We start from the raw sequence: 144,179 nt of genomic DNA, 5'->3' as shown, positions 1-144,179 counted from the left end.
ATCATATCATTGGTTACAATAATTTTACAATATTTATTTAATAACAATAGTTACATAAATAAACAAAGAAGTTTCAATATTAAATGGCGTACTTATCTTCGACAATCTTCCTTTCGTTGCTAAGTGACTAAGAGTTATCTGTAACTTCGTCTGCTTTTTAGATAAAATCAAATCTATATTCGTCTTCGTAATATAATCTATCTTCATGTTAAATTTCATTAAGATCCATTCAACCATTTAGTAATAAAAATGTAACAGACATATACACATACTTTCGCGTTTATAATAATTGTATATATATGGAAAAAAGGAGATTGTGAACATTTCAGAAGTGGTATTAGAATTTAAATTGATTCATATAAGTACACATTATCTCTATGGTAAATAAGAAATCATTGACATTGCATAAATGACAAAAATCGCAACCACATTTAAAACAACTCTGAAACTTTTCGTCACCATACAGCAAGAATTCATATACGACAACTTGAGACACTTCACCTTTTAAACTCATCTAAATATCCCTCATTAAGACATGTCTCCAGCAGCTGTTGCTGGCATAACTTTTAAACAGCCCACCGGGACCACGTTATAAAATGTTTCGTTTAAAATGTTTTTGCGTTACAATCATTTACTTTAATAGCTTTGTCCCTCGTAATTTAATTTTGCTCGTTTAAATAGATTGCGGGTATTCTAAAGGGCCCTTAATAGTTAATGTAACACCCATCATCCGTTAAACGTTCACTTTTAGCAATTATTCTGAACGGATTCGGTATTTTATTGCGCTTTCTGCGTTGTTAGCCGCCCGGGTTTCCATATTGTCGATTGTTGGAGAATTCAATGAAATTAAGTTCAATTGGATTTACAATTTTATCTCGTTAACCGTTTGACCACAATTTTGATATTAGGTAACTCTTTTTATTGGCATTACGTAGTGTTTCTATAGATTTGTTCAATTTATTCTTTTATTGTATGTAATAATGTGTTTGTATCCATTCTCATGTTTGTAATCTAAGCACTATATCTTGTATATTATTATCACTTATGTAGTAGAACTACTGCTAATAATGTCATTACCGCATACTTAAAATATATATGTTGTTTTATTTTCTATGTAACTTATGTACATATTACACTAAGGTTGTTGGTTGTTATTATATATTGTTGGTTGCCTATAATAAAAACATATTATTATCATTTATTAATAGTTTCAATAAGCGCTAAATTCAAATTACGGTGGTAACGATTTAAGCAAGTATTTCTATTATCGTTACCACAACAAAGAATACGGAAAATTATAAAAGGTAAATAAAGTATTTCATTATTCAGATTAAGTTTAATCCTATATTCCGACGCTTGCTGCTATATGAGAGTTTTGCAATTACGTGTGCATTCGGTAAAGTTGCAAACTGTAGCCAAATTTGTCATTGTTTTATTTATTGTATGTAATTCCTGTGGCAGACATTCTAATACATTGCACCACTGGCACAAACTATTACAGAACAGATTTAACTCAACGTTGCATCGCGAATTTCACAGTAATTATGAAACTGTTATTGTTAATGGACTTAGTAAGCAAAATAGGGAAAATGTAATTAGTGCATACAAATAGTGTATCACATACGAGTTCACTACAATGTCTAGTCTTTCTAACTTTATTACTAATTTTGTTGTAGGTTTTTTTATATGTATATCGGTAAAAAGAAGATACAGAAGAAGACTTGAAATACAGATATATATATTAGGAACGATTATTAAGACGTTGAAATATAAACAAGATTGTAGAATAAAAGAACTATAAATTTAAATACAAATTTAGAATAAAAAATGCATTTCTGATTACACAGTACAGTATACAACATATTTGCGTTATTTAAGATGTTATTTTGCGGAAGTCCATTTAATCTCTTAACGGTTTTACTATATTTTGTTTTGTCCGCTACTATTGTTATATGATATAGTATCGTAATTAATAAAATAAATACAAATCCATTAAGTAACTATACTTTTGTACGCATAGTACGCATATTCATATTTATTTTACAAGTATTGTGTATCACAAAGAATATATAATTAGTTAGACTTTGTACACGTAATATTGTCATCTGCGTGGGAACTGCTATTCACCTGTATCAGCACAGTTTCCTTTATTCTTTCAGTTGAAGGGTGAGATATGGCAGTGACTATAGAGTACCGTGCTATGATACCTGAGTCCTTTGGAAGGGCATCAGAGATACCACGTGCGTCGTATGATTACGGGATATCTGTGGAATGTATATAGGCGACAATAACCGCTTACCATCAGGAGGAAAGAGATTGTTAGTAATGTGGTCTTATGGCCCCATAGTTAGCAATGTACCATGTCAGACTTCCACGATGTTCCCTCTGGTAGCCATCGTAAAAAATTATTGGTGAATTTGTCATGGACTACCTGACCTGTTCATCTTAACATCCTCTACTGGTGCGCAATAGGTGGGCTGTCAGCTGGTATTTCTATTTAATTAATTAATTTGGAGTCTAAAAATGTCGATGTAGAGGAAATCATACTTATGTGCATTATGTGTATAACCATTAAAGGAAATAAGCCTGTTAATATTACTCTGCTTGCGAGAGAGGCCCATTAAACTCGGGGAATTAAACAAAGAAATTTCTATTGTAGTTCTTGTAAAGCGGCATTCATAGATACTAATTCCAGATATGGTAGAGTTTGTTTGTTGGCAATCTTAATAAAATGTAGTATTAAGGCAGTATTTGGCATAGACGAGACTCAAATTTTTATTGACAGCTTCGGTGATCTATCAGTTTAGCATGTCGTCTTAATTCCAATGGCTGCGGGTTCAATTCCTCGCACGGTACAATATTTGTAATTATTGTTTTTATTTTTCTTGGTGTATTGTGTTTTCTATGTATATTATGTATGTGTTTACAAAAATGTACTTACATAAGTATTTATATCAGTACCCATAATACAAGCTCTGCTTAGCTTGGGATTAGATGATGCTGAATTGTCTAGAATTGTTGTTATTATTATTGTCAGATTAGTAATTACTGAAGAAAAAACTAGTGTACAAGAAAGTGAGGAAGCTTATAAATGTTGTTAGTTATTACTCATTGTTTATATACGTATAAAACTCGTATATTAGTTGCAGACCTTGTACAGAACATTTCTGTTACCGACTGCTCAATAAAACGATCATTACACGGCCCTTAACCTAATGTTCAGCGGTAATTTCGAAGACATAAAGATTTCGTCGGAAATTACTTGTTGAGATTAACTTGGCAGCTCGAGGCACGCGCGGACCGATTCATGAATATTTTGTACCGTGGGGTCGACATATGAAAAAGTAATTTTATACTGATACTTAAGTAACTTAATAGCGATTTTATATATATGTAAATTTTATACCGAAATAATAATAATCATCATCTTTATTTATGTCATATAATAAACTATTATAATTGCTCCTTATAGTAAAATTAAGGCGTATTAATCGTGACAAAACGGGCTAAAACTCATAGTGGGCAGTGAGTCCAGCCTCTCTGCTTGTCTGTTATTGCCTTTATTAATATAATTATTTAATTTATTAAATTACTATAATAAAAATAAACGACGACGTTACGTTTTTAGTTCAAAACTGTCCTCTTCTAGCAAAGTAAACATAAAAAATTGTCAATATTCAATTGGGATATGGATTGTAAAAGATATAATAAGATTATTATTCAATGAGTATAAATTATTTACAACCAGAGTCTGACTGCACAAAGTAATCTACATTGATATATAGACCTCTTTAATTTTCTACCATCAAGAATCTTTAGTGGATTCTTTGTCTAATAGTCGTGACCACCAGGAAAGCTGATCATCGACTGTAGGTTTTATTGGGCTCTAACGGCATTATCTGTCTTTATGTTTATTCTGCAGGTGAGCTACCTACCGCTACTCCTTCAAGCAGTTTATTCAGTATTTTCCGGTTTGTATTCTAGTTATCCTAAATATATATATATATATATATTATAGTCTGTATCGATACTGAGGATAATCTGTATACGCTCATTATCTATGATTGGGAGAAAATCAAACTTGTCTGTGTAGACAACATATTGAAAAATAAAATGTAATTATTGTGTTTAAATATACATATAATTAATAAACTGACCTGTCGAGAATCGGCTCCTAAGGCTTATATTTTGTTTTAGCAGGCTGAAGAGTGAAATGACAGTGAAATTATAGAGTACCGTCATGTGCACTGAAGTCCTACGAAGTGAACCATATGGCATATATAAATGTAAAATCGACTTTAAGTTTAAAAATATTTGATATTAGCAAATGAGGCAAAGTATAAAATAGATGTAAGAATTAAAGTTATGGCACTCAATCTTTTGTGTCTAGACCTTAACGGACTTGGTGTATAACTAGATATAGGTATTTGTATACAAGGAAGAACCTTCAGTGCGTGTTGGTATATAAAAATTGCTTGAATATTCACAATTTGTTGTTGATCCGTTATTTTGAAACCATTATTTTGTTTGTAGAACTGAGAACTTGGTGTTTATTTTCCGACATTATATGTGTATCTAACAATTATGTTGGTGGAAGTTAATGGAAGTAAAATAAGGAGTAAAGTACGGATATTGTTCGTTTTATCGCATGCGTGGGTTCCTCTTTCTATTTCCACCGTAAAACAACTTGTTTTATAGGATGTGTTTCTTTCTGAGAGTTGCAGCAATTTTTTTTTACTATTAATAAAGTATGTAATGTACGAAAGTGTGAGTAATAATAATTTTATTGCTAAAAATAGCTACGAAATGGACATAACTAAGTTTCTATATCTTTCCATATATAATAAAAGTAGTACTTAAAATTAATCCTCAGATATATATATATATAAGGTTATAACGAGGGTTACATGTAGATGTGATTGTATCACACTACATTAGGTGGACTGTCAGCTTGTTAGGCATTCTTGGTGCGTTAAAATAAAAAAAAATATTATCTCAATTTCAGTGTCGTTCTTTGTTATCTACCTCATTGTCTTTATCAAGGTTCTGGTACACGAATATCAAGAGGCAGGTATTGTTTTCCGTGTCTATTGTGCCTGAAAACAATATTAGCGTTTTATAATGCTTGTATGTTTGTTTCAGAAACCTATTTTATCTAACAAACACGTTTTAAGCGTGAATTGTAATAATATAAATTTGAAACAGTAAAATAAGTGTAACAAACAATTTATTATTGTTGTCTACTTCTAATAACGAAGAATCTGTATAAATATATACATCTGACAATTTATACATACGCAATGTTTTTCAGTATGAAGGTGGAATTGCTTTTATATTGTTGTAAAGTAGGTACTTACTACATTTCTTTGTGTGGTAATGGAGGAAGAATTATGTCACCGCACATTTTAATCTCCAGAATGTCGTAAGAGCCGAACAGGGAAGAAAACATAGAACGTAAATCTCGAAAGAAAATACTGTACTAAACTGCTTTGTTCGCGTAGAATTACTAAGATACCTAGTAGGGTATATCTTATTAACATTACAAATGCGAAAGTTTGTGAGTATGGATGGATGTTTATTACTCTTTCACGCTAAAACTATTGAATGGATTTTGAAAAAACTTTACAGTAATGTAGCTTATTCATCAGAATAACACATTGGCTATAAGTTTCATGTAGGTGGGACTGTGGTACAACTGGTATTATTAGAATTTTTTTTATATCTATTTCACTTATTTAGAACACAAGACTATTGTTACATATTATTACAACAATATAATATACTAATTACATATACATTGTTAGTTATTTGCAGACGAGTTAATGAATTAATGTTTAACGCTTTTAGCTAAATCACACGGGATGAATACTTAATTTTATTTAACATGAACTCGACTCGGCAACTCATCTAAGTTGAAATGAACGGATTGGCACAGACTAAAGTCGTTGCCTGGGGCAAAATTTTCATGTTATTAGCTGTTTTTCATACATTTCTATAATTTCTTAACGTAAATTTTAGTATCACAATTATTTATAACAGGTCATTAATTTAGAATTGATCTATTTATCCAGTTAAATATGTATATATTATACATTTATAAATATTATTTTCTTATGTTATAGAGTTGTAAACAATATGACAGACCTCTTGATGATCAGTGGTAACTGTTGCTGGTAACTTGTTCACCATTACCTTTATCAATAGTTCTGTTATTTTGATACCCTTTTATATATGCCACTTTTATTGAAGGAATTATTCGAAATAGGAATAATTTTACGTATGCATATTTCTATACTTGTAAAATTATTGCTGTTTTTTTTAACATTTTGTAGTGATACCACTCATGCGTTGCCATTTGAAGAACTGAGTAGTTATATGCATGACTTCTTTGTCCTCCTATTCTGTAATTTTAGTGCCTTTTCTCTACAACCGAAACACACCTTATAAAGTTGGTGAAACAGGCAGACAATATTTTACAGTTTAATACTGACAATCAAAATAAACGAAAAATGTATTCTTTAAATTTTCATATAATAAGGATATTGCTTCAAAAAATATAACTTTTATAAATGCTGACATGATCAAAATACAATGTAAATTTTGAATAAACTCAGGATGGTTGTTCCAAAAATATAACTGTATTTTCAAGAAAACAGGAGACACATTTTCCTGTTTGTATATTGTTTATTATTGAAAATAGCCCCTTCGTGTATAATATCTAAAAATAAATAACGCAATAATACATTTTAATTCTATACTTTATTTTTTTGTAGCTTCTTAAAAAAATACAATCTATATGATTTTTAAAAAAATATATGATTTAATTTCCCGTTTGCATAATATTGCGTTTTGTTTATTATAACTTTTATTTTCTTGGGAAAAACAGTACAACTAATTACTTAAAATTCAGAAAATAGAGAAGTGTAACTCGAACTGTGTGTAGTAGAACTGTGTTCTATAATTTTTTAATTGCTACATATTAAGTTCATATTTCAATATCAATATTTTAGTGGCTACACGCTATTATTGCCTCTAGGATATATTGAAATATGAATTTAATATAATACAGCTGTATATATGTTAGAATTTTGTTATGCGTAACGTCACTAGTTCATTGCGGTTACATTGTGCATTCTGTATTCATTGAATGCATTCAGAAGACTGAGCTGACAGTATTGTAATTTAGGTACTATAGGCACTATAAGTTGTTATGTGATATATATATATTAAATTAAACTATATACCTAACATGTAATTTTTTTATTTGTTAACCGATTTGTATAAATTATACGCATATATTTAGGTAATGTTTACCAATACATAATGGATTAATGAATATTGCACCCAAACAGGTTAAGCCATTTCTGTTACAGCGGACAAATGCTCAGACAATCAGTCAAAAATTGTAACACTTATTTTTTTTGGGTTCTATTACAGTTATAATGTCCTTCAATAATACTTTTTCTCCTACATCATTCATGTACAGACAATAATCAGTTATATTTTTACTACATATTGTAAACTATAATAAGTGTGTATTTTTTTCTAAATATTTATAAATAATATAAATATTTACACTCGCAGATAGTTTATTTTATAAGGAGTAGTTTAGGCTACTTCTATCTTAATAATTTTTAATGTTAATAAAAAGAATTTTAATTCCTCACGGATAAAGTCGCGGGTAACAGCTAGTTAGAAGTATAAATTTATGCATAATTATTTGTGGCATCCAGATTTGAAGTCACGACCTTCAAAATAAGTTCAAGTAGTACCATTAGGTCAAGACGCTATCATATATGTGTAATAAAATAAATAACAATGCTTTGTACAATTTCCTATATCTTTCAGCTACTGAGTGTCAGCGCTCCATTCGCACACTTGGCAGCCTTTTTATTTTCACTTAAGCACAAGTATATTCTGTTCACACATGTCGTCGCCCTGTTATGCCTTTTCTTGTAACGAGTTTTGGTCTTTTTATATACAATACTACAGGAAAATTGCGGTAAATTAACTGATTGTAGCGGTCGTTGTGTGTATGTATCATACATTGTCATTTCAAATATTATGTGAACGACACTTAAAATACTATTACTATTTTTTCTGTCTTTCTAAATAAATCTTTATTATACTTATTTAATACAACCAAATATACATTTAATACATACAACATTAGTTGTTACCTTTTCTTGTAACAAGTTTTGATGTTCCTATATACAATATTGTAGGAAAATTACGGTAAATTAACTGTATAGATTGTTGTTGAATTATACTATACACAGCCATTTCAAATGATATGTGAACGACATCTGAAATACTGTAAATATTCTTTCTATCTTTCTAAATATATCTAAGTATTATATATACATTTAAATATAGTTAAATAAATGTATTTATAAATGTTTCAGTGTAAATTTTCTCTTTTCGGTATAATAAATAAAAGTATATTCTATCTAACTACATTTAAAAAATAATAACAATAAATAAGACCTGGACAATTAACATAGCGCCATCTAGTTCACACACAGTAAACTGAGCTAGTGTTATGAGTACTAGACGACTGATGTAAATACTTTTAATTTTTTTTGTAAATACATACATAATATCCATAGAAACACCCAGACATATACAAATAATCTTACTCCTGAATACCAATGCTTGCACCATGCGAAATCAGGCGTAGAGCGGTGCTAAACCGCTAAACCACTGAGGCCGTCGAAAATAAAAAGAGAAAAGTAGAAATTAGAATGATTAAAGAGTCCGACAATTTATAAACATCTAACATCCTACCGCAACCATCGCCTATATACACATACAGCACTACGGACATCACATTATCATGTGACACCCACGATATCACTCATGTATTGACATTCCAGGGGACTAAGATGTCATGTTGCTTATTTTGTAATTTCACTGCCTAATCGCACCCCTACAACGGAAACTAAGCTTACAAAGCAAGCTGATTGCCAACTGAATTAGTTGAGACTGACGCACTAATAACCATGCTTATTATTGACCGTCAATTAGACATAAACAAATTTCAAGAGTTCAAGTCATGTTTGGGAAAGAATACATATGTTGAAAGCAATCGGCTAAAATTTTAACAATTTAAGTTATGTATGACATTGAGATTTTATGAATTTGAATTTAGATTGTAACGAAATTGCACAGTGATATTTAGTCCCTTAATATTTAGGAAACAAATACATATATTATGATTTCTATTACGTTGCTTTACTATTAGGTACAGAGTCAAAAAGATTTATTTACATTCATATAGTTATTTGCTATTTATGATGGAATAAATATTCATGAAGGTTTCATTATTATTTGATTGCTCAGAGATGATATGGCTGTTGTGAGTTCAAAAGCGTTACGAAAGTGTGTTCATAATTATTACTGTAATAATAAATATTTTGTCTTAACATGCTATTCAATGAATAGTATTATAGAAGTTCTATTACACTATCTTTATTGTGAAATCTTGAATATTGTTCTAAATTCAAATATATAATATTATTTTAATAATTCTTTTACAACGGGTTTAAAAGAAAAAATATCCTGAATTCAAATTAGAATAATAAATGTACGATTCGCTGAAATTGAACAGTTCCTTGATTATTATTATATTGTATAATAGTATACTATCACATATATATAATTAAAATTTACAATTTCACGATGATTTATGAACTATGATATAATGAAATTTCGGATCAACGAATTTAATTACCTAGTTTGCAGACAGATTTTTCAAACAAGCTGACCGCCCACCTGGTGGTAAGAAGTAATTGTCGTTTATATATAGGAACTGTACTGCGGTAATTACGTTATTTTGTAATACCCATGTGTTACTTCGCTATAAAACTAAGATATAAAACCGATTTAATTAATATCTTGAAACTTTATTCTTTTTTTAAATGGGACTAATAATTAGAAATTGGCAAAGTTCAAAGTTGTTTTACCTTAATTTTTTTGGAGTTTATACAATTAATGTTTAAGCATGCGATATGTACAATTGCAGATAGTGTTGGTTTTGTATGCTGACAGAATAATTTCACTTGCAATTCCCAAGGTTGGGAGATAAGCGGATTCAGCAATTTCTCCTATCTCTGATATTGGGCTTTTTAATATCCCAACAATAGCAATGCCACAGTCCGTGGTGGATCGTTAAATCTTATCTTGGAACAACTAAATAATTTCATCCGGTGGAGAGGCGGTAAACGCATTTTACGAGTGTAGTACTGTAGTTATTATACTATAATAATATAATATATATAAAGCGTTGCGGCCTAGTGGCTTACTACCTTATGGGCCTTCATTTCAAATCCGGCAAAAAACCGAGGCAAAATTTTGTGTTTGAATTTAATATTTCGGACAACCCAGTAATATAGTTAGAGACAGTGATATTAAATTATTATTAATCTGAGATACAATGGTAGGCTCACTCTCTCTGCGTACCGTCTCACGTTCATTCAAATGTAATCGAAATATGGGCATGTTAAATACTACACTCTTAGCATTGGCATTTGACGGCCTCTGTAGTCCAGCGGTTTAAGATACCCTTACTTGTTATAGTTCCGGGTTCGATGATCACGATAAATATTATATTTTCTATATATAATATGTTTTTTATTTACAAAAACAGTATTTAAATACTATCAGTCAGTGTCTATTATCCACATCAAATTAGCTTGGGTCTAGATGGCGCTATGTGAATTGTCTAGTGTCATTCATATTTTTATTTTTCACGACATCGACATTTGCTAATGATTCTGTCTAACCCATCTGGGAATAAAGTCTGAAGAATGAAGTAAAGGTATATTGTGTTCAAATTTTAATATCTAATATAGGTGCTAACGATCACTTTACTTGTGAAGTTGCGGGAGTGAATTAAATTTTTAAAACATCATACCAGAATCTCGATTTCATGTGAAATATATAATATGCTGACGAAGTAGATCAGCAGATCTACCCACCTATATTTTTATGATGGCATCATTTTGCCCCGTTCGGAAGGCTCGCGTTATAAAAACGGCTGCTGACTATATCTTACATTTTTGCTGAGGTAAGCATGTAATGTTTATATGGGATATCGTAAGTATTATAAAAATTACGACTCTCGTGTTCCGTCAGAGGGGATTGTGAGGTTATATGAAATAGGTTGAATGGGGTTTTATGGATAATGAACTACTATACCAGTTATTATACAGATTAGTAGAGTATTTGCTAACTATTAGAAGATGCAAAAAATTAAATGCCCAAATTGCGCCGTATGTACTCCTATAGGAATCCAATGAAACAGGGGACGAGTCTGCTGCCAGGGCTACAGTGGAATACACTTGATCCTGTAACCCTGGGGCAAGTAGCGATCAGAGGAAACCACAGGGTTTTAGCCGGTAGTATCCATTCGCCTCCCCCGGGGCGGCCGAATCTCCTAGATTTCCCCATTTTAAATGGAGGGCGTGCCTACTGTCGTCTCTTTAGGAATAATTTGTGTTGTTGAAGGTGTTTCTATAATTGGTAATTTAACTAGAAATATAAATTAACAAATATTGTTTTTATAGTTAACCAAGTTTGATTTTTATCTTATGCTTAATAAATAATGTGTATTTATTTCACGTATTTAAGAGACGCGTTAGCGACGGTCACCACTTACCTTTATGTGGCCTGTCACCTTATTTGACATAAAAAAGTGATTCCAATACACCTGTGTTGTTCTATGAGCTCGAAACAATAAAGTCCAGGTTGCTTTTATTTTTAACTCTAACGTAAGTAAATACTAAAATCATAAATACGATAGTGTGTCTATCTATTTGTTTGTAAAGGTATTCCATGATGCTACTGCTAAACTGCATATATATCATCATCATCATTATTACATAATATAAAATAAAGTCGCTGTTGCTGTCTGTCCCTATGTATGCTTAAATCTTAAAACTACGCATCGGATCTTGAAGCGAGTTCTTTAATAGTTTGAGTTTATATGTATAAGGAAGGTTTATATATGTAATACATGTACATCCGTGCGAAGCCGGGGCGAGTAGCTAGTCCTAAATAAATTTTACATAAAGATATATCGCTAGGACAGGCATAGGTTATCAGTTATCTCAAAAAGTAAACAAAGTGCGCGTAACGACTACATAGTTCGCAAAGTAATCGTAGATATACCTAAACGTAGATCGTTGAATAACAATAACAATAATTTGTTCAATAATTTGTTTTTCCGGTACAAGGATAGCAACTTTCAAGTTCTGCCCTAAGTAGCTTGTTCAATATAAACTTTGTAACCCCTTTTTATGGCCTCTTTAGAAGTTAAATTAAAAAACGTTCTTTGTATATTAGGTGTAAAGAAAAGGATTTTAATAATTGGAAATTTAGGGAATATTATTCATGAGTCTCAACAAGTTTTCACTGGTGGAACGGTGTGATTAGCGATGTCTATGGTACATGGCCGATGGTCGTTACTGCAAAAAATATGGGATTAGTAGAATTATTTTTACTATTTGTGGGGTATTTGTTTTATAAGCTACTAGCTGTTCCCTCTATTTCCGCCTTGTGAAATTTATGGTATTCACTATTTTAAACTATTTTTTTTTTTATTTATTCATTTCAAACCTACAAATATTATAAAATTTAACCTACAAATACATTTAAATTACCCTACAAATATATTAAAATTGGACCCCGCACTAGGCGAACCCGTATCATGGGAGGTCACAAAAGAATTGCCAAATAATTAATTAACTATTACAGATCATTTTCATAATATTATTTGAGAGCTTCCGATATTTCGACACGGCTACAAAAGTCCTGGTCACGGGTCGACTGGAGATGGCTGTAACGGCTCTGATGTAGCCTCGAAATATCTACATCTTTTTACGAAATATTTCATGATACATATCTCGATTATATAATGTATAGAATTTGAATAATCGTTTTGTGAGTAATACAAATTAATTAAATTCTATTCCTTTTCGAAGTCGGTTAATAAATTGAATGTGAGATGCGTCTAATTCACGCTACCTGCGAACCTTTGAGCGTTTATGTTCAGTTAATATTGCTTTCCACGAAACTCATTTAATTTCAGCAATCTACGCCGCGGTTTAGCCATATAAACGTCAATTAATTTTCAACGCAACTGAAATTCGTTTTTACGAAGAAAATAAAACATAAGAGAACAATAATGAAAATGTAAAGTGAACGTGTGTTTTGAGTTTCATTCTCTATATACTATTTTTTATTCGAATTGGAAAGACTGAGATTGCAACGTCAATTAATTTTTAAACGCAACTGGAATTCATTTATTCAACGCAAATTAAACGAAATTGAACAGTAATAAAAGTATAAAGAGTTTACTTACCGAATGTGTGTTTAATATTTCATTCATTTATGTTTTATTTCAATTATCAGTCTTCACATACATATGTTAGATTAAACATTATTTATATTTATTTATTTATTTATAAAATTACATGCTCTTAGTGAGTATTACAGTATAATACCAATGCACTCACCAAGGAATAAACGTATGCAATACATACATTAATAATAATAATAATGATAACAATAAGATCAATAAAAAAAACAAAATTAAAAATAATAAAAATAAAAACAGTAACTATACAAATACAATAATATTAATAATCTAGAAATATACTAATACTGTGACTCCACAAAATTTGTTGCCGCTCTGTGAAACTCTGCACAAATCCAGTTGCTCATAGACGTAAGACTGCCAAGGTTGGGTTCGCTCACCGTTTGACAAAAGAAGATGAAATGAGGTGGTACCAACAGAAACGCATTTCTATCATTCTTAACATTAAAAAGTATATTCATTAAAAAACAAATTGATTTACCAAAACCATACGTTATATATAACCTTTACGTTAATAAATTTGTTTTAAATATTTTATTATGAGATAATATCAAAAATCGAAGAATCCAATCTGCGGTATTAAATAGTATAAAAAATGCCCTATATCCTTAACGGAAACGAAGTAGAAGATGATAGCCAGTATAATATTACATCTAGGTCTGTATCTAAGAAATATAACAAACAACGTTACATTACAAAACAACCTAATGTGTTTTGGTTAATACTATCTGTGTAATGTAAACTCAAGCAACAGAAATTAATGTTAGTTTGAAAAGGTTAATGTAGAGTACATGTGGCGTCCTCGGTTGTTGGTAAATATAGTTAAAACTTCCCGAGTTATATGCATAAGTATAATGATCTGTTAAGCAAACGCTTGGTACCAGCTTACGTATTCCAGAAAAGATTTGATACGATTTGATTATCCCGAATGAGTTTTTTTATACTACAATGATTAACAAGGAGAGATTTTTTGGGATTATAAGAGTCGTCATAAAGTGGAATAGTGCAAAGAAGGAAAATATTTATTATATATTATATAAAATGTTGTGATTAGTAACAACCATACAATTTATATTTGGTGAGGCCATTGTAATGACTATTATAACAATCCAACCTTTACACGGGAGTTATATATATTAGAGTACATAGTGGCACAAATATTTTAGATTAATTTCTACTTAAATTACAAATGCAAAATGTGTGTGTTTGTATGTTAGGTTATTCCATTATGAGCCGACGAATGACTTTGTGTAAAGTCAAATAGACTATTTATTATATAACTCACATACAAACGCTAATTAACAAAAATAATTTAAACTATTAATTTAACATTACAAGAAAAACAAGAGTTCTAGTTATAGTAGCAGTCTTCAAGTATACAGCCTTATAACGGTAAATGGCTACCGTAACTATAGATAAGATAATATTCGTAACCCTGGTGTTTCAGATGTCGATTAGTTGGACATCTGAAACACCAGGGGTATCACATGTACGTTACCGACCCATAAGAAACATTATTATATCCTTGTTGAAAAATCCCACGACAGTCTCTAGGGAAAACTTCGGCAGGTAGTTGATTCCACAATCAGTGAGCGTAGCAAAAAACTCCGCTAAAACTAACTTTTATACAGTACTGAAAATTGTGGGATAATGGGAAATTGAATACATATTAGAATAAAAAATATATCATAAATTGTTTGTCGCTAGGCTATAACACTATTTAAGTAGTTCTCAAAAAACTATGTTACTATGGCTTATAATAATAGTACTTTTCCGTATGTCTTTAATTAACATATAAACTAATTCTGGTAGCTACTATTGAGGGCACAAATGAAAGACAAAGTTACATTAATTCCCGGAGTATTCTCCAAAGAGTAAAGTAATTATTTGCTATTATTATTATTTTATTTTTACCCCTGGATACATCTCAAAATGTCATTTAGTTTTAAGGTAAGCATAGCTTGGATTATGGGTATTAGACAACTGATTTCTTTGTAGATATATAATTTACGTAGAAGACACCCAGACTGATACAAACGATCATACTCAGGAATACAAATGTTTTCACCGAGGAATCGTACCCGCGACCATCTGAAGTAAAGCGATGTGCTAATCCGCTACACCACCCGATTATTTGGTTTCTATGACGAATTAAACATAAAAAGAGTTGACAATTATTATTATTATTATTTATTTTAATTCGGATTACATCCATATTGTGTTAGTAAAAACTTATAAAACTATGTTAGTAACTTATAATATACAATGACAGACAGATATTTGACAGAAGTATGATACGGCAGCCTATTGATAAAATAGTTGACAATAGGCTGCCATCATCGTAATCGTCAGATGATGCTTTGGAATGTTAATTTTCAGACAGGTTCAGGTTTTCTACACTGGATGGATGGTCAATGCATTCGTGGCAGAACTGTGTTCTGTGTGAACTGTGGTGATCTGTACACAGTACTTTATACCGGTACTATTATGTCACGGCGTATGTACTTCATAGAGGGTGGGAAAAATTTCATTGGCTTAGTATTGATTATAATAATAGTCTAACTATATACAGTTATTCTATTTGCAGTATGTGCTCTGATTTCCTCAGAATATCACACGGTACAATGTAATATATACGTCAACGACAATTATGACATAAATAACGTGAAAACATAAAGCAAATCCTAAGAAAAGGTATATTAGACGTTAAATGATACAAGAACAAAAATCACGTACCTAAGGTTTTATATTGTTTTCTATTAATTGTGCTTTATTACAATAGAAATAGGGTGAAAGTTACAATGACAAAAAGTAATCCTAAAGAGAAAAAGTAATGCACAAATAAAGTGTTGACGTAGCGTAATGTTGCTCGAATTGTCACCCACATATTATCATTAGAAAACTCATATCGTTTGAGAAAGAATGTTCAAGACGATTTAAAACTGTAGACATTATTTTCAGATGAAACAATATCTTCAATATAATGATTTTTTATTACTGTACTCTTTTAAAAATCTATACTTTAGTACGGGATGAAACGGTGTGTGACTATACACTATTGTCAGGTATACGGATATGTTATACCCATTATAATTAATGTGAAAGTATGTCTGCCTCTCCGTTACCTTTTCACGACTATCGGCTGAATGGGTCTTAATAGGATAAGAAATATTATGTAAAGTTAGAGTGCATCTCGACAGCCTACGTCTCGACTTGACATAGGCTGTCATTTATCTCAAAAAAGCATGGACAGTAACCAAAGGGTGTTATAGTGGATTTTGTGGTGCTGGGAATTCATTTATATGACGATTACCATTTTCTATTAGATGAGCAAATAGCCTGTTTGATATTCCATTTATATAAAAAAATATGCAAGTGCGCCGATTCTATTCACTTAACAATTTTTTGTTTGTAGATTGTTTAAAATTTGCAATTTTTGGGAGAGAAAACCATTTAAAACAGTAATATCATTTCGTACCGCCATACCGAGCTGTTATCCAATTGAAATAACCTGGAACTGTTCAATTACGATAGGTAATAAAAGCTGGTGCGCCAACTGTTAGTTGTTGAAAAGGACTTATTGATCCATTTCATATTCTAATCTTGGTATTAATGATAATATAGGAAGTTTCTAAGAACAAATCTCTTAAAGTACACTTTTGTTTGTTATATTATAGGCTGAAGGAATTTTATGGCCGTACCAGGGGTGGATATGATCAAGGTATATTTAATATTAGATGAATAAGTAGGTACTCTGGCTTTAAAAGAAAATCAATTGAGCTTCTGGCCAGTTCTTCTGAACTGGACGGTAGGGAAAAAATTATAATATAAAAAAAAAATATGTTCATAAGCGGCTAAAATTTTCTACATGAATAAATCAGCTATTAATTTAATTTAATTTAATATAATTTCAAATTTGTTACGAAGAGTTGCGTTCCGCCGTTTAAAATTTGTATTTTCCAGTATCACTTTGCTTTATTTTTTACATTTGAGTATTTTTTGAGCTAAGGATATATATACAATACATGCAATGTTTGTCACTCTGTACATGCCTTAGAGATGGATAGCTCGTATTCAATACGTACAGTATTCAATCGCCATTTATAATACCGTATTCGGACCACGAAATAATCGACTTCAATGAATTGGTCAATTATAATAGTGCATACAGGCTCCATCTAGGTTTAAAATAAAAAAAAATATTCATCAAAATCGGTTCATTTAGAAAAAAGTTCCGAGGCAACGAACATAAAAACACAGTCGAAATGAGTAACCCTTTTTTTAAGTGGGTTGAATATAAGGCAGAATTACAAGTAACTCGTATTCGGCTAAAGGCGCAAATGGTGCGTGGTCGTTGTTTTGATCTTCTATTTCGGTCTATCTAATATAAGATCTGAGAAATTCGAAATGTTGATAAAGGCTAAAGCCCGTCTTGTAATCAAAGTCTTGGCTTCAGATTGCGTAGGCTATGATTATAGGCAATAATTAATAATAAATAGATCATTCCATATTAATTCACCCTTGTAATGCTATTTATATACTCGTAATACCTTTAATGAACATATTCAGCCATATTAAGACATAATTACCTAAGAATGGGAATAATACTCATTCACTCTGAGTATGTTTATATCTACGTGGGTTGTAATAATATAGTATAAAATATTTCTGTCTGATAATTTATTTCTGGGTTTTAGAGGTAAAATATTATTATTAATAATCTCAAAAAATGAGCATGTGTACAATTTGACTATTTTTTTATGAATGATGATGGAATAGCATTCGCCAGCGCTATCGGTATACGCTGTCTGGCAGTGTAGTGTTCCAGTGGAAGATGATAGGATAAGTATGAAGTCAGTTTAGTTCGCACATTATGATGGATTTTTACAGGAATTAACTACGACGGTTTCCAGGAGGGACCCGTGGAGGTCATCTTAGTGCATTAAGACATTGCTAGTCAGTAGTCATTATTATCAAACCCTCAAATTCCTCACTCATATTTGAATTTTATTTCTGTTTTACTCCTACAATAGTCGTATATTTACTCTTTGTTTCTCTTGTTTCTTAATTCTAAGTACTTTTATAATATTCTGAATGTGAAAATGAAAGGATCTACTAGTCACCATAATATTGCATTGCCATTTTGGAATACTTGTTTTAAAAGGTCTGAAACTACTCACGTAATCCTGGTGTGTAGTGGCCACACAATGAAAACAAATTTTGGGAAAGGTGAGGTCGCTCCGTGAAGCAGAATATGAATTCATGATTTTAGTTAAATTTACAAAAACATTTATACAATTCGTATAAACGTTATGAAAACAACCAACAACTGGGTTAAATAAAAGCTCATAAAAATATGCTACGTTACAACCTATTCTCACAATTTAAACTGCCTCGGTGTTAAACTAAAGCAAATAAAGCCTTCAAACTACATGAAACTCGTGTTCTAAACACAACAGTTGAAGCTAATATAAAAGCTACAATCCAACTTTCATTGTGCACAAAAAAATATGCAGTGTTCTGTATTCATTCTGTTTGTGTAGGTCCGTTCTGCTTAAACAGTAGTGAAGAGGTGCGAAAAGTTCGTTATCTTAATTAAAAATATATATTTATAGAATAAACAAAAGTAAAACATAAGGTAAAAATCGTAAAATGTTTTTAATAATAACTATCATTATAAAATATTAGTAAACTTGATTTGATCGTTTTTTAAGTAATTAGAATACAAACTGACGATACCCTTGATGATGGTAAGTGGCAACCGGCGTCTATGTATTTATATGAAGAACACCAGAGACAATGTTCTCTGATTTGATATTTTTCTTTTTAATAAAATTATACTAACTAACAGGCGACCTATAGTAAGAGCCAGTGGGCGGCAAAGTACATATACTACATGGAGTGTCTGTTTATATATTGAGATAACCGTTTTTTACTACTTGCATATGAATATAAATACGGTGCAAATATAAAATTATTTTTTTTACAATTTTTGTCTGTGTGTCTGTCTGTTTGTGCCAGCTAATCTCTGAAATGATTCGACCGATTTTAACGGGACTTTTATTGGCAGGTAGGTGATATAATAAGGAGTAACTTAGGCTACTTTTATTATAAAAAATATAGTAATGTTGCAATGTCCAGTACAACTAAATAAACTAATTACTTCTTCGTTAAATTCCACGGACGAAGACGCGAATACAACTAGTATATATATATATATATATATATATAACACGTCAAGAGCTCCATGTAGATTATGTTAGCGTGCGACACCCGTAATATTCCTCATGTGTTGCCATTCCGGAGATAATCCTTCGCAATCTTAATAGATGCTTCCGTACCCTGTAATTTCACTTATATCACCCTCTAACAGAAACAAATTACAAAGAAACTGCTTTGAGGCTAACTGTAAATGGCAAAACATAGGTACTCACCCACTTCGTAAAAAGTCTAGGGATGATAAAAGGTAATGAAAGCTGAGTATATACAGTTATAATCATTTGTCATGTTTACATTTATAAACCTAAATTCAACAGTATTACTTGCCAATGATCTATTTTCACCTCGTTCTAGCGATTTAGTACACAGCTTTACTTCCGATGTTCGCGGGTGCGATTCCTTGCACGGTACAAATATTTGTATTCATGAGTATGATTGTTTGTGGCGGTCTAGGTATTTTTATGTATATAGAAAATATATATATACATGTATTCATATCAGTTGTCTAGTATCCATAACAGTTCTGGATAGTTTAACTTGGAACTAGATGGGGCTGTGTGAATTGTCATGAGAAATCATTATTATTATTTGTTTTGTTGTGTTATCTATATGTACATTGTAACATTTTGAAGCATAGGCAAATGTGCTGACACTTTTTACAATTTAATTAAATTACATTTATTTATTTGGACTAAGTAGATTTCATAGACATTTGTTTTCATATTTTTAATGCACAAAGCAAGACAAAATAAGCCAGTACAATTAAAAATTAAAAAAATAATCATCCAAGGTAGACAAAAGATGAAATATAATTACGGAATCCAGTTTAAGAACCGACAAAAAGGTGGATTAGATTAGATAGACAACAACAATTTTATATTTTGTATAATATGTTGCGATTATACTACTTAATTTGTAAGCAAAGTTCAGAATTTAAAAATATTCTTGAAACTTCTTGGTATTTTGTTAGAACATTTATAACACGTAGCGCAGTGGTCTATTGTCATAAATATACCACTGTATTTTTTCATATTATATACTCATAAACATTTAATATTACATATAATTTGCTATCGGATCGGTACTGCAATGTGTTTTTAATATTTGTACATGATTGGCATAACCACTTCAGTGAGTTATTGGACATAAAAGTATTTATAATTAAACTTATTCGAAGTAAATTCGGTGCCAAAGCACTTCCCTCATACCACCCACGTCAACATAATGTCTATTTGGGAATGTTTTCTAATATAACTTACAAATCTGTAATTACAGTTATTGGAAAGTTTCGACTATTGAACAGATATACAAAACTGTTGATGGAGTGGTAAAGTTGGGTACTCACCGCGTTGAAACTTTTATGGGAGCAATTATGAGTTGTGAAGGTCAATCCACTCCTGATGGGCTTTCATGTTAACTGTATGTAGAGAGGTAAAGACATTATCGGATAACGATTAGCGGGCTAGTGGAAATTAGGCGGACAACGGAAACAACATTTCGTTGAGGTAAAATAAAGTGAGGGAAATAGAATACTCTTCCGTAACGTAACATATTGTTTACTGTACGGAAACAACATTTTCTTGTTTGCACTGTCGTTTATTATTGGCTGGTTTTAAATTATGTGAGCGTCGTGGCCTAGTAGTCTAAATTACGTCCAAGAGGTCGTGAGTTCAAAATCTGGCCGACACAAAAAATATGTTAATATAAATTTTTTACTAACTCTGCGGTAAGGTAAACATCGATATTGAACTAAAAATAAACACGAAAAATGAACGGCGGTAGGCTCGCCCAAAACCACGTTGACTTCGATAGTATTGCGTTCACTTCAACATCGGCATTTGACTATGTCTCTGACTACTCTAACTGAGATATCAGTCGTGGCTGTATATATGGTTTGTTGTATTTTAAATGGCACAATTTCCTGTATGGCGCATAATAAATATTAGCTAGGTCAACACCTGATAATTTTATGTACATTAGCACCTAATTCATGTAAATTATTTTGCGGTTACCCTGCCAGCATTATGAAGTTCATGAGCAACATTGTAGAAAAACAAATGTAATATAACAGATATGTTATACACATTTCAAAGCTTTATTTAAATTTACACTCCTTTACTTAAACATGTTTATTTTTAGTAGACGCAGTTTTTTATTATAGTCCAGCCATAAGTTCCGGTTCAAATGAGAATGCATTCTTTTAATGAAGTAATGTAATATAATTATCTTTCGTCTTTATATTTTAATCTTTACTCAAACTGACACAAATACACATTTACGAATTTATAATATTAGTATGGATGTTACTCTAGAATAATATAATGTCAAAAAGTAATGAACTATGATTTTACTTTATCCATAAAATATCTACAAAATCTCATCATATAATTCTACCTCTTTATATATTCTGGCCCGGCTTCGCACGGGTACATGTATTATAAATCAATCTCTTAAATCACTTTATCGATTGCTAAAAACTAGATTTAAGAAATTCTTAAGCTTAGTATAAAAGATCTAATCGAACAGACAGCGGAAGGAACTTCATTTTATACTAAGTAAAGATTATTATAACTATAGATATAATAATCTTTAGATATAGATATAGATATTAATATCTATAAATATAGATAATACGAATATAATAACTATAATGCGTGTGGAGGTGTCCACTATCATAACATGTTGAGTAAGTTTTGACAGAATTGAATTGGGATCGAATAGAGATCGCGTCGAATATGATAAGTTAAGTTCACAATGTGAACGCTTATTTTTGAGATATGTAGATTATTTATTATTTACTTTAAATCGACCCTTTTTACGAATAACTTATACTTTTTTGGCTTACAAGCAAAAGAGAGGAGCTTGAAAGGAAATAGAAAGAGTGAAAACAGTTTCTCTAGATTTAGTAATAGAATAAAATAGGAAAAAAATCAGTACAGTTCACATAGAGTCATTCAGTCCTGAACTAAGCAATGCTTCTTCTATGGATTTGATACAATTATATTAAAAAAATGGATTCATTTTGTTAACACTCAGAAAAAATGAGTCCTATTCATGAATACAAATGTTTGTTGTGCGCGGATTAAACCTAGGACCATCAGAGGTGAGGCGGTGTACTAAACCGTTAGACCACCAAGGTCATTAAATATAAATATTGTGATGATTATATTTCGATTACAGTGTTAAATATTTATAGATGTATAAGAGTTCATGGTTGCCCATTATAATGGCAGATCGTGACTGTGACCATTTTACGCCACCAGGTAATGGATCCTTGACGGATATTTCGTGGTTCTTACAAATGTATAAATTAGGTAGCCGCTTGATAAACTAAATCTTGACCAGCGATAACGCTCCAGAGATGATATCGCTTCAACCCCGGCTTTTGTGAACTGCCTTCCTTTATGTTGGAAAAGAATAGATGTTTACGTAGCCAATTTCCCTTTTTAACCGACTTCAGAAAAAGGGTGTTCAATTTAACAGGTTTGATTCTGTAGGCTCGTTGTGTTTTAAGCATACAGCTCCATTTTGAACATTCCTTTTTATTCGAAATATTTTAATCTCTTTATTAGGATCAGTGTCAGCTGTTATTAACGTAACACTTAATTTTAAACATTTACATTTTTAATCATCTTGCATATTTATATAATGTATTTTAAGCTGGATTATTTCAATCTAAAAGTCGTAATTAAGATAATTTATAGTTTGACTTGCCAAATTAATTTGAGATAGTGTAAGGTTTATTGTTAGCAAGTTACATATAGTTTCTTTACATCTACATGGGCTTATACTTTTGAGCATATTTTAGTATTATTTTTGTTAAATTAATGTATCATAAATATATCTGCGACCTACATGAGTCATATACGTACACAATAGACTAAGTTTTGACTTGTAGCAGCTATGAAAACCTAAAATAATTTCTCAACATATGAAAATACATATTATATCGATACGATAGTATTCCTTAGTCATATTGCAAAAGGAACTTGCTTTCGATTTAAAAGCTTCATTAAAAGGCTCATAATATTCAAGACATGTCCGGGGGCTAAGATATAATTCGTAGATACTTACGTAATTCGCAATATCCGAATTCGGATCACGAAATCCAACAGCCGGGAGGTAAATCTTGAAGAATTCATTTCAGTTAATCAAGCCAAATCATAAGTTGAAAGAAACGGCCTTATTCCTACAACAAATAGTTACTGCTTTTATTATATTTGTTGTCAGAAATAGTATATATATTACTCGTGGCGGTAATAAAGAACTCCATACAATAAACAAATAAATACATACTCCAATAAAGACAGTTTCGTTTTAGAAACGAGGAAAGGTTGTCTTTGTTTCTTGAACAGCAAAGAAGCTAACAATTTGTCAGACAATCCACTCAGTAGTTATTTGCATGAAAGAGTAACAAACAGTCATCCATCCATACATACTTACAAACATTCGCGTGTATAATATTAGTAAGATATGACTGTTTGTTTTTGTTAATCTCTGGTATGGGTGGACCGATTTTGATAGACAGACTTTTACTAGTAGTTAGCTAATATTATAAGGACTAAATTGGGCTAATTTAATTTTATATATTTTAATTTTAATTTAAAGTAACAGCTAATATCAACTAAAGTATGTATACTCTGAATACTCCATAGTCAGAAAGATATTATTGGATCAGCTTCAATCCAATCTGAATACAATTGATTTAAACAAGATCGACAGATATTTTTGGATTTGAATTGAAATTATTCATTCGGCGTGATGGGATTTACATAGAAATAATTTTAGTTTCATGTTCCACAACGATTGGATTCAAAACTGAATGATATGTTTCATTCTTGTATACATATCATGGCTTTCATTCAATAATTGTGTAAAACTTTGGGAATTTCCTTTACGGATTTGTTATAGCCATGAGCTAAATAATTTATTATAAATCTTTAAAAAAAATATTATAAAATTTTTAAGTTAAATATATTTATTATAAATCTGTAAATGATTTCAAAAACAATTACCACACAAGGCAGTGTAGGTACCCTTAGGTATCTGACACTGTCAGCATTTTCTCTTTGAATCGCCATATTCATCTTCTGGGCAAAATATTTACCAGCTTTTGGGTCATTGCTAACCCTGACTAGGAGCGGAGACAAAGCGGAGTATAATTTTATTTTACAAAAATAGACATATTACTAAACTAAACAAAAAAAATTTACGACTGCGATAATAATGAAAGACATATATAGATATATTATTTAAACCTGTATACTGAATTGGACGGAAGGAAAATAATAATATAAAAAAATTTACATACACAAGTGACTAAAATGTCCTACATGAATAAATGATATTTTTGAATTTGAATTAAAATATGTTTCATTCATTTTATATCTGAATATGTAAATGTAGTTATATATATATATATATATATATTGTATGGTTCTAAATGAGTTCTGTCACAAAAAGTGACTCAAACATATAAATGGAATGGAAAAACTAAGTACAACGGTAGGTAGCTTTATGTACCGTGACGGTAAAAAAGCACATAACTCAGCACAGCTACAAAGAATTTGTAGCGCAATATCAGCGTTATAGAATATCTGTTGAAACCTGTAAAAAATAAAATTCTTATAAAAATTCAGAGAAATTCTTTCCAACAACGAATAGTATCTGTTAGGTAACAACATATCTATAAGCAGTTTAAATGAGTGGTAGTATATAGTTTAGTAAAAAAGACAAAAATATTTAAAAAACTGCAAGAAAGAAAAGAAACCATAGAATGCCCAAAGAATTATTTATCTTATTATTAAATGTTTAGTTGTTTATATTGCTCCAACTTCGTAATGACATAAATAAATAATATGTGACTAATCAATGAAAACAGAGCCAAAATCACTGAAATACTCTATATGGCTCGCTATAGCTAGGGACGATTTGTCCCGTCCTAGTCAGGTTCTAACCTGGCTAGGACGAGACAAAATGTGAATCTATTATTTTTTTTAAAGAATTGTACACATTACTAAACAAGATAATATAATATATAAGCTACACACTCATAGCGTTGAAATATCGGAAACTTAAATAATATTATCTTGATTAATATCTCGTTTATATGTATAACATGTACAACTATAAACAACCAGGAAAATTGTTGAGGTAAAAGTTAATTGTAGCGGAATTAAAAAAAATAATATAAATCCATCGAGTAGAGGTAAAAGTTGGCGATCATCCTGGAGATCTTAATTTTGTCCACCGCTGTTCTGAACAGGAATCTGGTTCAAGGATCCCGAACCACTGTCATAAATTCTTTAGCAATGATGTGCGACACCTGCCCGATCTTCGGCTACTCGGAATTATTTTCATCAAATTATTATATACAAATAGATGGAGAGAAATAGTTAAACAAGTCGAAGGAAAACCTTCATATATAAATTGTCGCGAAACAGAAAGATATTGGATGTTTACAAACACCCAACACATTTGTATTTTAACCGAACTCATATTCAATTGTGCACAACGAACACTCGACGTGTAACGCATTGTGGGTGGAATAAGTGATGTTCTCACAATTCAAAGTGCACACAAGTGTTTGTGGGAAATGGGTATGCAAATAGTAGCTACTTTATACTCATCGCTGTTTTAGACACACATGTAGACATCCTACAAAGTCATTTGCTTAGATACTTCTGTCTACCTATTTCAGTAGCTAAATAGCTTGCTTAGTAAGCTGTGTTGTGTTGTTTTAAGATAAAGCAGTGAAATTACTGGATAAGAGGTACGACATCTTAGTACTCGGGATTGACAATGCATGAGTGATTCATAGTCATCACCTAGTAACGGGATGTTCGAAGTACTACTAGTTTATATATATGGGCGACAGTTATCACTTACCATCAGATGTATCGTCAGCTTACTTGCCATTTCCATTACACATATTAAAAAAAATATTATCAATATAAAAATATCAGTGGTTATGTTGCTTTCTAAACTCTCTGTTGAAATATCTTATCTTATAATTTCATGTGATGGCCGTAATGGTGTACATGAATATAATTAATGTTTTTTTATAGTAAAGGAGGTAAACAACGACACACCTAACGATAGGATTACCGCGGCCCATGAATACCAGTAAGACCAGGGGATATTGCTAGTGAGTGGTTTTTTAAGGAAGGATGGGTACGGAAAGAATTTAGATAAGGGATAGAATCATAGGACTCACCGCGGAAAATACTATTTCTGAAGAAGAGAATATTAACAGGAAAATACCATTTCCTGGTTTGTGCGGGTCTTTTAATGTAGCAAAACTGTGCAGGCGCAGTCATTAGTTTGCTTTCCCACTTAGTTGGTATTTTTAAAGGTTTCCTTGTTTTGCAGCGTATTTTGCTATCCTACATGTCTTTCACGACATTCTGCCAACAAGAAGTGGTGAAACATTATAATTTTACTTCTTAATGGGTAATTATCATGGAATAATAAAGGTATAATAGCATATAAGCGTTATAGCACTCAGCGTAATTGCAATTTTGGTCGTAATTTCTTGCATGATTATAGTTGGTTACGACTAAAGTTTTTATACATAACTTAGAATGGAAAATAAAAAACTATAATGTAACAGAAAGTAGCAAATAATGATCACATTTAAGGTTTGGTGATGTGAATGAATAGCGTAAAGTAAAAAATTTTTATCACTAGGAACTACTTTAGCGTAAATAAGTTTTTTTATTCTTCTACTTTTTAGTTGATATTTTTGGTTGTACAATTTAACTTTTGTTACAATTTTATTATAAAATTTATCGCACAATCAACCTATATTGTATTCAAAATGTATTTGTGTGCGTTTAAATAATCTGTTTTCATTTCTGAATACCATGCTTTCTGATAATCGTGGGTTCAATTTCCACACCATACGTGATACCTGTTTGCATTCGTTTGTGTATTTTTCTACGTATGATATTTATCTATATACATATATAAAGAAGTATTTAAGTATGTCTGTCTATTGTTTAATACCCAGTATACACTCTGTTAAGTAGTTCGGGACTAGTTGGTACTAAGTTAGTTATCGAAGTTTATGTATATATTATTGTTGTAGCATATTATTAAATCTTGTTAGTTTGCTAATCCATCTGTCTACTTTATCCAGATAACAGTCTAGAAAGATACCTATCTTATTATATAGATTACTTATATACTTTATAATAACAAAATAGAATAAGTAACAAAATTTATTATTACTCTACTAAAGTGCAAATGTTACACCACAAAGTCACTGCTCAGCCTTAGATGATCATAGCATTCATAACAGCGTTCATTATTCGATAACACGCTACCGAAGTCCATGACACGTTTACAGTGAATACAAACAAGTCCATAACATTGGGTATAACAAGATTTTGCCGGCGAGAGCCCGGGATGAAAACAAAAGGCACAATTTGCCCTTTCGCGCGCTCGACTGATCCGTACAGTTATCCTATATAGCAAATCCCGTGACAAAATATATCTGTTTATATCACTTCAAATCTGCTGGGACACTGTAAGTTGAGTGTGCCCATGCGATGTAAAGGTTTAGACACATTTCTACCTGCTCGGGTCTCACACAGATTGATATATCCTGTAACTTAATAATGGCTGAACTTTTGCCAGAATTACATTAGTCATAGTTCTGTTTGCTGATTCTGGATATTCGTATATTAAAATATTAGTTTACTGTTTAGTTTGGTTTACTAGTTTTGGTATAGGTAGTTAAGAAAGACATATTGTGTACTTATACTGACTAGAGGCGGTCAATTTTATCAAAATCTCAGGACAATCTCTCACAATTCACACAGCGCACTCTAGTTCCAATCTAAGTAAAATTTCTTTTATAGGTACTAGACGATTGATATAAATACTTTAATATATTTATACATAAATATATACATAATATACGAAGAAAACAACCAGAACGACACAAATAATCATACTCATAAATACAAATGTTTGTATCGTGCGAAGAATAGAAATCAGTAATAGCATACAGTTAGCTACCACCGAGGTTGTCATCATTAGTAATCATAAAAATCAATTATTTCTATACAACATTTTTGGTACTTGTGATTGGTATTTTGGTATTTGGTACAGATTTCATTGCTATTCCAACCGTCCAATTCTGAGAACTACAACAGGTAAGAAACTCCACTGCACTTCTTACAGTATTGTGTTCACAAAGATATCAGGCCTTAGACATTATAAAGTGTGTTATGGTTAATGAAGCTGTAACATTAGTAAACTTATTATACACATTAGCAAGCTTATAGCTTGAGTGACATCGTACTGTTATTCAAAAGTCATCCGAGCAAGGCGAATTATCTCCGTCATAAACCCTATTAATGATGGAGCGACGAAATTTTCAATTAGCATTTACCCTGCTTGTTGTGCCCTGTAATTAATTGTAATTTATAATGTAACGTAACAGTCTATTTACAACCCCACTGTTGCGGCAAGCCTCCATCTTATAAATCAAATTATTGCTGTAATAACGGGTAATTGTTTAATTACTGTACCTTATCATCAGATTTATTACCAGATTATAACCTTTTTTTATGTAATTGTCATTTGATTCCCTAAAATATGTTCCAGCGACGTGATGGCTGGCTCATTCGTCATACTTCTGAACTAGAGCTACTTGTAGAGACTGATTTGCTCAAATCATTAGGGCTGATTTAATCTTACTTAGTAATTAAACCAGTTGATTGTGTATTGAATATTTTGACTCTATTAAATTCGTGCTGGTTGGTAGTTTGTATTCAAACATTTCAACTTAGAAATGTAAACTTACTACAATTATTACACATAGGTTTCTTATTTGCTCTTCTTGTGATGAGATAGCTTTTCGAATGAGTAGATAAAAAAATAACTATGACTATTCAAAAGTGCTTAAATATTACTTTATTTGAATAAAGAATTTTGTATTCTATTCTATAATGGCAAACAAGCTGCTAATAGTCTACCTCAGTCATGTCAAATGTTACACAATATCTATCACGTAATCACGTGACCCCCGTGATACTGCATTGTCGTAATATGTAAATCGCATAAGAAGACTATGAAAGCAATTATTTTTCTTAGTCCTTCCTGCATTCTAAAGTCACGGTAGACTTAATTGATAATTTTTTTAAAGCATATGCAAATGTACTTGCAGCTCACCTGAGGGTAAGTGATCACCAACGCCCATGAGCAGCTGCAACATCAAGGGATTTATAAGTGCGTTGCCGGCCTTTAAAGAATGAATAAGATCTTTTCCTGAAGGTTTCAATATTGTATGATTACATGTTGAATGAAGATTTTTTAAATTTGATTTGAATCAGTGGGATACTCATACAATGCAGTTTGCTTTGTATGCTGTTTTTCAGTTTAAACCAGTGTGATATGATTAGTTATATGATATACTATCGATGGTCGCGGGCTCGTACCTCGCATAATACAAACATTTGTAATTATGGCTAGGATTGTTTGTATTAATCTGGTATTGAATGTACGTATATATTTACAAAAAGTGTATTTAATTATTTATATCAGTTTCTAGTAGACTAGGACTAGATGGCGCTATGTGAATTGTCCTGGGTGATTATTATTGGCACTTTCCATCGACCATCTGCTTGTTTACCGTTTCAATTATGTACAAATAGCCTTCAAAAGCTTAAGAGTATTATCATCATCTGCTTCTTCCTTATCCCGTTTATTTGAGGTCGGCGTAATGTTTTTCTCTTCCATTCATCCCTATTCGCAGTTATCTCGTTATTTACTTCCTTTCTTACCATATCATCTTTCACATAGTCCATCCATCTCTTTTTCGGCCTTCCTTTGCCTTTATAACCATTATATGGAATAAAAAAGAAAAGAATTTTACATGTGTAAATCGAACGTGTAATACATTTATATTATAAAGAGATAAAATTTCACATTTTGTAAATATGTATTAGACATTTCAATACAAACCAGCACGATAGCTGTGTACACGGTAAACACTCAATATAAACATTAATATCATTATTATAAAGTGGATATTTGGAGAAACCCATTGTCTTAATTAGGCGAATGGAAAGGATTTCGGAATAGAAATTCTATATTTTCATATTACTTAGACCGTTGAATTTTATAATAAATTAATAATAAGGACCATTTTCACTGGTAGATAAATCTGTCGAGGTACACAAAGTTCTTTGAAAAATTAAAACGATCATATTCTAAATGGGAAGTATAGAGTCCACAATACCTTCAAACGTTATGTTTTATGTGCCTCTCAAAACAAATTTCACATCTAATGCTTTTTCCATTGACCAATAATAATGGTCCTCCAAGTGCGGGCCTAAGGCACGCGTTAGATTTCTCACATCCGGACTGAGTTCTTTATCTTCCAATGAAAATGCGACACGATACCCCCCCCTCCCCTCCTTTATCTAAACATCTACCATCTATTTCTGAACATAGGCACCACTAACACCATTACAATCTCTAGATATTTTCACTGATTTCTTCCACCAATTCTTGCTAGACTTCCTTCCCTTTCCTTTATTTTCTATTTAACACGTTGGCCAAACTGAGGCCAATATTTAACCATCAGAGATATCGATCAGATAGTCATATACTTAAAATAATTATATAGATGATGAGAAACGGAATGGGTATAATGATACGAAGCTCAATAATCGTATTGATTGAGCTAAATGACTTTGAATAAAGAATAAACGAGAACAATTATTGAACCTTTAATAAATCGGGGTCGATTTATTATATTATATCATCAACCACTTTTAGCTTTATAGGTACTGTGATAAGATCTCTTATTGTTATAATATTTCCGTTACGGCCTGTATCTAATACTATATTAAAGTTTAGGGTAGTCAATAGTAGTCCATGACAATATACACAAGGTCTAATGATTCAAAACACAGTAATCATGTTGATGGAACTGAATGAATTTGAATAAAGAATGAATGGGAACAATTTTTGAATCTTTAATGAAGCAATCTTTTCGTTCACTATCGAACTTCCTTAGTGTAACGTGTAAAGTGTTGCACAGTTTTTTAGATCCTGTGTTAAGATTTCGGAGTTTTATATAATAATTTCTATATTATCTGTATTTTAAATCAATGATATCTGTCGAATCTCTAGGAATTAAATTTCTTAATAGGATGCCCAAAGTTTATGATATTCACGTTATGACCGGATTTCTTTCAAATATGCACTTATCTACAGTCAGCTCGCTACTTTCACCTATCTATTTTTCCATAAATTTAACATACATAAATGCTACATAATTAATTTATAAAACTAAATTCAATTTAAGTCCAATACAAAATTAACACGTCATCATGTATTTTAGAATATAAGTAATTTTATTATATTTTCAAAGTGTTAATAAATAATTATTAAAGTATATTAATATGATATATTTAGTCTGGTTTCATAAGATTCTAATTTAAAGTTAAATAAAATGAAAATACAAACGCAGTTAAAGTACGTAGAAAAGGAAATATGGCGTAATCATTAGATTAATATGACTAGTTTTATGGCTAATAAAATTAGAGAATTTAGTTGTTTTTTTAATACAATATTTAAAAAAATTAAGTTTGACTATAGTTTTTGACGCTGGTTGGCGCTGAATTTTGGCCACATTGCCCTTTCATACGTTACTAAACACACATTATTTATTTAGCATTTCTTCTGTAAATGTTTAAGAATAATTGACAACAAGTTTTATCGACAACCAATCTATAAAGCATTTGGACTAGAGTTCCGATAAAAAAATTTCGCTATAAGTCCACAATAATTTCACATTTAACTATTACAATATAAAATCTAACTTACCATAATACTTAAAGTATATAAAGAGTATATAGCAATAAGGAAGACATTGATAGCCTGCATAAATTTCTTCATAAATATAGAATACAATAGTCAAATTATCAATTTTATGCAGTTTTATTCTGTACAATACAATCACTTTATTTTTTATTAGCATTTGTTTTAATCATAAATTCTCAGGTGAGTAAACAAAGAGTAAACAAAGTGATAAAGAGGCGCAAAAATACTTAATGAAAAGTTCATTATTTATAAATAAATATAATCATAATTTGTATCCATTCTAGAGAATACAGCGACGAGTATAGTGTGTGAATAAAGTAGAGGGTTATATATTTAGTATACATACATATATACAATCAACATCATTTAATATAAAATCGAATACGACTTTTCACAATTACCGGAATATGTAACTGGCAATGTTTTCTGCTATAAGTAGTGTTTTTGAATATAGAATTCAGAAACAAAAAAAATTTTTTTTTAATGACACATACATTTTTTGTTTCATTAATGGCCAGTTACAAACAGTGCAGTATAGTATTACTCATTAACAATGCTCATGTAATACAATTTTATTGATTATTCATTTTTTAATTACCGTTACTATTAAGAACCCATTATTTAGCAATTATATGACGCTTAAAGTCATATAATTATGATTTTACAATGTGTTTTAACCGCTAATTAAAATAATTGTTGCTTATTATGTCCGTAGCATTGAATACAGGTGATAATTTTCGGTATTATCTGTTATATTAGTTTTCTTATAAAATTTCACAGTAGTAAATATAAAATTAAATAATGAACCAGTAATTTATAAATTATGATACGTAAATTACTCTTTTGTTACTATTTATTTGCATATGTTTATTTCCTTCTTGCAACAATTATTTACGTCATTAAGTCAGAATCTCCTATATTCAAAAGGACAAGAGAGAAAGAAACTCCTATTTGTAGACACATAGGAGTTTCTTTCTAGTTTTTCTTTTATTTCACTAGTATAACTTAATCTCTGATATGGTATTTTGCAACCTTGAAATGTCAATAAAAACCATAAAGTATAATGTAAATAACATTTTAGTATCATTGTTACTCTGTCTCTACATGGAAACATAATCCAAATATAAAAACTGTATAAACCTGTCTGTATATATATTACATTCTCATACTAAACGGCTGAACGGACCTTAATAAAATTAGACATGAATATAGATCATATTATATCTTTTATCTAAAAAAACAAAACTAAGTCAGTTATTATTAAATATACATATTTTTAAATAGACGAGATGAAATCATCAACTGCAAAGGAGTAGGCAATAAAATACTCCCCAAGACTATTATACGAGTTGTAATGTAACAAGTTTGAAGATAATGGCGTACTAAACACAAACTAAAAGGGAGGATCCGACATTCTGTAGAGGTTTAAATGACGCTGCCTTGGTATTTGAGGTTTCTAGCTAGGGTTATGCGTATCGTGACCATACGTCCCAATTTGTGTAGGATAGTCCCACATATCTAGGTTTATACGTAATCCATCCATCCATACCAGCTTGAGCGAGACAGTCTGGCTTAGGGCTGTTTGTTCCGTTATTACCAGACAGAGTAAAAATATCCTTCTTTTGTAAACAGAGTACTTCTTTTAGAGAGAGAGTTTTTCTTTTGTAAAGAAAACAGAACAGTTGGGTGCTTTTAGACTAAAAAAAACTATAAATAACACCCATATCAATAACATAAATGCGAAAGTGTATGTGCATGTATGAAATTTAACATAAATATCACAAAATCTGTGTCATCAGGACGGACATGATCTATAGTTAACTATCATCGCAAAACATTACGTTTCAAAAGGACAGTATAAAATGGATTGGATTGAAATCATTATAAAGTTTAGAATACAGAGCAGGTGATTTAAAAAAAATATATACCAGCATGCATATACACTTAAATTAACTCACAATAAAAAAATAAGGTCTAAAATGTTTCCAAGTTATATTAATACATAAGAGTTTAGACCGATATGTTATACTATAATAGGACACTTAAATTAACTTACAGTAAAAAAAAACTATATTAAAAAATCTAAAATGTCGTATAAAGGAAGAAACAACATCAAATAAATTATACTGTAACATGAACAATGAAGGATATAGGATTATGCTATTATTACAGTATCTAAATTATATTTAATTATATATACAAAAAAATCCATTATTTTTCATATTCTAAAGATCACTGAAGATTCATAAAACATCTTCTGTGAATAGACCATACCTATTTAAATTAAATAATAATTAAGAGTCAAGTCAACTAAATGTTATAAGTTTCCTATGCAATTTGCCAAAATATATCTCCTCGCAAATTTCAATTATAGAGATAACATTGAATATTAATGAACAAAACGTAGCTTGATAATAAAAATTATTTATATAAGCTCATGCCCATTCCATTTGGGGTAGATAGAGAGTACATATTTGTACTTACCTTTAATCCCATCAGCGCTTGTTTATTTTTAATTTATAAATCCTCATCCACCACTCGTGATTGATTTGAATGTCGACAAATTAATATATCATTCATTATTTTGAAAGCAATAGCTTTCATTTTTGCATTTCATATCACTTTACAAGATTAATGAATTAATTTTATTTAGGCGTTCATGTTCAGCTCCATTAATCTATGTCATTATATATTCTGTAGGCGAAATGAGCGTACCTACAGTATCAGAGCAGTGTTTAAGAGGTTATTTTATCAGGTATTACGTTTAACGTATCGTCATTTTCGATAATGTGTTGAATTTATCTATAGGGGAACCTTTGCTCGAGTTTACTGCTATCTAAATGGCTTCTCTCTTCCAAGCCATTTGGAAGCTACGAGCAAGAGAGTAACTACACATTATTATGCTGTCTTTAGGCCCTTTCACATTTACAATTTCACTTATATTACAACACATAAAATATATTTTCTATTTATGCTTTAAGCATTTCTTTTCCTTATATTAATTTAAATAAGATAAATGAGTAGTTTATTTTCCCTCTTATTCATAATATTATTAAATGTAAAATAAAGATATTCAACTGTATTGTTCTTTTTCTTTAACTAAATAAATAATTTTAAAGTAAGTATCAAACTCATTCGATTAGCTTTAATCGGTTTAAAAAAGGCGTATATTTATGAATAAGGGGGTAAATATATAATCTTTTACAACTGTGATATTTAACAATCGCTCCGACAGCCTTTATTTGTGACTGGACTGTCACAGACACGCAGACATGATAAAAATATACATATTTAATTTCAAACACTTATTAAACAAATCGCCGAAAAGCCTCCCCGATGCACAACATTTATAAATTGTTTACAAATACTCACTCCTAATCATGATATGTTTTGTTACATAATTGCTCCTAAACTTTTTAAAAGAATTAAAGAAAATATAGTGTTTCGCATCTTGAATTCATTCACAAACATTTATAATGTGATCTTATTCACCTGCCACAATGAGCCCAAAATTTCCCGATCATTGCCAATATAATGCAACTTATGCACATCTGTAAATTTTTTATACAACAGAAGTGTAGTAGATACACAATGAATGTATGGAAAAAGTACCTTTATAATTTCACAAGTATTATATTTATTTTATTGATTGAGATATTTTTTTCAATAAATATAATCAGTTTTTTTATTGTTGTACGATTCGTGATCACAAAGCAAAGACCAACAATTTATAAGAATATTATACCTTCAGCAGCACGATGGTCTTCACTATAATACTCAATTTCCTTTAGGTTTAATACGAAAAAGAAAAGATAAAGAGTTCAGTTCAGAGACATTTATTATGGACATCTCGTATAGAACAGGTATTTTGAAATAGGTTTCTTACCCGTAACATTATTTGTTACTTCCATCACGTTTAAATCATCTATTTTTTTAAATATATTCTCATATTTTCCTTGCATGGTTTCTAAGAAGTTATGTATAGAACAAGTCAACATTTTTAAGAATGCTGTCGTGCCTTAGAATGAAGAATGTGTAATGAAAATTTCCAAGTTTCCAAGAGTAAATTTTTAATTCGCTCTCTATATAGCAGCAGTATTTAAGATAGTAGAAAATATATACTAGATTCTCTAGAGACATTTCCTGTAGTACTTTTAAAAAAAATTCACTGAAGTTAAAAATAGCAAAAAAAAGAAGATTTTTGGCTAAAAATACATGTAACATCGTATCGACGACAAAATTATGAATATCATTCTTAAAACGACTATTCGAGTAGTTTCTAAAAATGATAGAATATTACAATATCGCCATAAATCGAGCACAATATGTATAATACATAAAGATCCGAAACAATTTTAGGCACTTCTTGTTCCGGCACATGATTTGAATATATACTAACCCGCGGCTCTCCGAGTATGAATAATTCCTATACACCATAATGTAAACGTCAATAAAATATAGGATAAGATAAATGTCTTATGGTCTGGGTTTAACTCCTAGTGTAATAGTTGCAGAAAATTTAATTGAATGTTGAAAGCATGTGCAGTTTACAGAGGAAATTAAGCACTAGGTAGTTTTGGTTGGTATGCAATGCAGTAATATAACAAATTGTTTCAACCAGTTCAGCTATGTAGATGCGCTTTCAAAGCGGGGTTTGAAACATTTAATTACAATACTTGTTAAATTCTTGCCGGCGTAAAGTACCGACTATTTTTTTAATTTGCTGCCATTCATTTCATTACGATTTTCCTTACTTTTTTTAAGTAATATGTTAGTAATACGTTTTAGAATACAAGTTAAAGGTTCTATGTGATTCATCACTTTTTTTGTTTCGGGATATGTTTATTAGTTTTAAGTTAAGGTTATATGAAAGAGTTAAACGAATTTTCTATACATGAATTTAATACAAATATAATCACAGAAATATTATATTTTATATTTTCTTTTTTTATAGCTAAAACATGTATTAACTCATGAAATACTGCTTGTAATACAATAACCGTTCAAAATATTATTATTAGATTAGTTCTCATTTTGAATACCATTTTAATTACTTTTTTGTTGTTTAAATGTCACGAACATTGGAAATGGTGTTAATGAAATCACTTTCAATCACTGTATTCTATCATAAAAATAAATATTTAAAGTATATTTAAAAAACTCGACTAGGTCAAAAAAGAAGAAGACGTGTATGATATAAAGAACAAAGATTCAAACAAAGCGTAACCATTTTATGTTATATAAAACGCAAAATGTACCAGAGAAATTTCTTTATTACATTGTGCATTTAAGACTTTTTACTTTAGAAAGAAGCACAACTAAAGAAAATGCTTTGTAAAGATATTAGATAAAAGAGGAGTAACAAAAAAACTATTTAATCATCTATAATTTCAAAGTACATGTGGACTACGTTAATATATGTAATTCATAGGCCTATATCAATACTGTCAGGGAACTAACACTAATGTTTAAATTTTGAATTTATCTACAATAGATATAGTAACATAGTAATGTCAAGGTGTTAGTTAGATAAACGGCAGATATGCGTATTGCAAGAATTTAATTTATAATAATCTACGGATTTTAAGTTATTAATTTACAACGAAATTATTTATTATTCTTGAGACATTTTTTAAATTTACATATCAGAAATTCACGACTTTAATAAATTTGCAATAATCTTTAATTTTGCTCTAATATTCATTAGGTATATTTTATATTATGTCTTCTTCGTGTATATAATATAATAGATGTTTAAGGGTAAATTAGTTTATTAAAAAATATAAAAAGTATTATATATATATTGTGACATTAAATTAATTAATTTAATAATTAGAAAATATTTTATCTCTGTGTATAAATAAATGAATGCCTAAGGAGCAAGTAATGAGTAATTATAAGGTGATTATAATAATTAACATTAAAATAAATAATTGTTCAATTATCATTATTTCTAAATAATTATGTATAATATGTATGTTTTTATAATTAATTTATTAATTTATGATTTTTTGTGACATTCGTCCATGTCGTATCGAGCAATTTCATTCCTCATTTTATATAGGCTTTGGCCTCAATTTACACTATACTGGACAAGGGTCTCTAGCAACTGGTTATAGGGTTGTCAACATTAGGTAATTATAAAACCCTAGCATTCTAATTCAGTCTCATTATTGCGCATACACAATTAAAAGGTTAATTTACAAAGGAGATAAAAAAGCTGCGAAGCTCATAGTTATCTATAGGTGTTTCTATTTTTTAAATAATTGAACGCACTATCACAATAAATGTAAACATAATATTAATTTACATAGGTAATTCAGAATGAAATCGGAATAAAAAAAAGTTCTATATAACGTTCACATTGCTAGAATATTTGTGTTGTCAGATTTATATAACGATTTTCAAAAAACTTACAGCATTAATATTACCATTAAACTGTAATAAGCATAAAACCATGACATGCTTATTTCAAAAACAAAAATTACTTGATCCATTATAAATAAACATCTACCTACTACATTTTTTGTTTTTTTTTCTCGTCACTAGATATTTCATGTACGTGAATTTAAAAAAGAATATTTAGGCAGGAAATATAAATAGACTCATGTATATATTTTATCATAACAGATATATTTACATATTTTTTTTTATCATGATATCAATGATATTACGAATATCAGTGATATGGCAAGAAACTTAAATATCACAATATTTAAAATATTGTACCAAAAAATCATTATTTTAATATTATCTTACTAATAATAGATTCATTATGGTATGATCCACCCATATACGTATAAGTATCATAAAAAAAATACACATATATTTTGAGTACTTAAAATGATAACCTTAAAACTTATTTGGGTTATCTGTACAATAAGGGTATGTAAAATTTTTGGGTTTTTATTAAACAACACCAGTGAATTAGAAGCTAAAATGGCACACCAATAATAATGCTATTAGGACTAAGCGGTGAATTTTACATCGGCACGACGTATTTAGTTCCTCGCTAACAATTTTAACTGGCAACTGCGTAGGCGTGGGCTCGAACCGAACCACGTTCACTGAAAAAGAAAAATTAATTAAGCAATTTGTTTGTAGACACTCCCCTTAGTTATACGACGGATTCGATAATGTAAAAAGGCTTATGTTTGCAGTGGGGTGGTTAGAGGGAATTTTTAAACAGTGCAATTAAAAAAAATATTTCGATATTACAGTTGATTAGATATAATACTTTTATGAGTTCACATAAGATCGATTTTACTGTAACTTTACGTACAATATTACTCACGAGGGTGTGAGTAGTGGTATTATATTTTCACTAAAATTAGTTAATTTAATTAGTCTCTGCAATTAGCATCGAAGTAATGTTACACCCAAACTGCGTAATTAGGGGGATATAGGTTTGTATAGCTATCTCTTTCTAACACATTTAGCCACGTAAGCTATTAACCCATAATATTAGTTACTTTTCAATTACGTTCCATTTACAAGTAGTCTTTTTTTCTGTATAAGTAAGAATTGAGAAGATACTTATTTATATAAATGTGGCTAAAATTATATTGATAGGTGCTTTTCAAAATCTATCTACGCAGAAGTTTACCCAGAATAAAGACCATAAAATATTGTCCAGAAACAAAGCTCGGTCGTTCAGGTATTTCTCTGTTAAATAAAGGGCTAATTTATATTGTTAACCGGATATTAACCCGAATTATGGCAAAAGGAGGTACCTATAGTATTTAGCTGTTTATTTTAGACATTTCGGTTAGATTGCACTAGACGTAGTTATGAACTGACTGGAGTAATAGAAGTGTCAATTTCAATGTAAAATTATTCGTGTTAGACCCGGTTAACGATATAAACAATGTATATCAAACGCGAAAGTGTAAAAATAACTAAATTAAGAACGTTCATAGGCTACGGTGACCATTTACCATCAGATGGGCCGTATGCTTGTTTGCCACCTACGTGATATAAAAAAACTTACCTGTGACTGTATGGTTTTGAACATCCGCAAAACCTTCACCCACATTTGCGTAACTGGGTATAGTACTCAAGCATGTGATATCAATAGTTTGGTTAGGGTACAGCTGCAATGTAGCGAGGGGGAAGTGCAGCGATGAATTGGTGACAGAAAGCGGCATCCCGTGATGATGACGGTGGACGTTCACGGTTCCATGGGGTATTGTTAGTCGTTCATCCACCTAAACAGAACATATGGTCTTTGTAAATAGCTAAATACATCAAATTCAACCTTAAGAGAAAAGAACGAATCAATGGTCTTATGATATACGGAATAGAAATAGGGTAATAGTAGTAATTAGTAAAAATTTAGTAATAAAATACATTTCAGCTAGGTAGACTTAGTTAAAAATAGTCTAGGTGGCTGAAGTTAGTAGTCAGTGGTACCTTATCTAACAGTTTGCTTTTGAATCTGTTTTTTTTTATTAGGGAGTGGTAAAAAGAAGTGAAATAATAAGAATAACATCTTAGTGCAACGCATGATTGGTATCACGGGCGTCACATGATAACGTGATATCGTAATGTTGTTCTGTACCTACATAGGTAACGGTTACCACTTACCATCATGCCTGCCGTCAGTTTCCTCATACTAATTATATAAAAAATACAGTTGTATATTTATTGCAGCTACTACCTATTTAATAAACATTAAGAATTTGTGATGATTCGTCAATTCTAAACCGATTTTTTTTATTGATACATTCGACTCTCATCACAGATTGTGTATTTGTATACTATACAAGTAGTACACACTAATATCACTATTGATATATAAAAGTATATATCTCTGCTCTCCATTTTGTCGACTAAAATCTCTAATTGTTTTTAAAATCTTAAGAAACTTGCAGCTCCATTAACAGAACACAACAAGGTTATCAACCGATATCCACATACTTAATCACAAACCAAAGCAATTTGGTACCTATTAATAATTCAATAAATACCAATTTTATAATTTAGTATTGATTGACTGTATCCTAACAATAACCTTTTTCTATTCATATCATATATTGCGTCACCAGGGGTCAACTGTGAGGAAGTTTGCATGTAAGGACCATACACAGCTACATAGTGAGAAGTAGTCAACATGGGTATCTCAGTATCTATTGCCCAAAACTGGAACATTTCAAATTAATAACCAACTAAGAGCACTGGCAGAAAATGGTAGGATTTGTACATTCAAAAGCCGTAATATTCGGCTACTCGAACAAATACTCCAACAGATTATTGGTATTGAGTAAAAGAAAACATATTCATGATGACTAGAATCACAGGATACTGCAAATTAAAAAAAAACATATGACAAATCTAGGCCTGTGTACAACAAAAATCTGCAGATTTTGCCAAACTGAAGAGGAAACTACACATCCTATGTGGCTGTAGCTCACTCATGCTTATGAATATGCGTAATATCTCCTTTGGAAAGTTTACACTCTATCCTGAGGATATAAAAACTATCGCTCCTAAGCGAATTATGTAAAAAGCACAATGGATCTATGAAGGTCACAGTGCCACAGGCCCAAGCACACGATAATAGTCCAAGCCCCAATAAAAAAAATAATTTAATTATATATGTAACATATATAGCGAATTGCCAATATCAATAATAATATTCATGACAACAAATGTTTGTACATTTTCGAGAAATCGAAGCAGCGACCATTGTATTTAAAGCCGTGTGCTCATCCGCTAGACCGCCGTGGCCGGAAATAATGATTCAAATCGTTATGAATATTATTTTAACATTGAATCTTATTATTATGTCTCTAATCCTAATTTAAAAATCAACAATAAATTGTTATTTACCTTTCTTTCTTTGTTTGTTATATAAGAAGCAAGTGATGTAAAATACGGAAATATAATTTTACAGAGGAAAGTAATCATTTTCATTTTCCATTTCGCTAACCTTTCCTTTTGGCGTACTAAATTATAATATAAACGTAAGGAAAAACTGGCCGACTAACTAATCAACCGCTTAATCTGAAAACATGAAATTTCCACAGTGTTTCCTAATTTTTATATAAATTTATTTGTTTAATAAAGATAACAAACAAGTTTGTTATGAGAAAAAAATTAACGCCATTTTACATTAACGTTAAATTATATTGATATTACGAATTTAAATACAGTTGATATTTTATATATCAACTGTATTATAACTATAGTACTTTTGTAAATTTATTCCGATACTTCATAACAAAGTCAATAGCATTTTGTTGAGTTACATACTGATTTAGTTTTATTTTCGGACTACTCTAATGCTGTTGGCCTTTACAGTTTCACAGGACAATAGGGGGCGAGTGCAGATGAAACTCTAAAACCCGCAGAAGGACTTATGGAGCGGCTGAAGGCCAACTCCCGTCTGACAGATACGACTTTAGTCTGAGGGCACCGCTAGGGGATCGAATTTCGGCTCAGACCGTCATAATCCCCGTTTGAATTGGACTGGGGATCGATCGGAGGGGACAGATATAGGGGTCCTATAACACAAGCTCTGCTTAGTTTGGGGCTAGATGGCCCTGTGTAGTTTGTGTCCTGGGCTATTATTATTATATATTACTAGTATATATACATTAGTTAGCACTTAGTAGAGATTTCAAATACAAAGATACATGAAGTTATAAATTGGTATTATAGTTTTCTTCCATGGCTTATTCCATTTCTTATCGGTCGATATAAAAGTTTTAGCTATCATTACATCATACATAATTTATAAGTGGGCGATATTGTATCATTTAGGTGATCGAGGCTCATTCATTTATTGTTATACATAAAGAATGTGTATAAGACAAATAAGTAATTTATAATTATCGATCAGATTCCTTGTCTAGTGATTTACTACCTGTGTGTAAAGGTCGCAAGTTCGATCTGGTCAACACTAAAACTATATTCATATTGAAAATTAAATGTAGTTGATCCTACAGATAATGAAAAAGTGATAAAAATTACGAAATATAATATTTTATAATTATATAAAATAAAATAATATTTTTTTATAATTATAAAATAAAATAATATACGTTGAGTAAGCTCGTACAATTATTATACGAGCTTACTCAAGTCAACTCAACCACGGCTAATGTAACTTAGTCGAAACGTCGAGAGAGGTAAATACCTTAATTTACCATAAAATTATACATGTTAAAACACTTTTAAAGGCACTGGTAACAATATAATTAGTAAAAGCGAAAGTTTAAAAATAAATATTTACTATAATAATATATGAATCCATGTGAAGTCGGAGAAGATAATTAATTCCATGATTTAATTTATAAAAAAATACCCACCAAACAATAGAACAAGTTAGAAAAAAGAGTCATACTTAACATAATGTCAATATTATTCTAGGATTGTATCGCGACTATTGAAAGATGAGGCTATACGTAAACCACTGCAACTACAAGGTCATAAATATTTATTGAAAATGACTTATAAATATTTTGTTAATAACCAATCGAAACCGAGAATATCTTAAACATAAATAAATTACTATTAAATGATTATCTGAGTTTGGAAACTTCATTCATTCCGACCGGGCAAGGCCCTTGAAGGAACCCCCGGGGGTAACTATAATTTGCCTAATGTGACTTGCTTTCAATATAAATAGGGTAGGCATGGCAAGTACCTACCACTAGCTTATATTATAGCTACAATTTGGTTTGTCAAAGCTGTGTCAGTTCACACAGTATAATATGACTTATGGAAATACAAATCTAAAACAAATTAAATATATATTAAATATACAACAATTTTTTTGTAAACTTTCGTGTTTAATACACATTATTTATATTGTTAATCGGATCTTAACATGAATAATTTTATGATAATTAAAGATATTTATGTCTCTCGAGGTTTTTCAACCAGTCAGCTCGAGGCCATGGCTAGTGCAACCTAGACGAAACTTCGAATCTTTATTTACCACCATTCGTGTAAAGACACGGTTTACAATATAAATAAATAATAATTTTGAAACCTATATATTGAGAAATTGTTATTGAATTATTTACTATTTACGATATAATGTAGTCGACGTTTCTAAGTAACTGATAAACGAGGTGAAGGAAATTATTAAGTGTTACCTATCTATCTATAGGTATACACGCAAATCACATTTTATGGTCCTATGTTAACAATCAAGTAGTTAAGCTAAAACATATATACAAAAAACATATTGTCACGAATGTTATCCGAAATAGTGTAATCATAGGCTCATCAATTATAGATGTCATGTTAGAACATGACCTTTTATGTGTCTACTTGACATCTTTTCACAATTATAAACAAAATTGACTTATCTTTAAGTTACGAAATTGTGTCATGGACATAGGCAACCTTTATCTCAAAAATTCACGAGAATTTGTGGTTAATGGCTACTTTAATATAAAATTATTCTTGTATTTCGTTTAATTTTAATTTCGAGTCTTAAAAGCACTACCCACAAACTTTTAATGTACTACGAAACAAAGGTTTGTATCATAAAATTTTCATTTACCCTTACAACCGGTAAAGCTAAAAGTTAAAACGCGGTACTATGTCTAGTTAGTTAAAATTGCCTCATTTAAATTTGTAAATAAAAAACCTCTTTTAGTGCAAGTTCTACTTTACATAATGAGTATTTTGTACAAATATATACACACATTTTTAATATATTAAATATTAAAAATGTGTGTATATCAGACGAATTGATGGACATAATCAAACGTGATCATCGTATACCACGAAGAAAAATGTATAAAATGTAAAAATAACATTTACAATTTTTATTTGCATTTATATTAGGCTAGTATTTAAAACAGTGATATAGCTATTACATTTCTTTACTATTTAGTGTAGGTATGTGTAGGTATATTATCTAAGCATTTGCAAAAAAAAAAAATTCTAACAGATATTTAGTACTGATAGTAGAGATGTGTTTACTTTAGAATTGGGGTAAATTTAGGACTAAACTTGCCAACGGAAACAAAGAGTTCCGTTTTACCTTTTTTATTTCGCATCTCTAAAAAGTCAAGTAAATTAGCTCCGAACCAAACCACGTTTTAATAGGAAATTCCTGTTCTTCTGAAGAAGATTCATTCAATAATCCTTTATTGGAAGTAGTTTCTTTATACTTTCTGGTAAAGTTTTTTAATTGAAACAAAGCAAGAAACTTTATTAATCCAAGAGTATCCGGCAGGCATGCTCTTAGGTATATTTGAATATTCTTGATGAAATGTGATCTTATTTTTACTACAAAATGTTAGTAGGTACTGGTATTCACATCTACATTTTAGTACATCAGAATCTTTTTTTTATAACACTATCTATTTATGGTATAAATAAGACCTCATTTGAAAGAAAGAAATTAAGATGCCTTACTATGCTTCCATGGTTAACATGGAGGATATTAAGACCATGTTTTTTATGCGATTCTAATAAGAATCAAGCTGATGGCAATCAGTATTGTCGCCTATTGTTTTGAACTGCATCATCCCTCATACAAGTATGCCTTTCTATCCTGTAGTTTTACTACTTTAGCGGTATCCCGCCCTACAAGCAAAGAGAGCGAAGAAGCGAAGAAGCTGCTGCCAATTGAAGCGGGTAGTGAATTTTTGTTCTCTGCAATGAGACTACAGAGTACTTTATTGTAAAACAGAGTGGGTTTTATTGTGTTTATTATAATTAATAACTTATTTTTAGGCATATATGTAAAGCTTACTTAAAGGAGTGGTTAATGTATATTAAAATATTTCACATTTGATAATCAGGAACCGAAGTTTCATATAGTACGTGTTCCATTTATAAAATCTGCCAGTTCCCAGAATTAGCATAAAATATTCATGTAATGGGTACGTACCTTCATATTATTTATAAACCAGGTGAGGTGGGGTGCGGGGTGAGCTGGGGCACTCTGACACGTCGCTTCCAGGTGGTCGTTGGACGAAAGCTTTTTGTGTCTTATTTTTATTTTCGGACGGTGTTTCTGGCGAACTGCAAATTGAGATTACAATTTAGAATTTTATTACTTCTATCAAAACTTTTATAGCTGAAAGGGAGAGGCTACAGAGCCGCTGTGACGGAAACATCAAACTACAAGCGACCGGTGCGTACTGCAGAAGTTTTTTTATCTAATGTAAAATATTATGCATTTTATTTTCTAACAAACTAAACGAATGTTTAGATATGATGATATATATGATTCTGTGAAATAATCTATCGTCTATAAATATTTCGTTATATTTTAAGTACTTATTACATTACCATAAATAATTATGTATTAACTAAAGGCTACATCGTTATAATAAAAAAAAATCATTTTGTTATAAGATCAATTTTTGTTTCGATTCTGTACGTAGGTCAAATATTTATATTAAACTATTTACTTGATAGTGGCTAATTAATTATGATAATAAAATAAAATAAAAACTGTAACGACAAAGATAGACGTTATAAAATTATGTGACACCGCACATTAAACGTGTTAGGCAATCGCATTGCTCTCAAAGGACAAAAGTCTATTCCAGGGTTGCCAACCTAAAAATATTTTGCGTACAAATAAAAAGTATGATAAAATCTCTTATATTAGCTAAATTTGGTTCTCTGACCTCGTACATTATAGTATTTTGACTCACTTTAGTATGTGTATATGAAATGTATATGATTTGTATTTGTATATGAAATCTTATATGGTTGAAATCCTTGAACTCTACCGGACGTTTATCGGTACAGGATGGTTTGTGGTTGCTACATGGAATGTAGGTAAATATAACGTATATGAGAGTGTAGTACACATCTAAAATACTTTTATATGTTCGTAACACACTACAGATTAGAGCTTGACCAATTGTACATTCAATTAAAAATGATGTACTATTAAAATAGGTGACCAATTTTTCGAGTTACAGTAGGAGTTATGTTTTAGCGTTATCATGTTAATCGACTATTATACATTCTGTTATTTCATATTTAATTATTAATAATATTATTACCAGACTTAATTAGTATTGTACTCGCCAATTATTTTATCTAATACAAGCTATTAGTATTTATTAATAGTAGTTATTTTAACTTCAAATAGAACCAAATTATTGCTTCTGTTTTACCTTATTTGTCTATATAATATACTTAGTATTAGAATGAAAGGAATATTGAAGCTTATTTTATCGTAAGAAACAAATAAAGGTATAGTTTACAAAACTCTAAATTATAAAAACAAGATCTTGTTACTTACCAATTACGTTCAATTCGTGTATTTTAGATACTTTTGAGTACAAAGGTGTTTCTAAAGCTATTTCGCAGGCGTACGGTCCGGATGCAGAGAAATCCATCCTCTCTAACGTTATAGATGTGGGCGTTAATTGAAATAGCTGAAAAAATAAGACTCGTTAACATATTTTTGTAAAAAAAATATCAGAGGAAGACACACACTCGTGAATGTATACACACACACCTAATATTCCATATTCATCCATTAAAAAACCAACAATGATTTCCAGAGAGATCGCTTAAAGGTAGACCTAACTTAATCATCATTATGAGAAATAGAAATTAGTTATCATTAAAAAAATAAATCCCATCACCCTCACCCTTCCTACCGCCAAGGATATTACAGTATCAAATACATTCAGCAATAAAAGACTTACGTAAAATGAAAGAAAAACTTGTCCCTACAAGATAGACAGTATAGTATCTTGACGAGTTGTCACCAACACAACCGGTTGTGGTACAAAGAGATAGAAGGATATCGATAGTTTTTGTATCCTGAAATGTGAGTAGAAGTTTCGACTAAAAATGAACATGTTTATAAAGCCTTTATGGTGGTGCAAACAAAATTCCTATCTATACGCCGACAGTGACGTAGGTACGTGGCGGTACATTAGATAGAATCGCTGTCCGGCACGTCACTAAAATCGATGAAAATTCTCACTAAAATCGATGGACATTCTCGCACGTGTAACATGAGTCCTATATCTTATACATAACGTTGGAATGGAATTCGCTACCGCGTTACGTTAGCGAATTCTTAGCTAAAATTGCACAACCTTAAAATAATACGTACTAGATATTTAATAATTTTTACACTTTAATTCGTATGAAAATTAGTCATTCTGACTTTGCCATATTAGCGATTAGCTACTCGCCCCGGCTTCGCCAGGATGTACATGTATTATATATAATCCTTCCTCTTGAATCATTCTATCTATTAAAAAAACCACTTCAAAACCCTTTGCGTAGTTTTAGAGATGTAAGCATACATAGGGATGGACAGACAGCGAAAATGACTTTGTTTTATACTATGTAGCAATTAACCCAGCTGTCGCATGGGTGAAACAATTATTGATATTTCTAAGTTTTTGGAAATAAAATGTAACTCATAAATATAACAATGTAAAATTAAAATAATTTTGAAATCGGTTTATTGAGTGTGTACTCGTATATGTATTAAGCATATAAAAATTGCTCTTGAATCACTCTGACCTATTGCTGAAAATTTTATTAAATCCGTTGCGTAATTTAAAAGACATAAGCGTACAGACAGTGGCCGGGACTATTTTTTTTATTATGTAAGAATATAGCTAAAAATGTTTTCATTGTATTATTATAGTTTACTAGCTGTTTCCGCAATTTCGTCTGCGTGGAATTTAACTTTATTTTTCTAAAATAAAAGTAGATTCAGTTACTCTTTATTACATCAGCTACCTGCCAATAAAAGTCCCATCAAAATCGGTCCAGCCATTTCAGAAATTAGCCGGAACAAACAAACAGACAGACAAAAATAAAAAAAAATGATATTTTGGTGTATGTACCGTATTTATATTCATATGCATGTAGTAAAAACGTTAAAAAGTTATTTCAATGTTACAAACAGACACTATGTCTAATCAAGTTCAGACTTCAAAAGGACTTCAAAATGCATATTAAACTGTAGTTTTTAAATAATTTTTCATATAAGCTTTAATGATATTAATATAAATACTATTTTTCTTGTGATATATTTTGCATAACTAAAACTTTCTTTAGAAAACAGATATTAAAATGATTCAACAATTTTTCTCACTTTACTGAGCGTTTGAAATTTATGTGAAAATATTGTAAGTTGTAGGCGACAGCCAGACGAACATTTGCATATTTATGTGCACACTGTACGTGGTTTTAAATTTAAATAGACTCATACATGAGAAAACTGCAAATAGATGAAAAACTGAGACTACAGATTCATATGATATTTGAAACCATAATTGACGACATCAAAAACATAAGAAGAGCGTCGTGGTCTAGTGATAGAATACCTTGACTGAGTTCAAATCTGATGAACACCAGAGGTCTTTGTCAAATTAGATTTAATAGTCGACGGTACACTTACACAATGGTTTCTTTAAAGGGCCAAAAATGGAATAGTGCGATAACGTTATACATAGGTGGAGAACTAGTGGACGATGCCAGGATGAGCAGGACGTCAAATCGATTCTGATAAATTCTCCAGGCCTGAACCATGATGGTTTCCAGAGTGTCGTTCCAGAGTGAGTTGTGGAGGTAAACTTGCCAAAGCACATTGTTAGCAATGAGCCATTATAAATGAAACTTCATCAAATATACCCAGAGAAATGACAAGTATTGCATCCAGTAATGTCGACAGTTGATAACGCCTCTGTTTACTTCATCTGGCATAACAGTCGTGAAGTTACGTTATTATTGAAAACATCATAGAGTTTTATTTCTGAAATTATATTGTTGGATGAAGAGCCAGTTTTGTAACAACTTGGTGTAATCTCGTAGCTCATAATCTCCCAGTCTTAGCCGTCTAATCCATACGGTATTCAATGAAACATTTTCTTGTACCGTCAGATTATAAGTTTCCTTTTCAACAACTTAAGATTGTATTATGAAGTTATTTCAAGAAGCTTCAAATCCGTTCTATTCCGTTATTTCATACTTTTAACGTTTTGAACTTTTATTAGCTTTATACTAAAGCTGAGAAACTTCCATCTTGATTGACTTTCTGATGGTGCTGTTTTCTGCTATAACAAGCAAAATTGAAGTTTTAAATGGCTACTGAGTAGTTACAGCAGAAATTTTTAATAACTTTTAAGTGGTTTTTAAGCGCTAAGAAAATTCATTATTATATATATTTTTTTAAGGAAATCTTCAGAGAAGTCTTTGTCTATTGAACTATTATGTTCTATTCTTAACCACTTTTTTCTTGAAATAAGAAAATGGGACGAAACACTAAACTAATAAAAACTGTTGAAAAACCTTATTGTTGGAATATAATATAGATAGTTATTAATATTTTTTATATATTATAATATAAATATAAAAATTTACTTTCACTTTCATATTACAACAAAAGATTATAGAACTATAGAAGTTTATTTCGCGTTTAAGTACCATGTTCTCAAATTAATAAAATAAGAGATCTCTTCTATCGCTTCTAGAAATAACGATGCCTACCCTTCTCATCAATCATTATTGTCGTAATGAGATTACTGGCCTTTAGCCGTGAATTTTATCTGCATCGATTATGCTTTCGCCTCATTATCAGTAATCTTACCTTGACATGTACTTAGTTTTAAATTAAAACAGAAAAATAGAAATAAGAAAAAATAAACACAATGTGGTGTACATTACATATACATGTGACTTATGTACAACATGTACTTAATATTGTTCGATAAATCAGTAATAATAATATAAATCATTGATAAACCAGAATAAAATTCTTTATTCTCTCTTCTCCCAAAGGTTGTCTGGAAGAAATTGCTTGCGCGATAAGACTGCATTGTGTGTGTTACTTACTATTTGTTTATGTTCTTTATTTTATTTTATACTTCTGGTGCAATAAATTGGAAGGCTCAATAGTCTTTTTTTATTAAACGATTCTAATGCCGTTGGAACTGGTCTTTACAGCTTCACATAATGAATATAGGGGCGAATATAGAGAGAACTATAAAACCCGCTAAAGGAGTTATGGAGCGACTGAACCAAACCATTGTGTCACGAATACGACTATCGTCTAAGGGCTAGGGGTTCGAAGTTCGGCTCAGGTCGTCGTAATTTCGATCCCCATTCGGGTATCATTAAGAGGAATAGTCATTGGAATGATGAGGAATGGTAAGTATACTTGCATAATAGAGAAAAGATTCCTGACTCATCTTCAAGCTTGTAACTTTATCGTATCGTAACCTATCCAGCGTATACTGTCAGTGCATCATCCAACCATCCGTTTATTCCTATGATTCTATGGGATAGATGGAAGATGCTGTAACTATCTCGAGATGAACTCTTTGTCTAGATAGATATTTCTGTTTTACTATTTCAGTCGCCATGCAGCTCGTTTTGGTTTAATGGATAAGATATAAGGCGATGAAATTAATAGATAAGGTTACATGACATCTTAGTCCTTAGAAATGAAAATGCACGAGCGTTATCACGACAGATGCATGATGATGTGATATTCAGTGCTTTTTTATAAATATAGGCGGGGATTATCACTTACCAATAGGTAGACCATCAGCATATTTGCTAATTAAAATACATAGAAAACAACTGCAGAGCTAACGTTAGTCTGTAGAAAATTAGTTGATAAAAAGCGGCGTGTATATTATTTTATAAGGTAGGCTTTCACGAGTTTACAACTAATTTGTTACACTCATAAAAGTGAATTGAGTTATAAACGGCCACGTGGGTGCTTGGTGGAGCGTCTATATAATAAACGGGATCATACCCTGGTGGAAAGCTTGAAAAATATTACTACATTTTAAAGGGAAAGTAGGGTGAAACCGTGAAATAGGCATAACTATTATGCTATACAAATCTATAAAAGAATACAAGAGTTAATTATTAATCACCATACCATCACAACTATTGTCTTATATGGAATAGTAAGAGATGTTGTCACCTGTAAATATGATGAACGCCCATAGGCATATCGAGCATTTCAAACAGTAAAATAGTTTCTCAAATCGGTGCAGTAATTTTGAAGTTTACTTTTCCCGTATTAAAATTTACTAGTATGTAGTAGTTATGACAAAATTTATAATATATCACTAGGTAATTAAATGTAAATAAATTTAAAAGAAACTAAATCACATATAAAATGAAAACAATTAAATTGGCCCCATGACGAAACTAAGTACACATTTTTTTCACACAGTGCGAATTAGACCCAAGCTAAGCAATGCTAGTGTTACTAGACAACTGATACAAATACTTAGATACATTTTTATTGTAAATACAAACAACCATACTTATGAATACAATTGTTAGTACCCTGCGAGGAATCAAAACCGCGACCATTAGAAGTAAACAGGTATGCTAAACCGCTAGACCTCTTGATGTACAAAACACTGCGCTACGAATGGCGTTAATGTACCGCATTAGATTGTCGGTCAGTTGATTAATACAAGTAGCTCTATACCGTTCGTAATGAAATTCTATAAAGATAACCTAAGTGTTAATCTAGCCTCACATTAATAGGTTTAGTCGGAGAAACATTCCAGGCGACTACCATTTTATTGACGAATGTGGCCTTACGCCCCGCCCTTTTTGGAAATACACCAATCGGAACAGATGCTTATAGGACAATATTCAGGTTGAACCTAGTAGTGTGAGGCCAGGTTTAATAAGATTATCATCATTTGCTTCTTCCTTATCCTATTTATTTGGGGCGGAGTAATATATTTTTCTCTTCCATTCATCCCTATTCGTAGTCAGATCGTTATTTACTCCCTTTCTTACCTCTTCCTCTTTTTCGGTCTTCCTCTGCCCTTAGAACTAGCCACATTCATATGTAACACCTTCCTTAAGATATGATCTTCATTTTTACGCATTACATGCCTATTAATAAGTAGATGATGATTAACTTAACTTTAAATAATAATTACTTACATTGATATCTGCCCCCGTGAAGTTATAAGGCTCATAGGGCGGATCCCGACCCCTAACAAACTTCATGATTCTCTGGCCATTCTTGAAGAAAACAACCTGGGAAAATGTACATTTGTGTTTAATCATCTGATTCAGTAGTCAGCTTATATTAATCCCCCTCCGATCGATCCCCCGTCCAATTCAAACGGAGATCGAAATTACGACGGCCTGAGCCGAGGTTCGGACCCCTAGTGGTGCCATCAGACTAAAGTCATATCCGTCAGGCAGGAGTTGGCCTACAGCCGCTCCATAAGTCCTTCCGCGGGTTTGGAGTGCCATCTGCACTCGCCCCTAACGTCTGGTGAAGCTGTAAAGGCCAGCTACGGCCAACAGCATTAGAGTAGTCCGAAAAAAAAAAAATTACCTTATGCGTATAATAATAACTCTGGAAAATTCACAGAGCGGCATCAAGTTCCAAGCTAAACAGACCTTATTGTATGGTAGTAAATAATTGTTAGTAATACTTAAATTGATTTTTTTATATACACAGAAAACGCCCAGTCAATACAAACAATTATGGTTTTGAATACAAATGTTGGCATCGTGCGAGGTATCAAACCCGTGACCATCGGAAGTAAAACGGTGTGTTAAACCGCTAGACCACCGAGGCCGTCAAGTACCTATATTCAGTAACTAATCTTATTATTTGAACAATTTTTTTTTTCACTTTCCTCTTTCGTTTTCTTTTGTTTGTTTGATACACTGGTGTCCATTTTATTTATTTGTGTAAAAATAAAATATTGTCAAAGATTTCTTTTTCCTTGTTCGTATCTAATTATATTATAAATACCTAATATGATTAAAATAGAACTCTGTATTTATTGTTCTATATATAAATATGAATCTTGTTCTTCTAAATATAAACATTGATATTGTTCTGATATAATTATTCTTAATGCTAATTAATATAAATTGCTCGTTACATGAAGGTATTTTTGTTTTAGACTTCTTATGAAAAGATCTAAAAATAGTAATAGTAATATAACTTCAACAATTAAGGATAAATATAATAAGGAATAAGGAATATTTTTATTCACGATAAATTATAATAACCAACCCTCTATGGGTTGGTTTCTAGAAATATAAATCTTTTCTCAAGTTCTACTGAGACAAAATAATATGGAATTAATCTAATTCTAATTCTAATTTGTGGTCATGTTAAATATTTATTGGCATATACATACTATAATTTATAAATTTATCTCCAGAATATAAAGGAATTGATTAAAGGAAGGATATGATTTATATTCATTATTATTAAAATTATATACTTTAATATCCTCTGCTATCTATCTATCTATCTGCTTATAATTAATTTACCTCTCCACCGGTATATCATTTTAATTGACCGTAATACGAAGTATACATGTATATTATTATATATGTATAGGGAACAAACGAGCTTGCGGGTCACCTAACGGTTAGTGTTTACCGTCTCTCTAGACAAGCATATGTAAAAAATGTAACAAACAGCGTAGTTTAATGTATCAAAGGGTAACAAATAAACAACCAAACAAAGTTACCGTCATATATATATTAGTAAGGATAAATTCACCGTTGAATGGAGTAGTGACACATGTATATGTAGTAGTATAGCGAAGTAAAAAATAAGGGAGTACTCGTAAATAAACAAAACTTTGCAAATAAAGAGTCACGAGCTCACTTGAATACTTATTTTACAAAATCTAGTTAAGTTTTATTACCTTGATATCTTTGATTAAACTTTGTAAAAAACCAAGAAATATAATTAGAATTTTAAGGCAATCTTGTTGAATAAAGTTGATACAGGGAGCGAGAACTTTATTTTTCTATGATTCTCACAATACAGAATAAAATATTATAATTAAAAGGAATTTTCCTTTTTCTTTAATTGATCAAAGACATTTAAATTAACATAAATATTTCTCAACTTTTTATAAAACGAAAAATACATATTTCATTTTAATATATGGTTTAAAGACACTACTGCATTAAAGTGTATATGTTGAATTAAAAAAAAATCATTTCTTTTAGTTACTTACCCAAGTAAAGTGTTTTCTCTTAATATATTTTTTCCATACAGTTACGTATAGTATAAGAAATACGAAACAGTCCACTTGTAAAACGGTAACTCTGGCCTATTAAAGGTTTTTCGGCAACAGGATAATTCATGTGAATAATGTAATAAATAACTAAGGTAACGTTGTAACAATGAAAGATTAATTTGATTTATTTATTTATATTATTATTAGCAAACCGCCTTATTTCCAATGGTCGCAGCTTCGATTCCTCGCACGAATCTAACATTTGTATTCACGAATATGATTGTTTTTATATTGTCTGGATAATGTCTGTGTATGTTATGTATTTATATCAGTTGTCTAGTATCAACAACAAAAGCTCCGCTTAGTTTAAGACTAGGTTGCGCTTTTTTTCAGACTACTCTAATGTTGTGGGCCACAGCTGCAAATGGAGATGGTATTCCAAACCACGGAAGAACTTATGGAGCGGATGAAGGCCAACTCCCGGACACGATACTTTAGTCTGAGGACACCGCTAGCTAGATAGGTTCGAATCGCGACTCATGCCGTCGTAATTTCGATCTCCGTTTGAATTTGACGATAGAAGAATAACATAGAACAAGAAGAAGATAGAAGATAGCGCTGTGAGAATTATCCTGGACTATCATTATTATTATTATAATGGATAAACTTAATAATTTTGACTTTAAAAACATATTTTTATATTACATCCTATTGAAAACTACATCATTGGCGAGAAACATGAGCATTTATTTTATCTTCAAAATAGAGATTTTCGTGTAATACTAGTGAGACTACTGTCTCACCTACGGGTACTTCGGGAAAAGAGGCATGACATCACGGGTGTCTCATGATTACGTGATGAACGTAGTGCTGTTCATATAAGTAAGTGACAGTTACATCCTATATACTTTATTACAGTGAGCTTGTGTGTCAATTCAACGACATTAAAAATGCTATTACGAAGTCCTCGATTATGGATTACCATTTTATGGGACAGAATGATGGTTTTCCCATTCAGTAGTTTTACTATCACGTCCCTAACCTCAAACCTAAATACTTTGCATTAGAATTAATCGTAGAAACCGAGTTACAGCTGCAGACAACTTTATATCCCTTTGTTTGATAAGCCATATAATTGGCGGACAGTGCCCGGGGTTGAAGTTATTTTATAGTTCTGTAAGGCAAAATAACTAACTGAACAAGAATTTTAAGCGGAAGTCGAATAAATGTCTTGAATTTACAATGTGGAAATGGCATGAAACGTTATTAAAAATGCATACATAAAATTCATACTCAAGTTTACAATAACGCAGTGAATTTAAAATAAAATACCATTCTAGAAACAAGTGCATGAAAGAATGTTTTCATTGAAAATATAAATTCTTTTAAGGCTTAAATGGAGAGGGATGCTTTATTGCCAGTGAAAATATTGGAACCTATTTTGTAAAGCGATATTAAACTTAAAATGCTGCAAGGCAACAGAAAATCACAGACAATTGTGGTAAATTATTACTCTTTTTTGATGAAAATATCTTATAGACTAACTTTGGCTATTAAATCGTTTTTCGCTTCTTATGATCCACATATTTTCTAAATTTGGATGTGAGAAATATTAATTTGAATTATATTAATTATTATAATTCGAATTATTATTTATGTTTTAATGTTTATGAATAAAGTGAATTATAATACAAACTAGCTGTTACTCAAGATTTTCCGTATGGAATTAAATTTTTATTGTTATTTTATAAAAAAAGTAGCCTTAATTACTCTTTATAACTAATTATCTTTTATTAACTACTTAACTATTTGTAAATGAAAGTCCCGTCAAAATCGCTCCAGTTGTTACAGAGATTAACAAGAACAAACAGACAAACATTTTTTAAGTATATATAACTTTCACATACACTTATTGAAAAACTTTAATTTGAAATTACAAACACACACTTAAATTTTATATATAGATAACTATTAATTCACGAAGTGATATTTTAGATATGGCGTGCCAGGTCCTCGATTTTTATTAAATTTAATATTACCATTCTGTTCAGAAGAGTTAAAAATTGAAGTATAAAATTCTAGCGGTTGAATGTGGATCATTACTAGAAGCGTAGCTTCGTTCTGTTAAATGTAATATTTCTGAGGTCAATAATTCAATAGAAACTTTTAAAATTTCAAACTGAGACAATTCATGGGAGAGTTTGTCCGATTTTCTACAAGACAGATGCGGCTATAACTAATAAAACCATCAGAATATCCTAAGGTGCTCTGGAGCTCATTTACATACATTTAAAATTAAAAAAAAACTCATTCTATGTACGTGGATGCAAAAAACATGTTAGTATATATGGTATATATACCTACATTATTATTTTTTCAAATGTCACGGACAGTGTCGCTCAGTTAGATTTATTAATAAATTTCACTAATAAACTATTGAGAGCATTGAAAATTTATTGCAATACGTTATATATATTTCAGCGGCTAAAGCTTATCATAGGGAGTGTTTTAAGTACCTACATATGTTATAACAGGGCTTCTCTTATAAAAAAACATTCACGACAGCATTTAAGTTTAGAACTGTCCTCTACTGACAAACTAAAGAAATATATTCATTTATTTATGAAATGTATAGGTAGGCAACGATTTTAACTTGTATTTATTTTAAGTTGTCGATAGAAAGCAATGAAGCTGACTAGCTTGTTTACCATTTACATTCATAAAAATCCACCGTCAGATAGTCTACAACTGACTACAATCTCATTATAATGTATTCTCAATCTGACTGACGGGGACGATAATTATATCACATCAACCTCATTTTATTTCTTATAAAGATTACATACCTTATATAGAGAGTCTGGGTCTACATTGTGTTCACATCTAAGCACGGCGCTATTGCGATGCACTACGAACCGCGGCGCACGCAGTTCCACCCATACGTCCGACATTCCCGAAACTGTAACAAAAAAAAACATACTTAAATATTACCATCTTATACGACTCAAGAAGGAAAGATATTGTATTTATTAAGACAAAAAATATAGGACACCAGGACACTTCAAAAATGTTGCAATAAAGGATTTGAATTTGAATGTTATCAAACAAAAAGCACTATAGTTTTTGTTTGTAATAGGATACCTCAGTACCTACCTTACCTACCCCTAACCTACCTTAAGTTGGAAATTGATTAAAGTAAGTACAACATTTATAAGACCATAATCGTTATAGTATATATTAAACTGCTGGGTAAATTTTATTAAAAAGGGATGAAAAAATGTTATGTTCTGTATTGGACAAATATATTTGATCGTTTTATTCGCTACCTACGCATGTAGTCTTAATCCGTCTCGATATAGACCGAATTGCTTTTAATATATTGATTTAATATACTCAAAGCATTGGGTTTATTCTAAGAAGACAGCACTCTATTTTAATATCGATAAAATGCCACCTGAAAGGGCCCACTCGTCTTATAAGTAGCACACTGGTAAAAACCTTTTCATTACAATGATCCAGGAAAATGAGCATTTCCTTACTTTTAATAATAATAAAGTTCAAGATTTACAAGTAAAATTGTTTTTAAAAGCCTGTTCTTCATCTAATAAATATTTCAGTTCTTTTTCTTCATAAAAGAATTCTCATGATTATGTTGAATTTGTATTAAAAGTAATACAGTAAATTATGGATGAAATTGAGTACCCTTTCATCATTTAACATTTAAACATATATAAAAATACATCCCTATTTCCCTTGCGTTATGCGACACGCGTGAACAATTTCGATAATTCTTTTTTGGTGTATTTGTAAGTTTGTATTTGGTCAGGAGAAGGTTCTTATATAGGAAGACATTAAAAAGTTGCGCGGAATTATTATCTTTACGAATGTGAATTGTGATAAGACAGGACAACGTCTGCCGGGTCAGTGACTATTTTATATATAGGTATACACCGTAGGTACATAATAATTATCAATAGTAATTTAAAATAAATAAGATTAAAATCATATACCTTTAGATCTAAGATTTTTTAACTTTTACGTGAGGATTTAACGGCATATATATAAAATGTAGATTTTTTAGGCATGATTTATATTTATATGATTTAGTGTATTATTATATGCTGAATGTTAATACGATGATTTCGGTGGTGAAGTCTTTTAGAACTCCGTCTTACTTCCGATGGTTGAGGATTCAATCCCACGTTATATGCAATTCATGGGTTTGTAGTATATTATTTATATATATATATATATATTTACAATAACTTTAGTACTCATATTACAAGCTTACAAGGTCTGCTTAATTTGGAAATATATGGAACTGTGTGAAATGTCCTGAGTTATTATTTCCGAGGCAATTTATAACAAAATTGGATAGGACTACTCAGGCGAGTTACTCATACATAATAATATTTCATTTTATCATTTATTTCGATATATCATTCTATCAATAGATTTGTACCTACTTCGCTTCGCCTGACCCTTTACGGAGAATATTGATATTTGTTGATACAAGTAATATTTTACCGTCCGGTAGTTCAGTAAAATGTCCGACGATAAATCAAATAATATGTTATTTTCTAAAATATTTTCCTTATATGATATACGCACTGTCCTGTTCCAGTGAGGTTTAAAAAACTCTTTCTTAGATAATTCTGCTTGTATACCGAGACACCACTAGCAGGAAGTCGGGAAATATCTTATTTCTGTGCTCTATCCTCAAGCCATATTTAATTGAGAAATAGTCCGTTATTTACCCATAAAAAGCTAACAGACAAACATCATTTTGCATTTATACTGTTAATAAAGTTTGTTATAGTTGCATAGTTCTATATATCTCATGAGTATAAAAAATTACGAGTATTGCTATTAGACTACGCTTATAGAATTTTTGGTGTATTATTACTAGTCTGTCAAATTCCACTTTCTTTCTCTTTAAGTCCATATTGTCCTCTTTGTCTCTTAGTTCCCCTCATATTTTCTGAAAATATGTGCATTATTAAGTATATGTATGTATACGTATGTTTATATTTTATTATATATATTAATAGATATATAATGTACAAATGTATATGTATAAATTTATGTTCATTACGTGCACCACCTACCCCTTTCTTATCTTAATGTTATTATCCCTACTGGTAGTCTGGAAGAGATTGCTTATGGATAAGACCCCCTTTTGTATCAGTTTATGTAATACATCATTTTGTGTGTTTTCTTTGTCTGGTGCAATAAAGAGTTTAAATAAATAAATAAAAATAAAATCTAGGTCTGAGAATAATCCGTAGTCTATTTTTATAATAGTGGGTGATGACCGTATTAACAGTATTCTGAAACCACTGTGTAATAAATATAACAGCCCAATTAATTACTTTTGGACTCAAATAGTTACGAGGTTTAATGCTATAATTGCAGGTATATAGTCTTAAGTTCATTGTTACTAACCTCCGATCGATCCCCCGTCCAATTCAATCTGGTATCGAAATTACGACGGCCTGAGCCGAAGTTCGAACTCCTAGCGGTGCCCTTAGACTAAACTCGTATCCGTTAGGTAGGAGGTGGCTTTCAGTCGCTCCATAAGTCTTTCCGCGGGTTCAGATTGCCATCTGTATTCGCCCCCTATCGTCCGGTAAAGCTGTAAAGGCCAGCTGCAGCCAACTACATTAGAGTAGTCCGAAAAAAGAAATTGTTTTTAAGTGAATTGTTTTTAACAAATTATTGTATTATATATTAAATTATATTATTATAAAGGCCCGTTCCAGAAATAATTTATATGGCAACACATCGTTTACCAGGCGAGATAGTTATCTTATAATCTAAAGATATAAATTACCTCTTCTTGCAAAATGTACCATAGTATTATAATAATACAGCACAGTGTTAAAAAAAGATTGTACGAGGAAATATAATATCCTATACCATTATCGACTACAGACAAAAATAAGTTCGTCTCCCCATGGAAAAAGTCACGAAAATGTATTAGCAATATTTCTCTCTAATACTCGTATGTAACGTGTATTCACTTAAGGTAAAATTATCATTCCCCTGCCCTTTACTAGGCCCAGGGTAAATGATGTCATAATTCAGTCTACTCAAGAGCTTGCGTATATTGTATTTTCTGTAGTATATATTTGAATTCCTTGTAAATTTCAAGGGAATAAGAAAATTATATAGTAATATTCATTTACGACAGTTATTACAGATAGGATAAAAAAGACAGTATCAATTTTAGTCGACGATTTGCACGCAGCACCTCAATCGCTCATTTTCCCGTAATATGTATGTAAGTATTTCTTATCTAAAAAGAGCTTATAATCGATTCTAGAATTATTTTGGTTTGTTGTGGGTGATTCCATAATCAGTGAGTTAGACACATATATAATGTCTTTTGGCCTCGCGCGCTACGCTATGATGCATATTTACATCATATTAGTAAAAAAAAAATACAGTTTTGTAAAGCAAACATCAGTTTTTGCCCAGTGAACAAAAGGAAATACAGAATTATATCATTGTCTATACTGAGTAATACGTGTATCGAGGTAGATTTTGATGTAGTGTAGTGGTAGTGAAGTTATCTATGTTTATAATAATTTGAATTATTGTCGTTTAATTTTAAATATCCCAAATATTTCAATTTACTCCGTAGTTTTTGTATAATAACCAATTTAATTCATGTTACAAGTTATAATTTGTAAAGCGAAACCGGTCCTGTGCTTCTGTAAGATTTCCCTCGACCAATTTTACGCCAAGGAAATTCTATTAAAGTTCTAATTTTCATGCGATCGGTTTTTTAACAAGCCTTTCGGCTTACTCCATTGTTACTGGGAAGATGTAGTTCATAATAATTAATATTGATTTCTACGTTTTCGCTTGTTGCTCATTTATACGTTTGTATAACTTTACTTTGTGAAAGGTAATATTTTAAGATAAATATATTTTCTGAGGATGATAATTATTTTTATTTGATATAAATAGTGAAGAAAAATATATGAATACGTTATATAAGATAGATATGTATATCTATTTCATATGTATTATAGTTATAATAAATTACACATACATTGCTAATATTCGATGTTATTATACATAAAGGTCAAAGACAAAATTATTTAATCACATAGAACACTTTTAGCCCCTTATGCATTTCTAGAAACATACCTCTAATATATTTTTAAATTATTTTTTAAAGGAACCTAATTAAGCCTTTTAAAACTATGAATTTGCATATAGTTTCTTTCTGCTCATGTCCAATTATCTTGAAACAAAGAGCAATGTTACTACAGTTTATATTATTCCATTGTCTGACTAATTACCATTTTTTATGTTGCAAATAAAAAATTATATACTTAAAACGGGGTGCTTAACTTAATTATAATTTATTTCTTCAAATTTTCAACTTACATGTAATGGTAATCTGAGTGTAAACCTGTATTTTGTTTATCAGTTCTTGTCTTTTTGATAAATAACATTGAAAAAATATAGATCATTTTCGTAACACAATACCACGATTTTCATATATATTATAGCATTTAATTTTAGTAAAATAATAATAGAGGACAATAGAATTGGTATTCACATGCCTACCACCTCTATTGCCCTCCCCTCCTTCAATTACCCTCATCCAGATGGTTAATTTTTCCGGCACGAAACCCGAAATATGATAACTCTATTATATCCGGAGATAACCGAATATAATTTAGGTCAAAGTTTATTACAGGCCAATATGTGAATTGAATGCATAAAATATAACTTATAATAAACTTGTAATTTTGTAATTAACCAGTTGTCCCTCTGGGGGACCCTTTGACGTAGGAAATTGCGATCAAATCTGTTATGTTGGTGTCGTAAAGTCGTATACGGTTTCTTCAAGGGCACTATAGGACCCAAATTACTAACTTTGAAGTCGTAAAGTTAAGTTGTAAACGCGTGTATTAAAAGCAAGCTCTCCTTGACATGACGGCATAGGAATAGAGATTATTTCACCACTTCTTTTCATCCCTATTTATTTATTTATTTCAGGTTAATAGGCCCATATTATAAATCCCTTATAAACTAGCATACATATTAATTAATATATATTATAAAACTAATATATGAAATTGTGTAGTCACTGCTCTGACGACGGCTATCTGCCACGGTAGATAAAGCACATCTTTCAGCCAGTTGTCATCCTTTGTAGTATATATATATAATATTGCTTGACCAACGTGGTAAATCATCCTCAAATTAATATAATATTATTGGTTAATATTGTAATCTTGTTTGAAAAGAGAAAAAGCAGAGTGTCTTCACATTTCTTCTTTCAAATAAAGCATGTTTAAATAAATGTTTCTGAATTCGAATTCATTTATTATTAATTACAATTAAACAAAATATTTTATACAGTTTAAATCCATCTTACTTTCATCATGAATACAGGTGTTATTACGTTGGTACATTTCACATTTAGGCCACATTTGGGGGTAATCTATATATACGCGTTATCGACCGACATGGTAACTGCCTAATAACTATCATTATGGATTCATATTATAGTAAGTGTCATTTTAGCTATCTATAATAATGTTGACTTAAACACTATTCTAATATTAAAGACTTTACAAGCGGATGAAACTAGAATTGTCAATAATAAATAATAAAAATATCAACCTGTTTTTGAAGCAATTCGGTGACAAATACTAAATTATTTGTTTATTAAAAAAAACTAGTGGACTAGTGTTATTAATCTATGTTTATGTGTGATTTATATATTAAAAAATATCACCTAATAATATAGAGAAAATTTAGTATCTATACATTGAATTGTATATTATAGAACATTTTGTAATAATGTAAACTTTTTTTATATTTTTATCATAATGTTCTGTAAACTGTAATATAGAACTTTAATAAATATATTGTGCGTTAAACATCTTTGATCTATTAATTATAAAAGATATTCAAATAGATCTGGCCTTTAAAAGAGCTATGTAATAATCGACGATTGAGATTCTTGATTAGATGGTATCACGATCGGAAATCCTAACCGCGCCGTCATATTCAATACTATAAGCTAATTGTATTACAATTGTGCTCTTATTTGAGTTACTTCGTGGTCAAGAGGTATCTTTCAAATATTTTGCTTTCATATTCCTTATAATATATATTCAAATAGAGAAAAGTTTGAATTCATAATGTATATAAAGGAACTTTGATACTTCAAATGTTTGTTTTTGTTTACTGTGGGAATGGTACGACACACTCAAAAATGTCCCGTTTTTGAGTTTGCGGAATGAGGCGTAGGGGGTAAGAATTAAAAAATAAAGGAACTTTTTTTTTGGATGGTCGAGGATTGTTATTGGTCTGTGTGTTTTCGATTTAGTAAAGAAAGTATTTAAGTATTCCCATTAGGTGTTCAGTGTCTAAAGCACAAGCTCTGTTTTTGTTGTGATTAGTTGTTGTGTGAATAGATTTGGATTAATATATTATGCTATTAAAAAACTTGAGGATTTATGAATACAGTAAAGTATACTAGCATTAAAATACGAATGTATCTTTAATGTTTTATTAACGAATTGATAAATACATTCTCTAACAATGCTAATAGTTTAGGTGTTACGTGTTTGATTACCAATCAAATTGAGTTACTTGCACCGTCTATCACAATGTCTATGCTAATATTAAACCTAATGGAAGGTGGTGAGATCACCAATTACCAAACCACTCACTCTTGATGGCTAAGGCGTTAAGCCTCTTGTGTTTGTACTGGTGCTTTACCCTTTATCCCAGAACACAACAGTATATTATAGTGGATGTTCACAGTAGATACTATTAGGTAAAGCAGTACATGTTTTATTTTACTTATTTATTTAGAAATTTAACAAAGCTCTACATAACGAACGTATCGATTATCGATCGTATCACGGGCATCCACAAAATAACGTTCTTAACCATTAAAGATCAGTGAGTTGGATTAGATTTGACATATCATAAGACTCTGTAATGGAGGTCCATTTCAAATAGGTATTTGAATAAAGATGTTGTAATTTGATTTTATTTGTAAAACATTTGAGTTTATTTATACATTACAGATATAAAGAATGTAATTATTATTAATTATAAAGTTTTTTTTTTAAAGTCCTATATTAGCGGATGACGTTTTAAAATAATATGTAGTGAAATGGTAACGCCTGACTGGTATCACGGATGTCACATGATAACGTTGCTTACTGTTCAAGTACAGTAGCCAGCTAGTTCAGTATTTCAATTAAAAAAAAACTTACATATGTTAAAAATTTTAAGAAAAAAAAGCATATCAGTTTATTACACTAATTAGATTTGAGACTGTGCGTTAAAATTATGTAAAAAAAGTTATAATTAGATTACTTGCTGTTACTATCGATTTCACCTGCTTTATATTTTAATAAAAGTATCCCCGCCCGTGATAAAATCTACGAGTATCTTCCTGTTCTTGGTCGAATCTTAAATTTAGTTATTTTATTATATTTATTCGATTTGTAATGAAAAGGTAATAAACAGACAATCAGATACACGTATACGTTTATAATACTTATATGTATATTAGATTTTATGTATGTAATGTTCATATTTCAATAAAATATAGCTAAACCAGACATAGAATACGTATAAATTTACGCGTAGAAACCGAACTTATGGGGACATCATCTCGTCTGATATTATAATAAACTCCTCTTTTCCGTAGATGTTTGTTGAATTATTTATAAACTAAGACCTATGGAGTTCGATCGTATCTGGAGTAAAAATTCGCGAAAGCACTATCTCGTCTAATGGAATATGAATCTAATAAAGTAATAATTTATTATTGTAGTAGATCTACTTGTAAAGTTAGAATGTATATATTGATATATATATTTTTTATTTAGTAAACATGATTTACGGGTTGTTGTGTACAAAATCATATCTTCTAGCCATGTATAATATGACAAAATAATAATTACATATTCATAATAAATTTCTGGTAATTATATGAATAATATTAGTTTTATAAATACAATAGTATTAATACAAGTATACCAAGCTTCAATATTAGGTACAATAAAATATAACATATGATACAACGTATTTATAGTAAAATATATTAATATAGGATATAAATATTACCAAAATATACTATAAATAAGCAAGTGTATATAATATTATGTTATAAAAATAACTTATATAGCATATATTTATATACCATAAAAATCCGAAGATACACCTTTACCCAATCGTAATAAATGGTAATCTCTTAAGCGTGCCCCATCGAGTTCAATCGTCTCTGCGTAGCATGATTTGGGTAAACTCGTACTAACCATAGACAAATAAATCGCATTCATACCAATTAACTCCAGTTAGAACCCATTTCAGTCCCGTGTGTAGCTGTTAGAGTAAAAACAAATTAAATTAAATGGTACCCGTATATAATTAAAACAATTTAAACATGCGTTAGAGGGATTTCAATGTTAGCTTTATCTGTAAAATTTCAGTGAAAATTTAACTAATTAATACATCTGTCTATTTCTATAAAAGAAACATAGCTATATATTGGAGTGAAACGTTTATGTATTTCATAAAATTCTTAGTAATTAATTATAAATACTTTTATATTTATTTACGAACTGGACGTAATTATTAACTGTATAAAACTCGTTAAATTGCAAATTACGGTATTAACTAAATTAATGGTTTTTAAATTTGTAAAAATGCCGTGAAAAATAAGGTAGGTAGGGTAGGTAGGTAACTAAATAGCTATAATCGGATTATTCCGCTTTTTTTGTATAGACTAATTAATTATCATGTCGGTCCTGTAGGCTATTTTTATCTTTTACAGTAAACTTAATCGAGGTAAATATAGATCAAGAAAAGGACTTTGCCGTAAAACACCTTCAAGAAATAGTTTAAGAAACATATTATACAGCCACTACACATAATTAAAACTAAACTATTATACAGTATAAAATACAGACGTATATTAATGAAAACTTTACTACTCTAGATTTATTCCAAATAGAAATCCATATGAATACAATGTATGCAAGTCGTAAAAGTCAGAGGAAGGAAACAAGCGGAGGCAATACTTCGGTTGCTCTTAATAAAACGTTGAATTCGAAGCTGCTTACACTCGTGACTCGGCCAGTGGTGGATGGAATAAACCGATGGAATGTAAATTCGGTTCCGCTCGAAAGATAGATTCCGCTTCGTGTTACGGAACCGGAAATTGCGATGGCGGACAATCTTATTCCAGATGCTTTTATTTATACTACTCTGCGATACTCAAATTCTAGTCCCTACATTTCTCGAATGGACGTTTCTTATCTACGGAATGCTAAAACATTTTGTACTCGGGTTTAATATGATTTTAGTTTTAAACTTTTTACTATATATAACTAGAATAAGTATTGTATTTGTATAATAATTATTAAATGAAAGCATAAAGTAAATAAAATCAATTTTATACATTCTTTATATTCAACTTTGCAATGTAATAATTGAAAATTAAATAACAATACAAACAATATGTAAAAATAACAAATTATATTAAAAAATATGAATTATTTATGTAAACAAAAAACCCTAAACAATAGCTATTTCTAACAATTTATTTTAAATTTTTAGTTTTGTTAATTTTATCTGTTTTTTCTGCAAACAGCAATAACTAAGCTAGCAACTAATCTGTAATTATTTTTAATTTCTATATTTTCAATATAGGACGGTTAATTAGTTGGTCAGTATTCCCGCCATGGTGTTGCTCTAGTTTCATTATTAGTATCAACGCAGCAAGTTTTCCTGCTCCATTATATTTACATTCCGTCCACGTTGATTTCACTGACAGAATTATAAGAAACAATTGTATAAGATCAAAGTATCCATACCTAAGTGCAATTGCAACAAGCCCGTCTTATTTCTGAGAGAAATCTTTTTGAGGACAACGGAAAACCGAGATCATAATACAAGCACTGGATTTGCAAAATAATGGACTCAAACTAAAATTTCAAATATAATATTTGTTCTCTTTGGGAATACCAGTCTTTTATATAGTAAGTTTTTTTATAGTATAGCGAGCATATGTATGAGCCTGTGGCACATCAACTGATAGGATCTAAGTATTTACCAATGCTCATGAGCATCCGCAATACCAGGGGAAATACAGATGAGTCACCGGCCTTTAAAGAATATGCTCTTTTCTTGAAGTTTCTAATATCATATCGCTTTGGAACACACACAAGTTGATTCCATATTGTGGTTGTGTGTAAATATTAGCTTGTTTCTATTTTATTATATATATTAAGTATATCTACCTCAATTGTTTGTAATAACTAGATAATATTTATTTATAATTGATGCCTAATTAGTAGGTACATAATAGAGTCCATTATCTATATTTTTTCTGGCAATTTTGTCCCTAACAAACTACATGATTTATTTCTCAACTAAAATAATACCAGGTCTTTTATTGAAACTTCGTAAAAAAAACATGATAACAATAAAAATATATCAGTGTCTCGCATAGTTCTTTTCTGCTGAATTATTTTGCCTAATTGAAGGGTAGAGATATTAATAAAAAAAACTATGATTTGTGTAATATAAAAATATTCAGCAAGTCTTACAATTTTGTTGAGTGTTCGTATCTGAGATTTGGGAACATTAATATAATAGAATAGACTCATTATATTAATCAAGTGCAATGTAAACACGATCACTATACTGCCGTGGACCTCATCCCAACCGTTTATTAACAAACCTAAATTAAATTTCTGTACTTCGCTCGGTTCAAAAGTTAATTAAACAGAGCAGCGTCGAATTTCTGGCTGAAGCCGTATTGTGCGGCGGTTGTAATGTTGTGAAAATCTTGTGTTATATTTTTTCCATTATTTAAAATAGCCAGCAAATATGGCGCATCAGCAGGTTTTCTGTGCAGTCTAATATCAATATAGATTTCAATCGAATTAATCGATAATAATGTCAGTTAGTTCTTTTATTGATCACGAAATATTGAATTAATAAGGAAAAAGGTACGAAATGGAAGCAGATATGGTAAAAAGACATCTGCGTGGATACTTCTATCTACCTATTTTAGTCGTCAAGCAGCTTGCTTTGTAAGTAGTGTTTGATGTTTGATGATAATGACTTAAAGGGCTAGATAAGGATAAATTATAAGTAGGACATCTTAGTCCTTGTGCAACCGTATCACGGTAGTTACGTTAACGTGTTGTCCGCAGTACTGTTCATTTAACATTACATAGTATAAAATACAGTCTCTGTCTTTCCTTATGTATGCTTAAATCTTTAAAATTATGTAACGAATTTTGAAGAGGTTTTTTTAATTGATAGAGTGATTCAAGAAGGTGTATATGTATAATACATGTACACCCGTGCGAAGTCGGGGTGGGAAGCTAGTATATAATATATTCTACTAAGGAAGATCTGTTCATAGTCCACCCACCTTATGAACCGATAAACATTTATTTTATATTATACAAAACATACAATATATTTGGAGACCCAATTTTTTAAAATTTTTATACAAGTATTTTCATTTATATATATTTTTATTATGCAATTAGGATTTTAAAAATGACTAAAAGTAGTTTTTCTCAGAAAACTGTTACGACGTAAAAATTCCTTATATTTTCACGAGTTGAAGGAAAGACGTAGAGGTAAATTAAGACATTTTTAACTGCAGTACTTACTCGTAAGTAAGTTTTCCTGGTAAGGAGTACAGTAACCATGTTTTAAGTATTAGTATTAATGCATACTATTTTGCTTATTAAAACTTTTCCGCAACATATAACAAGTAACGATAAATACTGGATACCGATTGAAAACCATTTAATAAAATATAATAAACATATCCATTATTCAATTACCATATTCAACCACCATTATCCAATAACTAATTGTTATACCTCAACCAGACACATATAATCACTCCTCTCCATCCTAATGAAGAAATCACTATTTAGCCATAAGGCCGCCCATTGTTACCTCTATATTATAATTATGTTGTTTTTCTTTTTATATTTGATGTACATATTAATTTATATAATTGTTATATCTTTTCATTTCATTTCATATGCGCGCAAAAAATGCTCCACAATACTAAGGGTTAACCCCGGCTTCTCTCAGATTCTCATAACTTGTGAATGTAGTATATAATAGATACATATCATACTAGATTTTGTTAGTGCCTACGTTTGATTTTTTTAAATAAAAGATAGTCAATATTCGATCTTAGGATTAAATCTATCTACAACTCAAATATAACACTCAAAATTTAAACGATTACTCTTCATCTTCTCCAATACTGGCTTTTTTTTTATTCTTACATTTATTTAGGGACTTTTATCATTATTATGATAACGCCACTACTGGCGTTACACTCATACTTATTTGGTTATACTAATTCTTTATCTAGTCCATCTTGTCATACCATACATCCACATTATTGGTATATCTTCAAAAATAGAAAGAAACAGTCGTAAATTACAGTTCTTGTTATATAAGTACACATCTTGTATGTTGGGTTGTTCTAATCAATTATGGGATGTAATTGACTGATTGGTACATGTCCTAATTATTTCTAATGGGTAGAATAATTTTTGAGACAAACGGCATTTCGCTGCTTGCCTCAAATATTATTCTACGTAGAAGGAAGTAGTTTCTTTTTTAAATATGTCATTATATGATATTGTATATTTTTTAGCAGTTCGTATAGATTTCGATCGGGTTATGTAATATTTTAATATATATAATAATATTATAAACGCGAAAGTATGGATGTTTGTTACTCTTTCATGCAATAACCACTGAACGGATTTTGATGAAACTTTATAGTAATATAGCTTATTGATCAGAATAACACTTAGGCTATATTTTTTTATGAAATTTATATATAGAAATTTAACGCGGGTACAGCTAGTAAACAATATTTCCATCTATGTAGAATTAATATTATGTATATTGCATAAAACAGCATTAAAAACATATAAATTTGGGCAATCGTTTTAATTAGAATTAGCTTTAACATTAAAGTAGATTTTTTATAATTTTTAATTTTTAATTTTGGACATTTATATTAAGCGTGTGTATTTAAAAAATATTGTCTACACCAACTTTTTCTTAAAATATATCTAAATATCAGTGAATTGTGTATCAATATTTGGAAATATCGAATTGTATATCGTACCTTTGCGTGGAAACTAATAAACACGACCTATGACTTTATTTTATACTATTAGAGAAGAGAAGGCCTTCTTCCAAACTCAGGGTGTAGTGGAGTCAACTAGAGGGTAATAAATACTACACCAGTAAAAAAATAAAAAATTGAAAATAGAATCATAACCGCTTTATCAACATAATATTAATAGATTATGTTACGGTACATTGTCATATGATAGGGTTTTCATTACATATACATATATAATAAGTATTACTCTCACATAATATCAATTTATGTGGAAAAGGTTCGCAATCTCGACAATATGTATGCCAGTCGAGTCAAAGATTTTATTAAAGTTCTTAAGAAACTTTTTGGGAGAGAGAATGGAAATGAATGGCCGTACCCGTTGCGATCTCAGCATCGCTTTATCCCATAATGTCAGAAACCCCAAAAATATCACCCTTTCATGTACTACTTACTGTATTAGGATTTCAATAAATGAAACTTTTATTCATAAATGTAAAGACAAAAGAAGATTACAAATTAATATTTTTTTAATTATGTTTAACTCACACATTACCATCTCCGCAATTATTAAAAACTAGCTGTGCCCGTGACTTCGTCCGCATGGAATATATGACGAGTAACGAATTTCCGTAGAAACTTTCATCCCCTATTTTATTTTACCTCCTTAATGGTATAATTTTTATAATGCTTGAATGTCATATTTATATCTATTTAATCAACGCACTATAGCAATATCATCAACAAAGTGAATTGCTATAGTGTGTTTAACAGTATATATGTGTACAAGTGTATTGCATGATTATAATTTTATAATTATCGCTTATTAGCTATAACGACCTTCATGTTTCTTATTTTTTGTCCCCATTTTAAAGGTTGAATTAACGATTTTATAGAAAAGCAGTAAATTTTTTACTGTATAATAAAAAGATTTCATCTCAGATTAATGTGCACTTCCTAAATTTGATCATTCGGTGGGATAACATAAAAGCAGACTCTAAAAGCCGTTCGTTGCGAAGCCATGTGGCGTTTGATTAATGCTCTGAACATAATAACTGAGACAAGACGGGAACAAATTGCACATTTTGCAATACGATGTACGTTCCGACGCCGAGGAATGGAATTATGTACTCCAAAAAATGCAGATCACAACTTAGTTCTAGTACCGATAAGAGGATATTACATACTTCCAGTCCATATTCGACTTATCGACAGCCTCGGTGGTCTAGAGGTTTAGCACACCGCTTTACTATCCGATGGTCGTGGGTTCGATTTTTCCACGGTACAAACATTTGTATTCATGAGTATGAGTGTTTATATCGGTCTGGATGTTTTCTATGTACAATATGTATTTATTTACAAAAAAAAATTGTATCCATGTATTTATATGAGTTGTCTAGTACCCATAACATAAGCTCTGCTTAGCTTGAGTCTAGATGGCGCTGTGGAAATTGCCCTGAGATATTATTATTATATTATATTATTACTATATTTATATATTATTGTAAATGTCGAAAAATGTAGGTAGTATACACAATTACAATATTATTTATTGCTAAATATTATCACGAAGATACATTGACAGACTCATATGGTTTCTATGATGACCCACCTGTTGGTAAGTGGTAGTCGTCACCTATACATATAAATAAACATCATAAACATCGTATCATGTCTCTATAACTTGTAATTTTATTAACTTCAAAAATATCTTACTAAGCAAACTACTTGACGGCTAACCCGCCAGAAATTAAAATACCATCCTGATCATCTGGAGTAATGGCGGTTCATATTAGGCACATTGATTTAAGAAGAAAAATTATAATCCATCACATTTAAAATAAGTATTGTTGCTAAGTAGCAGTTTGTATGTAACGTGCAACTGTGATCGGAACGAAAGTAAATTATATTTACTGCTATATATGTAATCCACTGAATATCTCCATCAGTCCTCAACAGTGCGGTTTTCTAGAAACTTTTTGCCACGCACAATCAGATTGTGGAATCACCTGCCGGCAATGGTATTTCCGAAGCGATACGATAATGAAACCTTCAAGAAAAACGGTTAGTCCTTCACTGCAATTCTCCAGTAAGTGATTACCGCCACTCATGAGCACCCACGGGCGGCGGTAATCACTTACCATCAGATAACCCACACTCGTACGCTCCTTTGTTCCCTATGTTGTAAAAAAATATGTAGTACAGGTATTTCTTACAAAGTCTGCACGATATTGAAACCTTCAAGAAAAGAGCTTATTCCTTCTTAAAAAGGCCAGCAACTCGTATGCAATTCCTCTAGGTTTGCGGGTGTTCAAGGGCGGCGGTAATCACTTACCATCAGGTGAGCCGCGAGCTCGTTTGTCCTCTGTGCTATAAAAAAGAAAGTCTGCTTCGGTAAATATAAATTATTACAAGTCAATTAGTTTTAAAACACATAATCATCAAAAAACAAAAGCTGAACTACTTGTATTTAATATAAGTGTACTGTTTACCATATCAAAACCCATAAACAATTTATAGCTACATATTTAACTTGATATAAAAGTATACGTCAATTTGACACTTACCAAAGGTTAAATGAAAGTTTAATATTAACCTTCAATTTAACCTCACAAGGTGTCGTAGTAAATCACAAATTATTTAGTGAGAACTTTACGTCGCGAGCCACAGTTGCTTTCTTAATTAATTTGATATTGCCAGTGAATGCAACTAGTAGTAATTGGGTTCATCAGTGTCCCTAATGTGTTTGCGATCATGAGGGGCTCTGTTATAAAATTAATTGGGCGATATTGCTCTTAAACTGTTTTTCAGTATAGTGTAAACGTACTTTCGCTTTATAATTTTAAACATTTTATCAAAAAAGAGAGCATCGTGACAAAAGGGTCTACAATACCAACTTACATTAAAAAATCAACAAATAAATCTTTGTGCGAAAAGTGTATTGTTTGAAAATATTTCTAATAAGCAAACAATGTCATCTTTTGCGTTTACCATCACATCATACGTTGATAATTCGTCTGATTATAAACTTTGGAATGGTCGTGAAGTATTCTAAATAAATTAATAACTAGTGTTTGACGAACTCTTCAATAGTGGAAATTAAAAAATTCAAGACTATTTTGTTAATTTTAACAATTTGTAGTTACTTACTTCTGTTTACTCGATAAGTTCACAATATTATGTGAATGAAATGATAAATCTACTTACTATTGAGAACAAATTAAAGTATTCCTCGATAACTCAGTCTGAATGATATTTGTAACACAATTTTAAAGTACAACAAATTCGAAAGCGAGATATGATTTCAGAAATTTATCGTTTAACTGTTTTCTTCAGCGACGTAGATCTTTGTTTGAAAGTAGACGAAGTTCAAACTTATAACTTGAGGCTTACCGAATAAGAACATTCCATTCCGTCCATTAAAATTAATAACACCCGCTTTATGTTCATTTAATAAGATACAGTGGTTACTTGTTATTATTGTTTGATAACTAATGCTAAGATTTAATAGTTTAGATTAATAATGCAATGAAATGCAATGAAAAATGCAATGTGTTTTAAAAGTCATAAAGTTTAATGTGAGATTTAAAGAATATTATTGGTATTAATTAGGTCCTAACTATTTTAAATTTATATTGATTTAATATTACAAAGGGAGATCTTTCTCCCAAATTGTGTTATGAGAAAAGTAAAATCTTGAACCACTGAACAGAGAATGAATTTTTCAAATGGGTGCATGCATTTGAAAAATTCTTTCACTGTTTGAAACTTCACTATTCCAGAATGTAGCATGGGCTATTCAATATGTAAATATTTATAAAACTATAAAGGTAACAAACAGTTGAGCGAATAATGAAATTGTTTGAATATTTTCGTGGTACTACAACTGTATTTAGTATTGAAATATGTACTTTGTCATAGTGACATTCTTGACAATTAAAAAAAAAATTAAATATCATATTTATTTTATTATTGTGACGATGTATAGATAAGACAAAGTAGCATTTACATGAGCCTACCTAACCACAGACTTACAGTTTGTACCTTAATTAAGTAAATGGAAGTCAGAACTTGTTTAATTAATTGAGATGTGTCTGTTACCATTCGGATACGCCTGTCCTTTCTACGTTTCAAATGAGGCGGTTACGTAACCTACGATCAAACCTAATCGAGCATCGAACGGCTGATTTATGTGCTTCCCTGTACCGTAATAAATATAATCCACGGTTTGTCGATGCTATCCTCACGACCCAAAAATGGATCATATTTGGTTTTCAGGGGTAAGTACTATTTTTTTTCAGAAATGGGATAACAAATAAGCTCGGTTCCCATAAAGGTGAGTGGCAAAAATTGTGAGATGAATCCAACAAAACAGAAATCATTAAAATGAGTCCAACGGTTCTTAAGTTATAAATTGTGTAACTAGCCCACTTTGATATATGTAAATTGACTACAAAATGGGACTGTTCTAAATTGGACCATCTTTTTTCATGTGTATACTTTATGCAATAAACTATCAATTCTGATACGTATCAGTAGATTATATCATGAACTATTATAATACTTGGTAAAGAACATTGAAATTATGTAGATTATTACTATAGATAAATCAGTATCTATCTAACTATATATATCTAGATAGATAGATACTACCTATATAGTTATAGTGCCCTAACGTAGTATATCTCATGAGCTAAGTTTATTTAAGTTCTATATTTACAACCTTAGGTTTGACTTTGATTTTTTTATACAACAATGGTGGCAAACGAGCTTACTCCCCATATGATGGTAAATGTTTACCTCAGCCTATGGCCACCTAAGAAACCTTAATATACCCTTCTTGAAGAACCCCATGTTGTAGTCCCGTGAGAAAACCTCGGCAGGGCGTTCACTGAATTAATGAATGTATCAAATGTTTGATTAGTTGTTACATGTAATCTATAGTTGGAGTCGTGTGATTAAAATGAAATTATGTTACGAATAGGTTAATTAATTAATACTTTAATAAAACATTAAAATTTAATTAAACATCTCTCGTGCGAAACCGGTAGCTAGAAATTTATAATTATTATATTATACATCTACTTATATATTGAATACTTTAATGCTACAGAATCTCTTTGTTGATACTCACGAAATTATAAAATCATTTTGTCTAACCTACAATGTCGGTATAATAAAAGCGAAATCTTTGTATTTCAGAAACGAAACCGCTTTGCACAGGACCTCACCTAAGGCAATATTAACAAAAAAAACTTCAAAGAGTGAATCAAAGTAATTCAGAGAATCTAATTACAGTCACAAACCTTTTCAAGAGGAAGGGCTTCTTAAAAGCTGACGGCTTTAAAATGGGAACTAAAGTCTAACGAAACGTTGGATTCGGAACTTTCCACGTACGTTAAAAAGGAATTCTTGGAAATGGATAATTGTAACTGTGATCACTTTGTCATTATAACAATGCTGTATTATGAATAAATGTTTATTTTGTACCTTATTACCGTGTACCGTAGGGTGTCTAATTACATTTAAATGAACTGTATTTCAATTTAAATAATCACGTTTGAATATAGTTAAATCTAGTTTAAGTGTATTATAAAATAAGATGTATGTTGCATTGTTCCAGAGTGTTAAAGGCCATATATTTTTAATATGTATAATGTGGACTGATGACCCAATTGCTAGCAGTGAACCATGTGAGATTGATCTCCACGATGTAACCTCAGGAAATCACCATTATAAATTCCTGGTCAAATTGTAACGATGGCGTAACTGACCTGACCTCTTATTCATCTATCAACCTCCACTGGAGTCCCGCTGGTAAACCATTCCTGCAGCTAAGAACACCCTTCCATTATCTGCCATTAAAAGGTATACATATATATAAAAATAATAAAATTATGAGATCGGGCGGACTGGGCGGGTCTCTAGTATAGATCAAATATTCCTTGGAATAAAAGTAGTCTAAAAAAATGATTTTCCTGTTTTAAAACAGGAAAATCTAAGAGTTTCCTGCTCTTATTCAGTCAAAAGCTTTCCAGTCAAAGTGTACTCGCCAATGAATAAATTATACAAATCTCAAACCTTTGAATAAACAAAATAAATCTTTGACCGACACAAATATTTTGTTTTAAAACCAACTCTTGGTTGTTTCGTTCTAAAGTCAGCTTATTTAAGGATTAATTAATTTTAATTACGTCATTTAACATCCAAAACAAACTGACCTACTGTAAAATTCTACTGTCATTATTAAGTCATTTATTTATTACATGACAACTCCAAAATGGTATGCTTCTAAATGTTTAGAAAATTTAAGAACAATCTTCAATTTTCTAAACATTTAGAAAATTTTAGTGACTGCGACCGAATTTTGGATTAGTACGAGTAAATATATTATATTCGTGTCATAGAATTTATAAAATATATGACCGTTAGATAGTAAATACGTTATCTTCTTTTTCGTAAGCCTTATTTAACCAATTTTTATTGTAGACCTTCAATACTCTGCATTTTCATTATCATTATCTGATACTATGAATATATACTTACATATCTTAATAATAATACTATGTAATTTTAAACACTACACTAGAATTTTTATGTCAATACTATCAGCGATTATGGGACTGACATATGGGACAATTTGGAATGCTAAGATATGAAGCCGTATTGTCTGTAACTTACGCATTTATACGACGCCATATAGCTTTTTAGTCGGGAAGGTAATAATATATACTAATAATAAAAGTAATAGTTTTTTTTATATTGTATGTTCGGGATATGATATATTTAATTTTGAAAATTCTTTAGTGTGTGTATTAATCGAGGAAGACCCCTATAACCAATAGTAGTAGTAGTACAATATTCAAAAATGTTGTATAAACTAAATGATAAATCTATTATATTTCTTATTCAAGAGATATCTTATTCTTTTGGGCGAATCGTACAGTAAAACTTTGGTTAGTACCTATAAGACTTGTAGAAAAATAAAATTTTTAATAATAGGTATGCAGAGAAATGGGATCTGGAAATGTCTAACGTGCAAAATATGAACGAACATATATCCGGTAAAGCATTCGACCAGCTTTACGTCTGATATCATATGGTAAAGATTCCATTGCTAGCGATTTTGATAATAAACCCTTCCAACATGTGAATCTAACGAAAAAAGTTTTACTAGAAGTGTCCTTGTGTGTTATTATTCTATTAGTATTATCGAACCAGTTTATTTTTTAAATTTGTAACAACTGATGTAGAATGTACATACGGAGAATAAAGATATAATTTAGTGGCTGTGTAATGAAAGATATTTGAGAAACACTATTTTCAAAATTCAAAATTTAAATTCTGAGACACGATTAAGCTGCGGTTTTCAGTAATGCATGTGATAAGTTTATCTTTAAATTTAGAATTTGTTTTCTTTCAATGGGTTCATTAAAAAAATTATACGTGAATGAAATCGCGGGTCCAGCTAGTACTTTCATAAATGAATTGCAAAAATTTCATTGTAACACTACAGTAAAGACGAGTACGTGGAAGTTTAATTGACGAAATATTAAACGCGAGTTATTAGAACTAGCAATAATTATTTTACCTTTGGATTTGAATCTTGTAAAGTTTGTAATTGTATCTCTTAGAAATACGTACATGACATATTTTAATAATAAAAAAATAGAGAATTTTGGATCTTCTGCATGGATCACGTGATTAATTTTCTTCTCTCTAGCTATTACATCCAATTTTCTTAAAGCGTATCTAAATTATACTTTCTTTAATCCCTGTAGAATAATTTAACTTTTTATTAGTGAAAGGATTTTTAGTATAGGTCCAGTAATTCCACAACGAAATCCCCAAGAAATGTTACTTTTTCATTATAATATTATCAAGAACATTAATTATATTTCACGTAAATATTAGATAATACGATTTGTCATTTGCCTAGGTGAATAATTTTACACGAAATTTAGGCTTATCACGTCATAGGTAACTATATCTAATGTTTATACAAATGGGATACTTTTTGTCTTGACCAATAATAAGACATATAATTTTAAGTGCACATAAATAAAGACGGGGCACACTAGTTAGTTATATTTGAAACTAATTCACACGCAAGTCACGAGATTTTCTAATTTATTACTTGGATTTGTAATTACTATTACCCGTGTGTATATATATACTTTACATGATTTGTTGTATATATATACATATAAGCTACGCGTTTCGCGCTTACGCTATATATATATGTATATAAAATTAAACTGAAATAATTTTATCTTGATGTATAAAACTCAGAATTATAACCGAAAACGGTTAACGGATAAACCGTATATATATATGTATATACTTTACATTAATCTTGTATATATATGTACATACAAGCTACGCTTTTCTATATAAATCCAATATTGTTAACTTGTGAAAATGCTTCAACATGTAAAACAGGTCCATTGTTCAGTGTTTTTATGATGACGATTCTATAACATGAGATTAAAAGGTGAACTAAATGTTATAATATACTTATATTATAACATTTAGTTCACCTTTTAATCACTATCAGCACACACTATCACACTGAACAATGGACCTGTTTTACATGTTGAAGCGCATTTATATTTTTTAATGCAATATTTCTGATAATTCACACAACGCCATCTAGTCCCAAGATAAACAAAGCTTGTATTTTAGGACTATATACAAATATAAATACTTAGATATTGTTTTTATATAATTGTTTTAGATAGTATGCTTATTGCGCACCCGCTGAAAATGATCGGAGACTTTATAAAAGGAATAAAACCCAACCCAAATTTGTTAACATTTTTGTCTAAGAATGGCTTAAACGATGTACGGGTGTTATGTATGTACTTGTAAAAAAAAGTATTTAAGTTTTAAATCAGTCATATGGGTACTAGACCCATAACAGTAGCTTCGCTTAGCTTAGGACTAGATGGCGCTCTGTGACTTGACCCGAGTTATTAATAATATTCTGTATGCCATACTTGCGCAGTAGCGAGTTCAGCTAGTAATAGAAATAAATTCATTGTCCAAGTAGAAGTAGATACCAACGTGACAAATATAAACATTAGTTCAACATGTGGGATTGTCGCTGTAATTTTTCAATTTATTTGAATAACCAAAGTACAGTCCACGAGTCAATGTAATTACTTTGTTGATCTGAGTCAGTTGGTATAAATCTCAAAATCATGGCAGGTTAACAGTTATAGCATGAATATACTATATATAAACATGTCTCTTTCTATTCTGATAAATAAAAAAAAAATCTTTTACTTGTTTCAGATCTGGTGGTCAGAGGGATTGTCAATTGCCGTCTGAGTGCTAGACACTCACATTTCATTCTCTATACTTGAATCCAACGTGTTAAATTGGTTTAATTACTAATGACTACTTCAAAGGAGATGGAAAATCCTCGTTGAAGTAGTCATAAATTTCAAATTCAGGCACAACTTTGTTTAAGTACATGAGATTTAATCACATTTTTAGGTACATTTGAGAAGGTGTGGCGGCAAACCTAATAGTAGGCTTTCAATTCATACGCAGAATACATACGACATGGAGCTTCATCACGGCATATCCTGAGCTGATAGTGATTATTTTTTATTTTTACTATTGCTTACTGTTGCGTGTATCGAATGATGAACATATTTTCTTTCCTCATATTTATGTCTAATACTTAAAATTAAAATATTTTACAAATTAAATAAATTAAATCAGTAATAAAATTCATCAAATTAATAGTAAAAATACCACGTTATCACACATGACACATTTGCTGTCTTTTCAAATAAATATTATAGATGGACTATAAATTTTTGCAGTAACACAGTATCCTTTTTATATAAAGAGAACTTGCAAAAAGAAATAAGTTTACGTTCGATTTATCCCACCTCCATATTTTCTGGTGAGTTATCAAGAATCAATCGTCATATATCATATTGTTTGTGACACGATTGTTCAACTTCCTTTTGTGCCGAAATGGCCTGTCCTTGTCGGCTGGTAAAATGAGATTGATAGACGATGTCTTGAATAAGCAGCGAAATTCAAAAGCTGGAACATGTCAGCCGAGTCGTAAACGATTACAGGATTTCAAACTATTTGTTGGACATTTATGAGTTGAAACCCTTTGTTTTGTCAACGTGAGTTTCGCCCAAAAATAATATTGCGTAAATCTATGTAGAATATGCTGCATCTGTATTAAAATTTTTATTCAAATCCTTAAACATATATTGTGAATATGACGGTAAATTAAAAAAATACCACATTAAATGCTTAAAATTATTATTTGACTTGACAATCTGTGGTTATTTCCACAAAATTATATAATATTTAAAAAAAAGAAGAAGAATAAATACGTTTTCAATCAAATCTGTATTTTTTAAGTATTCTGAACTGATTTAGAAGATTTTTTTTTAAACTAGTGGTTCATGTGGTACTATATAAATTTGATCAATATCTGACCAGTCTTTTTGAACGCGATTGAAATTTTTCGTAGTTTGAAATATTTACTTTATTACCATTCCATTAAATAACTATCAATTTTTCTATTTTTGCTTTACTAATTTTTCACCGAGCCTAAATCCAATTGTCTGTTTGCATTGTTATTTCTAGAGTTTCTATTGCAAGGGTGGGGTAGGTTTAACCAAAATCACTTCGAAAGGGGCCGAGTGGCGGGTGCTGCAAATGGCTAGTCCTAGGAATAAATTGAGCGTAATTTTATCACCGTCCCTTTTCCGACAACTTCGGTGTGTGAGCGAGCAAGAACTAAAACTCGATAATGCCGAGTGAAAACTTTAGTTTTAAATAATTAGTCCTTGGATGGATGAGTGGATTCTGTATGAAATTAGTCGTGTGGTCTTCTATAATTCAAGCCTTATCCAGCGTGTACAGCAATGTTGTGTCACTGTAACCGGCGAGTATAATGTTATATTACTAATATTATAAACGCAAAAGTTTGGAAGTATAGATGGATGTTTGTTACTCTTTCACGCAAAAATTACTGAAGGGATTTTGTTGAAACTTTACAGTATTACTACTATACTATATAGATTATACATCAGAATAATTTATAGGCTATAAATATCATGCGCTTCAAAACCTCGGCCACATATAGTACGTATATAATACAATCAATAGAATAAAATATGCCTGAGCCATCCATTGTTTGCTCCATGCCGGGGCTACAGTTATCTTCTCTATATCTGTTCTTCAGGTCAACATAATATACATGTCAGGCCGTTGAATGCGTTGTCGGTTGTATCGTATATTCATAATATTGATTAAATCCTAAGAAATATTTTAACTAACACTTTTATTTTGAGATATGTTTAAAGTAGGTAGTTACTAATGTAATTTGTTTTGAATATGCAGTGGCACGGCATGAACGTGCAGTTATTACCTAATAAAAATTAGATATTTGTATGTACGATATTGAGTTACTCTCATGTATACGTGTCCCAAGTAATTTGTAAGAAATGAAGACAAAATTCACGTTCAAAAATTCAAGCCAATTAAATTCGTATCCCCATGAATTTTGTACAATTGTTAACGTGATCTTAACAACGTAATGCCTTAAATTCATCTTGTCTACATAACACACCGCAAATTAAGAAGATTAGGTACCTGTTTAAGCAGAAAGTCACTAATGGTTGAGACGCACGAATAAATTTTGTTAGGGAACCTCTTCGAAGCAACTTTGTGGGACTACGTACGTGAGTAAGAAGTTTGCCGATCGAGAAACGTGCACACATTGATGATGTTGTTTTGTTTGCCCTTGTTCTCATTCCTAATAATGTTTAAGTGCTCTGGCTTAAGTGCGATGAAGAAGTTTACACGAAAATCCTTAATCCTCGCGACAATTTACAGCTGTTCATTTTACGTAGGAAGAGAAATAATCTGCTTGTGAAAGGAGCGCCCCCGTTTGTTTTAGGCTCGTACAGGAGACTTATTGTCTTTCGGCAATCTCATATAAGTATCAAATTATCTGCCGTAGGTACTTGGGCGGGACGTTCAGAGTAATGTATATTCGCTGTTATTACGTGTTAATCTACATCATAACGAGGGGAAGTGCTTAGAGCTCCATTAAGAGTAGATATTTCTACCTATAAAAGGTTTTAAAGAAATGTACAATTTAATGTAATGTAATCTATACATATAAATAAGATTGGAGTGTCTGTTTGTAATATTTAAATAACCGTTTTTACTACATGCATATGAATATAAATACGATACATACACCAAAATAAGATTTTTTACAATTTTTGTCTGTCTGTCTGTTTGTTCCGGCTAATCTCTGAAATGGCTGGACCGATTTTGACGGGACTTTTATTGGCAGGTAGCCGATGTAATAAGGAGTAACTTAAGCTACTTTAGAAAAATTCTCTAATAAAATATTTGTTAAATCCCACGCGGACGAAGTTGCGGGTACAGCTATATCTATCTATATATGGAGATTTGTAAGCTGTGCTTCGTTGGAAGCACAGATAATATAATGTTACATAGTTGGAAGGGTGAGATATGACAATGAAATTACAGAATAACGATAAATGTTTGTGGTATTGGTTATGCAACATTTGTGCAACAACTGCAACAAACATTTACGGTAACATGGTCATGGTAGTATGCACGGCTGGTGCACTTTAGTCCAAATATCGACTAAGGAAAACGATTTCTATTAATAAATTAGAATACACTATTCTATATTATATTTAATTATATATATATATATATATTATATTAATTATTTCAGATAATTCAGTAATTGTCAGTTATCGAAGTTATACGATGAATCATAAAATACTCACATTTCTCCTCGTAACGGTGACGGCTTTAGAGGTCTAGCGGTTTAGCTCACCGTCTTACTTCCAATGATCGCGGGTTCGATTCCTCGCACGGTACACACATAAAAACAATACAAAGAATCATATTAATGAATACAAATTCATTAATATGATTCTTTGTATCGTTTTAGGTATTTGCTATGTTACGTTTTAGCTATTATGTATGCATTTTAAAATATGTCAGTTGTCTAGTCATATAAATAAATCTTGAGACAAGATGTGAATTATCCTCATATTGTTATTAGTCTCTCGGATGAAGTAAATTGTTTAAAATTTAAATATTAATTTCATTTCAACGAACTGTGTTAATAGTGATAAGTGTGTTGTAACTTACCTAAAACAATCCCGCACACCTGTACTCCGAGTAGTATTAGTTCCACAATACCACGCAACCGCATTTCGAATTTGTATTCACAACCACTTCACTAATAACAGTCAAATATTATTAATAGTATGCTGAAGCAACACATGATCCTACACGCTGTGATCAACCTGCAACAATGAAAAATGAATTCTAATTCGTGCATTTAAAATTAATATTCATTATACTCTATTTTTTATTATTTGAAGTTTATAGATTTAATATATAACTTAATATACAATATATGATTATCTGAGGATGCAAAAATATTCAACAATAATGAAACCAAAAAATTGTCAAATTGAGAACCATTTTGAAATCCGATTATTTATCATACAGTAATAAAATAAGATATATTGAATTCGCAATAACTTAAGTAGGTACATAAATTAAATAGATAGAAAAAAGATAATACTAATGAAATAATTTTTCCCTATTTAACTTTTGCTATAGTAACCACGTTAAAAAAATAATTAACTTTAGTAAATTTTTATCTCACTAAGAATAACTAATTAATTTATATTCTGACGGCGTATCTTTTGTTATTAACAATTAATAATTATTTTAAAAAAAGTTACTTTTAAACCTAACTTAAAGTGTTAGGACGCGGTTAATAATTTAAATAATGTATTTTAAAAAAGTTCTAAAAATAACAAGATAACAATATCGCAATTTAAAAGTATCTAATTTATTACCCGCATTTAAATTGTTAACAGGCAAATTTAAAACACAATAAAAAGTTATTCTGGAATTTAAATAATTACTCTGTACACTTCTGAACATTTAACAGACTTTAATATAACTTAAACGGTGACTTAATGTCACGTTTAGAATAAAGTATGTTTTTAATTAAATATCTTAGTGATGTAAATCCAAGTTGCAGCTTTCATCCCTGTCCGACAGATTTCATTTCCAGTTATGAACTTTCTGCGAAACTTTTGTTCAAAAGTAAGTTTTCTAAAGGGCTATCTGAAAGATCGCCAATATTGCCTTACAGATCAGATGATAACCGTTTTCTTTATATAATTGCGTATTGAATAGCTGAAGTGGAACGGAAAAGAATTGGAGAGTCGTTAAAATACGCCAAATAGGCTTACCCACTTATCCATTTGATCCTGTTCCAATCTGATCTTGATCGAGGGCATAAAAAAATAGAAATTCGTATTTTATCAACACGAAGTTACTCTTTTTATGTAGGTATATATTGACTGTACATTAAAGATATTACAAAGTGGAGATAATTGAAAGACGTATAACCAGTTAAGTAATATGAGTAGTAATATTGTTTGTTGTATAAAAAATAGTGAAATGATGTTGTAATAATCATGTATAGTCTGTTTACAGCTACATAATTACGGTTTTCATTATGATTTAGAGATTTTCTCGGTTGAATTAACTTGATTGACTTTATAATATTGTATATAAAGACGACTCTATCATATGTGTGTATAATATTTAGAAAATATTTCATATTATAAATTTTCTATAGATAAATATAATAATAATTAGTGTTATTTGTACCAATAAAATACCAGTTAAAAGTTAGAGTTGTGATTATTAAAAGTTGGTTTATATTTATGTATTTGCACCTGATTCTCATTCAAAAATGTATATCATTTAAATTTAATCTCCTTAAAATAGGAAGCGATTAAAATATTTTTACAATCAAACCGACTATTATAAACCTATAAATACTAGTTACATTCACTTCATTCCTGACGTGCTGATGTGAATGGATAGTTTCAACACAGGTATGGGACATTTCCTAATTTCACAGGTAAAGAACACGAATTCAATTGGGCTCTTCATTTAGACCCGTTCAAGTCAGTTCACATAATCGATATAGGTAATATATTATGCCCAATATCACACCATATTGACATGTAAATTGTTCTATTTTTATATTGGCCACATTGATTTTTTTGTTTCTAATTTATATGTTTCCATCTAGCTTTTGATACCTGACTGAAATAGTAAGTATTTATTTTATTTATTAATCGTAATTGCACCAGAAATGTGATACAAGAAACAATTTACAGAGTAATAGTGTAGAAAAAGTACATTTAATAATTATAGTGTCTTGTGTGCTATCTACCTTCTCCATATACATTAGTCATCTCTTGCAGGTTGTCTGTAAGAAATTGCTTATAGCGATAAGACCGCCTTTTCTTATTAATTTTCTATTTACTATTTTTCTTATTGTACTTTTTCTTTGTGCACAATAAAGAGTTTATTATTATTACAAAAGACGATTGTCGGTTAAGCAAGCTCTTCTACATAACCTTTGGGTAGAGGAGAAAGGACAGAAGGTAGTAGATGCCGCATTAATGGAATGAAAGTATGCGTAAAATTTATATTTGAGGTGAATAGCAATCATAATAATGAAAAATATACATATCTATATAGTTATATATAATCGTTCGGTGTGCATATATAAAGTAGAATAATCTTATCGTTGTTGTTATCATAGCATTAGTGCACAACAGACCAAATGAGAAGTTAAATGCGGAAAATAAAGTAGAACATACAATACAATATAATAGTCCAGACGAGAGCACCATTTCATTAACGTCACTAAAAAAATGCTCAACAAGCGATGTCAAGTCAGGTAATCTAAATTTACAGGAATGAAACACCATGGTTCTCATGGAGCTCCATCTGACATAGTCAATGGTGGTAAGGGTCAATAAACCTGTTACTAATAACCACCTACTTCACGCATAATTATAAATGAAATTATTTATTACGTTTTATATTTGGATTACACCTAATTATGGAATGAAGGACTTTTCATATGTAGGTTATATTAAGTAGATGTACCAATTATTGTCCATATTTGAATAGAATAATGTAATAATTTATGTATAATGGTTACAATAATTATTGTTGCGCTGAATGGTAGTTCCTTTGTTATTATTCCAAAGTAATGTTCAATTGTAGGAAATATTTGATATTAACCTAAATGCTCGCCCTCAATAAGACAATTTTCAACATTAAATATAGACGGATAACCTAATGGTTTTTTTTTTCCATCAGTTGAGTTCACTCACAAGTTAGTCATTATTATAAGTATGTTAATAAATTGAGCAAAATCTTTGCACGGCTTTTTACGAAAATTGCGTGGACGAAGGACTATGAAAATTCGCACACTTATAGTTTATACAGAGAAGTTGTTCAGAATATTAATATTTTTAATATTATGCAAAAATACTTCAAATCAATAAAAAAATATTGTACACACTACCATGTACACTACTACATAAACACGCATACAAGTCTTTGACTATTAATTGAATCTTAATAAAATCGTTAAAATTTATAACTAAACAAATAAGGTCGAATCTTCGAATATTTGGGCGACCACTAGTATTAAAACACTGTATTGCGCACTAAACATAGATTAAAAACTACATAGTTATATTCTTACTGTTTAATATATGTATATATATTTATATTATTTTCAATTTAAAAACATTTTATACTTGTTAAATATGAAAATAAGTTCACCATATTTTTAATTTTTTTTACTTAAATAAGTAGCTTCACTTTTATTGTACTAAATAAGTAGCTAATACAGAAATTAGTTTTAACTGAGAAAAACTCGTCAAAAATTACTATTATTAACCAATTCTTGTCTAAAAAAATACTTTTATATTTTTAGGAAGATTCACTACGTAATTGCCTAATACTATTCATAATTTTTGTACTTATTTCTTCCAATTTATAATCTTCTAAACATAGAGTTTATCAATCTTTAGTAGAGACTACTTTATTTATTTGGAAAATATACGTCTGGGGTTATGTAAATCACTTACCTAACCTTATTGATTGTTAATGAAACGTCGCCCGGAACCATGAAATGGTCCATAAAAAGTAAGCGATACTCGTAAGCTGGTTATCCCGTAAAACTTTTTGGATAGTATACACCTACAATATTGAAATTGGTATAGCTATTAGTATTTTTAGTCCATTTTTTATATTTACGTATGTTACAATCAGCGCACATATTAATTCATTTTTATATTTTTAATTTATAAAAATCGATTTACAAAAAAATGTGGATAAAACTATATTTTGAAACAAGATCGTATTTTTTTATACCACGATGATGGCAATAAATGGCTGATGGTAAACCGTAATTCTGAAAACCAGGGGTGTCACGTGGCCGACTAAAACACCCCATGTTGTAGTCTCTAGAGATAACCTCAGCAGATAGTCCATGTCCCAATCAGTTAGATTGGGACATGGACATGTACAGGCAGGAAGCTCCTTTGAAACCTCATTAGAGAAGCATTATTAACAATATTTCAATACACGTTTTTCATTACATAAAATGAAGGTATGTTTGTAAATATGGATTTTCCTATTTTATTTTTAATGGACAATAATTATATACATATTGCTAGATAATCGGGTCCCGATATTTGTTCCTGATTGCTACTTTATAGTTATTTCACGCAGAAGTAACACTGGTATTGTTATTTATCACGCAATAATGACGTCACAGTTTCAATTATTAGACCAAGCTTGCTTTATCCGCCAGCGTCAAGACTGATTGATGGATTTTGACGAATGAGACGAATATACATGTTTTTTCTTCTTGCGTTTTGTTTTATTAAAGTATATATAAAATTTATAAAAATAATATGGTCACAAAATACTTTTAAAAGACTTTTTTGTATAGTAATTAGTTTATGTATGTCATGCCGTAAAGATTAAAATTGCTAATTTTATCTCAATAAAAATATTTATAAATACGATTATGAGTGTGTCTTTTTCGCTTTCAATTCTTAATGGTTTAATATTATCAAAGTATTTATTATTTCTTTGTTACTATTTGTACTGAAAAAGAGGATTAGTAATTTTATATCGTCGTTAAAACATAATCATGTGTTACCGACGAAGTTGCAAATAGTAAATTAAATCAACGTTATTAAAAGAAGACTATAATAAAATAATTAATAATTAATAATTATCTACGTAATCAAAACAGAAAAGCAATTATAAGAATAAATGGATTAAAAAATAGAAACACATATGATTAGTGTAACATATAATGTGATACATGAACATTTTGACGTATGGTATTTTGTTATGGGGCAATTAAATACAATATTTATTTTAGAACATTTAAAAGACATTTATTAATTCATTTATAGAACATTTAAAAGATATTTTTAATGTAAACAATAACTCGTTCTCCTCGGATAATATTATCACAACTAAGATAATGTTTTAGGATAGGATTTTTACATTGGTACAACATGTATTTGGAATAAAATAATATGCATTAAAAAAAATAGTCAAGTTACATCAAAATGTAAATAGAAGCGAGAAGTAGTATCCAGGGTCGTGAATCTAAAAAAATAAATATCAAAATCGATTCAAAATTGTCTTAGTTATAGTTGAGCTCAAATAATGTCCACACTCAAATAGTATCTAATAAAATAATTACTATTAATGTTACAGAATTCATTACAATTTTAGTTCAAATAATTAGTTTAATAAAATCGTTTTGATCTTAGACTAAATATGTCACAAATAATGATAATAACATTTTAAACACCATTTTTATACGCTTTTTTTTAATTTATAATACTATTAGAGCGTAAGTGCAATCAACAAAATATAGTCTAAATTTAGGAAGGAATGTACTAGAATTGAAAATAATCTCCTTATCAAAGTCGGTATATAATTTATTTATCTGTGACATCGTAGTTCCAGACCGTATTAACAAAGTCAAGTATTTGGTTTGCGGTTAGACGTTTGACTTGTTAATTTGTCTACATCCACAAGTCGGATTTCTGGTGTATAGATAGACTTTTACAAATGTTGACATTCGTATATCCACTGGGATCACATGGCACAGTGATTTTATTGCTCGACTTCACGTCAGAGGTCGTTAGATCGATTTATTTATCTAGAGTATCTCACCTCCTACAATTTACTTAATTATTTATATATATTCAATCGTTAAAGGCAGAAGTATATTGAGACATCAACAACTGTAAGCGACATAGCTTCTAAATATCCGTACTATTATTATAAATGCTGAACAGTGGTTAACTTTTAGCTGAAAAAAGGAAACAGCTACAGAGTCGGGTAAGAGTTAATAGTTTAAAATTCATACCTTAGCTTAAATAGTCCCACATTTAAAAAAATCAAACTAACTGATAGAGAAAAGAAAAAAATTCTCTATTTCCCTATTTTAGAACAATGCGATGAAAAAAATTCTCTATTCCCTATTTTAGAACTTTATGAAACCACATATGTGACTTTGAACTAAAAGTATAATGCATTCTGAAATTAATAGAATAATTAAATTTATTTTAATATTTTTACACTTGTAAAACTTATTGAGGGAATAATCGAATTAACCATGCATTTATTCAATAAATGTTAAAGTATAAGTCTGTTTTATAGATCCGCCATTTTTAGATGTCAAAGTTACAATTTAATTGAAAATGAGGTAGATCATGAAAGGGGCGTGAGGTTATACAATATTTGCTAGAGACATGATAGAGTGCGTGGTCTCTAAGGACGATTTCCGAAACAGGGTAAAGTATCGAAGAAGAATAAGGAAAGCGACCCCACCACCACGTGGAATATATATTTAGGAAGATAAAGACTTCATCCGGAAGGCTTCTTCAGGATGAAGTTTAAACAACAGAAAACAACATACAAACTTAGTACAGAGCGTCCGTTACAGCGTTCCAACTCGCACTACAAGTGCAAGTGCGAAAAACAGAAACATAGTAAGTTCATTAAATTCATGTACATAGTTATAAAATTTTGAAGTCTAAAGTTTTTAGTTTTAGTTTCATTGTTGTAGTATTTTTTTTTATTTCTGTATAAATAAAGCATATCTACCAATATATGTAAATGTTATAAAATATTAACAGACTATATTTTGCATTTAATTTTGGGGGAAATTGGATATATAACGTACAATTAAATATTAATAATATCGTACGTATCTACCACTGTTTACCTATTAAGATTGACACCGGTAGTCCCTTCCGTCAGAAGCGTTCATTGTTGGCGAGGACTACATTCAACTTGAGATATCTATTTATTGATAAGGACACACAACCTAAATATAGAACTTTGTTGTTAAGAATAGACATTCCTTTGAGATCGGTCACAACTAAGTTACTCACCTTATTCCATTTGGCTTTATAAACGTAACAACATTAGAAAACTTAACTATTTAAACTTCAAAGTCGAAATATAGATCACTTTATTTCTTTTTGTATGTTTGTTGTTTTCGTAGTTTTCTTTGCTGTATCATCCATAACTCATTCATCAATATTTTGAATGCATAAATGTGCATAATAATAATAATTCCGGGCAAATTACACACATATAGTTTTTCAACAAAGCAGAACGAGTTAGATGTACTAAACTACTGATACAACTATTTAAATATTTGTATCATATCATACTTATGTACAACTTCTTCCGAATGACCGGTATAACTTCGATCGAGATAAATAGTAGCCCATGTTCTTTTTTATTCCATAATAGTATATGGAATAAAAAAGGATATGGGCTACTATTTCTATGTCAAATTTCAAGACGATTGCTTATATAGTTAAGACGTTAAAGGGTAACAAACAAACGAAGCTACTTTAGCAATTATAACTTTAATTAAGATACGTAGTGTCACAGTCTGGCAAATATAATTTAATTTAACATGTTTAATCACATTGGTATACTGTCAGAACTCGTTAATATTCAATGATAATTACGTCTAAAATACTTTGATAACATAAGATTTTATAATGTCATATCAAACTTTGTTAATTATACTATGGTACCTGGGTTATTAGAACTTCATACTTTCATCGTTAACTTAAACTTAGCAACGACGAATAGTTAGCTTACTAATTAGTGATACGAAAATTTGTTAAGCTGTTTACTTGTAATGAGAGTTTTATAGGTTTGCTAGATGTTTTGTAGCTCGATTTGCTAAGTCAATAAAGTTTTTAATTCATGGAGGAAAATCAAAAGTTAAAGAAATTTTTACAAATGGACGTATATCGGTTTGTTTCTTATTTTTATGCGTTAAAGCGGGTGAACGGATCATACCTAATAAAATTTAATGAGAAGATAGATTATATCAAGAGAATGGATATTGACTATATTTTATTTCAAATAAGTAGACGAAATCAACTGTTAAAGCTAGTAATAAACTACAAACTAGTGCTGAAAATAAACAATGTTTTAAAACGAGAATGTTGTGCAGTAACGAAAATATAAATAATAAATTTTAGTCATATTTATTTAATTGTTAAAGGATATATGTTAAGTAAGTTATAAGTATAAGCGAAATACTGACGGCAAAATATTAATACTAATATTATACAAGGGAATCTCTAGAAACATTTAGGTTTACAAAACATTTTTTGCCACGCATGACCACATTGTTGAATCACCTTCCTGCAACGGTTCCGAACCGATAGGATATTGAAACCTTTAGAATAGGATTTTATTCCTTATTAAGGCCCGCAACGTACTTGGAATTCCCCTGGCGTTGCGGGTGCTCAAGGGCGGCGGTAATCACTTACCATCAGGTGAGCCGCAAGATTGTTTCTGCCCTATGTCATAAAAAAGGATATATTTTATCACAAAAAAGGAGTCGTAGTCGCGTAACAGCTACTTATTTAACCGCTCAACTATTTCTGATGACACAGCAAATTCTTGAATATTTTTTAAAGACAATCATGTATGTAAAATTGAAAATGTATGTATATCATTATAGAAACAGTTCTATTTGTATATCTGTCTGAAAAAAGTGTAAAGTGTAGCATAAAATACTTCATTTGTAAAAAAAAGCTTATTATAAAATTGAAGAGTTTGTAAATAAATTCGTAGTGCTGACAAAGTTATCTGATTACACAAAGAATGAGTGCGTGGCGGTTTCTATGTTGATAATCGCATGCCTCCTATTTAATACTGTGAATTTATTTATTTAAAATAACATTTATTCAACAATAGTTGACAAGCACATACGTGTCTTTCTCGTTCTTCTTGTGATGAAACTGCGCTCCGAATGAGTGATAGAATAAAAAAATGACTATTCTAAAGTTCTTATTTGAGTTTACTTGAATAAAGACTATTTCTATTTCTAAACGAATTATTTAAATAGATATGTGAAACAAGACGTGAGAGTATGAAATAAATACTCAGCACTGTCTGATTACTTCGTAAGGTAGCCATCGTGAAGATATGTAAACAGTACAGTGAGCAGGTGCTGATACAAATATCCTTGTGTAAATCTAAGGTGACATTTTATATCTAGGGGCGCGGCAAATGTAGGTCGTCTGGCCTTTTACTTGTTGCTCCCCTGAAACATTATCTTAGGTATACAGATATATAAACAAAACGATGTTTTCAGGAAACTTGACTGGATTGAACGAGTTACACATACTTGTGTGTGTAGTTTTTATGTAAGAATACCTCTTCAAACGAGTTTATAAGAGAAATAAAATATCTTTATTCGAATAAACTTAATATAGGCACTTTTAAATTGCTATTTCTATTACTACATATTTTTCTATAATAAAGGCTTTCTCTTTATCTAAAAAACAATTATAACAATCATTATACAAAGTATGGTTTCATAGCATGATTAACGTTTCTGAGTAGAATAAAGAGCTTTTCTAGAATCATCTTTTTGAAATATATTAAATAATTTGAGACGTAATATTAGAGTAATTTAACAGAAATATATAAATCGTTTATGTTAACTTACATTTTAAACTCTTATTTAATACTTGTTACAATATAAAGTAAAATGAAAATTTAAATTTAAATGTAGGTACATATTCGCCTTTCATGTTCAAATTAACTTACAAATATCTAAGCAAAATTACGATTTTGCTTAAACAGGCTTATTTTATTTTACAGTTATTTAATTAGATTATTCCAATGATATGTTCATAACGTCTCCCAATAGACTAAAAAATTTAGTGCTTTTATTTCGTCGGTTAAATAGAAAAATAGCACTATTCAAAATATATTTTTTTACAAGACAAGCATTTCAAGTTTTTTTTTATATATTTAAATTATTTTTTTCCTTTAAAGTTTTAAATTTACACAGAAGTATTATATATCACTAGCTTTTGCCCGCGGCTTCGCTCGCGTTAATTTATCCTCTTAGGGGTGGAATTTATCCAAATCCTTTCTTAGGAGGTACCTACGTCATAGTAACTTTATGCTTGCAAAGTCTCAGCCGGATCGGTTTAAAATTGACAAAGTTTCATACAAATTTTCATCCCTTATTTTATCCCCTTGAGAGTAGAATTAATCAAAATCCTTTCTTAGCGGATGCCTACGTCATAACATCTACCTGCATGCCATATTCCAGCCCGATCCGACCAGTGGTTTGGGCTGTGCGTTGATAGTTCACTGTGTCAGTCACCTTTGAGATATATATATTTAGATTTTAAAAGTATTTAGATAATGATTAAGACGGCGTGGTTAATTTAATTGACTTCTATATAAGGAGGCATTGATAGCTTCTAATTTTGAAAAATGTAATTTTCTAAGTAATCGACGATATGTTACATCTTCGCTTCTAGATGTATGCAGTCATATGTTAAAAGAACATGGTAATAATAAACTTTGGCTACTTTTGCATATGTAAGTTATGGGTACTTTAAAAGAAGTATGTGAAAAAGTAGATAGACGAAAACAGCGACTTTACTTTATGCATTTTATTATGTAGATATCTCAGTTTTGCATATAACCATCTTTACATATATGGCTTTTTTGTTAGTCCCCAGGCATGACATAAAACTAACTTTATTACCGAAAAGATGCCTCTATAAAAATTCAATTCACATATAGTAACAATAAGGATATCGAATAAAGTAGAGGAGGAGAGGAGTATTGAAAATATTTACAGTATGCGTGATATCTGATTTAACCAATTGTTTTGTAGTTAGCGTATATTGTTTACAACTTAGATGTGCTGTTATTATTTTAACATTAATATTTTTTTCTTATCATGATCATTGCATATATCCCATTATTATATTAGGATAAGCGCAGTATAACACCATTTCTACTTACACCTTAAAACTTATTACTCAATACTCAATATTTATTGCACTCCATAATGTTTTTTAACATGGAGTGATTCAAGAGGAAGGTTTATATGTATAATACATTTACACCCGAGCGAAACCAGGGTGAGTAGCTAGTATTATATAAATATATCATAACTAATCCGACAAGACTGTTATCCGAAATGTTGTAATAGTCAAGGGTAATGCCCACAGTGGACGTCGCCGCGCCGCGCCGGGGTGGACTCAATCCTTGGACTGTGGGCAGTCAAGTGTTTCGCTTAGTATATTATAAATGCAGTAAATATATAATCAGTGGTATTAAGCCATTAATCCGTGAGTAGGTAAGAGTTTATATGTTTATTTCATCCATTAACTACTTCATTTCAGTGCGATAGACGTCATGAAATATTTATTAAATACTAGCTGACCCCGCAAAAGTTGTTTTGCTATTTAGTTGGTTAATTAGCTAATAACAAAACAACACAATAATTATTATGTTGTTTTTTTTTATACTTGATGTACATAATAATTTATGTAATTGCTATTTCTTTCTGTTTTCTGTGAGAGGTGCAAAGAGTTTTTTCATTCATAGCCATTAAAAAATAGTGATGGAGGGTGATAATTTAGAGTTGAATGTATTTTTAATGCCACGTTATAATAAAAATTTAAAAAAGTTAGGGTTCGACAAAGGGATATGAAAAATTGATAGTAGCCGATTCTCATACTTACTGAATATGCATATAAAATTTCACAAAAATCGGTCAGGTAGCTTCGAAGTATGGTAACTAATATTGTCACACAAGAGTTTTATATATAAGATTATACTGTGGTAAACTTTGTGATTTTGGATGTTCTGGACTATTAATTATTTCTTAGTTTTGAAAATTATTTTTGTATTGGATAATCCAATTATCGAGGAAGGTAGACTCAGAACATTATGCTACGATGAACAGGAGCGCAGCTGTAATGAATAATGTTGCAGAAACTGGAAAAATGTCACGCATACGATCTTGCGCGGATCAGCTAGTATAAAGTAGAAATAGAAAGAACCTTTATTGAAATAAACTTCATATAAGCGCTTTTGAATAGTCTTTTTTTTATTCTACCACTCATTCGGAACACTAAATCATCACAAGAGGAATGAACAATAAATTTGCTTGTTAGTAGTAAGTAAAGTAATACAATGGGACTAACATTATCATATTATGATTAAATAAAAAGTCCCTAATATGCATTTTGCAAAAATTGCATTTTCTAACTTAGATAAATGTTGTTCAAAATTACATTTTTAAGAATTTTGTGTAAATACAAACTTGCAAATAGCGAAGTTGATATAAGTAAATAAATATTCCCTTGTTGACACGTCCTATCACGACACCAGCTGTCTGGACAATATTTTTTGTGGCTGATAATGGAATGATGCCCCAGCCTGCGCTAACCATTTACGCTAGCGGAGCACCAGTGGAGAATGAGAACAGCATGATAGTATGAAGTGAGACCCGTTAGTTCTTCTTGACAACTTGTCCACGAAATTGGCAAGATGGTTTCCAGGGGGAACCGCGTGGATGTTAACCTGATATTGTACTTTGCTAGCAATGGGATTAACTGTCCACATTGACGACCTCGGTGGTCTAGCGGTCTAGCACATCGCTTTACGACCGGTCGCGGGTTCGATTCCTCGTACGGCACAAACATTTGTATTCATGAGTATGATTGTTTGTATCGGTCTGGTTGTTTTCTATGTATAATATGTATGTATTTAAAAAAAAAAATCTATGTATATGTATCAGTTATTTAGTACCCATAACACAAGTTTTAGCTAGCTTAACTTGGGTCTAGATGGCGCTGTGTTAATTGTCCTGAGATAATTATAATTATTATTATTATTATTATTACTAAAAATCCACTTTCCTTTTGTCTGGATAATTAAGAGAGCATGACTGACTCATGACTTTCAACTATATCTCAAAATCTAGTACATAATAAATATACCAAGATAATCTAGACGGGGATAACAGTCAAGAGGAAAGTCAATACTCAACTTCGCCGAGTTGTGGTGAACACAACACTTGACATTTCACTTTCACACCTTAACGACTCCATTTCGTGATAATGGCCATCATGAAGTTTAATACATAGGTATATATTGTAGCAATTGGAATGGAAGAGAACTGTAGTCCTCACTATTATTATAAATGCGAAAGTAACTCTATCTCGCTTTCACGCCAAAACTACGAACCGATTTAAATGAAATTAGAACTTGTAGATAGTCCCTGACATATAGATATATAATATACGGACTGGAGTAGACAATGAAAATTTGTACAGACAAAGTCACGGGAAACAGTTACCATAATTAATAATGTTTCCACTATTTTGTTGTACCGATTAGGTACGGATTTTAGTGAAACATTAGGCACTGAGATATTCTAAAACAAAAGTTAACCTCATTTCAAACAACAACTTTGAATATTAATACAAATAATCAAAACTTTGTATTGAGTCATGATGGTGTGATAAAGTTATCAGTATCTGTTTGTACTGAGTATAATTTATCTGTTTAAACTTTGTGAATAGGGCAACTATTTCACCTGGTTCAATGTTTTAATAAAAAAACACTACTATTATTTCAAAGTACTAATTGCTAACATCTAATCTGAAATTCCAAACAATTATGTTTTATAATTCTGAAAATATAAGGCAGAGTTCGTCGTTCTTCTATATTTACATTACTAGCTGTGCCCGCGACTATGTCCGCGTGGTATACCGAAATGATGTATAATATCATCATTTCTTTTTCTTTATCCCATTTATTTGGGGCCGGCGCAATATGTTTAAAAATAAGATTCAAGCTTCTAGCTTTAAAAACGACGATACTTATATACAACCTTTCAGCTCCCTTTTACAACCATTTTTTCGCACAAAAAAGTAGCCTATCTAAAGGACATAGGCTAGACTATGTGTGTAACAAATATCATTTAAATCGGTTCAGTAGTTTTGGCGTAAAAGTGAGATTATCTTGTATCTGTGATAGTTTACAAACGTTTTTAGCTAACTTTATTTTGTATATGCTTTATTATAATAAAGAAAGTTCAATGAGTCTAATACGAATTTCACTGTTTATAAAATTTTTATAGCCTATATATTTTTACTTATCTGAAACAGCGTTAATACTCGATAAAAGCCATGTTCGTTCGTACTGAAAGCCATTTCTCGGTATCGGTTTCCGTGGAATAAAAAAGTCGTTAAACTGGGTGATGACGTTAGCAAATAATATGAGTATTCCATTCATTAATCTCAAAAGAATGTGGAATTAGTTATTACTCGATGGTTCGTTAACACATTATTATTGTACGATACTATAATTTATAAGCAATTTCAAAGCAAAGGGGCTAAATACGTAGTATATGAATTTATCTGTCAAAAAATCTTGTTTGTAATATTGTTACCGCACACATAAAATAGAACGAGATAGAAACATCATTATCGATAAAATCATTTATCCGATGTCTAGAACCTCTAACAATCACGTGTTTAGAGGACTAATATTTTCTTCGCTTGTGAGGTAAAAACTACAAAAAATTACTATACAAAAGTGCTTAAACACATGTTTATTTCATTAAACAAATCTATTACTATTCTAATATAACCTAATTCACGCGTACTGAACCACGGGTTTTGGCTAGCTATACCTAAATTTACATTCTTCCACTTTGATGTATTCCGCTATAAAAGAAATCAAATTTACGTGACGTAATCGTTCACTCTAGCGTATGTTGTTGACTTCAATCTTACGAGACTACAAAAACAAACCCGAGGGTGGTGTTGGTTCTTTTACGGAGTAAGCAAATGTTTACACTTTACTTATTCACGGCTTGCCATCAATTAGTCATTTTTAAAACGAGATTAAAGCTGTTCTTAAGAGATTACAGTGAACTAGGTTCAGCTCCGGATTAGCCTAAACGCAATCCGTATGACAATGCCATTAAACATTAAATGCCATAAACAAAAACCACGTACCTAACTTCTTATCGCAATTTTGAACAACTTATGCGAATTTTTCATGTAGGAAATTTCTTACATATATAACTCTTTTTTTTTAATTATACGATTCAGTCTTTTTTTCACACTACTCTAATGCTGTTGGCTGCAGCTGGCCTTTACAGCTTCACTGGACGATAGGGGGCGAGTACAGATGGCACTGCAAACCCGCGAAAGGACTTATTAACTTATGGAGCAGCTGAAGGCAACTCCCCTACTGAGGGCACCGCTAGGAGTTCTACTTCGGCTCAGGCCGTCGTAATTTTGATCCTCGTTTGAATTTGATGGGGGATCGATAGGAGGAGTGGAGCAGTGGTAGTAAGTTTATATTGATTTGTGTATTTCAAGTATTAATTTAACTTTTTTCGTATTCACTTTTGTCTATCTATATTAGGTAATGTTATAAAGATAGAGGCTCATTTGGTTATGATTTGAGATATTCTGTCTATGTATGAAAGGTGCATAATTTTAAAGCGACGTAGACTAAATAATTGTAAACAAAGTAGTAATCATATTTCATATATCCTATAATGTAAACCCACCTTTACAGTGAAAACAACACCAATATTGAAACTTCTGCAGATTAAACTTTATTTATAAGTAAACTAAGATTGAGATCGATTAATGGAAGGTATTAAGATTTCGTTAACTTAAAAATAATAATATAAATATTTTATCGTAACAATATATATTTTACTAAATCTGAACGTTAATTCAATTATCTGCATTTTTAACTTCCTTTTTCAATTTGCTCCCTGAATTTCGACTATAAACAAGACAATCACAGTGATTACATTTATGGATTAATTCGGTATCATTCTTTGTCTACATCTGCAATTACTGACAATTTTTTGGAATTATACTTTAAAATCAGCCTCGGTATTAGAAATAGACTATATTATCACGGCTTTGATCGAACAGCTACCACTTTCTAACTCAACAACTCAATGCAACTTTTTTACTAGTAAAATAGTATATTGAAGATTAAAAAAAAAAAGAAATATTACTTTATATTTGAAGTATTTTATACTTTATAAAACGTTCCAATCTTCAAATTTGACTAAAATTACAAAAGGAGAACTATATGATGATTAAAAAAACCCATGTTTTAAAAAGTCATAAACCATTATCATCGTTTTTGGTAGTTAGGTGAAAAGTAAAGTTAGGAGTAAAAATCAATAAGTCTATTATAAGTACATATAGTGATTTATTCTACTAAACAGTAGTTACAACAGCTCCTTGTCGATTCAATGTCATATTGAATACCTATAATAAAGGTGAGAATGAAGCATACGGTATCACAATAAGGGGTTGTGATTATATTGCACGAGGAAAAACACCTAACTTACTTACTACCTTTTACCTTCGACTTTGTCTGTATAAAATTTTATTCCGTGTTTCATCCATTACCAGAATATTTTTTGAGATAAATTATAGTATACTAGTTGTGCCCGCGACTTTGTCCGCGTGTTAAAGAGACATTGACCAAATAAAGAAATAAATCCAACCCTAAAAAATTACGTATTTCCAAAAAACTATCTTCTCTTATCTTAGGTTACATCCTTAAGGGTAAAATAATTATATATTTCGAATGTCATATTTATTTATATTTAATCAATAGTCTAAAAAATAAATTCAAGTTTCTAGCTTTAAAGATGACAATACTTCCATGTCCCCTTTCAACTCTTTTCAAACTTTTGTCGCATTAAAAAGTAGCATCCAATTTTAATGAAATATGGTAAACAAATAGTCTAGACCCTGAGAACATATCCTTTCTCAGGGTTCTAGACTATTTGTATACCATATTTAATTAAAATCGGTTCAGTAGTTTTGGCGTAAAAGCGAGACAGACAGACAGAGTTACTTTCGCATTTATAATATTAGTAAGGATATCGGTAAGCTTATCATCATGTTTCTCATTAAGATCTGTCGAGCTGTTTCATCGTAAAAAGGTAGCAAATAGACAGACAAACATATACCCTTTCTAATGTATAACATTATGCATTGCAACATTGGAAGCGTCATGTGCATGTTCCCAACTTAGAACTTATAAGGGGTGGGCTCTTGTAACAGTTCCAACCTCTAGTTCTTACTGAACTATGTACTTAAGAGAAAACAAGTTGTATTTGCGATATGTTTTATGAAAATACATTACATATGTAATATGTAGGTATATACTTTGATAGAAATACTTTATATGTTTAATTTTATACAAAACGATTTTTTTTTAATTATACATCTATATGCTTATTTCACAATGATGTGACTATACAGGTTTTATTCATAATATATTCAGATTAAAATCAGGTTATAATAGGTATATATATATTCTTTTAAAAATAAGCTGACCTATATACAAAATTCTCGTGATATAGTGTTAGTTGCCATATTTCTCCGAAACGGCTTAACCGGTTTTTATACTCCTAAGTGATATGGTTGTAGTATTTTTTTTAATTTGTATTTTTTTATATGCCATCAAAAAACTAAATACTCACTTTTCTACCTATTTTTCAATGGCAATATTAATGTTTTCCGAGCCGAGCTAGTAGTCTACCTTGATAAACGCGCTATCCATCACTAAAAGAATTTTTCAATTCTAACCAGTAGATTCTGCATTAAACAAAACATAGTCTTCGGCTATATATATTAGATTTTGTTTTGCAGTCAAACAAAAAATTGCTGTCTGGTTACGTATTCTAGAAACGGTTTGTGATAGCAGATAATTGCCCAATAATAGCCGTCATCAATCGACATTTCGTGTTAACATAAACACGTTTTGCGAGCGATCGACAATTAGCATTGTTGTTAAATTTGTAAAGCGATTTAGAAATTGTAAATTAGGTCTATTCATTGCTATTTAATCTCTAACCGCTCTCTATTAATAGCAAAGTGCTAAGATGTAGTGATTAGTGGGCAATCGATATGTATTCACAGTTTGTTCGTTTATATACAAATATTTATTATTATTTTTGATAATTGACAATTACGATCACTGACAGATTGTCAAATGTAAAACTGGTGAATATTTCGAATTATTACAAATTTTACTTACTACTTAATGGATTTATATTATTTTGTTTAATTCTGCTAAAATTTGCATGTGTGAGATCACAAATATTCAGTGTGGAATATTGACTACCATTACGACCTTCTCTGATCGCCATCAGACGATAGAAACGATCGTTATTGAGTCTACACTCATATTGCGACACGTAGAAATAATATATATTTATTATGTAGTGAAATGGGCTTCCACAAAATAGCATCTAATAGCATCGATGAAATATTATAATTTTACTTAATCAGCTAGTGAAAATCTTTACCTTTTTGTCTAAATCTTACAAATGGAATGGGTGCTTGGTTTAACTGAACAGACCGTCTACAAGAAAGCTGTGCTACGAAGTAGTGTAACGCGGTCACGGTTTTCCGTCTCGTAGAAATGCCATGCCATACAAAAATATCAGAAGTGTTTACGCCAAATATGTTTTGTTAGTGATTTGTATTTGTCTGTGAGTCCAAGGTAGGTAAGGTATGTTCATAAGAATCTTCTAAATTATACATTTAGCAATCTCTTGCGCTATTTAAAAGGCTTGGGGCCTGCCTACTACTGGCAACCCCCCAAGTTATAAATCTAAATCCTTAGTAGAGACTTTAGACGTTGTCTTCTATCAATTACATTGGATTCAAACTGATTTTTATTTTATTAATTTGAACTATATTTTATGTGACACGTAATACAACTCTAATCTAAACAATTATGATTTAATTATAATTTGAGAGTAATATACCTAGGAGTAGGGTTTGTTTGCGTCAAAACATTTCGACGATTAAACTAATCTATTGAAGTTCAACCCGACCATCATTATTTGATCAAATTCATTAATCGATTGACCTTAATTGTTATTAGTCTATTTGATTACTTCAAGTTTAATCCACATTGCGTTACGTACTTCATAGGAAGGCATTTCGATTCGGTTTTGTTTTTAATATAACTAAGTATCAAAGATACTGGCTGTTTTATAAGCAAAATAATACTTATTCACTCTATTAAGGAAATTGGAGTGACTCAAAAGCGATGCCGGATGCTTTGAATCAACTTTAAATCACGTCAATTTATTGAATAAATGGAAGCTATCATTGATATTGTTTAATATATTTCAGATATTCATAAACGGTATAGTTTATAGGTATTATTACATATTACAGACTATTATTTTTATATGTTTAGTAATTATGGCGATAGAAAATTTTGGTAACAAATTAATTGCACAGGTTATGTTTTTCTACAAAAATATTACGATTTAAATAAATTCTAATTGGTATAGAATCCACACATATATCTTATCATTTGTAATAATTATAATTGAAATTCGTTCAGAATTGATGAATCCTACGATATGATAAAAAAATGGTTTCAGAACTTTTTTCTTTTTGATGTTGGGTAAGAACTCCGTATCATCTTATGCTAAAGCCGGGTATAGCTTTGTATATAAGCTATGTTTTCAATGTGCATTACAAATTTATGAACATGTTGAAATAGTATATGCTAAGACATTCCCAAGAGTGTAGTTGTAAATTCCTTGCAACGGAAATTGTCTCTAGTTTCTTGAAACTTCATTGTAATTCTATATATTATGTATAATTATTTTTCTGACACTGCAGAAAAATAATTATACATTAAACGCAGGCAAACAATTTATTATATACTTATAAATATGTTGATATTAATAAAATATCTACCCTATAATTCTTAATGTAAATATATTTTCTAATTTTTATTACACAAATATTAAGGTGAATTCCGCATAATAAATTCATATAGCGGAAGTTCGTCCTTATTCTACGCATAAGTGCGTGCTTCTAGTTTCGTATATTAATCATTAATTAGCTAAGACTATAATAGAATATAACGTAGACGGATATAATGTTTCAGGTACAAGAGTACTACTTATAGTACTCAATATAACAAGATGATAACAAACCGGCCAACTTAATAATGGAAAAACATTGGATAATAAAATTTCAGATTCTCATGTGCCAGAAGAGCGGGAAGTTTGACAATAATAAACATTATAATCCGAACGCAAAACCGAATCATCATAAAAATTGTTTGTAAAGTAAGTCCGAGGCTTTATGGAGCCGCGCGCAACTTATAAAAGTTTAAGCAAGCGATTTAATAAAAGAAAAGTACAGCTGAAGTAAGAATTATTGCACGGAATCACCATTTAGTTGAAGTTACAATAACGACCTGTTGAAACGGCCGTCGCTTGTTGCTTCTCACTCTAGCCCCTTGGGGGAGGTATTTGCGTCTCACTTGGTTTGGAAGGTAGCGTGCGAGGCGTCCGCGCGAGCCAGCACTTGGGTACTCACTGGTTGCCCCGCGATCTATACGCGACTACGCCCCCACAGAGTACGATTCTCGAATAAGTAGGACGGTAAATAGCAACGGACACCTGCCCTCAGAATGACGCACGCACCCACATAAACTCACAGTCTTTCTCTTCTGTGATAAATCGAATCTTAAACGTAGAGACATTATAGTTTCTCTGTCACCATGAGATTAATGAAAGGGCCGAGTATTCCCTTTTCAACGGGCCGTTGTTACACTTTCAAACATTAAAGTACTTAAAGTATTTAAAGTTGAAAACTGAGTATGAACAGTTTGGAGGAAATTTAATACAAGATGTTTACTTTCTGTTAAACTTAATTCGTATTCGATTTCGAGTACAAGGGAGAAAGGGATCAATTTTATTTGAAGTTTTAATTTAATACTCGAATCTAAAACTGATAATTATCAGTATTATGTTACTGTCATCATTTAAATTACCCTCTGCCGAATGTATACATTTTTTGAGACAATTCCGCTTGAAGACTACGTTTTGATGGGTACTTATATGTATTACAAAATTGTAATGGATGATGATGGAATAATGCTCCAGTATGCGCTGACTGCGACAAGTGAGAAAAACTCCGTATGCGTACGTATTAGGTCCATGACTACCTCAAATGTTTAAGTATATTCATACAGTACATAATAATAATATAACTTTACGACTCAGACGGTATAACCAGAGGCGATTTCATTTTACGGCATGTATAGAATACAACGTGGCGCTTACCTCTGTCTCTCGAAATAATTAGGGTTGTTAACGGTAGTTCCATCATCAGAGTAATCATAATCAGTCAGAAATATAAACATATACCTGAATATTTTAAGTGTCAGCTATATTTGAAATCACTGCCCTAAAGTCGAATTAAAGTAGAACATCAGTAAGCCACAATGATAATAATAATAAATAAGTAATATTCTATTATAGGCAATAGAATATTACCTATTTATTAATTTTCTCCTCTACTTTGTTATAAATTAAGCATAATATTACGTAATATTCTATTCTATCTTAACTGTGAAAATAGTGAATTCAGAGTCCATGCGCAGCAGATCTACGCAACCTGTAGTACCTATCTATGGTTCATTAATCAAATGTGCCAAAGTATATTTGTAAAAATATAACAAGTTATACAAAATTACAATATTTATATTTAAAAACAACATATATATTTATATAACAAAATTGCTACGATTTCGTAGCATCTACGTAGAAGGTCTACGAAAAAAGTGTACGAAAGCCCTTTAATAATGTTGAATCAATCACTCATATTATATATTATGTCATTATTACAACAAGAAATTATATTACCTTGAGAGGAATTTCGTCCATATGATTCCACTTCCTAATTAGTAATTTAAGGACATTGTTGTTTTGTTTTACTGTTAATTTGTAAAATATAGTACGTGTCCGGTTTTTATATTAGGAAAGTACCCATTCGCTCCTATTTCAAATAAGTACCACCACACACACACACACATACACACACAGGTATATCACTCAGCTCACGACGGACGAGATCGTAGGGGCAGCAATCTTCCTTTTCTCCCGCCCAAAGCATCGTGACCTAGTGGATTACTACGTTAAATGACATCTATGATGTCGTGAGAAACCTGGCACAAAAAAAAATTGGGTGACAATTTATGACTGATTCTGACTGACTCATCGGGGAAGCTAACACCTAAAATGAACCAAACATTTATCTGGGAGATAGTGGTAGGCTCGCCACGTTCAATTCAAATATGCCAAGCGAAATATGGGTGTGTAAAGTGCTGTGTTCATCAAAACATCGATAATTGATAATGCCTCTGACTACACCATCTGAATTAACAGTCGTAATGGTGTATTTGTTTTTCCTAGGTAATGAAATTATAATAGAATTGTAATATCGACCTCCTCTGGGGTCTCCGTTTTTAAAAAGAAAGATAGCTTATATTTCTAAGTACTTTCAAAGTTTTAGTTGTGAACAGATAACAGATACCTAGACATATTTTAGTATATACATATTTGTAATATTTGTATGTATGTATTTCCAAACATCTTTAAAATAAGAATATTCTAAATTACATTTTTAGTATCGATAATATAATAATATTATGCGACCAATCCATTTTTATGATATTTTTTTCTTCCTATCAAATTTAGTAGCACCACAGATAACTGTTTTCATAATAATGTTATTGTAGATAAAAAGATATATATATATTTATATATATATAGTATATAGACTTACTCATAGTTACCGTATGAACTGCACAATGCTGTAGTATAATGCCTTTTACATACTACTAAGTGTGTAAAAGGCATTATTTTATTGAGATTTATTTGATCACTATGACCATAAATATTTTTAAATTATCTGTAGTAAAAATCACAAGGAAAATTGCTGGTATTCAACTCCATAAATTCTAGAGCGTCTTTAGGAAGCCACAGACTCGAAAGATATATTCGATTAGATAAATTGCCTTCATTACATTTACAAAACTGATGCGTAAAACGAATAAAGTTAGAGTCTCACTAAAAGAAAATAAACAGTGCGTATTCCAATTTTCAGTTAAATAAAAAATAATTCATCTTTATTTGTATAAACTTCACAGGGTATATATTATTCAAATTTCTAATTAAAATACTTATATTATTCATTCATTCATAATTTAAGAGCCAGGCTGTTGTCGGTGGAGCTCTTGCCACTTTCTACGATTTTTCATGTTACTCTTTAAATACTGATAAATACTGATGATACGAAACTTATATATATATATATATACATATGTACATGCATAAGGAATATTGATTGGAGATTTAAATATAATAGACATTAACCGCTACCTTCTCTCTAATTAAATCTGATATCTCATATTTCATGTGAATTTAATTTAATTTTCATCTCTTGTAAGTTGCGTAACTCTTCCATATTATTTTTAAAGAAAGAAGATCTTCGTCCTGATGATAGAATCATCATGTGTCTATCAGTATGCGAGTCGGAGTCAGTATAGTTGCTAAATGGAAGGCGAATGCGATTTTGGTGTGGTATTTTATCAGTCTTCAACTGACGTAATCGAAATTATCTTAATCTATTTTCATGTAAAATTAGATTAACATCCATTTAGTCGTGAAAAGTTAACTAACAGTAGTTAACTTTTCACGACTAAACGGATCTTATAACAGACGTATTTATAATCTATAAATGTTGATTCTTTGTTATTTCATTATAATTATTAACAATATAATTTAGCGTAGGTATAACTCATTCCGAAACTTGGACGGACATGGACATAGAAAGGCTTTTATTTCAGTCTGTCAATCAATTTTGTTGACGCCTATGAAGCCACAGGTGAAAAGTAGTATGGATATCAAAATATAATTATTTCTTAGTCACTATCCAGTATCGTATGTATGGTATAGCACGGAGAACGATTATTTTGAGAGCAACTATTTCATTTCTTATATGTAACTATTTCTTAAGTAAGGAGATCCTAAATACCAACAATAGATAGATACATAGAATATATTATTATTTGCATTATAAAGGAAAGAGAATAATTACACTGAAACATTTGTAAATACTATGGTATAAATACAATAAGGCAGTAAGATAAGAAGAAGTAGAGGGTAAAAAGTCGTCTGCGTTGACCGTTGGTACCTCGTTATATTCAATTTCTTTGCAGTTTGCTTTGTAAGCTATGTATCAGTTATAAGATGCAATTAGACAGTGAATTACTGAATGAGAGGCATGTCTTCTAAAATTTATATTTTAATGCTTGAGTATTATTACGAATGTCAGATGTTAACGATTCCCGTAGTTGTATACATCTATATAGACGACGGTTGCTGTTTACAGTCAGCTTGATTGCCAGTCCAATTAAATAAATATTGTAACTATTAAGGTATTTTTATTTAATGCGTTTCATATATCTTTTAACTCGAGGTAATTAATATAAATGTGTCCGACATATTTCTTTTTTGAAAATTTAAAATATGTAACATCTATTATATGAAAATGTTACATTCGGCCGGCATCAATTCAGTGTTCCTAAAAAAAGTTAATTTAACGTGGGTATGGAAGATGATGCTTTTGACATCATGTACTCTACCTAGTAGAAGATATGGCTTAGAAGAGCAAGCACTTATCTTTGAAAAACGATCGGTTCCGAGAGATCGATTCGATTCCTGTACAATCTATGTAAACCAGTGCCAGATTAGGCTTGCTTAGGGCAAATAGCAAATTATTTTGAGAAGCCTTTAGTTTGATTTTGATTTCGGTTCTTTAGATTTATTTTTAAAAATACACTACTTTACTTAGTTTCGTGAGTCTTTACAATTTATAAAAAAACACAATTTAAAAATTTAAATTTTTTTTTATATTATTGTAATTGGTATAGGTAGGAGTGAAAGCACGGGACTAGTAGCATTTGCTACTTTTGGACTAGGTTAATCCGGTACTGATGTAAACCAACCCTTACAGACAAAAGTACAGGCACGTACAGAGACGCAGGGCGCGAACGTGTGTTGAATTTACCAATTCTTTTTACTTTGAATACTACGGTGACTGTACATTCGTATTCAAGCGTGTTGGTTATATCACTCCACTGCCAAATTTATTATTTTACAGAGATCATAAAACACCTACTTGTATCTGGTTATAGATAGTAACTAACATCTATAACTAATCTGAGGGTAGATGCTATAACAGTATTGAGCTGCTCTGTGGAAGCTATATTATGTATGTATTTAGACGTTCATTCATACACCTACCGGAAGTTTATTCGGCCCATCTGATTGTAAACGATTACCGTAGTCTATAGATGCCTAAACGGTGGAGCAGGTTTTGAAGCGGTATTTTTTGTTTAAAAGGTGATGTAATGGAGCTGTTTCATCTATATTTTGTTGAGATGACAAAATATAGATGAAAATCATATCATATATTTTATATAAAAAATCAACACCATATCCCATTCATATAAAAAAAAAATCTTTTCGCAGAAAATATACTCGCGCGTAATTATTTTAAAAATTTACTAATAATTATTTGTTATCTTATTCCTTATATAAATATAGTGGAAAAAATTTGCAACTTATCGGTTAATACTCGAATACTTAGCTACTACACCACTTTGATATTGATTTGATATATTTGGTTGCCAGTTGCTTTTCAAATTTATTCGTACATAGTCCGCACAGACATATAAAACATTAATAGGCCAAATAAACAATTTGCTATAGAAAAAAAAATCGTGGATCATTTTAATAAATTTAATAAAAATATACCCATGCAATGAATTTATATTTTTATTTAATATTTGTTTAAATATTATTTAATTTAACAAATAGATTTCTATCCCGTCAAATAAAACGTAAAAGGACTAGAGTAGGAACTAGGGTTAAAACGAAACGCACCTTCTTCTATGATTCGACACATTTTACGAGTTCACAAGAAACTCATCGACAAGACAAAATAGATAGCGTATTCTACGAGAGTAACAGAGATAGTAATATGTTACCCAGCCTGTCAGTGGATTTTTTGATTGAGCTGGATTATACGTTCGGAATTGACTTTGACATTTATCATTTGACAACTTTGACAACAGTTTGTTTGATATTGTTACTGTTTTTTTTTATACTGTTGTTATTTACTGTCTTTAATTAACAAAATAAAATATTTGAAACCAAATATATTAGTGACTGCAAGTTATTTGTTTTATAAATGTCTAATTCACTAAGTAACATTCAAAATGGTGCGTGCCGAGTTTGTCTTAATTCAGAATGTTCTGACAACATATCTTTGGAGGAAGGCAGTGCCTGGTTGCGAACGTATGAATATTGCATTGGATTACCAGTGAGTAGTTTGACTTTCTATTCATGTAACCAACATACTAGCTGATAGCCCTGACATAAGAGCTGATAACCTGGTCCTAAATGGTAACTGACGCAAATACCTTAAGTACTTAAATAATTCGTTGTACTCTATTTGGGTTGGTATTAAGGAGCAACCAAATCCCATAGTATTACTGCCAAGCGGTGAGACCATTCAAATAAAAAACTGTCAACTAAGCTAGTTTCTTGGTAGCAGATGTAGGTGAGATGGACCTGTACTGATCACTTCATATAAAGTTCCCCTAGTAGTTCCCCTAGTGGTAGATTAATGGTAAACTCTATAAATATATAATATATAATATTATATATATTACCCTTTTATTATTTTCCTCATATATTACCCATATTCCTATAGACTACTGATAATGTAGAATTAAATAACTTAATATTAATTAACTTAATACATTATGTATTTTTTTAGATAAATGAGGATGACATGTCTCGCAGATTATGCTCACCATGTGCAAAAAGTATAAAGAAATTTGCAAAGTTTAAAAGAAAATGCTTAAAATCACATAGACTATGGAAATCCCTTGTGGCTGATAGATCAGTAAGTATATAGTAACATATTATTCTTGATTTGGACTGTCTTTTAGTCATTACATAATATTGAAGCTATTTATTTCATATCTCATATTAACATTATTTATATAGTTCATTGTAAAGGTGATTGACAACTGTATATATTAGGTTGTACGGAAAGTAAATTAGATTTTTCCTAACTTAGGATTTAATTGTAGTTTTTGCATTCAACTTCACACTTAAGTCGTATAATTTTTATATGCTATATTTACTTTCCGAACAACCTACTATATATATATTTACATGTATTGAAATAATCTAATAGTAATATAATAATCATTCAGTCATTTGCAACCATACTATTAGTGCTAATGAATACTACAAATGCAAAAGTATCTTACATTTTCACCCTTATAACACTAGAATAGAATTGAAAAGAAAAGATTCTTTATTCGAATAAATTTAAAGTTAGGGTATTTTGAATACATACTTTTTAAACTTCCGTTCACATATCAGTCTGTCATGATTTTTTTAATCATTTTTTAATCTGTCATGATTAATTGGATCTTGGTGAATGGGGTGTTAGAGGATAATCATTGTGTAGTAATGCTATTATTTCTCATATAAAGACTTCAATACTATGTTGATATTGTAGTCAGAGTTGCAGACAACCAATAATATAGCTTTGATTTTTTTAATAAATTCATGAATGAAATGAATGATGAAATGAACAATGAAAATACAGCTGAGCATACTTATCTGTCAAATTTTTTTTTAATTTGCATTATGCAGTCTGTTTAACAGTTACTATAGGTCAAAAATTATATTATAAATATAAAATTATTGTTAGTGATTTAACTACACATAATTAAATTTGGAATATCAATAAATACTTAACTACTTTCTATTACTTCTTTCTGTCATACATTGTATGCAAAGAATTCCTATAGTGGTAAATGGTATTTTCCTAATATATTTTATGTTTAGCCTAATTATGATATGTTTTATTTGTTAATATCTTTTGTGTAGAAATGTAAAAGAAGTACAACCAAACTTAATATTAAAATTGATGAATTAAATGAAGTAAAAGAAGAATTTTCTGAAATTCCTGTTAATTTGAATGATAAAAAGTTCACTGTTAGTCCTTGTATGCCTGAAGATCAAGACCAAAAAATGTATATTGAAGAGGAATCAATTCATGTTAAAGATGAAAATGAAATCAATTCTATTTATAATGATGAAGATTTTGATGCATTTAGTATTAAAAATGAAGATGATGAACATTTAGACAAAGTTGATGTTAAGAATGGCGATAATGATATTAAAGTAAAAATAGAAAAAAGAATATCTAAGAATAATATTGAAGAAAGATTAAAAAGTGATTTTAATGGTCCTTTACAATGTGAAGTGTGTAAAAAAATATACAGTAAGAATTTTTCAATATTCTTTATTATACATTTAAGTATTTTTATATATATAAGGTAAGAAATAATGGTTTCATTTAATATGAATATTTTATTTTAGAACACAAACAAAGCTTCTTAAAACATATTCAGAAACGTGCTTGTAAGTCAAAGAAGAAATCAGCAGATAATGATCTACCAATTTGTCCAAATTTTTATTGTGGTAAGTTAATTGTATTTACATTTTGTTCCTTTCATATTATTTGTTTCTTATTTTAACACCATTTAGGTTCTGTTACGCTGATAAAGTCACTCCATTATAGTTTTTATCATATATATGTATGACTTTCATGTACACATTTTTATTATATGTACTATTAAATATCCTGCAATAAAATTATTGATTTTACATGAATACTTATGCGGTAAAAGTTGATTTAATAAAAACAAGTCTAAATGAATAATTTAAAGTTTAAGACTATATTAAGAATATAAATAAATATACATATACATGAGGAAAATCATAGTTATGGTGTCCTATGATATGATACGGTTTGGGAATTAAATTTGAACTTTGTTTCTATGTTCTAGGAGATATCGTAAAACTTCTATAGATGGGTATAGAAAGTGACTGAAAACCGCCAAAAGTGATAGATTACTTTAGAGATGATGAAATCTTCATATGTATCCCTTAGGGGTGTCATTCAGACTGTTTATCTTTAAGAAAAGGTCGATTTATCCCTGCCGAATTATAAATTTCTTAGAATGTTTTTTGGAATCGTTATAGATAGATAGATCTTCACGGTGAGCGCAACTCGGTAAAATCAATTTGATTGTGGCCGAGACGTACTGTACTTTTCTTATATAGATTTTTTGAGAGATTGTGAATATTTATCAACGATAAATATATTTTTTATGTCATATTTACTTATTTATATTTGAATATATTATTATTTATTTGAAAACTGGTAGTAATTCTACATATTGGTAGTGATCACATTATTCAAAAGCATTCACTTAATGATATCGCGAACTGTTGTAATATAAATGAAATAAAAAAAATACGCGATGGTTTCATATGCCTTTTTAACCCATAACATCTTGGCCAAATAATTTGTTTCCATATAACACTTATGATTTCTAATTAAAATTTCATAAATAAATTAAAAACACTTTTATTTCAGTCATTTTTTTAATACATTAAAAGTAGTGTTTACACATCGTCTTCCAATTTATTAACTTTTTTTATCGATACGCAGTTTTCAGATTAATTAATTCTTTGTGTCGAAATTACAGTCATTGCCTTTTTTTAATAAATACATTTCAGTTCAGTACGCGTTCAACTTAATTTTTACCAGTAGCTTCTTTGGCATTACAATTACATAAAATTGTAATGCCAAAGAAGTCCATTGTCCATCACAAACAAGTCTATTGGTCCATCTGATGTATGCGCTAACAGTCGCCTATATACATGAACAGCATTATGGACATTACGTTGTCAATTTAAATCCGCGATACCATTAATGCGTTGCCATTTTAGACGACTAAGATGTCATGCCTCTTATCCTGTAATTTCACTGCCTAATCTGCACCTCATATCCAAAACACAGCTCACAAGGAAAACTGCTTGGATGCTGGAATAGGTGAAACTTGGGGAGAACGAGATCGTTAGTAAAGTGGGTGTCAGGTTGACTTCCATGTGGTTCCCCTGGAAATAGTGATAAGTTCTTGGTGAATTTGTCTCGTTGGCCTAACGGACCTGATTACTGTCCAGTGCACCGTAAGCGTAAACCGTTTGTGCAGGCGGGTGTAAATATCCATTATGATCCATTAAAAAATATAAGTGTGGCTGAGGTATCTACACAGACGACTTTTAGCAATTTTCCTCCGATCTACTTTACTGGGACAAAATTGAACTTGTCAGGCTTACTTTCTGAATCAAATTTTTAATTCGTTTGTAGGTATATGTGACATGCAATTTTCTGAATCGGAACTTATAAATAAACATATAGAAGAGCATAGAACATATAATGATTTGAGTTGCAAGATTTGTGATTTTAAAGGTAGAGACTTTGCTGATATGGTAACACACAGGTATGAAACTTTTGTATTTTTTTTTCATACATAGAAATAAAAATAATAATAAAGAAATATTGATAGCATTCTTTTCTAATGTCGGTTAAAAGGGTACAACGATAACTCTAACGAAAGTGACATAATATTCTTGAATATAATAAATGTTTTTACAAAACTTTTATGATTTCACACTTGCCTTTGTACTTAGATCTTTTTAAAATTGATAGCTTAAAACTATTAGTATCGTAATTTCATTGCCTTCGCTGCGGGTCGCTTCGAGTCTACGCTAATGTATTTATTGAACTCATAAGATAAAATTTGACAATGATTCCTCGAAGTAGGACAGTTGGCAGATTGACATTGGCAGATAATTGGTCCGATTGGAGAGCTCTGATTAAATCTACACTACAAGATTACGAATCTCATAGTTGTCAGCTTCATAGGAGACACCATGAAAGCACGTCCACCAGCGACTATAAATTTGTATTATCCTGACGTTCCCAAAATGTGCGCTGACATCATGGTGTTGATGTTGCCAAAATTTGCGCGAACTTTTAAAAATAAGTTAGAATATGCTAATCACTGAGGGTACCCGTAAGTCGTGGGAGTCGTGAGAACGGTGGTCGTAGCCCTAGCGGCTAGGACAGTATCATCGGTACGTAATACCGAAGAATCTCATTTAAGAGCGCCGTGGTTTAATAATTCTCTACGATGGTAGTGTCGTAAGTTCAGATCTGTGTCAACATTTGATAATATCTTTACCTACCTGATTTGTCTTAACAGTTGTGAAGTATTAGCATTGAAAATTTTTGCCTAATATGTTCAGTGGTGTTGGCTTGTTCCATTGTATGCTTACGCTAATTTATTTACTAATAATGTAACATAAGTAATGTCGATAGACAAGGCAATAGATCCTGGTATAACTGCGCATTTTAGTAGCACAAATTCCCTATTTTGATTATATTTTAACACCGAATGATTTCGGTGTATTTTCTACAATGTCCTTTTTAAATAGCTCTCTGGCAATCTTACTGTTCAACCGACTTTAAAAAAGAGGTACTCGATATGGGTGTACTTTATTGTATATTTGTAATGATATTTTTGCTATGAAAATAGTCGATTCTGTAATATTTCCAGTAAGATTACAACTTTTCACTAATCGTTTTGATAGGAATACAAAAGTAAGCCTCGTATCTTATTCTTCATGCGTATGATATTCAGGCAAAAGATTGTAAAGGTCAGTTAAATCGCTAAATCCTTCCCTCATGATGAAAGGTGTGTTCCTAATAGCGGGACAATAATGGGTGTTGAAAATCAACTGTCGCAGAAAGTAAATAAAAAATTCACTGAAATAAATCCCTTTCGGGGATAAGTCCACCTACTTACTTATAGTCAACTATCTATGTATTTTACCTTTTATACATCTGCCATAACATATTGGTGAAATAAGCCACGTATAATCCCATAAAAGGGCAAATACAATCCAATATATGTCGTTTAGTCAATGCGTTTGAGATTTTTTTATTACGATTCCATACTATATTCGATTGTGTCAATTCTAGCAGATCATATTAAAACTTCTTCTCTGTATTTACTCTTAAATCAATTTCAATCCAATCTAGTTTTTTTACTGTGCTCTTTAAACACAATCAAGAGTATTCATTAAACAGACCACAATATCGTTTACTTCACTGAATAGCTGCCTTTACACGTACGCTCTTTCACGCGCAAATTGGATTTCACTCGGGAAAGCGTGCTTGTAGAAGTAGAGATAAAGAACGATTGAACGATTACACGCTCAGTTCGCTCCCCCTCCGATCGAACCCCTAGTGGTGCCCTCAGACTAAAGTCGTATCCGTCAGGCGGGAGTTGGCCTTCAGCCGCTCCGTAAGTCCTTCCGCGGGTTTGGAGTGCCATCTGCACTCGCCTCTTATCGTCCGATGAAGCTGTAAAGGCCAGGTGCGGCCAACAGCATTAGAGTAGACCGAAAAAAAAAGCTCAGACCGCACGCGCAATCCTGCGTACTCCAATCGTGCATGCCCTCGGGCCTATTTATAATAAATAATTATTACTTCAAAATGGCGGACATCAGATCATAGAACAAAGACCTAATTACAGATTTGTTAATAATTTATAAATCTTAAATGTACGTACATAATGTCTAAATATTTTTTATGACAAAATGCAAACATAAACAATCGTGCTCGAAAAAGTGAAGACAAAAAATAGATATAAACAGTAAATCAGAATTGCGCGCGTTTTTCTATCGGCTGTGCTCCTGATCGGTCGTGAACGTGTCGTGTAAAGGCAGTGGAACGGAAAATGTAGAGGAAGTACAACATAATGGAATTTCTATGTTGACCGATCGGAATTGATTTAAAGATCGAGATCGCATGACGCTCTACTAACATTAAACAGTGTCTCATAGAATACAAACATGCTGACTATCCAACTGATGGTAAATGGCAACCTATATACATGAAGAGCATCAAAGACATCATGTCATCAAGTGACGCCCTTAGTACTCCTAATGCGTTGCCTATCATGGTTTCGTATGCGGTACTTTCAATCGAATCAACTTACAAAGCAGGCTTCTTAGCTCCTAAAATATGTTATACAGAGTTACTGACGCATGCCACTTTATTGTATAACACAAGGTCTGCGTAGCTTGGGACTGGATGATGCTGTATATATATGTATATCCAGGTTACATGTGTAACAAAACATTGTTTACATCAGTATTCTTATTGCGGATCGTCAGAAAAAATAGAGGTTGAAAGTACAATGCTCAATTTCAGATTCAGCCATCATCCGAGGGAATATAAAATCATTTACAGCTGCCACGTGTGTAACAGGAGATCGCCGGCCCCCCTGCCTTTGCAGTTTCATTACAGGTCGGCGCATTTGAAGAAAAACGGCGGCATGTGTACCGTCTGCAATAAAATATTTCGTGTTTACAAATTGTGGCGCAACCATGAGCGATTGCATAAAGAAGAAACGAACAAGTACATTTGCGACCATTGTGGAAAAGAGTGAGTGTTTATTATAGTTACCGTTTCTATATACTATCTTCTACCTGCGATTTTGGACACGTGAGCATGATTGACAAGCGTTAAAAATTCTTTACCGAAAATGCAACGTAAATATTGAAATTAAAGAATTATTTCTTGAAATATTAATACGTAAATGAGTACTAAACAAACTCGATTATGCTAGTCTAGTAGTGTTTTGAATAATCTGTATGATATTATGAACGAAACATCAATTATTATAAATTTTATACAAAATGTATTTTGCAATTTCTCTGTATATTTGTTACGCAGTCACGCTTAAACAATTTGTTTATAGGTACTACTGGTCTACCTGTGGTCGAAATTATTTTATTTTCATAATTAATTAATTTAACATTCAGTAAGGCTATACACAAATAATATTAATGACGAACAATATTAATCTATTCTCAATTTGATCACAGATCACAAACAAAAAAATACTTGTGTGTGTCTACATGGTAGTATGTGTAATGATTTATTGATTTAATGTATTTTATTTTGTTATTATTAATGTTAGCATTCCTCACTCCTTTTATAAACTGTAACTATCCGAAATTTCCGAATATATATATATTTATATGTAGTCTTACATTAACACTTATTTTATAGCGGAATTCATGTGTGTGACTTCGCAGGGTATAAATGATAAATAAAATACCTCTCCCCCAGGTATAGTGATTTGTGTAACTTGCCTGAGTAGATACCACCGTTTTTCCTGTTTCCTATTGAAGCAGTAAAGCGTACTTTGCGTTTCGGTCTGTAGGATAAGATATTTAGTACGACATAACAGGCAAACATCTTAGTTCTTTGAGCTCGCGTGGATACGACAATGATTGTGTCAGTAGACTAGACATTTAGCACGATATAGAAAACTGTATTGATGAGTATGATTCTTTGTTTATATATATATTATAATTAAGAATCAAAGATTACGTCATTCTAAGAACAGATAAATTAAACATCCTTTTAATATTATAAATTGGATATTTTTTTTGGATTTTAATAAAATTTGGTATATAGATACATAATCTAGATTAACATATAAATTACTTTTTCCCGAATTTCTCCGGGCACGAGACAAAACTAATATTACCATATATTAAGCCGCACAAACTAAAAATCGCTCTATATAATCTCAAACCGATTCTTCAGCAATGTAACTTTATCTGTTTGGTTTAACGTGGTTTGGTATGAATAAAATATGCAAGTGATATTCATACGATATTAAAATTTTGGGTTGAATTTTAGATTTACACTTGGCAACACTGTATCTGATGATCGTCTAATGCATTCGGTGCTTAACCATTGTGACATTTTACAGATGCCTGTTTCGGCACGAAATAAAGATACATCTAGCAAGCCACTTCAATATTAGAACGTTTATATGCGACACTTGTGGCAAGAGGTTCAAGCAGTTGAGAGGACTTAAAGTGAGTTCTTTATTTTTGTTCTGTTATATGTATGATTATGTGGGCGGAATACATAATTTTTGGTGTTTGCAAAGATTTATTTTTCTATTTATGTAATGATAGCGAGGTCTCTTTAACTGCATTAATTTTTAGTTAGATTTTTTAACATTAATACCTATAAAATAATTCACTATGATCATAAACGGTCTCACTATTAGGGTCGCGTCACTAGGAACAAAACATTTTTTGTATCAACATGAGGAAAGTTTTTTTCAGCAGCAACGTTTATACATGCAAGCTGTTGTTTCAATAGAGTCAATTAAAATAAAACAGTTGTTGTATGAAACTGTGCAAACTATTTTGTTTTTAGAATAACTTTGTTTTTTTACACAAACAAAAAGTTAAAGTCTCGTAAGGGTTCTGCCAATTCTTATAAAACGCAATGTTAATTTATTACTTTATGATTTTTCTAATTTGTATCAATATTAAAACAGTATTTGTGAAACATTTTGGGTCTATCCATTCTGGTCTTGTAATGCTAGAATTTCCTCAAACAGATTCTATTATAGTACAATAAAATGCAATAGTCATTGGATACATTTTATATTCGTTTTTAAAATAAAATTATGAATGCGGTTTTACTATGACAATAATAATGTTTCACAACTGAATTTCACATTGGGACTGTCGACGTTGTGGTGAACGCAGCATTTGACATGCCCACATTTCGCAGAGTATATTTGAATTTAACGTGACAGAGGGCGAACCTAACGCTTCAGTTTATTATACATGTGACGGAGATCGTACATATTGTATATGCAGTTCTTATTAAACATATGCCTAAATCTTAGGTATAAAATCCCCAAGCTTCAGTGAAAAATTTATAAATATCGTTGCGTGGTTTAAGAGTATGCTAAGAAAGTGATTGACGACACTTACTTACTTTTGTTTAATGGTCTTTATATATTGATTATACGGTTTAACAGAAAATATTGTTTTTTAATGCCAGATTTGAATCATTGGTGTTTTAAGCAAGTACCAAAACACTGGGTTGCTTTCAAATTAAAAATTATATGAGTAATTATTATTTTTAGCATCACATGGCCAGCGCTCACGTGACGAACCCAATAAAATGTACGCATTGCAACAAAACATTCAAACATAAGTTTAGCCTTGAAAGTCATATGAAGTTGCTCGGTGGAGAAAAACCTTTCAAATGCGAAGTTTGTTCTAAATGTTTCTCGTCTACGTGGTATTTGAAGAGCCATATGTTTTGGCACACCGGGGAGCGGCCGTTCCCCTGCCAACTCTGTGAGAAGCGGTTCAAAGCGAAGTGTCAACTCACAGTGCATCTGAGACGGCATATGGGGAACTTGCCCTACAAATGTTCTCATTGCTCGAAGTGCTTCACAACAACCACACAGCGGAGAGTCCATGAAAGTGTACACACAGGTATTCGCAGACACAAATGTCCGTATTGCGAGAAAAGTTATCATTGCAAGAAGGTTATGAGGGTGCATTGCAAAACGCAACACAATATCGAAGTCGACTCTGGAGACGAGAAAAGGGAAAATAGCGAAGTTGTCGACAATAAAGTAAAATAGTTATACACTGGTCTTACATATAACTGGGTACTATATATTTCGTGTAAATGTACAACAACTTTTACGTAATAACGCTACGTAAATCTATTTTTAGATCACTTCAAAAAAGGATAAGTACTGATTTTTTTACTGTGTGTAATCATTTTCATTATTTTTTGGTCAAAATAGGCTTTACTTGTATTATAATAACATATCTAGTCGAATTGAAAGCCTCCATTTTTTTATATCTAATGAACAATTGTATTGGCGAAGGTTTATAGCAATAGTGTCTAAGAATATTTGGCTTAGATACTTATTTTATAGTGCAATGAATTCAATTGTGTTCTTAAAATTGTGCAAGATATAGGGTTAGTGTATAATATATAAATACCACAGTATGTTAACATTATAGTTTTTACGTCTAGTTATAATGCTTTATATCGAAAGAAGGAAAGGATTGCACGAGTAGACCAGGATTGTTAACTGTACCAGGATTCTAGTGGGTGCGAGGAGATCTTACGAGATTTTGACCTAAGGAAAATTATTATTAAAATTCCTAATTGCAGCTATATTTTTTTTTATAAGTATTGGCAAAATTGTTTTGAAGTTGGCAACCCTGGAGTGGAGATGCACCTCTCAAGGACTTGTACCTAGAGCCGTAAATATTAATAAAAAAAATATGTACCTCTCGTCGATTCTACAAAATACTTAAGCGTTTTCAAAGTACTTCATCAATAATACCATCAATACACTTTGACATTAATATTCCTTTATATTAATGTATCACATAGTTCCCACCATTAATTTAGTTTGTGAAAGTACCTATTTAAATTTTTGACTGTTAAGGATGCCAAAGCCGTAAAACTACTTAATAAAAAAAGACCTATCTATTATATCCGAAAGATGCTGGACCTAATGATGACCTCGTGATGACTTATTAAAGAGCGTTTATGCCATTATGGAAGTTTATATTATGAAATTGCTGACAATTTTAATTTGAAGCGGATTAAAAACTACAGTTTTCAATTAGGGAAGGCAATTTAACAATTACAATTGTGCACAAAATAACTTTACATGTAACTGTACCTTTCAAGTGGTATCTATACAATTTAAATGACATTACATACATAATAAAATAGCAGACGTTAATTAGATATACTTATTTCATATACATTTTGTAACGAATACATGTTGAGTATACCATGTATTGTATAATAATTTTAGTATTTTTAATATATTAATAATATAATAATAATTATATATTAAACTAAATAATTGTGGGTAATATATTATAAATAATAATAATAATGCAATAAATTAAATTATTCTAAATTTGTTTTTATTTTTTATTAATTAAGTTATTATTTTCATTATCAAAATTATGTTTTCATTTAATGTCCTAAAGTGTTTAATTATTTTATTTTACTATTTCTAGGATGACAAAATTTAATAAAAGGTTTAGTAAACATATTATATTTAACATAAAAAATAATACAGTAAATTTTATTTCGCTACTATTTCTCCGTTCTGTTAACCTTCATCAAGTTAGTAAGGCTCGGCTTAGCCTTAATCAATCTCGACATCATTTTAATAAACAACTGGAAGCGAAGAGGCTATGCATATTTTTAAGAGCTATTTTCGGGATGCTGCTGTCGGCTGTTGGGTGGCAGTGTCTGGCGCGCTTCGTGGGCTTGGAAAATTTCAATAACCTAATACATTATGGTAAGGACGCTCCGAACTTTTGCATAACTAGTGACGTGTCTTGCTGCCGGCGATCAGGCGAACTGGTTACACTAGCGAACTGTCCCGGCTTCGCACAGGTTTTAAGTTAAAAAGATGAAGTACGTCTAAACGCAAGGTTCTATTCGAATTAGAAGAGTAAGGATATAAAACTATGTAGTTTGACGTAGACTAAGATATTATTAGATTTGAATATTTTACATTTTTATTAATTTGAACTATAAAGATTAATTGTTACTTAACTGTACTAGACAGAGTTCACGTCATATAATAACTTATACAATTTCTGATATATTGAGTTACATATATGATTTTCAATAAGGGACTCTACATGTTATTCATTGATATTGTAGCTGAGTAGGAGAAAAATTGCTAAATTCTATCAGAGAATCTATCAGAATGTGTTTGTCTATTGTTAAGAAACCGGAAGCAATATCAAAGATTTTGCAGTCGATCAGGTTTACTGTCATACAATATAAGTGAGGTCAAAGGGTTGATCCCTCGCTCATGTATATCGTAGTCTTAAATTGCGTGCATGATTTAATCATTTAACCCGCTACATGTTGTCTGTCAGACGTCTGCCTTTTATGGGTCCATTTTTTACATATTTCCGCGGGTCCACATTTATGCAAGAGGCTAATCCATCACCGTCTCAGCCAGCGTGTCTCGTTAGCATAATGAATTAGTGAGTCTTGACGGGACCCTCGCAACTCGTGAGCTTGTGAACACGATACGATGGATTTCAAATTATATGTCAAGTGGAAACCCTCCCTCCCTGTACAACCCAATTTGATGTTTCACGCTTGGATAGCCTGATTGCTACCTATCTGTTGTTGTGGTTTCATAGTATTCTTTGATTATTAAAGCGACTTATTGTTGCGCTCTTTACACATACAATTCCAGTTTTGTTGCGTGTGCTCATGGATGGTGTTAATGACCTACCATCAGATGAGCCGCAAGTTCGTTTGTCTCCTATGCTATAAAAAACTTACGAAAACGTAGCCATGAACACAAGATGTTGTCATCATGCGAGTGTAAAACCCGTAACCATCAAAAATAAAGAAAGAAAGAAAGAAAAATATTTTATTCAGTGCAATATAAAAAATAAGACGATCTGCTAAACCGCAAGACTAAAGAAACAGTCCTATTAACATATCTTTATTTTTTTTAACAATAATTTGATTATATGAATGAATTTTTCATTCATATAAAATTATTATATGTTTACGACCGCTTATTAACGAAAATAATGATACAGGCTGGCTTATTGTTATTTTTTTAACATATTTTTGTCTGTATACAGGGGTACCTCATGAAGATTGATCAGTCGTATTACGTTATTCCTCATCTGATGGTAAACAGTAACCGTCGCCTATATACATATATGAATGCCTACTACGGACACCACGTCATCATGTGACACCCGTGAATGCGTTGCCATTCCAGAGTACTGTTGCAATGCCTCATATCCTGTAACTTCACTGCCCAATCCGTCTTAAAACTGCATCCTACTACTGAAATAAATTTCAAAGCAAGTTGCTTGGTGGTTGAAATATGTGAGACTGAGGTACTTTTATAGACTACTTTTTTGTCTACCTCATATGAATCAGTTAGCCCACCGTGACGAATTAAACACGATGGATTCCAGCCAGGAGCGCGTAAAGGTCAACCTGATGTAGTACATTCTTTTCCCTTAGTAATATACCGCATTATTTGCGTTGTAACTGTACCTACTTCTGTTTATACTGTAAATCATCTAAATACGAACAATTTTATAGTAATTAAACGTATTTACCATAACATTGTACCTCTAACTTAGTCGAAACGTGAGAGAGGTAAATAACTTTATTTACCATAAAATTTGTTGTTAACAATGTGTAATGAACACAAAAATTTTAAATAACTATCATATCTGCTTTGTATATACATCCTATATATTATATATCTATTGTAGTCCGATTAAACGGAGGTAAAATCAATATTTTGGACAGTTATTTTAGAAGTTAAGCGGGTAGTTAATGTTCCGAAACTCGCCTCAGGCTAACCTGCGGCGGATTACGGATACTGCCTTCTCGCCCTCCCTTTCTTTGTGCTCTGAACCATATAACCAATATAGACGTTTGTTCGTGCACTTAAAAGATATAGTACCATAGACATTTCCTTTAACTTTTAATCCGCTTCAAAGAAAAAATAAGTGCCTGTTTATTGTTGACGCGGTTAGGTATGTACAAGCAGGCATCATTTTTCAACCACTATCTAAAACAGATATTCACTGAATTGTATTTTTAAGAACAATTATAGAATAGTACAGCTTCGTAGTCAAATTGTAAATTAATTGTACACATATAAACAAAATATTTACTTGATTAATCGCTATGTGTATAAATAGCCATTAAAACATTTGAAATTAGTGATTCCAACATATACATCTATCTCTGTACCCACTGACCTTAAATTTTTATATCACATTTAAGAAGGACTACAGTGGAATAAGGAATCATTACGGTATCGACCGGGGGCGGTATAAAACGGGAACGTCTCAGAACATAACAATTCAATAGAATAGGGTTGGCGGTTACACTGTACTAGGTAGGCGTTAAATGCTATAAATTGATGCTACATACTTTTTAAACTTATACATTTGAATTTGACCTAATAATTGATACTAGATATAAACTATTATGCATTTTGATTAAACATAGGGTCGTGATATAGCTTTATAACCATAATGTTGGGTTTCAGGTTAGCTACATATTAGATATTTAATTTGGTATTAAATGAGAAAAGCTGTAAACTTCTCTTACTTACTTGACGTACAATATATTATAGAACTTATAGCACATCGTAAAAGTTTTTTCTATATAAGAATTATTTTTTACTCTTTATTACCATTGGAACCAATTCTAATTAGCAACCTTTATAATGGATGAGGTTATGAACGTAGTAAAAGATATGTTGTGGTTTTTTCTATTTTCTCAAAAGCAGACCAAGACTAATAGTAAGACAGAACAATGTTACATAGTAGAAAAAGAAATCTTTAATAGCCTAGTAGTATACAAAGCAAGAAAAGAGCTCGATAATCGTATGCTAATCGAAGCGATATGTCAAAACTGCTCGGGTAGGACTTACAACTTTACCCTTTAAGGGGTATAAAGCCTTCGGCTTCCGGCCACTCAAACTGAAAGACCGAGCAACGGGACGTGTCCCTGATGTTAAATAATAATAGGTTCGCATATTGCATACGATATAAGTAGGTAGGATGTGGTGTCTATTATATCGTTGTAAAGAGGAAATATTTGTTCATTGAATTCGAATTCAATTTACATGCATGTATTTCTTAGTAGGTAAGCCTTGGGATATGGTAAATGGAAGATGATGTTGTAAATTTTCAGAAATTACGAGAGTTTTAATATTAGATCTTTTTTATGATACAATCGTCTATTAAAATGAACAGGCGGAAATCAGGAAGTCACGTGACGCTCTTGAAGTAAGTATACTATAAGGCATAAGGTAGGTATGCCTTCATACCCTGTTATTTCACTGCCATATACATCTTCACACTTAAGAATATTCTCGACTGTCATAGTTGTTTAAAGGTTGATTTTGATTTGTTTTCATATTTATATTATTACAAAGTACTACTAAAAATAAGAAATGAATAGACTATATGAGTGAATAGTAAGGTAAACCAGACAATATCAAAATTTTCCATATGTCACACTTTCAAGATCATGTCATATTATATGATATACTTACAATGCAGCCACGTAAATTTCATCAAAATATAGTTTCAAAGCACGCTGCTTAACATAAAAAATAGGTTCCAAGAGAGCTACACATACAATTTTGTATAAAATCACAGTAAAACAAAACAAGATCAAGAATTTAAATCTTAGCCCTTTTTAACCGCACCGGGATGGAAACTTGTATTGTCTAAAGCATCAAGAAATCCTTTAACCAATGTCTAGTATTTCAGCAATTCTTCACATTTATGGCAAGAAATAAAATTTGTAAACAATAAACCAAAGGTAATTTTAGGTAACATTTATCTTTGATTGTTTGCGAGAAAACATTTAACGGTACTATTGACAGGTATTTTATGGTACTCGTAAATATGCGGTTGCTCAATAAAATACTGTGACAGTTAATTACATACTGACAGACTGATTTCATTATTTACTATAGTCATTTGTTTATTTTCGATAGTAAATAGTGAAAGTAAAAATTCTTACTCTAGCTAAACATAAATAATTGAAGAATTATCTGTAACAGATTCACTATATTTTGTAGTTATAATGTATCTAACTAATAGTTAATGTTGCGAACAATTTTCTTTTGCAGTTTGCATTAATTTTTGTGAGTTTAGATATTTTATACATTTATATTTTTACTAGCTGTGCTCGCGGTTTCAATGATTGCGTGTGAATTTTAATGCCTATGTCTTATATACGAGTATAAGCTATATCAGTGTAAAGTTTAATTAAAATCCATTCAATAGTTTTTGCGTGAAAGAGGAACAAACATGTATCCATACTCACAAACTTTCACGATTATAATATTAGTAAGATGTAATCATGGGAAAAAAGTGGATGATAAACTATGGTTTAAAAAACCTAATCAAAACATTTTTTATCGTATAGTGTATTGTAATATTAGATAAGTATTTATACATATCTACCTTTTTATATACATAGATAGGCACCTCTGAAAGAAGGTCATTAACTGCAAGCACCTGTTACTTCAAGTCAGGCTCATTTCATAACACCATAGCAGGAACTAAGTAGGTATAATTAAGTTAACTTCCTATAGAGACTGTAGGACATAGAAATTATGTTCATTAGGTCACGTTTATTAGAACATTTAACAGGTAGTGGTAGTAAGATGAGATTATTAGGTTTTTTCATTATTATCTTGTATCTGATACGATATTGAAACCTTTAGAAAAGAGCTTATTCCTTCTTAAAAGGCCGACATCGCACTTGCGTTGTGTTATGCCGCACCTTGGTGTTGCGGGTGCCGGATGGTAATTATTTACTATCAGGTGAGTTTGCTCGATATGCTATAATGAATAATAATTTGTTACATAAACTTGTTAAAACGTATTGCAACTTATTTTAAAAGGGTAATATGCAAGTTTCTTATTTGTACATGTGATAAGTCTAGATTCCGATAGAGTGGTAGAATAAAAAATAGGACTACTCAAAAGTGCTTATAATAAGTTTGTTATTTGAATAAAGAAAATTTCTATTTTATTTCTTACATTAGACATAATAAATGTTTGATGTAGGAAATGATGATGTTGGATATAATATCGACGTTAACATCTAAAAGTATTAAGCGCGTTTGTAAATACCCTTTAACTTTAAAATCACACCCACTAACTAAACCAACAACTTGATTTAATGTACTCGTTTTGTTCGATTTTGAAGAAAGAGAGGATTCGGAGAGGATATACCTACCCCTTTTCCAAGAATCATGATGGTATTCATTTCATACATATAATATAACCACCAAGTTCAACAGGCCTGTTTGTGTTGCCGAATTGGGGATTGTTCTCCCAAATTTAGGGGATTTTGTGGAACAAGTATGTGGGGTAAAAATTTAACTTGGTGGGTTGTGGATGCTTCCTATGATGTAAATCTTAAAAACGAAAATACAAGTCTAGCTATAACGATCATGAAATGTAGAACAGGTGTCTAAAAAAAGTAATATGTCACCGTCAACCGATCGTAGTTCAAAATGGTAAACGTAAAAAAAGGGACAAGGCCTTCAGAATACTGACAAAGAAAAGTCTAGAATTTTCTTCGGATTCTAAATTTTGGACAAAATGTGGGGGGATACCAGGCAGTCGTCAGGCAACACTATTCGCTCAGTGCCCTTAGTTGTAGAGTAGATTATTACGTATTCTGTAGCCGTAGATAATTGTTAATATGGACAAGTACAGTTTCGTAGGCGAGTTAGTATTAGCAGATCCTATTTAAATTTGAAGAGATTCCCCCGGAGCCTAAATAATCTAAACTTTTATTCCCTTCCAGATTACTTTATGAGATAAAAGTAAATCTGTATATATTTGTAATATATTTTTACTCCAAATTTCATTCCAATACTTTCAGCTGTTTATTTGTGAAAAAGTACTAAACAGATAGACAGACACTCCTTAGTATTTATAATAATAATGTTACATACACATTATTATTATAAAAAACATAAAAAAGTAGTTTTGGTATCAAACGAGAAATTCAATCAGGTAATCTCTAATTGAACTAGATTTTGGTATTGACAGAATATTCCGAAAATATAAAGTGTAGGTGATTCTTCCGTATAGGTATATACTAGGGGACTCGGCTGATTTTATTCTGCATGGAAAAATAGCGCAACTAGTGGGTCAAAATTGTATTTTCTAATTATCCAGAAACCTATTGAAATATACGTAATATTTCATCTAAATCAGTTCACCCGTACAGAATAATTATATATAACGAGATGACTGCGAACAGGGATGAATGGAAGGGGAAAACATTCCGCCCATCCCAAATATACAAGGGATAATAAGGAAGAAGCAGATGATGATGATTATGTATTACAAATAGTTTTTGAAAACTAATATTAAAATAAAGTAGATTTTGCAACATTTCGATGCTGCCAATTCAGGTATATCGGTTGCAAACATTCCTTACTTCACTATTTTCATTACATATTTTTATTCACAGCTCAAAAATATGACGCGTTTACATTTCATACACGTAGATGCAAGTAAGCATAACCCTATATCCAATAGCTACAGAAGCACGTTATATAGCTATAAGTTACGACTATCACGGATATACGACACGAGTTGAATCACGTAGAAGTCAGCGCCATACGTGCTAGGTGCCAGGTGCCAGATGCATAGATATGCATGCATCGGTAGTACGGAGCTCGACGCGCTGACAGTCCAACATCCGGACGTGTCGCCTCAATGGGGACTTAATTAACTTCAACCCACTTTAAATATGTTTTGTAAATTCTAAACAATTATCAAAGATAGCCATTACTCTAAATTGTGGTTAGATTATTCTATAAAGATTGTAGGTATGAATTTTGTTATAAGTAATTTAATAATGATCTTGGTTGTCTAATAATTTAGAACACTGATTTATTAACCAAAGTTGTATTTATCTATATATTTAGGTATATCAACAGTATTACATACAGATACGAAATTCCTAGCATTTCATAGATTCACCGTGCGGGAGTCGGGTTCATCGGGTCATACAATAGTCAAAATACCAGGTTGACCTCCGCGCGGTTCCCGCTGGAAACCATCGTGATAAATTCCTGGTGAATTTGTCACGATGGGCTAACCTGACCTCATGTTCATCTTATCATCCTCCACTGGTGCCCCGCCAGCGTAAACCGTTAGCGCAGGCGGGCGCAACATTCCAATATCATCAAAAAAAAATAGTCGAAATACGAGTATCTGATAATATATGCAACACTGGTGAAGAATGCTTATAGGAATACAATATTATGTTATCTGTGGTAATACGGTAAGTTAAATAAAGCAGAAATTAATCAACAAATATTAATTTATGTAAATTACAGTGTATAACGATTTTTAATGTGTTTGAGCACCTGTAATAATCGTAAGTACCTACTTCCGCGGGGTTGAAGTGCCCTTTGCATTCTTTCCTATGTTAGTCGGTTAAAGTTGTAACGGCTAGTTCTGTTAACTAGGGATCAATAGCATTTGAATTTTTCTAAAAAAAGTAACATGTCTGTTTAATTTGTAAGTTGTCTATGTTTGTGTGTTGTATTCTTAGTAATAAAATTTATTTATCATATAATACAAATTAAAAGCTTCTACCTGGCTACCATTAAAATAATGTTTTCTTGAATACATTTTATATCATTTCATAATAGGACGCTACCCAATATACAGTACAATGCCATTCTCCCAAACTCGCGACATCAAAACGCCTTAAAGACCCGAATATATCGCTTTTGCCTCTTTATCTGTAGTTAGTAACTTTATTATCTGTAGTTAAGCCTCAATAAGCACATTTGGAGGCATTAGGTATAGTTAGGGCATTCTTATGCTGAGCCGATCGCGTCTTGAATCCTCACGGTACATTGCCAAAAGTTTCCGATATCGCATAAAGCCTCGCTTAACGTTACGACATTATCGGTGGATACGAGTGAATTGACGAAAAATTGTATGCATCCAACAGTTATATCGTTTATACAGGCAAATAGGAAGTTTTTTAAGATTTCTAGTTGAATTTATAAGAAAAAAAAAACCACGATCAAAAAAATGTATACAAAGTTTAAAGATATAGCAATTGTATACATCCAAGAGTTACATCGTTGCTACATAGGCAAATAGTAAGTTTTTTAAGATATCTAGTTTCATTTTTAAGAAAAAAACACAAAACAATACATATATAAAAATATTTAGTACTCTGCAACTGTGTACATTCAAGTGTTATATCGTTGCTACGCAGGCAAATAGTAAGATTTCTAGTTCAATCATTTGTAGTTTAATAAAAAAAAAGTATTGTGTACTAAAAAATCAAATACACAGCAATTGTATGCATCCAATGCAGTTGATGATTAACAACAATGTAACTAACATTGTTGTTAATCATCAACTAGATTTCTTATAAAAAAGAAATGTATTCTTACAAAGAAACGTATACAAAATATTAATTACAACTTAAAAATATGCAAAATAAAAAATAAGAAAGAAAATAATTCTAACAAATAAGTATTTTTACTTCTTTTGAGTGAGTATTGAAGAAACTTTTGCGAAGTGGTATGAAATGGTTACGAAAGAGGAAAACATAGTAAGTTCATCAGATTTCGATACACAGTATAAAAATCAACATATGTTCTACTAAATAAGTACATTGTAAATTATAGAATAGAATTATTTATTAGAATATTATAGAATTACAAATATCATTTCGAACACAAATTTTTTTAGGTCAGTTAAAACTATACTCATGTAATTTTTATAGTACTTATACGCCATTTTTATTTTTAAACATTCCTAATATACAAAGATAGGAACAATATTGATTTTCTTTATACTTACTTTATCTTTGCAGACGGCTTGCATCTTTGACATGTTACTTTAACTGGTTGAAAGAATTATTTAGATTTCAATCTGAAATAGCTCCGGGAGTTTTCCGCTCCCATTCAATTTCCTTACGAACGCCGGCAATAATGGCTGAAGTTTCAGTTGACCGGCCGTATCTAAGATATTTGAACGGGTCAGCTTACAATAGCAAAGCTATTAGCTTTTATGTAATACTATTTGAATTGGCTTGTTGTTAAACAAACTGTTTACTTTATAACATTATCGCTAGCTGTTTGTTATTTTGTTCACTAGATTATTAAATTTAAATATGTATTTTACATCATTACATATAATTAAAATGTGGCTGATTACTGTCTGTCCATGGAAGATACGAGTATATGTATAAAACTATTAATTGATTGTTAGATGATGAATTTGTCTGGTTGTTTGTATATCTATACGCACTACGTTAAAAAAAATACAGGATAAGAAGTATGACATCTTAGTCCTCTGAAATGACAACGCATGAGGTTACGTGATATCCGTGGAAGATTACCAACAGGTAGGCCGTCAAATTTCAGCATGATTGCAATTCTAATACACCTAAAATAAACATACCAACTTATTTTCGCCTTAGTATTGTTAGGATCGTTACATGCGATTAATTAACTAGTAATATTTATATATAAGTTATCGAAATGTTTAATCTAATTCTAAATTATATCGTCCCACGGATTTGCCTACGTGAACTACCTACGCTAAAAAGGTATCCTTAGTGTTAATTTAAATTTTAAGGTGTTAATTTAGGATATGTTTTATTTGTGTACAAAATTTTCATTAAAATATCATACAATATTTACAATAAATACAATATTTATTTTACAAAAGAGGGCCATTCGCTCCATTTATAGCATGGGTTCCACTTTGCGAGAGTTTTAAGGAATCAAATATCCTCACCGTTGCTTCTCAATATATTTATGAAAATATCATGTATGCGATTTTTCAAAATAGTGATTATATAAAAGTTAAACAATAACAAACTGATTTTACCTAAATGTCGTTTGGCTAAAGTTAGTAATTCGTTTTATGGCAATTGCGTAAGGTTTTACAATAAAATACCAGAGTCTGTTATAAATCTGCCAGAAAAAAGATTTAAATGTCAAATAAAACACTTCCTTTGCAAAAAAGCTTACTATAAAATTGAAGAATTCGTTAACGATAATAATGTTTTTGTAGAAAAATTTTAAATACATAGCACTGACAATATTATCTGATTACACTAATAATGAGTGCGTAGCGATTTCTATTTTGATTGTCGCATGCCTCTTACTTGATATAATTTATATAAAAAACATCTATTAAAAAGAGCAACACACAAGTTTCTTGCTCATTCTTCTTGTGATGAATCTGCATTCCGAATGAGTGGTAGAATCAAAATATGACTATTCAAAAGTGCTTGTAATGAGTTTATTTGAATAAAGATTATTTCTATTTCTATTTCTATACGCTTAACACTAAAACTGTATTAACTCTAAAATTACAAATTTTGGACAATCATCTTTAACATTATTAAAGTAGATTTTTTATATTATGCAATTATATAGTTAATGCAAATGAATATTAATCATGTGATACTTTGAGCTAATTAAGTTTGATTTACAAACATCCAAACATAGAAACATCTTTATGATATATTAGCACTTCCGCTTTCACTCATGTGTATTGTAGGGTATCATATTTTTTTAAAGAAATACCCTTTCCTTTTTGTTTTTTCCAGCCCATATTTCTCGTTGATAATGTTCTACATTCTTATGTGGCAGTACTTTTTTAAGTTTATCTATTATAAATAAAATAATCATGTTGTCTCTTTATAATAATTTATTTATCGTACAAAAAGTAAATAAATGTCTCGGTTAATACTATTAGCTTGTCTCAGTTTCTCTCGAATAATCGTAACTTTGTGAAATAATGCTATCAAATAGCGTAAGAATTTATATAATTAATGCAGTGGTACTGGTTTTTTATTTTCTTCGTAACAAAATATTTACTCTCTATTTTTTATTATAGTATTGATTAGTTTAGAATAGTAGCATAATTTATTGACAACTATTATATTAGTGTAATAATTTATTGAAAAGCCAACTAAACTTCGTCAACAAGTATTTCTTGGCTAATTTACCCTAAGTTTAAATGTAGGCGTGATAGGGTTATGTTTGTTTATTTGGGAATAAATTGCCTGAGGCAAAATTGTGAGCCTACAAAATTATTTCCCCTTTGTTTGTGTCTAAAACTATATTGAACATAAACAAAAGTACAAACATATTATAACAGAAAAAATATAACAGACTTATCCCCAAGGAATGTCAGTCAACCTTTGAGTTACTGAGAGGATTTATCAACTCTCTTTTGGGACATATACCCAAAAATTATCAAAGGAAAACATGCAATAAGATTTTTTGTAATGTGCGTACAATTATCTATATTGGTGTTTCGCCTTTGACTTTTTTATATACGAATTTTGGAATTTTAAATATGGATCATAAAAAACATAAAAGGCATGATCAATAGTCTGAGAGTATACAGGTTTAAAACGTATTCCAACCCAGTGATAATACTCATTAAAATTAACGACTTCTACAAAGAGGAAAAGTGAAAAAATAATAAATATCAATATAATATGAAAAAACAATTTTTTTTCAGATTCTACTTTATTGTAAGGTGATCAAGGTTTAGTTTTATAGGAATTCCATTTGGTATTTTGCTTGGTAACAACTGACCCTGTATAGAAATCAGGGAGTAATTGCTATTATAATTAAATTATAGTAAATTCTACGAATAAAAACGACATTATGGCGTATATTAAAAAGCCTTTATTTAACGTTTAAAATCAAAATAAAGATTATTCTCTCTATTTTGAAAATTAGTTCAAAATTAAAGAAGATATTTTATAAAATACTACACATATTTAAAACCTTTTCGCTCTGAGAGTCGGTGAGAAAAAAGTAAATCGCTACCAAAATAAGGAGTGAAATATTAATTTAACAACTCTAAACGTAGGCGAAAGGAAATTCCCGTAACATGGATATAAATTGCGTTGTCAGTAGGTATATCTCGCACGCAACTGTTGTTAACAATCACGATATGAAAGTGTATGGTAGGGATGCTCGATATTAAAACATCGATGGTGATTTCGATATTGTCAACAACCTATCAGTTATCAGAATACGATAAATATCGAAAGAGGAACATCGATGTTTCCTCTTCGCCTGACATCGTGTCATTTTGAGTTTCAAATGATTTTTCTGTTTCAGGTCGTCAAGTATCTGATCCCATCTTATATTATGCCTTTTAGCATTTCGAATGATCTCTTTGTCGATGTTATCGGTGACTTGACATGTCTTCGATGTTTCGATATTATCGAGGCTAAACATCGATGTTTATGGAGCATCCCTAGTATGGGGGCGACTGTCTCGTAAGTATCTCGCACGATACTGGTGGAGTATCGAAAATGATTTTATTATACTGTGACATGTCTATTGGGAGTTCGTGATTCGTATTTTACGGTGTAAATCGTTTATTAAAATATGATAGATATGAAAGTGAAAATGGAACGTACTCTGCAAATAGGGAGTCCGGATGTTACCACTGTCTCAACTAACGCTATTAACTCGACTAAAGTTAGAACGGACCAATGGTGACCGATATGAGCATGCAATTTAAAACGAATTATATAATATCAATATAAATATTCTATTATAGAATACTGTTGTTGTATATCTTTGATTATAAAATGTAATTTACTAAACAAGTTATTAATTTAGAAATAGTCCATTGAGGTGCATTTTAGGATACATAATTGGCGGGGATAATTCCGCTACCGCTATTCGCATTATATATTTAAAGCTTTCTAGGTTGTCAACAAAATCTAGTGAATATTTTTAATGCTTTAATAAATCAACAGGAGTTCTGATGACGAATATCGGGACTATATAAGTTAACTAATTTTACAAATTAGTATTTTAAAAAAGACTCAAATTTATATATCGAAAAGGTAGTCGTTTTACAGTATCTTAAGAAATATCACCTATTATTAATACTATAAATTCGAAAACATATACACTTACAATGTCTATTACTTGATCACACTCACATGGCAGACAGTGACATTATGAAATTTGATTCTTTATATCTAAAGATTTACGGAGGGTATAGTTAATAATTTAATTTTCTTCATATGAATTATTTAGCCTCTAATCTGCTAAGAAACCCATTATTGGACTCGGACACTAAAGCTGCATCTGTGGAGCATCCAATATTTTTTAAACCTCAGTTTCAAATATTATTAGGATCTCTACAGATGGGCCCGAACCCCTATCTGTGAGAAGTCTTGTAATTGGTCTCACAGATGGGGTGTTAATGTCATTTTGACAGCTGACAGTTAAAAGGTTAGGTTGTTTTCTTTAACATTCTGGTCATATAGTTTTTAATAAGTTTATAAAAGTATTAATTTTCTATAATTATTTGTATAATTTTTATAAGTTTGAATCGTATTATACAGTACAATACTGCTGAACAATATCTCGATAAGAGTTCTAGGTAAAAGTACTTGGTATGGTAACATGTAGCCTGGGGGCCAGGGGAGTATTGAAAACGACGCGATCTCTCTATTATAGATATGTCTCCCAAGTAACATCCGAGTATCATATAAATATACAATAGCGTATTCTCGTTGAATATTTGATTGACTATCCCACGAGAATCCTTCATTATTCAAACATATCTAATGTAAGTTAGTTGTGGGTTTTGGATTTGGATATTTACTAGCAAATATTCTTTGTTTACATCAAGTTGAAAAGAAGTTTGAGAAATGACTAAGTAATTCAGTTTACTCATAGTCCTCAGTTTATAGTACCCGGAGAATACATGTCAAGGATATAGACTTAATCCTTTTATTTATAGTCGTATAAAAAAATAAGTATAAATTTCTAAATGTATATATTATATGATAATAAAGAAATAAATTATACCAGACTATATATAAATTTAAATAACTTGTATTATGTATATAATGATATTTTCAGGTATTCTTTATAAAATAAACTATAAATTATTTCTCTGTAAACAAAGAAATGTTTTATTTAATTTTAAATCCACATCAAGCAATCCAATATATATATATATATATATATATATATATACAGATTATGTTCTATAATCTATTATAAAATAGATATACTCTGAAACACATCGCAATATCTATAACTAAATCATAAGTTTTCCTCTGTTTTAAATCACATTTATTGAGGTTTCCGCTTGGTTTGCAAGCACCGTGTATGCAATATGAATACAGAAATATTCTTTTACCTGTTCCAATATAAAATATTAGGTCATGAAAATAAAAATTGGATTCACAAAATTAATAATCATAAATAAAATCCTTAGTTTCTTTATACTAGCGACCTGTTGCTATTTCAGCCGGTTGAAGATAATATAAAATAATAGTATATATGTATAGTAGTATGTTGAAACTATATGTAGCATGATTGAGTGCAATAATAGCTGACTGAACGGGAAGGCGTTCCATTCTACACGTAGTTCTTCCTGGAAACCCTTGTTGTTAATTACTGGTGAATGCTCCACACTAAATGGTCTGACCTCATCTTCATCATGTTTGACCTCCACTGTTAATTACTGTATTACTCCTAAGTTTAACCTCCATTATTATAATTATTTACAATCTCAAAAAGGTTGAATCTTTTTCTTTCTAGTTCTTCAACTCAAACTACTCTAAACGGTTAGTCAGACTTCATTTTTCATAATTGTTAAACATACATTAAAAAAGATATTGCGATTTTATATTGAAAAGAAACCAAATGAAATATAAAAATAATATTTCTTCTTTTTATTGTATTCTTTCAATGAAAGTTTTTTCTTGTTATCACTTGATCTATCGTAATGTGCGTATATATTATAACATTAAGGTTGAATGTGCAGTCGTCCCGAGATTCAATGTAAGGCCCGTGAAATGGACGCAGATGTCCGTGGGGACAACCTGGCGTTACATGTACCTAATGGCTTCATTTATATTGATGATCGTTGCGGCTTTTTTATATCTATTTCACAGGAGCCGTTAGATTGATGTGACCACTGTAAGTATTTGTTAAATATGCGTATATTTACAGGTAGCTAGACAAAAACGTTGATTCACAGTTTCAATGCGTTTGTGGTCTGGTTCACCACAAATATCATAATAAGGTATGCACCTTCATGAACAAGGAGTAATGGCTGATGGAGGTGGTGTATAGGCGCTATCATGACAGATTGCCATTGTGAGTGCCATGACCGTAGAGACAATTAATATTTATATTATTATTTCATATGTATGATAGTTTATAAGGTTTATAATATTGCAGCCTGAATGAAATAAATAAATAAGATTAGAAGTCGTCTGCGTGAGTATCTCAGTGTCAACTAGTTAAGCCGTAAAGCAGCTTGCTATGTAAGCTGTATATAGATTATAGGATCCAATTAGAGACAGATTGTAATACTATCAAGCAAGACTAATCCTGTAAAAATGACTATAGAAGGGAAAAAAGTAGATTGATAAAACGGAAATGCCTATTTTTTACTACTTTCATTAAGACACATTCCCGTAACTCTTATTAATAAATTAACCCAAATGAGACTCATTCGGTTAACAGATAATAAATTAAACAGAACCAAATAGTTAACTAAACATTTCCTGTAAGACATGCCTTTGCGTAACGGCTAAAGTACTTAGAGTATTTGGGTCAAAGGGGCATGGTCGTACATCGAAGTAAAACATCGAAGTGCAAACTCACTTGAACCTAATATTCCTAGCCAAAGGTATTTTATTAGGTAAGTAGAAAGCTTAATACTATTATTATTATCTTCTATCGATTTCTTGTTTGTATTGTATGTATATAAATTTAAATAAAAGCACCATACAAAACGCATCTAATAATAAAAATATAATCTATTATTAAAATGATTATATTTATTAATTTGTATTAATAACATACAGCCTATATTACTCTCTGATAAAGTACAAATAAAAATATATTTCTTATGAATTTATGACATCAGCGAAATATAAAATAATAAATTATTTTTTATTTACTATTGAATAATATAGTTATTTTTTTATAATACCATACTTAGTAGATAGGTTTATAATGCCATAATCAATAGAAAGGTGGCAAAAGGTAAAAGATTCCATTGGAATACAGATTATTATTAAAAAGTATATTTGATGACCTATTTCATAATGATGTCCATTGTTACGAAAATTTTAAATATCATCCCAAGTCTGATGCACAAAACCTGCAGATATTTATCATTATTGCTGTTGAACGAAGAATTTGTATTAGTAACTATGTGTATAACGCTACCTATAGAGCTTTTATAAGGATTTCCATTCTACCGAACTTGATAGTGATTGATTACCTTATCCCAGAAACATTCACCTTGAACATAATGCGAAATAATATCTATTTTTTCTCATTCTAAAACGTTTACAGGTATATTTTTTCCTACCTACATACAATTAGCTGTGAATAAAAGATTCCAATATTAATATTTCTACATTTAAATCTCGAATATAAATAAAATAAAGTTTTCACAAAAATAGAACCTACAATGAATGCGATTTTTACATATTTTACAATACTCTCGCTGATTGTGAATGCGAAGTGAGCGTGTTTATTTGTTACGCTTTCACACCTTAACAGCGTCATCAATCATCGTGAAATGTGGCATAAACGGTCTACACTCGACCCTAAAAACAGGGGGTAATATTGGAGCCGTGATAAAGAGCGCCATGGATCGTTTCCTAGACCACCTCATGTGTATCGAAATCGCGTCTAATTTCGCCGAATTGATTTTATCTCCACAACCATTTCTCTAATATCTCCCAGATCATAATATCGCGTATAGGCCCTTGTAGTGTAACTGACGTGAACGGCAATGAAAAGAAATTACAAACGTATTGGCTTAAAATTACATATGTAATTTTGATTTTGACTTTGAACTTATCTCAGTCCAACATAGTCGCTAATAAATCAGTAATTTCAAACTTATTGCGATTATGTATTAAACATATATAGGTACCTATAGGAATTGAATAATACAAGTAGGTTTTTGTTTTAAATTCGCTTTTAGCTGACAACATATATTTTATAGAGTACCTAATGTTTATTTTGGTTGCAAAATAAGCAACTACGATATTGAAGAGGCACCTACCTACATTGAAGCGCTCGTTTCAAGCTCTTAAAAATGATAAGACCGGCCCTCTTAAAGGAAGGAAGCCTCTCGTTTCAAGACTGTAGGTATATCTGTAGATAGTATAATTGTACAACATCATATTAAATAGACCCCAGGAATAATATCAACATTTTGAAAATAGAACAGCATTCTAAAATGTTTGTTGTAATATTTGAATTCTTTTATTATTAATAATAATGACAAGATTCCAAACTATTAACCACTATTGATCAGTAGCATTATGATAATATTATCGATATTGTTATGAATGAGATACTTGACTAAATTTGTTAGTTGTTCGGTATATTTATCCCTCATAGCATATGAATCAAACATGGCAGAGGCGAGTCTACCGCCGCGCCGTCCCTTGGGTTTATTTGGTTTCCATTAACAGAAAGTCAATGAGAAATATAAATTGACGGACAAAATTTATAAGCAGTTTGTACGCTTTTTAGGTGTAAACGGCTGAATTGATCTATTTCATTTGACGAGAAGGTGGACAATCTATCTTTGTATAGGTATAGTCAGTTATAGTTATTCGACACAGCACTCTAAAACATCCTACATAGACAGAATTTATAGCCTACCTAAATGTCTTTAGATATGCCTACTACATACAAATTATTAACGGTTAGCCTTGAATTAACGGCCGGCTTTACCTAAGTCCTAAACAATGTGGACAGACGTAATCTAGTTCTGGCAACTCTACATATATCGCTTATTGATACTATACTAGTGATGCCCGCGCGTATTCGCGTGTGCTTCTGTTACCTTATTACTAACTATGTGTGCACATTAATTTGAGTTCGGTATTATCGAGTATCGCATTATTTGCTGACGGCCTCTGTGGTCTAGCGGTTTAGCACACTACTTTACTTCCCATAGTCGCGGGTTCGCACGGTACCTACAAACATTTCTATTCATGAGTATGATAGTTTGTATCGATCTGCGTGTTATCAATTCATATTTTTAAATTATTATTATTAATATATTACGAATGTATTTACAAAAAAATGTGTTCAAGTATTTATATCTATTATTATCTAGTACCAATAACATAAATTCTGCTTACTTTGGGACTGGATGGGCCTAGGTGAATTGTCGTATGATATTATTACATTATTCTCTACACATTGAAAACTATATCGAATGTTAGTCTGGAGTAAACGTACAAATTTTTGTTGCACGAGTAGTTATACTAACCTACATTTTACTCCTATTTTATGACGGCTCGTATCCATCAGTTTATAACCATAGTTATTGCTCACAAAGCAGCATTTAATTTAGTTTGCTTGAACTAACGCTACGTTTATAATGCGAGTGTGATGTATGTATTCTTTATTGCATTTAGATACATTAAAAATACTAATTAGAGACAATGTAAACAAAAGTGGAGTTATCTCTTAAAGAAATATCTGTCAGTCAATCCGTTATATAGCATGGCATAGCTAGTAGTAAGTAGGTAATAGTAGTGTAAAATAATAATTGGAAGAAATGTCAACCACTAAATATGCATACATAAATATATACTATTTCCTATTTTCATTATCTACCAAGTTCAATAAGAATTCTGATGACACAATACAATACATTCGAAACGATTTTCATGATTAGATTCTATGTTTTGTACTTACTCTTGTTTTATGTGATCAGCTTGATAAAAATCTTTTATTATACCATAATAAATTTAAATTTAAATTTTACTTGCCTCTTTGCTGTTTATTTTGAGAAAAAGTAAACCTATGTCCGTTCTCGTGATATATCTTAACGGTACATTTTATTAAAATACGTTCCGTCGTAATAAGGTATCTAACAGAAAGTCATACAGACATATTTATAGTTTTATATATGTATGGTATAATTTTATATATGATACATTAAATCCACATCTAAAATTAATACTAACTATATTAATGTAAATTCCTTTATTGAAATCAATACAGTAATAACCCTCTTTAATTATACGTATCGAATATCATTCTTTCCATTAGAGAAATATGAAGATTTATTTTCATAGTAGGTAGTTTTATTCTTAAATAAAGCAACGCTGCAGAGTGGAACGAGATTTCAAATTTAAGATGTTGCTCTGACAGTGCCGCCGAGCAAGCAGCAAACGGTAGTTTGCACAGCACCTTGTAACGAGCACTTCAATTCTGAAACGCCTCTTTTACTTGCTTTTAATTGCAAACTTTTGCAAAAGACAAATAATAACTATGAAACAGAATCTAGTTAAAAATATTCTAATGAGTATACTGTAGTTTAATTTTAATATTTTCTAACTTGAAGTAGGTATGAGAAGAGACAACCGTAATTATGATTGCAAATATTTGTGAACACTATTTTGATAGTATGTAATGTTGTTTATGCAGTTTTAGGTACTGAAATTTCATGTGGAATCAAAGATATATAATGTTCTTATAAGTGTACAATTTAGAGCAGTTATTAAACAGTAATACAGTTATTACTAGAGTAGGTACAATTATTGTACGGGTCTATTATGATGATAAAATCTTAATACGTTTAATGTGTTTAAAATAACTTACATAATTACTGGCTTGATTAGGTTTAAAACAAAGTCCTCTGTTTGGATACATTACTTTCACCTAGTTTAGTCACTAAGCAACTTGCTTGGTAAGATGTATTATAGTTAAATTTCACTGCCTTATCTCACCTTTTATTACTCTACTCTACATCTTAGTTCTTCAGAATGGCAATTATGGATAGCTATGTAGGCACATAATGACATAATGTTTTGGTACTGATCATGTATATTAACAGGCCATTGGCTTGTTTGCTGTTACTTAAAAAAACATGCCCAACTCTGCAAGTCTCCCAGAATTATTTTCGAAACAAAAGTTGGAAATATTGTTGCATATGCCACTGTACTAGCACGAATTCTAATATAAGTAGAAAATAACGAGTATTGTTGAGAAAGCTGCATGTAGAAACCAGTAATTTAACAAATTTATTTATGTTATCTATTTAATTACAATGTGAGCGTACTTTGTATTCACTGATAAGCCTATTGGTATACTGGAGCATTGCACTAACTTTGAAATCCACACAAAGTTCAGTACGTGAGATTATTTTAAATTAGCTTTGAATTTAAACAAAGAAATGTTTATACGAGGAGAGGAAACTTGTTAATCTTCAAGCATGTAGAACTTCTAGTCTTAATCCTAATTATTTTGTTTTTATCAATGGCGAGTTCAGATACGATTGCTGAAAGAACTTTAATCTCTTTGTTTTATTTGCAATATGAATTTTAGTCTCCGCTATTACTACTTTAAAAATATCATTCGTCATTTAATATATATCATACGAAATTTCAGGTGGACGTCACTGTATATATAATTGGGCCCGGCCATGGTAGAGAATTAAGTCAGTCGATTAAATATGAATAATGAACTTACCCTTTTTTCCATGAAAAACAATATGTTTCTTGAATGCGACGTAAATATAAAAAAATAAAACTTTATTTTTAATACGACCCTTAAATGGTTTGAATATTGTTCGCGCTAAATTAACAAAAAAATATCATTCATATCAATAAGTCTACTTTAGCTCACACTGTTTCTAATTATTACTTATTATTAATTCGAATTGAGATTTCATTTTTTGAAGACGTTTGGAAAAAGAATATTCCAGAAGTATTTACGTAACAGAAACGTATATAACAGACTCGCTAGCTGTATCGCGGCGAAACTTTCCCGATAATAACAATAGTCTGAAAGCAGGGAAATCAATACCTTAATCTTGTACATTTATCTGTCCCAGGGGAGCAATGGACGTCAATTAGGTGGCTGACGTAAGTGCAATTATTCTTTGGTTTCCCATTTTACTTCGCCCTATTATTCGTCAATTCCTTTAAGGTGATTT

General features: G+C 30.8%; 2 protein-coding genes across 3 annotated transcripts; one reads left to right on the top strand and one right to left on the bottom strand.

Moving 5' to 3' along the window:
* Positions 1-39,367: 39,367 nt before the first annotated feature.
* LOC131844728 (uncharacterized) lies at positions 39,368-105,227 on the bottom strand. Of its 2 annotated transcripts, none has more exons than XM_059193674.1 (8): positions 105,155-105,227; positions 84,764-84,921; positions 58,239-58,351; positions 53,330-53,425; positions 47,673-47,808; positions 46,299-46,432; positions 40,431-40,647; positions 39,368-39,507 (listed from the first exon to the last, which is right to left on the bottom strand). In XM_059193674.1, exons 2-8 carry the CDS (start codon positions 84,825-84,827, stop codon positions 39,368-39,370), a joined length of 900 nt encoding a protein of 299 aa, XP_059049657.1. In that variant the 5' UTR covers positions 84,828-84,921; positions 105,155-105,227. The 2 variants fall into 2 exon arrangements, with proteins under 2 accessions (XP_059049657.1, XP_059049656.1); XM_059193673.1 differs by having other exon boundaries at positions 105,129-105,167.
* Positions 105,228-110,926: 5,699 nt separating this feature from the next.
* Positions 110,927-122,391, top strand: LOC131844671 (zinc finger protein 888-like). Its single transcript, XM_059193610.1, has 8 exons — positions 110,927-111,132; positions 111,592-111,720; positions 112,722-113,118; positions 113,217-113,318; positions 115,057-115,189; positions 117,970-118,203; positions 119,546-119,654; positions 120,728-122,391. Exons 1-8 carry the CDS (start codon positions 111,001-111,003, stop codon positions 121,235-121,237), a joined length of 1,746 nt encoding a protein of 581 aa, XP_059049593.1. The 5' UTR covers positions 110,927-111,000; the 3' UTR covers positions 121,238-122,391.
* The last annotated feature ends 21,788 nt before the right edge of the window (positions 122,392-144,179 follow it).

This window comes from Achroia grisella, unplaced genomic scaffold (assembly GCF_030625045.1).
Source record: "Achroia grisella isolate CSIRO2021 unplaced genomic scaffold, CSIRO_AGI_Agris_v1 utg4116, whole genome shotgun sequence".
NCBI lineage: Eukaryota > Metazoa > Arthropoda > Insecta > Lepidoptera > Pyralidae > Achroia > Achroia grisella.
Note: the sequence above shows the minus strand (reverse complement) of the source record. Positions and strands in the feature narration are given on the sequence as shown.

What these genes read in the sequence shown, in the direction of transcription:
- LOC131844728 (XM_059193674.1), bottom strand. Translation starts at nt 84,827, where the DNA reads ATGCGGTTGCGTGGTATTGTGGAACTAATACTACTCGGAGTACAGGTG. An exon ending in GGTTTATAAATAATATGAAG is followed by an intron (nt 40,648 to 46,298) that starts GTACGTACCCAT and finishes TGTTCTGTTTAG; the next exon opens with GTGGATGAACGACTAACAAT. An exon ending in TCAAAACCATACAGTCACAG is followed by an intron (nt 39,508 to 40,430) that starts GTAAGTTTTTTT and finishes TTTCTTTTTCAG; the next exon opens with TGAACGTGGTTCGGTTCGAG.
- LOC131844671 (XM_059193610.1), top strand. Translation starts at nt 111,001, where the DNA reads ATGTCTAATTCACTAAGTAACATTCAAAATGGTGCGTGCCGAGTTTGT. An exon ending in AGTGTGTAAAAAAATATACA is followed by an intron (nt 113,119 to 113,216) that starts GTAAGAATTTTT and finishes ATTTTATTTTAG; the next exon opens with AACACAAACAAAGCTTCTTA. An exon ending in TTGTCCAAATTTTTATTGTG is followed by an intron (nt 113,319 to 115,056) that starts GTAAGTTAATTG and finishes ATTCGTTTGTAG; the next exon opens with GTATATGTGACATGCAATTT.